The following is a 135857-nucleotide window of genomic DNA, read 5'->3' as shown; positions in this document are numbered from 1 at the left end:
TTCTGTTTTTCTAAAATCCTTATATTTTAAGGTCTGCATCAGATCTCCCTGGTTTAAAGTCAACATTGTAACAAACAGGACAAAGCAAAGCAAGCAGATGCCCGAGTATCTCTGAACTTCATGCCATGCATGATTCATGTAAAAGCTATAAGATTAGAGGTGGTTTCTTAGATATTTAAGTGTATGGGAGTACATATATAGGTTTAAAATAAGGATGGTATTGTGACATAAGAGTCTGCATCAATCCATGATGGTTGGTCTTGTGTTGAAAAGTAAAACACTGGCAGCTCAGTAACACCATTATAGATGTGGACATTTAAGTCTTTCTCTGTTGTATGGTAAGTATAGTGATGAGAGGCGGATCCTGGCATGTTGGTTGTTCCAGATTAAGTTGGTAAAAAGATTTCTAAACCCGTAAAAGAAATTATCTGGAGGTGGTGAAAGGATATTGTGGAACATAAAGAAACATGTGCAGTATATTCACTTTCAAAGCATTAAAGCTGCAGGAGGCCGTCTGAACACAATGAAAAACCTTCCACCTTTCTTTCGGCCGCCTTGTATCCCTCTGCTGAGTCCCTCCTGCCAAACCTGCAAGTTTGAAAACAGCAACAGATGGAGTTGCCCTGCAAAAGCCCGTGCCTCGTAGGGCTCGCTCTCCACAGCGTGAGCCTCACCAAGACTCCGGTCCCTCTTGCTGTGACTCATCTTCTCAAAGACGCCCCTGCAGCGCTTAGTGGACCCCGGGTGGAGCGCCTCAGGCTTCAGAGGCAGCTGCGACCTGAAAGGCTGGTACACCGCATTCACGGCCACACAAACACACCACTGTCCCCGCCTCAGAAGTTATTCCCCACTGTTTGCCATCATGACTCTTTGCCACTAGTCGATACGTGTTCCATGTCATTAATAATAATAAGCCTGAAGCCTATGACATGCTGCCAGAGAGGACAAAATATACACATTCTGTACTCAAGTGACAGAGGGATTCTTGTGGTACTGCTCCACAAGAAAAAGTACTGCTCCAACTTAATGTACTATAAGAGTAAAAGCTGTCCTCTGGTGGACATTTCTACTGGCTGTTTCTGTGCGAAGCTAACTGAACTTGACCTTTACTCCGCAGTTGCGTCTCCCTCTTTTATCTGTTTCGTCTTGTTACGTCTTTTACATCGTTTTTGTCTTATGTTTGTTGTGTGTGATGTGCATTGATGGACAGACCAAAGGTTGGAATAAGTCTTGATGTGGAATGGCAATGCAAAAATGTAGAGCGTTAATGTAAAAAGTTTACTTGAGTACAGTGCAGATATCTGAAAGCACTACAGAAACTAAGTACAAGTATATAACTAAGTACAGTAAGTATTTGTACTACTTTAATTCCGGCCTCAGTACACTGCTGTTTGTAAAAGAAGTATTGGAAATTTAACACAATTTATTACGGGATTTTTGCTGGATTTTCTTCCACTGAATCAGGCTTTCACTTTCTGAAGGGACCTGTAGGTGCATGACCCATAATGACCTGTGATTGGACAGAATCTCCTGTCACAAGCTAGATTTTCTAAAGCCCTAAAACAGACCCATGAAGAGGTGTGAAAAAATTTAGAAGTAATAAAAAAAAGTATCTTGAAAACAAGAAAATGGTTGGAAAGCTGTGTGCTAGCACCCTCCTGTGCTAACTATCTAAAACACTGTGATGCCTTCATAATATCAACATGTCAGGTGAGTCAAAGCTTCAAAATAAGAGTCCTCAGAAACCAAAAATTCAATTTTTCACATCTTTTTCTCACCTAGCCACAAACAAAACTAAATATGGCAGCATCAAATAAAAATTTTAAAATTAAAATTCAGTTATTATACACTCACCCTCATGCCAATTGAGGGTTTGTTTTTTTTAGTCCACAAAACACTGCTGGAGTTTCACAGGAAAAGAGCGTTGCAGAATCTCCCAAAAATGCCTCCATACTGCTCGTCTGGCGTAATCCAAGTCTCCTAAAGCCGTTCACTTGCATGCACACACTGTCACATCATAAACATTCAGTTCAGATAATGTGCATGTGCACATGAACAAGACTCTGAGCTGAGGATTTACATTTTAGGCTAAAAACATGGTGTAAATGACAGCTTTCAAATCAGCTTGGCATGTTGTGGCTTAAGGAGACTTGGATTAGATCAAATGAACAGTATGGAGGCATTTGATGTTTGGTTTTATTGGCTGTTTTTGCATTTGATAACTAGTCACTTAACTGGGAGATTCTGCAGCTCTGTTTTCCTGTGAAACTCCAATTGTGTGGACTAAAAAAACTAAACCCAACCTTCAATCAGCATGAGGGTGAGTAGAGCATGACTGAATTTTCATTTTTGGGTGAACTATCCCTTTAACATTATACAGAGAAATTTAATGTTAATAGATCTATTCCAGAGCCCTCAGGAGAACTGGCAGAAAACTAGCCTCTTCACATTGTATTCTTTCATCACAGCAATGCATTTATTGCACAAAAGACACACTGGTTATTACTTGCTGCAGTTGGCAGAGTAAATAAATACTTGTCAATCCATTCGATTTGGATTTGGCAGTTTTCACAATCAACTGTACATTGCTTTAGCTTCAAGACAGACAGTTTGAAGCTTGTTGTTAGCTTAGCTAACAGGAGTTTCTGTGTGGTTCTACCAGCCCAGAGTGCAATGGGAGGTTTGAGGGAGTGAATAGCGGGTGTGGAGCAGGTGTAATCCTGTTGCAGGCAATCACAGCACATGGGTGCTTTAAAAAACAATACCATATTGGTTCAGATCATACAGTCCATGGTTCAATGTAGCTCAGAGATATATGTAACTGATTTATTTTTCATATCACACGTGCCAGCCAAAAAAAAAAAAAAAGCAAATGCAATGAGGGCAAAAGAGACACAAAAAGTTGTAAACAAATGACCCAGAGACAACACTGCCCAAAATCAGACACAGGTGAAACAAATGCCAGTTTAAAAGGGCTGGAAAAGGATGAAGACAGGAAGTTAAGTAAAGACACACAAACTAGAAATAATTAATGAAAAACCCCAAACCATGACAAGAGGCCTAGATCGAGCCCACGAGCTGCTGGATTCCTCTGTGACGTGGATTATCCCTCATGTTACTTTTGTTGAATGTGTGACATTAGTCCAAGTGAAAATTAGGTTTTTGGCCATTCTGGTTAAAAACATAAGACTTCTGAAACAATAGCCTGCCAACATGGTGTAAAGAAAGACATAGCTGGATAGCAAGATGTGGACGAAACTGTTGTCAACTTCTGTTGTTCGTTTTCGCCTTGATGACTTTTCTTTGTGGCAGAAATTTGTCCTTTTTTCTTCCCCATGTCATTGTTGTGATTGTGCAACTAATCTGAAAAAAGGTATAATTTGAAAGCCTTTGTGATGGCAGAGCAGAAACAAAACAAAAATATTTTCCCTTATCTGGAAGACAGACAACTAGGATATCCAAGGCAAATTAGGCGAGTTGCTGAACCTGTCGGCTCCCTGCGTGTGATTATTTTCTGCCGTCTACACTTTGAAATTGAAATAGAAAGTGTTCTCAATTGCTGAGACAACAGTCAGAGCTGTGTTTATCTGTTCAGAAACAAATCTCACGCTACTCCTCCATAGCCAAACATCCTATCATTCTGCTTCGAATGATTTCATGCTCGGGGAAGCTGAGGTTAGGCAGAATATATCAGGTACAAAGGGATGGTAAAAAAAAACCCAAAAAACTCTGGGGTGGCAGCACCTTCTAACCACAGACAAAATGATTTACTTTGCCCACATTTAGCTCAAGTATATTGTTTTTTTTATTTCTCAGAGCACTGCTATGCCAGAATTATAGCACTTTAGCATACGCTTGAAAGGATCTAGGAGATATTTGATTCGCTCACTTATGCACAACTTGAAAACTTGAAATTACAGGTGGATGAATCAGCTGTTAGGAGACAGAATTTCAGTAAAAACTCTACTCTATTTTCAAACTTACTGTGTGGCATTTACAGTCATATTACAGTTCATGTTTTTGACCTATTGCTAATCAAATATTGTAGTTTTTTTTTCTTTTTGCTCACATACATCCTTAACTGTAATTTCTTAAGTCTGCGTGCATTTCTGGATACAGTTGCCGTGGCGACTGGATCACATTTCCTCCTGTGGAATGAAAACAAGCTCATTTACTCAGTCATCTCCGGGCTCCGCGTTTCTGCACCTGCTCAATAGAAGGCTATAAAGATCTCAAATTACTGACACACCCATCAGACCATAAATAAGTCGCCTCAGGGAGTACGTCCACCCTCCTGCGGTGGACATTTGTGGCTCATGAAGAAGAAGAAGAAGAAGAAGAAGAAGAAGAAGAAGAAGAAGAAGAAGAAGAAGCCGCCATCATCAGTCATGATGTTCAGTTAATCTTGGCCAGATTTAGCTCACATACAGACATTAAATACCTGATAAATGAGAAATAAATGCATTTAGGCTGAGTTAACAAGCTATCTCAATGTTTTATTTCCTCTGATAAAGAAAACAAACCTCACAAAAAAATGGGACAATTCAAAATTTCAAGGCAAATTACAATTAAAGATTTTTGAGTTTTGATTCAAACTCAAACTCTAAAGTTTTGAAATAAACTGCCCTATAATCTTTAGTTGAGATAATTTAGTTTTCTTCTTTACATAAACTTGAATCTTTGAGGTTTTGAAAGTAAAAACATTTACTTTGAAAAGTGTTCACAGTGAGCTGATTTGTCATTTGTTGGGTGCTTGAAAATTACTCGCTTTCAATCCAAAAAGTTGACATGTTTGACTGGACAGAATTTAATGGAAATCCCTCCAACAGCTGATCAGATATTTCAGTCTAGAGCCATGCCACTTAAAAATAAGAGAAATGCAATGCAATGTTCCATTTTTCAATTAATCTATCCACTTATTCACTCCATCCTTCCACTGCATCAATTTAAGAGTTGAAATAATTTCCAGAGTCCTCTACCAGACACTCACGGCCTGCATTTTTGAACAGAATCAGTCTGGCAGCCTCCCCGTCTGATCCAGCTCACCGCCCGATGGTAAACAGTTGACCAGACACTCACCTGCAGGCAGGAATGATTCACAACGAGGAATCAGTCATTTCTCCCACACTGGGTACTTTTCTGGCCGACTGTGGCTTGTAAACACACCGCAGGTGCCACAACAGCACAGAGCAGAAACAGCAGCAGCATCTTCCAAACCTCTGGCTAGAAGAGTAAACCTGAACGGGCATGAGTGACAACATGATATATACCTAAAATCTTGCACATATTGCAAGTTATCTCATAGCTCGATCTAATCCCACTGTAAATTGATGATATACAGTCACAGGGTCATCAAATTACAGCTCAAAAAGCAAAACAAAGTCATGTTAACATTTAGAATTGGTACAAAACCCTTTCATGGTACACTGCCTCTCTATTGGCTGTGCTGCATGGCTGTCAGGCTAGTGGGTGGGCTTATCTGGTCTCACAGTGAGTGTTAGTTTGAGAGAGGAGTGCCAAAGTAATTAAGGGAGACAAGGGGGAGCAGCTGAGAGTGAAGCCAAAATGAAGAAAGTTGTTTGTTAGGCTGCTGTGTCAAGTGCACCTCAGGTTCCCTCTTTTTTCAATGTAACATTGAGTTTTGAGTTATTGTCTGCATGTTTAATGAACTGTCATTGAAGCACCATTGGAAAGCAGCGATGGACGAAGAGGACTAGCTGACCGAGTGACGAGGGTTGGATCTGGAGCTGGAGCAGGGAGAAAGCAGGTGAGTCAATGCGCCTTACCTTAAGCCTGGCATCCAGATGCTCAGGTTCTCGTTGTTTAAATTTTGCATGGCCGACCAAGCCGTGGAGGCCCCTAGACCGAGTATATGCTTAAGTTCCCCAGCGTTGTGTTGTGTGACAAGACCGAGTAATTTCTTTAGTTTTCCAGGTTAAAATTTTGATCTAATGATAACACTAGATGGAAAGGAAAGGGATCATGAAAGTTATTATAATTCATCCTGGTGGGAGCAAAATTTTGTTTTTTCATGAAATTCCATCCAATAGTCCACAAATGTCAGCCTCATGGTGCTAGAGGAGAAGTCCCTGGATTACCAAAGTCATCAGGACATGCTCATCAATCACCTAGCAGGGCAGCAATGATATGGCCAAACGGCCTGTGCTCTGGATGCCCCAGAGTGTGGCTGTAATGCCCTTTCATAGCCAGTTTGGCATGCTGTGACATGCAACACATGTGCATCATGGAACCGCTTGCTTTTCATTTCCACACACATATTAACAGGTTTGAGCAGCCATGATGCCCGAATAACGTTGTATTTATCAAAGACCAAAGTGGCTTTGTCTTAAAATTACTTAATTCCAACCACATCATGTAGATGTGCAGATATTTCACTTGGTAAGTGCGAACTTTGATCCACTGCTTGTCAAGATGAAAAGTAGTCATGAGGATTCATACTCTGAGGACCATGTCTGTGCCAAATTTAAGGGCAATCCATCCAGTGGTTCTTGAGACATTTTACTCAAAATGTCAACCACTCTGATGTTCAAAATCAGAGTCAATGGGGGGCTCTGTTGATGAGGTTGGCAGCAGTTCAAACTGTTCTTGTGTTGTGAAGCTAATGGGGAGGGAGTCAAAAAATTCCTCAGGGTCTTGGATGGCAGATTGCAGGCAATCACCTTTTTCGGTGGCACAAATTATACGTTGCAATCTGCCATTGTCCTTGGAAGTGGCAGCAGCGTACCAGATGATAATGGAGGAAGTGAAGATGGACTCGAAGATGGCGGAGTTAAAGTGCACCATCACTGTCTTTGGCAGGTTGAACTTCTTCTTCAGTTGTCACAGGAAATACAGCCTCTACTATGTGTTCCAGGTGCTTCTTAAGGTCCTGGGTGATGATGGTGCACAGGAAGCACCCCACACAGTGTCAGCTAGGAGGTCAAACAAGATAATGGGGGCGGGTGGTCCTGTGTTAATTCTGTAATCGACAATAATCTCCACCATCTTTACAGCGCTGAGCTCCAGGTTGTTCTCACTGCACCAGGTCACTAGATGTTCAATCTCCCACCTGTAGGTGGACTCATCCCCACCTGAGACGAGTCTAATGAGGGTGGTGTTGTTCGCCAGACTTCAGAAGCTTAATGGACTGATGACTGGAGGTGTGGCGGCACAAGAGGTAAGTCAATGGATCACTAAAGTTAGACAGCTTTATCCTGTGGGGACTATGAATGTCTGTGCAAACTGTCTTGGCAATCCATTCAATAGTTGCAGAGATATTTCAGTCTGGGCCAAAGTAGCGCACCAAAGCTGCCATCCCTGGAGTCATGCTAACATTGCTAAAAAGTATAAAATTTCCAATGATACTGCTCTCCAAACAACTGCATAGCATATTCCAAGTTTCACAGATAAACAATTGCACTGCTGGCTTTGTTTTATTGCCAAGATTTTTATCCTGTAGGGTGGGAAAATAACCACAACGCTGTCAGTGAGAAAATATAGGCAATTAATTCTTTGGCTACAGTTCTAATGTCTTCTTGTCAATGTAAAACATTAAGGCACAAAGGATGTTTTAGATATTTTAAGATACAAGTTTTTGGTGGAAATGGTACTTTCAGTTCTCCAGAAATAGAGATTAGAATAAAAATCAAGTTTATGTTTATGGATGCCTCAGCAAATAATATTTTTTCACTGGGCACTGTGAATAATTTATCTTGTGATGGAGCTAATGAATTCCTAATGCTGTCTAAAATAATATTCTTGTTGTAATTTGAAGATCTTTATCCTTAAGTATGCCACTCAAGATACATTTATTTATTCATTTGCACAAAAACATTAAAAGGGAAATAAAACATAACACATGAAAATACTCCTTACCTCGCTTCCAACTTTCAGGGCAGACTCTTCCTCTCTCTCTGAAGCCCAGAGAATAGATCAAAGACATCATTGATCCTCTCCGCCTACATTTGCTGTCAGATCTGAACAGCAGCACTCTGCTATAATAATCTACACACTGGAGAAAGTGCTGATGTCGTTGATTCGTGCATGTACGTAACATACTTAGCTTTCATGTCGTGTATAAGTTAAAGCTGGGGCAGGCGACTGTGGGGAAAGATGGTTGATTGTTAAGTTTCATTCCCAGGTCGTCAAATACCAACATTTTGGGTTAGAGACACTTGCTTTAGAGACTCCTCTGGCTCTGATTGGTTGCTTTCATTCAGGTGTGGTGAATTCTTGCAAATACATTAGGAGCCACAGAAGGAGTAACCAGATTTTTTTTTTCACACATTATCTGTCTTATTTACTAAGATAAGATAAGATAAACTTTATTGATCTAATGGGGAAATTCACAAATACCACTGTTAGGACAGAGTGACAGTTTCAGCAAATATGGCAAAGTTATAACCCAAATCGTGATCATCTTGAAATTGTGTTAAAGTTTCAACTTAACTATCAAGGGAACCCTGAAAATATTAGTGGAGCAAAATGTATGGTAAAAGTGTCTAGAGCTATAACTGAAACCCCATAGGTTATAGTATATTAGGCTATAGAAATAATGGTAGAATGAAATCCACATTAATGAATTTTTTTGTGAACAGTGGTATCAAATTCCCAGATTTGTAAAATATATAATAAGAGGAGCCTCATGGGTATAAAAGAAGGATCCAGAGTCTTTTTAGTCAGGGTGCCCCCTGTTTTACTGTATCGGCCTTTGGCTACAGTGAATCTCTTTTATCACTGAATTCTGGTGAAGCTTCTGAACTTTAAGAAATACATGTTTTGGAGGACCTGAGGACTCTTGACCCATCTGATATTTTACATTCTCCTAAACCTAACCAAGTATTTTTGGAGCCTAAACCAAATCAAACTGTGATCATTTCACAACCTTAACCTTGTTTCTCCTGTATGCCTGTCGCTGGTACTCTCCAGTGGTCGTATATGTCATTTTGGAAGTCACTGATAAACGACCCATTTTGTTGGCTTGGAATGAGGATGTCTTGTGTAATCAGTCTGAGGCAGTGACTGCAGTAACTTTGGCAGATGGTGGTCACCTTACCAGACACCAGAGATTTATTTTTGTCTCCAGTTCATAGCTGTTTGCTGAGCAAGCTAATGCTATTGCATAAAGACAGAATTTAAGCCACAAGCAGGAGGCGTTTAGCTTATATTAGCATAAAGACTGGAAGCAAGGGCAGCAGGAGGAAACAGCAGGTCTTTAACAGCATTGAACTTAGTTTCCTTAAAAATGGGTATCCAAATTTCTTAAAGGACAAGTGTGTAGGATTTTGTGGCATCCAGTGGTGAGCTTGAAGATCAAACAACATGACATGACAGTGCAATATGATGATCTCCATGAAGAGAACCCAACAAAATATTTTTGTATCTGACTGCAGGCTGTCAGGAGACATTAAATGCCTATAAACTAAAAATGGTAGCTAATTTTGAATTGGTTGATTCATCTTTCTATACTTTGCTGTTCATCCAGATCCAGGTAGTGTTAATGTTAAGGGGATTTATTGGCCGACTGTGGTAGAAATTCAATATGATATTCATAAGTATGTTTTTGTTCATGTTAAATCACCTGAAAATAAGAGTTGTTGTGTTATTGTCACCTTACAGAGAACCGTTTATATCTGCAGAGGGTATGGATCCTCTTCAGGGAGGCTATGTGTGGAAGGGGAGGGTGAGGGGAGGGATGTTAAGTTGGTTGAAATCTGCAGCCTCACTGCTAGATGCCACTAAATCCTATACTGGTACTTTAATTAATTCAGTCCTTAGGGATCATAATTATACACTACTGAGAACTGCAGAAAAAATGTGATATAATACATAATTTTTAGCAACGTCAGCCCTACTGGTTTGCCGCCGTACTTCTATACTTTGGCCAGTATGATTGTCAAATAGGTGATGAATTAGATTCTATGTTGCATTAAAAATTCATGAATTTAAATGGGTGAACCCTGCTGAAACCCTGAATACTCACACCAAACAGGGCTATTTATCAGACGCAGAGATGATATGTTGCCTGCACTCTCATCACATACAGTCAGGGTGCAAAATTAACTCTTTTGTCCACCGGCCAAATGGCTAGTGAATGTTTAAATTTTACCAGTCATTCAGCAGATTGCCATTGTTTTATTTTGTGGCTGGTGAGAGACACAAGTCTACTTACATATTTTACCAGCATTTGGCTGGTGGCTGGTTTCCTTCATACAGTACTGAGTAAGTTGAACAATGGTCCATGAAAAGAGGGTACAGCCCTCTAATTCTGGGCTTTTCATTGAGGCTTTGCGTTGCATTGACCTGTGAAGCAATCATGAGAATATTTAATTGGAAAAAGCTGATAGCATTTACATGCCTGGGGATTGATATGCATGACAGCGGCCGGTGAGAATCGACCCCTCTGGACTCTATCACTTTTCATGACCGTGCTGACAGGGCCTCAATTAAACGCCTCTTCTCAGTGACATTCAGGACATGTTTGGATGAGATAGCGCTCTGTGCACGTTTCACCTGGACATAGAATAATTATGATGATCCTTATCCAAACTACAGGTAATGTCATTCTCCTTTATCATTGTTTTGCAGTGGCGGACTCAGAGTGTCTGAGAGGCCGGGGCAAAAAAAAATGAAAAGGGCACATTGAGGCCAAATAATTTTCGAGTATGTAAGCCAGCCTATATTGCTCTGCATGGTGTTTTCCTTACTAGAGGAGCATCCCAGCGGGTATTTTTCATCATATTTTGTCCACTAGAGGGGCATATTAGAGGGCACTTAACCACATTTGGTTCACTGGAAGAGCACCCTAGAGTGCACTTCACCACATTTTTATCGACTGAAAGGGCACTTTAGATGGCACCTAACCATGTTGTGTCCACTAGAAGTGCAATTAAGATGGCAGTTTGACACATTTTATCCACTGGAAGGGCATCTTAGCGGGGACTTTACCACATTTTGTCAAGGAGAAGGGCACTTTAGAGGGTATTGTGTTATATTTTGTCCACTAGAAGAACACTTTAAATAGCACCGCATTTTGTCTACTGGAAGGACACACTAGAGAAAATTTACAATGTTTTGTCCACTGGAAGGGAACTCTAGAGGGCACTTTACCATATTTTGTCTGCAAGAAGGACACTCTAGTGGGCACGTTACCACATTTTGTCCACTATAAGGGCACTTTAGAGGGCACTTTCTCACATTTTATCTACCATAGGGGCATCCAAGAGGGAACTTTTGCATCGTTTTTTTCAAAGATGGGGGAAATCACCCCCTTGCCCCCCAGTTGGGTCCGCCAGTGTTACATTGTGTGCTCAGCCTCATTGAAAAACATTGTGATATAAGTACATTAAGCCCCTTTTTGGAGCATAACAGAAATAGCATTTGTGTATTTCATTGTAAATCCTACAGGCTCTTGTGTGATATTCATTGGCAGATCCGATTGTTCACAGATCATCGCTTCATCTGTTGTATTGTAGCTTCATAGCATCGTACATCAAATCCTGCTTACACAATTTAAAACTGTTACTAATGAGCTTAACTGAATCAAAATAGAAATATTTTTTCTCTTTGCCCCACAGCTGAGTAGAGAATCTTTGATTAACACGTTGTGACAATGAAACACACACACATACACACTAGAATAAACCAATACACATTGACTATATACTGTAGAAATCCTGCCCTCGCGGCCCTCAGGAGTGGATTGGAAGTGCTGATGTTGATTAGCATAGCTTTGAGTGAGCCAACCCTTTGTCATGCATTTGCCACAATGAATCAAGTTCAACATCTGCAGCCACCGGGCTGTCACCACAGAAAGATTTGCCACAGATGAAGCTGATTTGCATATCAAACCGAGGACCTCATGTGCCACAACCCCCTCATTTGCTGTGAAGAATATGCCCGCACCTTCTGCAAAATTATCAATGTGACCATCACCACCCTCCTCATTTATTTATGGCCTAAAGGAGGAATTCCTAATGCAAGGAGACAGAAATGTTTAAAATGTTGGTAAATGTTACGATCAGAAAACGAGCCCTCTCAGCAGTTGTCTTAATTATCGCATTAATTCACACACTTTTAAAGCACTTTTTCTAGCTGTGGACGTCTAAATTATTTAGGGATGGAAACACATCTATACGAGAAACACTATTTTGTGTTCTCTCAAACTGCGCTTCATGAATAATTAAGAAAGATGGTAAAATGGACGGCGCAGTTAAATCTGAGCTGTTTAATCAATGTTTTATTCTGTTTAACTGATCGAGGGTGGCCATTGAATACATTAAGCATCAGCTGAGCCTGGTGAGAGAAAGTGTTGATAATATTTCTCCTTTGATTTGATGCTGCTGTGATCATTTCAGCTGTTTCAGTTTGTACTATTGCCACTGTTGTATTATTCTGCTGATGTCCACTGTGTTTTATCTAGCTTTCTGCTCCAGTATACACTATATTGTATTATGATATCAAGTTTAATGGGATTGTTTGGATTTTTTGAAGCGGGGTTGTATGAGGCACTTATTCATAGTCAGTGTATTACCCACACTAGATGTTTACAGAAGCAGGAGAAACTATGTAAGTAGCTAAGCAATGCACCCCATATTTATTAAAATCGTGATTTTTTTTGGAGGTCTGTACCATACAAACATCTGGAGAACAAGATTTTTTGGACAGTGCATCTCTGCAGCTCTACAGTACTTAATGCTGTTTAGTTACACATTTTTCCCTTATCAAAAGGTTCTGCGATTTAGATATTGCAGCCCTAGTGAAAGCCGTACTTCTCACACTGATAGTCCTGCTGCATCTCCAAACTGTGGACTGTGCTGACCGCCATCTACTGTAGATAATACACTGACTATGGATAAGTACCTCCTATGACCTTCTTCAAAACATCCAAACTATTGCTTCAATGTTTAATGTGAAAAGGAGGGAGGACGTTGGAGGCTTTTCTTAGTAATGGTGCATTATCTTTGTGATGGCAGGTTATTTCCCAGCTGATTCCAAATGAAAGAATATAAGATAACAAGGAACCATTATACACACAGTCACATTATTTGTCTAACACACTGGACATCCTTGGACAATTTCCTCTAAATAATGTAATGGCACGAGGAGACCTGCTACACCCCGGGTCTATTTTCTTCCACTATTAAAGCTGTTAGATTGGTTGTGTTAGCAGCACTAGAGGGAATCATTGAGTCGTTTTGTTTTGACGTCTAAGCACTGGCTTGTGAATGCAAATACAGGTAGCAGTCAACCTGTATGCATTAAGGAGACCACGGGGCAAATGAAGGGGGCGAGTCTGTATCAGCTGCAGCAGACGGGGAGAAGTAATTGACTCTTTTGAAAACCCACAGCCAGAAGCAATTTGTTATTTGCCTGTTAATCAGGGTTGCTCAAGTAGAGTAGATCCAATCTTCAGTAGCAGGAAGCACAGGAGACTCCTGATCTAAACTTTGAGGGAAAACAAAGGGTGGAGGCTGAGATAAGCTCTCAATTATCTAAGCTATCCCAGAACAATAACCCACCAACGTGGGCAGCGTGGCATTTATGCCCTGGTTTAAACTCAATTAAGGAAGCCGGTCAACCAAGATCTGGTTAAACTCAATATCACTTTGTAATTAGATCGGAAAGAAATCATTTTACTGATGCATTTTTCGTCACAGGGTTCATTGAATTACTTTGATTAATGGTTAAGTTGGAGGGAACATAATTAAAGTATGAGGTCAAGAAAGTTCACACATAGTTCAGTCTAATATAGCAGAAAAGTCAATTAGGTTTTTTTTTTTTTCTATCCTTTTTTTCACAGCCTTGGTTAGGAAAATAAAACACATTTTTATGTTCACTTATTCTAATGATCAGATATGAGAAATTAATTTGAATTGAATCCTCAGTGGATCAGCACCGAGTGATGTATTTATTTCTTTTTTTTTTTATGGGTTCATTAGCTACAGAGTCCCAACAGATACATTAAAACAATTTAATACCCCAGTTCACATTTATTTACATCTACAAACAGCAGCAAGGTTACACATTGCATAACAAATTAACACATATATCAGCATTTATAAGCAGAGTTAGGAAGATTCATTTTAAAATGTATTCGGATACATTTACTAATTACCTGTTTAAAATGTAACCAGTCACCTAATCAAAGTATCGCAAAACATTAAAATAATATAACTTGATTACTTTTTCTTACTTTTGGATTACCTCAGTACCAAGTGTGGTGAAATTGTAGAACCTAAGAGAGTGGTTTATGTTAGGTTCATCAATTTTTTTTGTCCAAATATCCTTCCTTTGTATTGTGCCAGCACACATTTAGATTAATAATGAGAATTCTGTTTATTTAAATGTAAAGTTACTTTGTTAAGTATGTTCTTGGTCTGGTCTGGGGCTTGTATTTTTACCACTGAATATAGATATGGGCAACATGACAGCTTCCCAAAAATGAAGCTGAAACACCTTGATCGCCCCCTGGTGGCTGGATGCAGGAAATGTCATAAATCTGCCTCCATAATGTTAATAGAAATGACATGGGCCAAACTAAAACAGCAAATTACACAGCAAATAAATTTCTCCCAGAGATGGTTTCTGACATTTTAGGTAGTCATGTTTGTTGAAGTGTTTTCTGATAAGTTTGTTTTTAATTAGTTATTTAAAGCTAAAAATCAGGGATGATGCTTAGCTCTGCTCATGATTGAATCAGCAAATTTCATGGGCACGAAATCAAAAGTACGGCTCCAGCACTGGTTACTGCTGCACCAACTTGCAAGATGGATAGTTTGGCTTCATTTTTGTACAGTGGGAGGAAGAAGAGATGTGGCTTTCATCTTCATTTACAAGCAATAGCTTTTACCTAAACATCCCAGTCACGACCTACTGTCCACTGGTGGACAAATTAAAAAAAACAAACAAACTGATAAAGAAGTATCTGGGATGCCACTATGGTAGATAAAACTTGATGAACTGCCAGCTGGAGAGGCCCAGTGTCCAGACAATGTGATTAAGTGCCCTCTAGAGTGCCACTCTGATAGAAAACGTGATAAAGTGCGTCACAGATTTTGGCATGCTGGCGTCGCACTGGTGTCCTTATTTGTTATTTTTCACCCGTGCCCTTCAGACGTCCACCGCGGCTGCTGTCCCTAAATATTTTTCAGTCGTAGCAGTACTTTTATAGCTAACTGGATTTCTGTGTATCTAACATAAGTAGTTGGTCTTATGTTTATTTAGATGTTGAGTTCAGGGATGATGACTGCATTTTCACATCTGGAAGGCAAAGCTTCTCTTGTACTGCGATGTCTTTTTTTTGTTTTTTTTTTATTCAAAGACAAACTAATGTTGAAACTGACATGCAGTGAAAGCAGTTTTTCACTAGAGGTCATAACAGTCGAGCAAGTTTGGTCCCCGGCAGACTCGTTCTCTTTTCCTCTATCCTGTACTTAGATATACTATGTGCTTGGCTTGTCTATTTTGAAAAGAAAAGCTAATTTCGAAGATGATTAAAAAATGTAGCTAGGCGACCTCTGAGAGAAAATATTTATAGTCACATCTTAAGTTAGCTAATGTGAGCAAAACACTGGCTACGTTAATCATTACTTCCTAACATTAGTTGTTGGCTGTAACTAGCTAGCTGATGATTGATGTAGATTAGCTAGTTAGTTAGCTGACAATTTGCTACTATTAGCTATCAGATGTAACTAGCTAGCTAACAACTGATGGAGAATAGATTTCGGTAATGTTAGCTAAATTAAGATGGGAAAAGATATGTGTTGCTTTTACGACATAGACGAGCCCAGCACGTAGCATAGCTGAGTACAAGAAACAAGGATGGAGGAAGTCCAATGGTGCTCAAGTGTTATTGGCACACAGGGCGGGAGAGGGGCGGGACTAAGGAATAGTCCAATGGCAACTGTTATATTAGCTGGTTTGTGTTTTTGTGAGACTTATGAAGTGTGGTAATGTGTGTGCACTGCAATTTGTAGTATACTGTTCTTTATTTTTAAAATATATATTTTTTAAATTGTAACCCTGTGAACAATCCTTATTTTTACTAAATGTATATATAATCTCATTATGTTTTTTTCCTTATCTACAATTGAATATAGTTTCCTTTCTTTTGTATTCTAATTACATAACTACGTTTATCCTCAAGCTTGGCTATAAGTGACCATTTTTTCACATTGTATACAGCTTTACAATTTGTTCTCTCTCTTTTTCCCTCCCTGTTTCTCACGGTGACAAACACACATAGTTAAACCCTCATCATTACAGGTCGTAAACAGTCAGGGATCACAACCAGAGCGATGGGGGATTGGCGGTGGGAGCAGCGAGACCTGGTAGTCACAGGTGGTTCGGCTCGGGGGAAATTCATCACTTGAGACACTCTGACCTGCAGGGACCAGCCGCGCTAGTCAAACCTGAGAAAAACAAGCCCAGTGGTCGTTATGTTTTCTTTTTTTTTGTTCGTTTGTGCGGAGTCAGAGCAGGAGTGGTGCTGGTGTTACAGCCAGATGAAGGGTGGGGGGGTGTGAGGAGGGGGGCGATGCAAAGAGGGAATGATGAGGAGAGCGGAGGTGAAGGTGGAGGATGGGGGTCGCTAAGCTGTGTTAACGTGTAGAGTATTGCACATGATTGTGTTGTTTTCATTTGACATGCTTCTTTGGTATATGTGTGATGCAATAGTTCTGTCCACATGTCACCTGGGGGCAAATGGGATTCATTAAGTCCTTACACACTATTGCACACATACACACACATTTATGTCACAGCATGCACACAACATGTTCATGCACTTAACAATCTTGGCCCTGCTGCTTACACACACACAAGCCGAAGCACACTGACACACAAACATGCACACATACAATCAAGTGTGTCTGTGGGTAAACACACTCGAGAGACTGTGGGAGAAGAAGAAGGAGAAGAAGAAGAATCAGCCGAGGACGGAGACAAGTTGCATTTATCTTCTGCATGCCAGGCTGCAGCGTGTGTGTGTGTGGGTGTGTTAGTCCCCTTGGATGAGCACACACGGCTGAGGATGCTGCTGGGAGCATGAGTTCTGACCGAGAGGAGTATGACATGGTCTGTCAGAGAGCTGTGACCCTAATTGTTGACCTTTGCCTCCACAACAGCACACTGTTGGATCAGGACACCTGTCAGGATTACCTCTTCCTGTTGTCCAGCCAGAGCGCTGACCACAAAGACCCGGGTAAGGACTATAATTAACTCCTGATCTGTATTGGGTGTAAGCCAGTAGCTTTTCTGATGTGCTTTACAAGTCTCCGTGCTCTGTTCTCAGTCAGAAAAAAAGGCTAATTATAGAAGATTTTGCATGCTTTACTGTGTCTGTGTCTGTGTGTGTTTGGATGCCAAAGGTAGCTACATTTAACATGTGGTTTTACTGCTTTTCCCTTTTGCTCACCACATGTACGGTTACAGATGGTTGCTCAGACGGACCCTCAATTGAGCCATTAATACATCCTTAATGAGTTTTTGTGACCCCGGGGCAACGGGGAGCAAAAGGTATATAAAACAAACGAACATTGACTCCTCGGTTTGCTCCAGAGAGCACAGCTTCTATACCGTTAATAGATAAGCCTTGAGGCTGACTAATGCCAGCTGATGCTGTCCTGACCACTCAGCCTTACAAGGAAAAGAGATGAGAAACAAACAAACCTTTGCAGAAATGTATGTTGCTCTGCCTGAGTGAACAGCAAATATGAACACGTGGACAACAGCTATTGCAGAAAATACAAGGATGTTGTTCAGCAAAGTTTTATCGTCCTAAATTTGAGTTTTGACTTATTCATGAGGAGTGATTTACACATCTGTTGCAGCCTTGCGCAGCTGTTGCTTTGGCACTTGTAGTGGGCTTCACCCTCTTTAAAGGAAATATAACCCCCTCTCCTCTGAGGCATTGTTCACGGAGCGGCTCTGCTGTGGGCTCTGGCAGACTTTCTGTGTTTGTAGTCGTCGTTGTGTGAATTCTTGTTGTGAGATCCTCGCACAGCTGAATTGTCTAGAAGCAGAGGAAACTAGAGAATTCAGTGTTGCAATGCAGATAACATGACACAAGATATGACCAAAGGGGGTGTGAAGAATTGCAGCTTTATAGATGTTTTGAAAAGCGGGCTTTCCAGGGCTGGAAAGATTTTAAGATAGCTGAGCTTAAAGAATGCTTTAATGCACAGTTTGAAAAATGCCACTTCATTTTTAACACTGGAGATAGAAAACCAAAGCAGTATCAGGACATCTGATTTCATACTGTGATCTGTTGCATATTCAATAACTGTAATCTGCTAATCCATCTAATATTTAGGGCTGTGCCCGGTTAAGAGTTTTTTCATTTGAATCAGATTTGGCGACACAGCCTTCCTTTTTTTCCAGTTCAGTGCGCCACAATAAATTCCTATATCCGCCTTCATGAGTATGTTTCACCAGTGAGACTCAGGTTTTATTGCCTTTAAGTTGTCGTCTGTGACGTGAAAACATAAGATTTTATCACAGTCAGAGAGAGTAAACTATCCTATAGATTTAATTATGAATTCAGCAGATGTGATGCGCTTCGAGACACACACACTGCGCGCTCCTTTATGCCGTGAATTAAAAATTAATTTAGACCAAAGCAGAGTTGGTGATTGTTAAAACTGTGTAAAGACGGTGGGTGAGTTTTAGTTTGTCTCTGTCGACTTTTAATGAAGCTGACGATGATGATGTTTGGTGAAGGGAGTTTGGTTAGTTTGGCAAGTGCAATAAAACAGCTGTTTCTGGTTAAACGAAACATATCCTATCTCTGTGAGAAAAAGTCTCTCACTGTTGCGATCCTTTCCATAATGTTGTCAGACCACAAACAAGCGAGCCCCACCTACCCTCTGTCCTCCCCGGTGCGCTCTGGTGAAGTGGCTGCTGCGGCGCATCACCTGCGCTCCATTTCTATCACTTTTCTCTGCTTCCATCACAGTTAATTTTGACTTTTGTGGTGATTTAGAGACTCTGTTAAGTTTACAGTCTGCGATGCTGTTGCATTGCCCTGTGTTTAATGGCACAGCTAATGAACAAGAGCTGGAACTTGTTTACCAGCCACTCATTTCACCCTCTCATCAGCTAACCAACAGCACATGTTGTCACAAAGATTTTCTTTGGTTAAGTGTGCCAGCTAATATAAAAATATATTTATGATTCCCTTAATTTATAATTTCTCATTGAAATGTTCTCCTTCTGCATTTTTGTAAGCATCTGTCTGTTTGTATCCTGTTACTGTAATGCACACTGACTGACAGGGAAAAAAACAAAAGTCAAAAACAAATCTCAGTCGACCGATGATTTGAATCTTTGACTGTCAGGAAGACGTCCAACTAATTTTATATCTCTTCCACCAACAAACAAGTTATCTGCAAGTCCACTGGTTTGTGGTTCTATAGAATGTTTACTAAGGAATTGTTCTTCAGCTTCGTCAGCAGGTGCACAGGAAAGGGGAAATATCATTCGTGCTGCTTTTTCAAGGATGGGTTCCTGTTCACAGAGTGCATGTCACACCAATCCTGACCGAATCCACTGTCACCTCACATCATTCTCAGTGGAAGAATTGAACGTACATCACAGTGCCACTGGCATCCACTACTGAGCTGTGGGGACATTAAATGCCATTGCATGTTATGTTGCATTGATGTAAATTCTTTCTGCCACATGGAAGCTAAAGACAAGCTGCTTCTCATAATGTAGGTTGGGGGGGTTGTATGAAATGTCTCCTTCTATATATTTTCTTTGGTATAAAGCACACATCCCACAGAGAGCAATATGTGGTTATAGCATGCACCGACAAAAAGGACCTGTGAAACTGAAGCAAACAATTTTCTTTTTTATGAGGGCAGGTACAAAAATATCGCAATATGGCTTCAATAGAGAGGCGAAGCCACATCTGGACAAGCCTCTGTTCCACTTGCTTCTGTAACTGCAATATCTCATTCAGTACTTTAGTGCAAATTGGCATCCTCTTCTCAGTGGTTCACAGACTTTTTTAAAATAATGTTCCACCTCTGAAATATTTTCCAGCCAAGTAACTCCTGACCAGTGCAAAACACTTTTGGTAGAAAAGAAAATGCTCATAAAGAAGTATAATACACCGCTGCACAATCAGTATCCGATTTAGTAAACGGCTTTGTGGTTCTGTTTTCGCTCTTTTCTCATTTTTCTTTTTTTCCTCCTACTTTTATTGCCGCTGTGTTTCAACCACAAATCCTTTTTCTTTATTTTCATCTGTCGTTCAATATCGAAACTGGCTTCACAGTGAATGTGTTGGCATTTGTTGCTGTCTTCTTCCACAACTAGGTCTGTCTGTGGATTTGCAGCAGCTACAGGAAATGCCTATTATGTGTTATACCCTCAAAATGGTTAGGCTTAAGTGCAAAAACTACTTGGCTGGGTTTAGGACAAGATCTCAGGGGGTGAGTCATGTAGTAAAGTGAGTGTTTTCTGTGTAGGTGGTCCTCTGTGAGCTTCAGTTAACAATTGCACTGAAACTGGATGTATATATACTATACTACATGTATATTTATATATATACATATATATATATTTATCAACATTTTAAAAATATCTTGTGCACCTCCTGCAGTGCTCCAAAGTCCCACTAGACGTACTCATACCACTATTTGAGAAATCATGCACCAGAGCACTTTATTATTAATATTACCTCAAACCAATGAGGCATGTCATATTTTCAGTGATGCTTGTCAGCACCATTATGGAAAAACTGCTAGCCCAGTATTCATGAAACTTGGTTAAAGGGTGTGGCATGGACTAAGGAAGCCCCCCTTTAAATTTTGGAGCGGTTCTTGGTTCTCGTGGTTTCTTGGAAGAACTGATAAAATTGTAACATGTCCATAATAGTAATAGTAACTAAAACTAAGCTATGGCTATATAATGTAAATATACACATCATGCATGCATATTATCATCAGCGTTGTGCATGAACACGCTAAAAGGGCGCCGTTCATTGAACATGCTAACAGTTTTGCTGATGAACTGATCAGTTTGCGACTAATGACCGTGAGCATCATTTATTCCCGGGTTAGTTAATGAGTGTCATTAATTGAAAAAAGAATGATGCAGACTCGCAGAGAGAGAGAGAGAGAGAAGGATTAACAGTATAATACTGATGCTTTGGTAATATTGTTTATATAACAGGCATGCCAATAAAACATATTGATTGAAAAAGAGAACATGTGAATATGGGTAGAAATATGAAAACTTTCTCTGCTCATGCAAGTGTGTGAGCTAGGCTACACTGCAGACTAGAGTCTCTGTTAGACAATAGAACAATAAACATAACATAAATAGAAACATAAAACACATCATCATAGCATCCAATCCATTTAGTATGATTACATTATTACCAAATTTTCTTATTTTCTGGAACTGAGAACTTAATTCAAAATTCAAAATTGTGAATCATGAACGTGAACCACTTCAGTGAACTTGTCAGGTTGTAGTATTAGTTTTAATACCTGTGATCTGAACTTTGAACCAGCTCTTGAGGAGTGTGAACCAACGCAACACTGAGAATTAAACTCTTACTCACATTCAGATGTGAATAAACTCCATCCAGAGAGTAAAGAAAAATATTCAAACTTTATGCTTCACAAAAACAAGCAATAGTACTTACCATGCAGGTTTGCATATAGAAGAGTGGGCTGCTGGTCTTGGCAGAGGTCTACACTCTGAGTGTCCTAGTTTTAAACTTGCAAAGTGTGATCATTTCAATTTTCAGTAAGCTTTATTGGCATGACATTTTACATCAATCAATCAATCCAATTTTTATTCACATAGCCTTTAATTTATATAGCCCAAAATCACAAATCACTATTTGCCTCACAAATGCTTTACAATCTATAGAGTGTGACACCCCCTGTCCTGTACACCCCTTAAAGAGAAAGGACCCACCCACAAAAAAAAAGTTTTAGCATGAAAAAATATGCTGCCAAAGCACAATTCTAACATTAAAAATAGGAATTTAACTAAATTACATTAATGAATTAAAATACAAGTAACCTAATAAGTAATTAAGTTATTATTCAATTTAAGTATATACTAGATGTTTTCAATTTCTAACAATTCTGTAAACTCGTCCCAAGATGCACTTCTCACAGTTTCCATGTGTTTGTTTCAAACACCACTGTGTTGTTCTGGAATATGTGCTTTATCTCATCTCTTTGTAATTTTCATTTTTCTCTCAACTTCATCTGAGCTTTTATGGAGATTTGAGAATATAAAATCTATTACTTTAATTTGTCCCATTTTCTCCTCTGTGACAGTGCAAAAGAGCACATTAGGTTTGCGAACGTGCAGCTGTTTGAATATATCTGCAGCTATCAGGCTCACAGCAGCAGAGTCATTTTTACCAGAGCAAATTTCCCTGTGAACTCCCCGCTGCTGGCTGAGTATCCCCTCTCTAGCCTGGAATCGATTATGATAAAATAAAAACGACTAATTAGAAAGCCTGGGACTTTAATTCCCCTGTCCTGATGCGGCTGGGAGATAATAACCCATTGTCTTTATCGACCAATTTGTTGAATCTTGTGCTGGCTGATTGTATTCCAATCAAGGCTTGGTGTGTCACTGCGCCGGACCCACCTGCTGTGCGTGTGAAAGGCAATGCGAGACTTTTTCAGGGAGATAAACGAGAGCTTGGATCAGTCTGCTGAGCGAACATTTCCCACTGATCAACTGCCTGCCTTAGATATTGATATTCTCTCCAGAGCGGCGATACAGGTTACAAAACATATCCCTTAAGCCGGTGTAGCTCCTGAATGGCGGGATGTTCTTACAGCCCCCTCCTCCAAAACACACACACAACACTCACCCTCATTATGGATTCCGCTTTCATTATCAGCTGCAGCTTCAGGTGTGTGGGCTTGAATTGACGAGGCTTATTTTTGATCACATTATTTCTCGCACGCCCATCTCATCTTGAGGTTTATTAAACAAGACCTTGGCTGGCAGAGGACATTAGCATCAGCGCCATCATTCATTTACTTCCCACCGGTCTGCTCCTCTCTGTGTCCGTGGTATTTGCAGGGAGGGATGGTGCATTGCAGGTTGAATCCGAAACAGAAAAACAAGAACATCAAATTAACTGCACAGTGGAGATTAGAACCCCAGTCGAACCACTGTGCCTTTCAATAATTCATACCCACTGTCTACTGTCTCTGCATTTTATTGATACAACATTTCACTGTAGACCACAAAAGAACACTGGAGACACCGTCTGTCCCTGTTGTGGAAGATAACACACGGAAAAATGCCAGTCCTCAAAGGCCCAGGCCATTATTGCTATAATCATTAGAATAATAAAATTATTCACTCAGGCAAGGTGGGTAGGGAAATAGATCCAAGATGCAGCATTAGGAAGCTTTATGTAGCTGTATCCAGCCTTTATCCTTTCTTTGCACCTCAACACAAACGGGGAGGTGTAAAATCATCTAATGGAGGAGTGTTTTGATGACACTGGGGGTTAAAATCAAACAGATCCGGCGGAGTAGGGTCAGTGAGCCAGTTCAGTGGGAGGAGGAAATAATGTCCACCCAAGTGGAACACATTTTTCATTAAAATGTATGTGCTAAAGACAAAAGTCAACAGTGGCTTGAATACCAATCAGCTCGTCTGTAAAGCAGTCTGTGAACAGCATTACAAACAGGAAGTCCTTCATCCCTCTTTCTTTCTCTGAAGGCTCCTCTGATGCTTCTTCCCCCTCCACATTTTTAATTTTGTAGCTCAATGGCAACTGGGACGTCCCCGAAGGTGCTAATTTCTACTGATGTTATCTGCTCTCCCAGCTGTGGAACTGTGTGTGTGGATGTGAATCCATCTCCATGAATAAGTAATAAAAATCTTTCTTCTTGGGCTCGGCGGTGCACAGGATGCCACACCATGCTGCACCTTGTCTAAACGTTTCACAGGACGGTGCTCTCTGCAGGATGTCCGCCACCAAAAAAAAAAAAAGCATCAGTGTCATTAATGACAAAAGAGTAAGGAGGATGTGTAATGTAGAAACCTGCTGTGTGTTAGAGAGGCCGCTGCACTGGGCAAGGTCTCTGCTGGGCTATTGAGCAGTAACATTGGTTTATTGATTAAAGAATCAGGCTGCAAGCCAGCAGAGCAGTGAGAGCTTCACAGGACGATAAGGAACACAACAGAGCAGGAGGATTTTTTTCTTTCTTTTTGCTTTCTGCCCCACTGGAGCATAGCATTATGGGCTACTACAATTTGGTACTGAAACACTACAATTGACCATTCCCTATGCCACGCCCCCCCTTAGTTACTGTTGCAACGCATGCCAAGCGTTGTCTTCATGTATAGCACATATGCAATTTACAAGGAAAATGTGGGTGGTGGGATGTACCTCTTAGAGTGGTGTTTTTTTTTAAACAATAGGTTCTTGATTTCAGACAGAGGTAGACAAAAGCAGGATTCTCATTTCTAGCCATCAACCACCAATTTTCCTGGCTTATTTCACAACTCTCGCTGGCAGACGTTGTCTTCTCTAGCTATCAAATTACAGTTCCCATGAAGTTTATATTTATATTATATTAATCTATATGTCACATATATGCCAGTATCTGGCTCAAGAATGACAAAATAGTCATGCTCCTAAATTTTGCGTCCAATCACATTAGTTCTCATGCTGCAGAGCCTCGAAGATAAATACATCCATTCACCATCCATTAGTTGGTTTAAAACATCATCAGTGGCTGGCTTGATTTTTCAAGCGGACTTATTCTCAAAAGAGAAATTATTTTAAAGCAACATTTACTTTTTTATTGTTTCTCATTTTAAAGCAGACCTATTGTGCTTCCCCATATTTTCTATAAAATATGTATAATGTCGCAGTGTTGGACATTCATATTAAATGCAATGTTTTCAATGGTTTTCTCTACTTTGGACAACAAATCAGTGTCAAGTTTTTGTGGATTTCTTTGTATGGATTTCTGCCGACTGTCTCGATTCAGCCACTCTGCTGAGGATCACGTTGATGTTCAGTACATCTCACAGAAAGTTCTTTTTTGTTGTGGAAAAACTAAAAGTTTTCTTGTTTCCCTCCATACTTGTTGCTAAAGCTACTAACTATAGCTGCTGTCAGCTTGTTAGCTCAGTTAGCTGTGCAGCTAGCGTGGGAGAGTGTTGGTGTTTATACTGCACCAGGAGGTCCTTTTCTGGCCTAAGGGTGGGGGGGATGCTGAGGGGGAGCGGTGCTGGAATGGGCACCAGAACTGGAGCCGGCGGAGTGAGCAAAAGAATTGGGCTCAGCTGCTTCTACAGACATCATGGCAGAGGCAACGAGACTGAAAGAAAACTTTGACGGGTGAAGAAGAGAAAAAGAGAGTGACTGAGCAAGAAGTCAGTCTCTTGGCTGACTTCTTGCTCAGTCACTCTCTTTTTCTCTTTTAGCTTTTAGTTAACGAGAGCCTCGTCAAAAGGCTGCAGGACAGACGCTGAGCTGAGCGTCTTGTTTTTGGACCAGTGAGTAATATTAGCTGGCTTGCTATCTTGTGTTGCTGCTCTTTGCTCTGTTAGCAAAGCTGTCGACACACGTGTACAACTGTCCATATTTATGACTGATGAAGTGAACTGCACTCTGAAAAGCAGGGACGGCAAATTGCAAAAAGTACCAGTTTGTGCATAATCTTGCTTTTAAGCAGTTAAAATTGTTTATAATACCAGTGTATGAAATGCCAATGTGAAAACAACTGTGTCAGTTGCTTGTAATGATGACCCATTTTTTAGCCGTGCATGTTTTTTAGCTTTGGACAGGCTAAAAAGGAAACTATTTTACGTGGTATCACTCTTATTACATTGTGTGAGTGCTGAGGAGAAAAGAAAGTCTTTTGTTTTGCCTCATTTGACTTCCTCACATTGCTGATGTCAAGCTGCATCTCACTCCCCTCTCTTCTAACGAAGCCTCGTGTACCTCCTCTGTCTCGGGGTTTCACTGACTGGTTCGGTTCATGTTGCTGTTTTGTCATAATGGCTGTTGAGCTGTCTGTCACGGTGAAAGCTTCAGGCCTCTGGGGCCGACACTTCTGTCACGCTCGCAGGGTTGATGGTGTAGAATCAGACATGGAGCCTGTACACTTCATCACACAAATTAATGTGCAGTCTTACAGGGTAATATCACTAAATGGTGTGAGCACTAAAAATACTGTGCTGTTCCAGCAAAGAACAAAACTGAGAACTGTAGTGGTTAGACTACAGTGGCAAGTGCCCATTACAATTTCCCAGAGCCCAGTGTGACATGTTCAGATGTTGAAATGTCTGAAAAACATTAAAGCCTCGCTTGAAAAGCTTGAGAAGCTGCCAAGCTTGAAAACTGACTGAAAAGATTAGATTTCCACTTTTAAAGTTACAGTTTGGATTATTTGAGGTGGGGTTGTCTGGCATAATTATCAATAGTCAGTGAGTTTCCTACAATAGACGCACAACCCTAGTTTGGAGAAGCAGAGAGGAGTACCAGTATGGAGGCTAAGCAATGTCCTGCTGTGGACAGAGTCAGAAGCAAAACATATTTTAGCCACCTTAAAAAAAAAGAAACTTTAAAAAATCATAAATCAATTTTTAGTGTACACTATATTTAGAATATTTGCGCAGTTTTACCTTGTCATCAGCCAGCCTTTTCCGATGGGAAATATAAGCCAAATTTCTCTGTCTGCAAAGCAACCAAACTCCATAGGTGAAATCGGTCATTTTAACTTGCAGAACACCAGAAGTGCTGGTCTACCGTGATGGTTTGGAGAGAGTGAAATTTGGCTCACATAATGGTGGTTTCTTGCTGGAAAAGGCTGCCTGACACCAAAAAAAAAAGTGTTTTTTTTTAGCTTCTCACCATAAACCGGGGGTGTGTCGACTGCCACTGACTACAGATAGGTACAACATTCAACCCCACTTAAAATAATCCAAACCATCCTTTTAACTAACTTACTGTAATTGTCTCTTTGAAAGTCAATATTGTGCTTGGTTTGTGTCAAACTTAATCCGTTGTAATCTATGGGGTGAGGACACCATGCCATTGTTCAGAATGCTAATTTTTCTGAAACCTCAATAGTCAGGAAATTGTCCCACTGGACCAAAACCCAATTTGTCCAGCAGCCCATTATCCAGAAAAAAAACATTGCCCCAAAAATACACACTGAACTTCTGAGGTACATTATTACACCCCAGCATCACCATGGCCCAATTCCAACCCGGCCCCTGCACCCTCCCTCCACCCACGCTCACTCCGTTTGCGCCTTTCCAAACCAGTCAGCCTTCAGGGCGAGTGGGTCACAAAGCCCTCCAGCAGTGAGTCTGCAGTGACGCAGGCTGACCGACCGCACTCCTCTCAGGTGCAGCACGTCTTTTGTGTCTGGGATGGAGGAAACGCCACGACAGTCAGTTCCATTCGAGGTGCGGTTATTAAGATAAGTAATAAGTGACTTTGCTCAAACAGACGTTTGATAGACATTTTTCTTACACACATGACAGAGTGACATGATGAAAAAATGTTCAGCAAAACAGAGATGTGTCCAGAGAAGCGTGGGAGTGAGCCTTTATTTATTTAATGAATCATTTTCTTTTCTTTTCTTGTCATGGATGTAATGAACCTGTCATTGCCTCTAACGTCTCTGACAATGCTGTTTATAAGATTATTGTTTAAATATTCATTTAATTACAGTATCCATCATGATGAATGTTCCTGTTTCTGTCAGAAAGTCACACTCAGTGTGTAGGGGCTGGATTCTTCTTCTTTGAGGTAACGTCTTCTTCTTTGAGGTAACTTTTGACTCTGAGCAGCGCCCTCTAGTGGAGCATCCATGCCGGTGTAAATTGCATATGGATGCACGTGGGCAGTGAGGGTTAGATAATTCGACGCGGATGTCTCCTTTTTCAAATGTAATGGGGCCATATATCTTATAGAGACCCTTGTGCGTATGTATGAGATGCCGACAGGTGTGACGTGGTGATCTGGGGACTAGAACATGCTGGAATTAATGAATTATTTATTTTCCTGTAATGCTGAAATTGTCCATCTCACATGAGATTCCACAGCACATAATAAAAACACATATTGCTGCAAACCAGACTGCACAAGGTTCTCGAACCAAAGAAAGGAAAGTAAAACACTCTTTACACAGAGACACAATAGAATAGAAACACAATATAAAATCTATCTATGCAACGTTCTCTTGATTATCATGCATTGTCCAGACATTCTAACAATTCAAAAGTGTCAGTCTCATAAAGCCTTTCCATTATGTCACTGTCCTCCAGACACACTGGTTTTACCCAGAAACCTCAGGATCACATTATAAAGGACAAATGAAAAATACATTTTCATTTTCTATTTCATTTAACTCACATGACAGACAGATCTGATTCTGTTTTTTAATACCATCATAACATCTTATTTTCATATGTAGTCGTGGTAAAATATCAAATCTTATTTTGGGCAAACAGGAGTCTTTTTCTCCTGCAGATTAAATTCCTCCAGCGAACATACATTTTAATTAAACCGTATATCTGTAACATGCATCTGCTGTAAGTGAAGTGACTCAGTGAAACAGTTCTTATGAGTGTGAGGATACGCTCTTAGAAAAAAACGGGTTCCAAAGGGTTCTTCCTGAAGGGCTGATATTCCAGAACCATTTCCTTCTGAAAATCCCTTTTCTTGAACTAAGGGTTTATCAAGGGTTCTTTGTAAGACTAAGGGTTCATCAAGTGTTTGTCAAGGGTTTTTTGTACTGTACTATAAAAGGGTTCTTGGTAGAACCCCCTGACTGTGTTCTAGATAAAACCCCAGGAATGTAAACAGGTTCTCTCGGTGCATTCTCAATAAAACCCTCGAAATATCAAAAGGTTCTTGGTAAAATCAGCTTGGTTGGTTCTAGATAAAACCCTTGGAATATAAAAGGGTTCTCTGTAGAACACACTCCATGGGTTATAGATAAAACCCTTGGACTATGTAAAAGGTTCTTGCTAAAACCCTCCTGAGTGGGTTCTAGAAAAAACTTGGAGTACAAAGGCTCTCGGTAGAACTTTTTGGCCCTCTTAGAAGGTGCAAGGGTTCTGGATTGAACCTTCAGAGACGGTTCTGGATGGAACCATTACACCATAGAAGGGTTTTCTGTAGAACCTCTCCAAGGGGGTTCTGCGTGGAACCTTTTACAGATGGTTCTGTGTACAACCCTTTATGTTGGGTTCCAGGTAGAACTTAGAAAGTGTTCCAAACATTACACAAGCACAACCCCTTCGCTGGGTTTTACATAAAATCCTTGGATGTAAAAAGGTTCTTGGTAGAACCCCTTTAGCGTATTTTACATAAAACCATTGGAATATAAAAAAGGTTCTTAGTTGAACACCCCTGAGTGGGTTCTAGAAAATATAAAAAGGCTCTCAGGTCTGGACTGAAACTCCAGAGAGGGTTCTGGTGTAACCATTAGAAAACCCTCTGTAGAAACCTTCACTGGAAGTTCTGGGTGGAACCTTTGACAGATGTGACCCTTTATGTTGGGTGTTAAGTAGAACACTCTAAAAAGGGTCCCAAGTGGAACCTATATAAAAGGTTCTAACACAAAAAGAAAAAGGAATATAAAAAGGTTCTCTGTAGAACCCCCCTGGTGGGTTCTAGAAAAAATCTTTGCATATGAAAAGATTCTTGATAGGAGCCCCTCCTAGATAAAACCGTGGGAATATAAAAAAGTTTGGGCTCTAGACTATCTGAAAGGGTTCTAAGTGGAAGTGCCTTCAAACAGGAATCAAAAAGGGTTCTCCCATGGCTTCAAACTCTAGAACCCTTTATGGTTCCAGTCAGCACCTTTATTTGTAAGAGTGTGAGATGTCATGTCTGACAGTGAGAGGTCCAGTCAGCAGCAGGGTGTGAGGTGTGTCTGCTGCTGCCTGTGGGTAAAAGATGTGAGAGTTTTTCTATCTACTAAAACTGAATCTAACCACAGGCTAAGACAAGCTAATGAGGAGGAGGTCTACTATATTAAAACTTATTCACTAATTAGATAGAGACGTTTCACGCATGAAGGGCTAAATTAAATACAAATACCGATGCTTAAGGGACAAACCAAGGATGTAATATGTATGCAGCACTGCATTGTTCTGTGCTATGATGCCAACAGTGCACCGACTTCTGCCGCCACGTATTCTGACAGTGATTGAAGATGTTTTTCTTAATTTATTTTAAGGTTCAGTACGTGGGGAAGAGCACCAATTTATATATTAGTTGATAAAATAGTCCATTACGCTATGCGTCCACAGCACTCCTTTGTGACTGTCTATGAATCCTGTGTTCGTGAGCTGCCAGAAAACGTGTTAGTCACAGTGCACCTAGAACATATGGTGCCTTAGGCCCTCCTCCATCAGTTCAGACTGTATCATTCCCATTTCCTGGAATCTGCGCTGCTTCCTATATTTTGTGTTTTCACTTATACCGCCATTAACAACCCCCTGAGGAAACATGACCCACAAGAAGCACAATCAGGGAGATGGGGGGGGGGCGGGCACAAATTGAATAACAACCTCATGACAAAAGACTAGGAGGCATAGAAAAGTGTGTCGACGTGTGTGTGTGTGTGAACTACATTGTGAGAATGTCAATACGTGTGTGTGCAAATGTGTGTTTTTGTGTGTGTCAGTATAGGGTCATGCAGTTGCAGAACACGAGGCTTTTGAACATCGGGGGCGATCATGTTTCATTAAAACTAAAGAGAGAATTAGATTTTTTTTTTTCTCCTTCTTTGCACAGAACGGGGGAAATAGAGGTGCAATTTGAGGTTTGTTGTGACATTTCATCCCCTTATTATATTACCGCCCTCTGCAAAGCAGGCACTGCCTGGTCTGAAATGATGTTACCTAAGCTGACAAGAATTGATGGAATGACCTTACAGCTTGTCCACCGGTGGAAAATTGCTCCGCAGTTTCACAGCGAAACACTGGAGATGTGAAAACAGCAGCTATGAATCCACGTTGCATTTTTTATCACTCAGATTACATCAGAGGAACAACAGCACACCGTGGCACCACACTCTAAGAAATAAAGGTGCTGACTTAGAACCATAAAGGGTTCTTTAGCTTGAAACCCTTTTTGGTTCCTGTACCTTGAACCTTACTTTAAAAAAAGGTAATACCTAGAACAATCTGTGAAAGGTTTCACGCAGAACCCCCGATGAGGATAGGGTTAGGGTTAGAACTCTCTTGAGGGTCTATCCAAAACTGTTCCACCTTCTAAGGGGGGCATTAAGAACCCACACAGCAGGTTCTGCCTAGAGTCTTTTCATATACCAAGGGCTTTATATAAAAATCATCATGGGGGTTCCACCAAGAACTTTTTTAGATTCCCAGGGTTTTATCTTGAACAAAGACGGGGGAATTCTGTGAACCTTTTAATATTCTAATGGGTTTTATCTAGAACCCACACAGGGGGTCCTACAGAGAACCTTTTTATGTTCCAAGGGTTTTATCGAGAAGGGGGTTCTACCAAGAACTTTTTTTTTTTATCTTGAACACACTCACAGGGTAACTGCTGAGAACCCTTTTATGTTCCAAGGGTTTTATCTATAACTCACCAAGGAGGTTCTACCAAGAACCTTTTGATATTCCGAGGATTTTTTTAGAACCCACCCAGGAGGTTCTCCAGAACCTACCAAAAGCATTCTGCCGAGAACCTCTTTATATTATATTAGTGTTTTATCTAGAACCCACCAAGGAGGTTCTACTGAGAACCTTTTTGAATTCCAAGTGATTTGTCTGGAACCCACCCAGGAGGTTCTACCAAGAACCCTTTCGTATTCCAAGGGTATTATCTCAAACACAGTCAAGGGGTTCTACCAGGAACCTTTTTATATTACAAGATGTTTTAGATAGAACTACTGAGAACCTTTATATGTTACAAAGAATGCTTGACTTCTTGTTTGGTTTTTCCCAAAGGGGTACTCTGGATGAAAAGAGTTCTTAATGGAACCCTTAGTTATACAAAGAACTCACGAGAAAACCCTTTCTTTAAAGAAAGGATTCTTCAGTGGCAAGAAGCCTTATTAAACTCTTATTTCTAAGAATGCAGAGATCAGAGGAGTAGCGGAGAGTTTTTGGAAAAACTTACATTAAAAAAATCTTCCTAACAACACAGTAAAATATGTAGTAGATTGAGTTTTTGACATACAGCCAGACAACACGTAGTTATAATCACCTTGCATGCACACGCTCTGGGGGCCTTGTTCCATTATTCATCAACAGACACTCCCATTACATTTGCATATTTCATTTTTCTGTTGGATACTGTAATAAATATCCACATATAGGTTGTGTTCCCTGCTAAAATTACTTGAAATACATTAATTCTCAGGCAGACGTCCAAGTTTTGCCCAGAAAACAATGTGACAAGAGATGTTAGGAAATGCAAATAGTAGTGGTGTAACTTTTCTGGACCATAAATTATTCGTCTGTGAGTCGCAAACTTACCATTGCATTTTTTGAGTTACATTTTGCAAAGTTTCTGTCAGATGAAGAGGAAGTTAAAGGGTCAGTTCACCCCAAAATTAAAAATAGATATTTTTCCTCGTACTTGCAGGGCTAGTTTTGGAGATATCTGCCGTAGAGATGTCTGGCGTCTCTCAAATATAATGGAACTTGATGAAACTCTGCTCATACTTTCAAAACTTGAGAGACCTCAAAAACAGGGAGGATTTTTAAAAGTGATAGCAGGTTATATGGAGGTCCTCCCCTAGAAAGATTTGAGTTTCTGAAATTTTGTTTCCTGCATTTTGGTAACTTTAAAAAAACAAAATAATAAGAACATATTTTTTGCCAAACAGATGCCTGCAGATGACCTGTGACTGACACCTAGTAGCTTGAAAGCACAGTGGGACCACAGCCTCACCGAGTCCAGCTTCAACTTGAAAAAGAAAACAGAAAAGAAACAGAGGATTAATATTTTACAGTTTTTCTAAGGGCATGTGAGTTAGGCTACTCTAAGAAAGAAAATGCGCTCCTTGCCTCTCAAACTTTCCACAAGAAACAGGAATTCTTCTTTCCAGGACATCTTAGTACTCTCCACACCTCTCTCTGTCTCTTAGGAGGAGGAAGACGAGGTGCAAGCACAGACGCATTAGGGAGAACATCGTACATAGAGTGTGAACAGCTCTCCTCTGTTTCACGAAATGACATTTGGTGTAGCTGTATTGTTGTCTGGGTAGAAACAGAAGACTTTTAGAGTCATAGGGGTTGTACACGCCATGCAGTACAAGAAGAGAAATAAGGCAATCTCAAACCTTAAAAGCTCTTTCTATAAATTATGACCCAGTTGTTCAAGATAATCCACAGACCTTGTTGTGAGCAGTTTCATGTAGGAACTACTTTCTCTCTACCAAACTACACCCCCACTACTACACCACACTATGAACGTGCAGAAGGAACTGTGCATCTACTCGCAGATGAAAGGTTATATCTCAGCCAAGGTGGATTAATACATCCCACGTTGCCATGTGCACAAGCCCCTCATCGATTAGAAAATGCATGCTTCCACCTGCATGGTAGAAAGAAAATAGTTCCTGCATGAAACTCCTCATAACAGGAAGTTATGATTTCTGGAAAGGCACATATCTTTACAGTGACTTACACCAAAACAGTTGAGATGGATAAATAGGACTACAGGTAAAAGGCAAACTGTATTTTTGATTTTGGGGTGAACTGTCACTTTAACTAGAATAAATCTAGAAAAGAAATGAGAAGAAACTGAGCATCAATCAGCAGTTTAAGTAAAACTAGGTAATGTGTGAGAGAGGCTGCTCTTGCAAATCTCTTGCAAATGAAAAGTAAAAATGATGAGCAATAAAAACAGAAGTAAAGTAGAAAGATGGTTCTCCTGGTTCTGGAAGTAAAAGTCCCATTATTTTTTTTTTCCATAGACAATAACTACAAACTCTCCTGGTTTAATCGTCAGTACAAAAGATTAACAACTGTGTTAGAAAATATCTAGTTCTTTGATGAAAAAGTACAAGCCTGCAGACATAAAAATTCCGGGGAGGTTAATGACGAATCCCAAGGTTTGGTAAAAATCCTCCGGTGAATGAGCTTGAGAGTCTGTCATGTGTACTGCTAACTGCGAGCGGGAGCCAAAGATTGTACCGCTGAGGAAACCCTCAGCTTAAATCAGTTTACTCTGGATTTCTGGGTAATTCTGCATGAATTTAGGAGCTATAGTGATACGTCTTGTTTACAACTCTGATGATGAAGTGTTTTAAATTTGCTTCGACTCTGGCAGGCCTCTTCTCTAACAATGGACAGGAAGATCCATCTTTACTGAAACAGAAGTACAGATATTTGTCTAAAAACAATTCAGAAATACTGATTCAACTTCTTTGCTCAAGTAAGAGCGAAAAAGTACAGCAGCAGCTGTTGCTGTGCAAAGATATCTGATCCTCACCTTTTCAGTCGAATCTTCTTTTGTCTGTTGTCTTTTTGTGTTGTTTTTATCTTGTTGCATCTTTTACAAGGTTTTTGTCATTTTGTCTTTTATCTTTTTTCATCTTGTTACGTCTTTTATGTTGTAGTATGTTGTCTTGTTAAGTCTCTAAGATAATTTCCTTTCACATCATTTTTGTCCTGTTAAATCTTTTACATTGTTTTCATCATTATGTCTTTTACATCACTTTCATCTTGTTACATTTTTGTCTTGCTGCATCTTTCACGTAGTTTTATCTTGTTTCGTCATTTTCTTCTTGTTACATCTTCTTACATCTTTCGTCATTTTCGTCTTGATATGTCGTTTTTGTTGTTACGTCTTTAATCTGTCTTATAATGTCTTTTACATTGCTTTCAACTTGTTACGTCTGTTGTGTGTGAAAAGCGCTGATAGATACACCAAGGAATTCTCTTTTCTACGAGTTACTGTCCCATCCATTTACAGTGAAATCAGTCTCGATGTTGGGAATGCAGGAATGATGCAAAACCAAAATAAGTAAGTTGTCAGATAAATAAATACTCAATTAAAGTACACATACCTGAAAATTCTACTTAAGTACAATAACTGAGCATTGTACTTAGTTACTTCTGGAAATAATTGAAAACTAGTGGTCATAACATGAACCTACTTTATGGAGATATTGTTAAAGAAAAATATAAAATGGGAATACAGAATGAAGAAAATGAATCAGACTAATTAATGGTCACTATTATTGTGTAACTGACATGACTGACTGTTCACTGACTTTATGACTCTTCTTTTCTTGTACTACTTGTACCAAACTGACACCAGCATGCACACACACGACATGCCTGATGCTGTCTGCCCGCTGGCGCTGGTTTTATTGGCCGTTGGCTTGGTTTTGATCTGCTTGTTGGCTGTTTTTTTCACACAGATCTGGCAACCCTGTGTGGACCCAGGTGTAATAGCACCAAATTACATGGCTATTTCCTGGTAACTTTGAAGATATTATCAGGAAATTATTCTAAATCGAAACTGTAAAATTAAGCACCACTGATCAGCATTAAATGGTTTCCATGTCTGGGAAACATCTGCGTATGTATCACAAGGTGGATTATGTTTTTTTAATATTAATCATTTTCTGTCGACAATCATACCCGTGCAGCATTAACATTACAACAGGTGAAATATGTCAGGAGAGGGACAGGAATGAGCCACCCCAATTTACAAGCTATCAGTAATGACCTGGGGGTCAGTTATGGAAATCTCTCTATGTAAATAAGTTTTACAGATGGTAATTCATCCCCTGGTAGATCATAACCCCCACTTTGACAAGCTAATCCTCAGCCAAGCGTGTAATTAAGAACAGAGTCGGGGTATGCTGGGAATGCAATGCATGCGCGAGACATGACAGTGAAGCAGCGGTCTGTGCCATCAGCGTGGAAACTAATCACCTGTCACTGTCACTGACCAAAGGCACGTACTAATGCATTCAGTGAGCCAGGTTTGGATAAAGACAGAGAGGAGAATCATTACCAAGCAATGAGCAGAGCATCATTATGAAATTTTACCTCTGACAGAAACATTCTGCCACGTGCACAAGATGTTTTACCGGCACAAGACTGCGACAAACCGTGGGTATGTGTTTCTAAATGTTACGTTAAGGCCGATGGGAATAGTAGCGGTTTGGAGCCTCAGGCATGAACCACCCTTTACAATGTGGGATCCATATCACTGTATTACCATGCCATAATCACTTCACTGCAGCAGAAGTGGCACACATACCTGAGGGATGTGAGAATCGAGTCAGTGGTCCATTTACTGTGCATCATTATAATATTATGAGCACTAGCTTCTCATCTACTTATAGCTCAACCTATAGCCAAAAACTTAAACTTAATTCTGCTAGTCCATAATAATGTTGTGAAATTATTATACTGAAACATGTCACATACACAGTAAACTGCACAACTTAATAAGGAACACAAAATCAGTAAAGTAACTTACTACAAATAACCTAAAAATGTAATGTGTACAGTAACTATGTACTACACTTATAGCACGAAACAGCTAAAATGATTTGTTACATTTATAAAGCGACCATCTAATGAAAATAAAACAAAAGGGTGACAATAAAAAGCTTTTTAAAAGTTACTGTAAGAACTTTAATGGCATTATTAAGTACTTTTTTTTTTACTCTTTTTTATTTAAACTTGAAAATAATTTAGAGCTGGCCCTCATCTACAGTGATGATGAGTAGACAGCGGTTTACAAGAAACAATATGAAAACAAAAGAAAAAATTATAAAAGTTACAAGGTAATAGAAGCAATTAAAACAACAAATGAATATTGTTCACAAAAATACAAGATACAAATACTAAATACTAAAACAATTCAAGTAAAATAGCTACAAACAGAGGCAGCGTGGTTATTGATCATGGATTTGAGTTACCTAGGGGCATCAGAATATTGATTTTTAGGGTGTTATGTTAAGAGTTCCAGTTCGTCGGGGCACAGAGACTAAAAGCAGAGCTTCTCAATTCAGTGAAAACTCGGGGGACTTGTAGGGAAGGCCAGTCATTGGATCGAGTTTTATATGATCCAGAAGACCAAACTAACAACGATGAAATGAACGGTGGCAATTTCCCAAAGGTAAAGGTTTGTAAATAAACAAGCACATTTGCTTGTCCTGCCTCCGAAACAGAGAAGACCACCCAGCTTTATTACATGCAGCGCAATGGTGAGTGTCGTAACCATCGCCGGTAATAAACCTGAGTGCGGAGCGGTAGGCAGCGTCCAGAGACACGTGAGACAACGGGGAGGCAGTCACTCATAGTGTTGAATCTACAGAGAATTATCACATGAAGGTCCCTGCAGCTTTATGGAGTTGTATAGTGAGTTTCAGCTCATTATTTAGCTGTTTGGCTCAAGACTTTACTGTTCTGGTTTACTTTCACCTCTCTAATAGTGTTGTTTTCCTTTCCACTCCAGCTCTGATTCCAATTCTTTAGCATCTCTGGTGATTTTTGTTTGAATTGATGGAAAATGGAGCAGAATTTTCCATCTCTTTCCCCAGTTGCACTGAAACACAATGTAAAACATGAGCGAAAAAATATATAGTTAACTGCATTAATTAAAGCATTAATTAATTTGAAAGCAATGTACAGTCTCTTGTCTGTATAAGAATAACAAAATGAAGTGGAGGCGGATTGCTCTGCTGTATTGTTATTAATGTTATGTCCCCTGCAGTGGAGATCAGCCTCTCTGGTGCACCGTTCCTGGAAAAGCATCACTGCCCAAGATGCAGAGCAGAGTTGGTTTCAGCTGTTTAATGCTGCAACATGTGTTTGTCAGCCGACCTGGTTTGCTGCTGCTGATCTCCACTCCGTTAATTAACATTCTCAGCACTTAAATCCAGAGAGTATTCACAATACACTTCACATTTGTCTTGCAAAGGTAATTATTTCGACATTAAATCAAAACATGCTTGCAACTGCTCGCTGTCATGAAGATGAAACCTGAGTTATAATAAGTCTAGCGTGTGCATGCTGCAGAGTACACAGGCACTGCATTGCCCTCAGAGCTGAGTTCGGCCTTCCTTCCCGTCAACATCACGTTATTAACATTTATAGAAATCTGTTTTTTAAGATTTGTGAACCGATACAGAATCTTCCACCTCTGCATTGTGATCTACGAATCTAAGAATCGATTTTTCCCCTGACGCCTGTTGTTTTCCTCTGCAGCAGGCAGTTGGTTGCTGCGAAAAACCTCCAAAAAGAAAAGTGTAAACTACTTGTATGGCACCAAACAGCAGGCAGATATAGTTAGCAGTTAGCGAACTGGCTGATATTGCTGTTACATATCTGCTGGATGCATAAATGCTTTTTGCTCACAAGTTTATTATATCAGTTTAAAAGGTGATAATATGTCAAAATTATGTTCACAACTTATCTCTGCAGTCACCAGGTGGCCAAAACATCAGCTATTACAGGTTTGCCTCTCGTCTGGCCGTAACAGTGCGGTGCAATATAATGCATTAATGCACCAGGATTGAAAACAATGTGATCAAGTGTGCAGAATGTTTGTAAAATGTCTGTCTTTTAAATATTAATATATTTGTGTGTCATAAACACGAGTCTCAGGTGTTGCACACAGTTTGGACAGCGGTATCAAGAGACACTTCTGAACAGCTGCTGTTTGTCATAAGTCGGTTGAACACTGTGCTGCCCAAAGTGAAAATATGAGGGATACATTTTCATATTTGTGTATTTAATGCTCTATACTAAATATGTCTTCAGTAATATTATAGGGTTTTATAGAGTCCCAGTGTATTAAATCATTAATGCACACATTTTTCTCCATGTATTTAACAAACAATTTTGGGTAAATTACATCTTTGTGGCAGAATTATATAAAAAATCACAGCCTGTCCTCATTGTCAGAAAATAACTTCATGTGAACTGATTACCAAGACGCCTTTAATGGAGCTTGAGATCCATTTTTTAAAGCTCGGTTATCTTTTTTGAACACCTGGGTGCAGTGAAACAAACTGTCCACACAACAATAACATATTATCACCTCATAAAGTTGACATAGGTGAGCAGTTTGAACACAGCAGCTTTAAATAACGACCTCTGCAGCCACCAACATGTGCCACGTCAGCTTTAAGTGGGTTTTTAAAAGTGGTTTGATGGTTTTTTTCTTCTTCCAACATTATGCAGCTGACAATGATTGAATCCCTTTTCAAGGATACCCTTCACGTAAATCCACTGTGGACCCACTCCACTCTAAAAATACACATCAGGTTGAGTGGGCTCCGCATACCAACAGGTCCTACATGGAAATGAGTCCGTAGACAAAATCCTATACAATGCAAAAATTATACATTCGATAGGAAGGTGTTCAGCCCCTGTGGCACTTGGCCAAGACCGTCGAGAGAACGTGTCAGTGTTGGAGAGGTGCCCTGCATTCAGAGTGGAGCGGGTCACTCCGAGAGAGGAAATGGAAACACTCCCGCAGGACTGCTCAAACCACTCGAAGGAGAAGTCCTGTAATATCCGGCCTCTGCCTGACTTGATCAGGAACTGATATATCCCTCTGCGGCTCAGCAAAGAGCTTCTGAGCTCACTCTTTATCAGGTTTGGTACTAATAAAAAATACTAATCATTCTCGATGCCCGAGATTGAAACTTAACTGTCTGTTCGCTAAGCCCCGCCCCCTTAATTGCCATTGCTGTGCCTGTAAAACGTTACGTCTCTGTCATATAATGCAGTTTACAGTGATACAGTGGTAAATTCTAAGTTATTTATATAGCAATATATAAAGTAATAAAATTTGTCCCACCTTCACCAGCTGCAACATTAAAGGAGCAATATGTAGCAACTACGCATACAAAAATGAGTACAGCACCTACATTAAATAGGTTTAAATCCTATTTAATACATAATCTATGGTTGAAGCTTGTTTTTTTCCCCTGCCCCCTCCTGTCCAGCCACAAGGAAGCTCAGGCAGGCTGCAAAACCAGTGCAGGAGTGCAAGGCAAGACCAACATTGTAAACTGACAGTAACAAGCCACACTGAGTCCTCCTCTGTATGTTGATCAGCTGTTTATAGCTGTCAATTGACAAAAGCCCGCTTCACAGCCTGGAGTTTGAGGTCAGTGACTGCCTGTCTCACTGCCATTGACATATCGCTCAATTTAACCGTTCTAAACATTTATAGCTTCTAAAAGATTTTTAATGACCTGTTATGACTCATAAACAGACTCATTCTGTGAACATTTGGCATTAATTTTACTCTAAATAACAGAAAATGAGCATTCATAAGTAAAAGATCTGAGGACACTGTCTCTAGGTGATATTTAATGTTACCAGTTGATGCATTTTAAAAGATGAACTCTAAAAAAAAAAAGAAGCTTTAAATATGCACCTGATGTCTATGTACATGGTCATGTGCTCCCAGCAGTTGATGACTTTTGTGAAAGATATGGAAATAAAGGGGAGGATTTGATTTCTGCTGGAGTATAAACTTCCTCAAATCCAATTTAGATGTGTTATTATGAACAAGGTGAACAGGAATAAGGACAAAGTTATTTTTTTTTTTATCACCCAATCAATTTATTCAGCACCTACACTTTGCTGTTGCTGCTACTTTTATCGAGCCGAGACTGACATGATGTGATCATGTCAGTCTGATCATGTGAGTCTTGTTAGCAAGGCCACTTTGCCCTTTGCCTTTACTTCACGTGTAAAAATAGATTTGTGTGAATATACGAGAATAAGGTCACGAGCAGCATCGCAGTCACTGAAAAAAGTGAAAGACTCATCTGGGATTAGTGTATTTTGAACAGCCTGTTCTCACCAATGCATCAGATATGGCAGGACTTTCACCCAGGAGACCAGGATTGTGTGGAACCAAAAGTCAATGTTTATTTCTTTTATAAAGGCCCAGTGTGTAAGATTTACAAGGGAATTATAGAGTATCTATGTAGCATATGGCAGAAATTGTATATAATATTCATAAGTATGTTTTGATTAGTGTATAATCACGTTTGTTTCTCACGGGAGGGAGAGACGGGGTGTTTGCAGTCTGCAAGCTCTAGATGCCACTAAGTCCTACACATTGGTCTTTTAAGTTATGTTACTGACATTAAAGCTACTAAGTGGTTATGAAACTGTCTAAATTTAATAGTGATGCCTCTATATGACCTACATAAATTACTAAGACCATCTGTTAGAAGTTCAGCTCTTTCTGTATATTTATTCTTACCCTCTGCCAGGTCAGATTCTCCTTGGAATCAGATTAAACAAGCCTGTGTTTACATTTTTCTAGAGAAAGTTATGCTAGCCAGTTAAAAAGAAGGATTTTTATTCTGATAATTGTATTTTTAGCATTATATTTTGTGGTGTTTACAATAGAAACACTACCACTTTTGTCCACAGGGGGCTCCAAATCATTAAATTATGAAAGTTTCTTGTAGCACCTTTAAGTTATTCACACCGCACTTAGCCGCAGGCTAAGAGAGCTTCCACACTGACAGATTGCACAGTGGGCTAACCCTGACTTTAGCTAAGGACTTACTGGCTCTGGAGCCTGCAACCCTGGAGCAGGGTTAGCTCTGAGTTTGCGGGGTTATCTCCTGAAAACTGATTAAACAGAACATTCCTGAATGTTTAGCAATGGACATTTAACCCAGAGCCAAAAGAAGTGCAGTGTCAATCGTAGCCCTGCATGGGCTTCGCTTATAGTTAAAAAATTACAATACCAGTTCCAATAACAGTACCTTTAAAGTGATACACATACCAATAGAGTACTTCATTTGATACCTTTTCTCCTACTAATTCTTCCAAATTTGTGCTTTTATTTTCATTAGACACCACAAGTGATTAGTGTAGAAAAACATGATTCAGCACGCTGAACTGCCAACTGCATCAAACACACAAATACAACTGGCTGCAAGCAAAACCGCATAAAAAGTCTTTTTTTTTTCTAGAGCTGGGTATAAAAAATATTGAACACTGGTATCGTTTAACTGCACAAGTTTCAGTGCTACTTGGTACTGGGTTATTTCAGGCCAAGAATAGCCCTGGGCTCAGAATATTAAGTGTAAAAAAAAGCCCTTAAGGTACTTATTTTAACACCAAACCACGATCTTTTTCTCAACCTTTGCGTATTTTTATTATTGTTAACTTGACAGCAGAGTGCTGCACTTGCAAAATTCTAGAGCGTCGGCCTAACTACAACATCATAGTTTGAAACGTAGGGTCTCTGACTAAGCTGCTGTATTTGCAAGCAATAATGTATTAGTTTTCAAAAGTAATTAATATAGAGAATATAGATAAAGAGAATAGAGCTTACAGCAGCAGAAGACGCCCTCCGTTCCCTGAAAATGTTTTCATGCCTGCAGCTCTGGACCTTCTTCCCATTCTTTCCAAGTTAACTCCCAGTTCCAGGTCAGCCTTGCTGATGCATGGGAGGATTTCAGGGGGCTGTATTAAATCTCCTCAGGCGAATACCTGAGTGGATTTTGATTTAGATTTTTATTCTCAAAGCATCAGTCTCTGGGGACCACATGCAGTCCTCCAGCCTGAGCTCAGCCTCTTTGAACTCTACTTAGATTTTCTCGGCGGGCCACCGGCCATAAGCAGATCCAATGTGTTGTTGAGACCTGAGAGGACATGAGGCTCCTGATCTATGCTTCATTAGAAATGTGGTGCAGCCCCGGCGAGGACTGATAGTTTTTGATATTTTATGTATGTATTCACACCATTGCTTTTTCCACATTCACTGGCAGCAAGGAACAATGTCAACCATCCTCAAAGAAATAAATGTCATAAACAAATACGCCTGAGATTTAAAGATCATGTTTTAAAAATTTAAACACAAGTAAATATAGTCAACCTGACAATACAAAGTACTACAAATGTACTCAAGTTTTGTCAGAATCTGAGAGGTTGTGCTATATTTATGTCCAAATCAAGCAAATCCAGGTTTATTTGTAGAGAATTTAATTCTGCTCAGGGTGGCATCTGCGAACCAGGACTGTCTGGCTTGTGATCAAGGATTAAGGGCTACAGTTTTGTCAGCCAATTCAACATGGCACAAAAACCAGACAGCGCTACACAAGCATACATGAAGTGCTTATCGATTTAAAATAATTTTGTGGCAGAAAACCACAACTCAGTGGCATTAGGAACGGATTTTAGGTAGGTGAGGTAGGACCAATCACTCCCTCTTCTTTCTCCTTCCCTTTAAAAGCACACTGTGCCATGGCACTCTGACATTTTCATGATGAAGAGAACGATAAGGAGCGGATGAGCCAAAGGAGCTTCTCTCCAGAGTATATTTAGGCTACTGAATGTCCTTGTGCAAGAGGTAAGGACGTGCGGTGAGTGAAAATCTGATATTAAACCAGCTTGGGAGCAGGAAACCGTGCTTTTCCTGAAAAATAAAAAAAGACTTTGCTTGTGCCTGCACAAAAAATGAAAACTAAAGTAAAAATTAAAGCCCCCATCTGTGCAGTTGTTTACATAGGGTAGAAAGGTAGCAGATGCACAGGGACAACTGACCAGAAACATTACAATTATAGGTCACACTGTTTGCACATAATTGAACCAAAGCTCTGGGCTTGTGAGGATGGATTCAGTAAAATAAGAGATTTAAAACCAATATTAAATAGCTCTAAAATGTTAAAAAAAAAAAACATATAGTAGTTAATTTTGAAACACCGTTGCATCAAAACACACACACACATTTATGACTGAAACAACTTGTCAGGATGGTCCAGATGCATTAGTGGTTTTCTGTAGTTCATCACTCAGGCAATACAACGTGTAAGCTAATGTTGTAAGTAGCTGTTAGCACAGTTAGCCATGCCATGGTGTCACCATTGCAGCTGTCAGTGGCTCAGTCAGACTCAGCAAGTCACAGAGTGATGCTGAACTGCAGATCAGCTGTTGGTCAGTTGTTCGCCTTCGCCATAGAACGGATTCTTTAGTAAAGCACCAGCAGTGGTAACATCAGATATAATGGCTGCCCTGGCTGTTGACTCAGCTGATAGGAAAGTCCAGTGTGGGGTAATCTAGGCACAGACAGAGGCATGGACGTTTAATAGTTCATTAAAGCTAAATAAAAGAGCATAAAATGAACCTCACAGCAGCTGTAAGCTTGTGATGTGACGAATCAGGGACTGACATAGTGACTGATAGACCCATTGTTTCCAAAGGTCTCCGTTTTTTGCCTGTCTAGACTAAAATGCCACACCAGAGTTTCAAAACTAACTGAGACGTTTCCGAACGTCTGTGTTTTAGGTGTCATGAAATGCCAGGGAAGTATGGACGCTGGGTGAAATGCAGCAAAAAACTTGTGCATTGTAAAACAAAAATGCAGCAATGTGGACGTAGCTTTAGCTGATTCTGTTTGGAGCATCGGGGAGATGTTGCTGTTTTCACCTCCAGCACAGAAGCATTGGACCAACGGCAGGAGGAGGAGGAGGTTGTCCATCAAGAAACTTCAGAGTTCAGGCACAGCAGGCGAGCGACATCAGAGAGAAAACCAGAGAATAATGATGAAACAATAATAAAACATGACTCAGATCTGAGTCCGAGGGGGAAATGTAAAAATAAGAGAAAGCATATTAGGTCTTAACTGAAACACAGCTGAAAATAAATATTAAAACTAAGATTCTGATATTCTTGTGCCCTGGTAGTGGACAAAATGTTCTTTGCACGGAGACGTTAGAAGAGGTTTTTTTGAGTTGAGCGCTGACCTAGAAAGTGCGTCAAGGGAAACGCTGAAGACATCCAGACAAACAAGCTGGGAGTCCTGATCAAAGAAACAAACAATTCAGTGTGAGCCAGGAGAGGCCTGAGCTTCCCCAGAATGAGAGTTTAGGGGCAGGGGTCTGCGATAACCATCAGTGTTATTATTTAATGATTTAATAATGTCAAATTAAAACCTACTATCTTGTCATCGGTCATTTTAAATGTGTGTAATTGACATTGTCTGGACACGTACTGGGTGCTTTTTATTTATCATGGATGATGGGCTGCTTTCATTTGTTGTTTTGTTCGCCATTGTATCATTATTGTGTCTAGATTTGCCATCAGAGTGGCAGTTACCGGTGCGCTCAGCCGCCTCGTAACGTCCATTGTCCATTAAAACTGAGTATCCACTCTGCCTATCAGCAGGCGGTGAAGACTTTTACTTTATTTTGATTTTATTTCCAGATCACACACAGGTTTCTCCTCTATGCCAGTCACAAAAAACAATATTTCAGGATACAATGGATGCAGGAAGCATGCTGCCAGAGCAATTTTCCACACATTGACTCCCCTCTGGTAGCTGTCCAGTGCTCTATGATTGATGTATGACCTGACCATGAAATAAGCTTACCTCCAACCCCCTGAAAGCCCTCGTGTATCAAACACTTTGCACGCTGCATGTGAAGTGATTCTCTCATCTGCGATTAGAGCAATAAGTGAAATAAACCGCTTGCAGTGAAACGTTGTACTAACGTTCTTTTTCTTGATGGCTCCAGGCGGCGATTAATACAGGATAAGATTGACTTACACATGCAAAGGTCAAGAGAGTTTAGCAGGAAAGTCCCCACATTTTCCCTCATCATAACAGCATCTCTTCATCTCTTTATCTGTAATCTTGCAGATAGCTTCACACGGTTTCAGTAAGTCAGTCCGGAAGGTCGGTAGTAAGAACTCGCTCATCTGTTTAATATTCCACGCACTAGTGGAAGAACTATTCTGATCTTTTAGTTGAGTAAGACTAACACATTTATATGAAAATACTCAATTACCAATAAAAGCCCTGCATTCAAATCCAAACATAATAATAATGCTCCCATGTTCAACAAGTTGGAAAAAAAGATTTATGAATTCTTTCTGTGCACACAGAAGGCTTATATCTCCCAAATTTGTTTTCACAAATGTGTTAAAATCAGTGTTAGTGAGCACTTCTCTGTTAATAATCCGATAATCCGTCCACTTGACAGGTGTTGCATATAAAGATGCTGATTAAACAGCAGGATTATTGCACAGGTGTGTCTTGGATTGGTCTCAGTAAAAGGTCACTCAAAAATGTGACATTTTTTAGGCACTGAACTATGGCTATTCCACACAGAGTTACAGATACCTATTTTCTCCAGGAGGAGACAATCTTGACCCGCCCTGCTCTGCCTCTGATTGGGTACTTATTGCCTTCATTAGTTTGGTTGGTTAAGTCTTGGCATGTGGAGTTATTGATGAGGGTTAGAATATCAGGGTAAGCCGATCAGAGGCAGAGTAGGGTGGGTCATGACTTTGGCCTCCTGGAAGAATGATGGTATCTGTAGTCCAGTGTGAAATAGCCAGCGCCTTATAAATATCTTCTATCTTTCAAGGTAAAACTGCACATTTTAGAGGTCACTAACACAGATTGTAACACATTTTTAAAAACAAATGTGAGGGATATAAACATTTTGTGTGCACAATAAAAACCTGTGTGTGTGCGAGTGTCAGCCCTTTTGTATTCAGTACAAAAAACATAATGGACCCAGTCTGAATCAAACAACCAGTCAGAGTTAACGAGCACATATCTATCTAATCACAGCAGCTCTGTGCAAACAAGGGTCATAGAAACAAGGGCTTCTTGTGTTTTTTATCTGACTGAACTAATTGTATAGAACAGACAGACCAGACCTCTCTCTACAGCACACTGAAGAAAAGTCTGGCTCCACACATTATCATTCTGCTACAGGGGGGAAAAAAATACTCTGCCTTGTTTTGGTGGAACGTCTGCACATCAGGAGGTGAGCACTGGAATTAAAATGGCTACATCCCAGCAAAAGAAAAGGTAACAGCTGCTAGCTTGTTTACGTTATGTGCCATTTCCAGCTAGCTCTGAGGTTGTTGATGTTTCCCGTAGCGACAGGGGACTTTGAAAACGTAGATGCCAGACGTGGCGCACGGCGCCTAAAAAGGGCGCCAAATGGCAGGCTTAAAGCCAGAGTCTGCGTCTGGTGACTCAGACTACAATGGTTGAAAACCTTGATGTTCTGCTTCAAGCCCAGAAAAATGCCTGTGCGTATTTGGTGAGAGAGGCTTAGAGTGATACGAGGCAGCAGGGCGAGAAGGTTGTGCATTATCTACTGCCTAACCTTAACCCAGCTTTAAAGCATCAAAAGTGAGAATACAAGTTTGGCAGAAAAAAGAAGCCCTTGATAGATATTATCATACTGGATTGTTAAACCAGATCTAACGCATGTCATAGGGCCTGCTGCTTTTTTATATAATTCTTTTCTTTTTTTGTTACAGCAACAAAGAGGACAACAACAAGAAGCATCAATAAAAAATCAATATATAATAAATAACTAAACAGCAAGCTATAATAAATAAGTAAACAAGCAACATATGATAAATATGTAAACAGACTAAACAGTTAAATCCACATAATTTCACATAGGAAATATTGACATTGCAGTTTACTATACATGAATATTGCACATGAGTGAATCTGTTAGTTTTGGTGTGTGTGGTCTATTGGGAGCAGCTGAGAAAGAACAGCTGATCTAATATTTATGTGTCATTTATAAACTAAATATATTTTATTTAATGTGAAATCTGCAAAGTAGCAAATGACTGCAACAGTCAAATACATATAGTTGCGTAAAAATATTCAAATATTTCAGAAATGAAAGAAAACCTTGAGTACAGTACTTAACAGCCGCTGCTATAGGTGGGTGGTTACAGAGGATTGATGATGGCCTCACCTCAGCAGAATGTTTTATTATTGTGTGTCTTGCACTGTGTAGCTTCTTCTTCTGCTGCTTCTCTGTTTGTCCTCTTGGGTAGAGATCTACCCTTAATGCCCTTTAATCAGTGTTAATCCACTAATGTCTGTCAGTTACTGGTGCTCAGGTTAATGCTCCAGCTTTATCTAGCTGTCCAGAGGTGAATTCTGTCTGCTGGCGTGTTTTGAAATGAACCTTACACTCCATTTTGCTCCCCAGTCCAGCAGCTGTTTGCTCCCCTACACCGATGTTAGCTTACATCTCATATCTGAGTGTTTTTGCTGGTTGTCCAGTTTCCCCAGGCTTGGAAACCACCTGGGCGGCGCGACTGGCTTTCTATTGTGTTTGTGGTTGCCGCTGTTTTTCAGGTTTTTCGCCCCGTTGTGACTTTGCTTTCAGTTATTTACCACGCTGTGCTTGTTCCGGGAGCACAAACATGTGAAACATCACCACGGTGACCTTTCTCCCTCGAAGACTAGGCAGAAGAAGAGCTGCATTTTTTATGCTCACTGTGGCGACGCTCCTGAGAGAGCCCCCTTCAGCATCATCACCGTCAACCGTGAAGACAATTCACTGTCTGCAGCTTGCTCGTGCAATCAGTTACAGAAGGTATGTGAGACAAAGGAAAGGTGCATAGCAGAGGTGCCAAAAGCACAGACAGTCTTTACTCAAGTATAGATACTTGTGCAAAAAAAGACTGGTGGCAGTAGAAGTACCGATTCTTCTTTTCTCAAGTACAAGGGAAAATGTAAAGTGTAAAAGTAAAGTAGCCCTCTGAAGGACATTGCTATCAACTGTTTCTGTGGAAAGGTAACTGAGCCACACATCATATTAATATAATTCAGCGATTATTAACTTCAAATAAAATGAACAAAATGAATTTTGCTCCAATTTGCAAATCAGTTTCAATGTCAGCAGCAGAATGTGAAATGTTAAGATTAATTAATTAATGCTTTCTTCTCTGAGAAATGCCCTCATCTCCACAGGACTACCTGAGTCTTTTGTTCAGCCGCGGCAGAAGTCGATCCTCAAAGTTCTTTTAATCAAGGCGCCTTTATGGGTCTAAAAATCATTCCCGCAGGGCTTAAAAAGCCTCTAACAAGCAGCAGACAGGTTCGCAAGATGTTTGTGTGAAGATTTTTAGTTCAGGTCATGGTGTTTGCTAGAAGCTATCGCAGGCAACTGGACTTTGATTGAGGTTCACCTGATGGCTGGGTGGGTCAGCGATGCACACGACTCTCGAGGTGTTAATGACACCAACTGAAGAAGCCTCTTGGATGAGAGGTCAGACGTCTTCAAGGACCTCAAGCAAAGTCCGGCTGCCTATGATGGCTTCAAGCGAATTCACTAGATGTCTCTTCTCCACATCTGAGTCTCCTTCTCTGTCTGTTTTGTCTCATTATGTCTTTTCCATCGTTTTCAGCTTGTTTTGTCTGTCATGCACTGATGGATACATCAGAGAATCATCGTGTGTTATTGTCCTATTGGTTTTCATAGTCAGACCTTTCTCTATAGTGCTGGAGAAAGGTCTGTCTCCACACACGATCATTCTGCTGTAAGGCTCTGGCATATTTGTATTTCTTTAAAACAATTGCAAATGTCTTGGACGTTGCTGTGTCCAGGATGCAGCAACAGTTTCCCTGCAACTTGTTTTGATGGAACATTTGCAAGTAGGGAGGCTAAATCCAATTAAAAGAAATTTGCCATTTTCAGCATGTAGGCTTCTAGCTACAGTTTTTTTTTTCTTTTTTTATTTAGCACACATTAAAAACAAAAACAAAACAATATAAATAATAACAAGAATATGCAAGGGAGACTAAAAGCCTACAAGGCTTATCATGGGTTTCCCCCAGTTATAAATTGGAGCAAGTCAAAATGTAATTACAATTACTAATTATGATTTTGAGTCTAAATATTTAGATTCAGAACCTTAAATCCATTTTTTATAGCATAGGTCTCACACAGATAGGTAATATGAAAAGAAAAGAAGAGAAAAATAGACAAATAAAGAGGTTATGGAAGAAAAAAATGATGTAGGCAGAAAAAAACTAAGAAAAAGAAAAACAGCAACAAAAAATATATGCATGAACACAAAAAAAAATCATATGAAAATAAACAAGGTTGTTGCTTCATGGGGAAACAAGCATCCAAAGGCAGGCTTATACCCACAGAGTAGATCCGGTTGGTCAGACTCCATTCAGGATGAAATCAGTCTTGATGTTGGGAAGGCGCTGTGCAATGATGCAGACTAAAAATATTCAGTAATTCCCCTCATAATAAAAGAAGTAGAAGGTACAGATATTTGTGTTAAAATGCAGGGAAAGTAAAAGTAAAAACTGGTGCAAACCTCCTCTTATGCTTCTGTTGTCTCACCTCACATGATTCCTCCAGGTGTAGCTGTAAACAAATAGTCGCTGCAGAATTGGTGAAATGTTGAGGGATACAGTGAAGCTGTATGTCTCCACACTAATGACTCGAGGACTATACCAGCATGCAACACACTTGTCCCTATATGGCTATATGGACACAGGACCTTCGAGTGTTTTTCTTCAGGCTCCTTCAGTCGTGTCATGACCCTCATTACTCCGGGCCTCGTGAGCAAATCCCTCTCTCATCTCATGTTTGCCTTTGAACATTTCTTGCGGTCCTCCGGGACCGACCCTGCTGTAGTCCTTTGCATTTATAATCAGGGAGCTCGGTCGCTTAAATGTTGATGCTGACTTTGTCCTGCCTGCCGCCACTCGTATCCACCTCTCAGACCTACAGAGGCCAAAGCTGAATGGTGGGAGCCAATTAAAAAAATCAGACCTTTTACCCCGTAAGTCTCCTCATTAGATGTGGTGGAGGATGTATTCAGATCCTTGACTTAAAGCACTAATGCCACACTCTTAAAATGCAGTTACATGTAAAAGTCCTGCATTTAAAGTGTTAGCTTTAAAGGACCAGTGTGCAGGATTTAGTGGCATCTACCAGTAAACTTTATAGCCGTACCTAGAGCCAAAGTTTGGCGTCTGGTCTTGGCTTGACTTTAAAAATACTACTGTAGAAACATGGTGGTACAACATTACTGCATGGAAGAGGACTCAAATTGCACTCAATATGATTTTAATAGTAACTAAGTGGATTAAATAAGGTCATGCCTACTTAAGTAGAAGTAGAATTACAGACGCATGAATGAACAAGTGTCCAATAATGACTTAATTAGAGTAACTTGAGGAGTTGTAATTTGCTGCTGCGGTGCTCTAAGAATTTGTAATAATTGCAGAGGTAGCTGTGATATTAATGCCATGCAAATCTGCCATGTCCATATTTGTTAAGTTAAGATTTCACCATAAATTATCAACCACATTTTTGCCAAACACAGTAAAGTTAACTTTATTTGAATAACTGCAAATAATAACAGAGTTATCTCATGGTTCTTTTCATAAAGAGCAGGTCCAAACCCCACTCTATATAAACCCAAACACAGAGGCCGTGTGATTATATTAATAAATCGGGGTATTCTTTCTTAAACATCTATTTTCTGCTGTCAGAAAGCTGAACAAATATGACATTTGATCACGCCTCATAATATTTTCAACAGCAGTCAATAGCTGAGCTGTGCTGTGAGATCTGTGTTATATCGACATTTAAAATCAGTGATGATGGCAGAGAAGGTTAGCTGCAAACGCTCAGCTTGTAACACATGCAGAAAGTGGGCAAAAAATCTTTAAACTGTTTTATTAATGTGGCTGCTGAAGGACAGACACTCCACTTCTGAAATGTTGATGTTATGCAGAACCTTGAGGATGTCCAGAGGATAATGTGAATAAAAATACAAACTTTGCGTATCCCGTGCAAATGTGCCACACAAAACATAGGTGTGTGTGTGTGTGTGTGTTGGGGGCGGGGTTTAATTTTGAGATCAGATGAGGTCACCTGGTAACAGTAGTCCTGTACAAGAATTTTGTGTTCCCTCACAATAAATTTCGCATTCTCTTGCGAAAAAATTTGTGGCACTTTTTTTTCTTTCTCCCACCAAAACTTGTGCTCCCTCCCTTATGTTTTCTCACAATAGATTTTATGTTTTCTCACAATAAATTTTGCATTACCTCGCAATAAATTTTATGTTTTCTCATGATACATTTTGTGCTTTCCTGCAATAAATTTTATGGTTTCTCGCAATAAATTTAGAGTTTTCTTGCAATAAAGTTTGTGTTTTCTAACAATACATTTTGTTTTCTCGCAGTAAATCTATCTAAAACTATCTAGCAGTACTTTTCTTCTTGAATTCATTGTAAGCCACGTCTGTTTCCACTCAGCTGCTCTCAGCACAACACCCCCAGTGTGGATCAAGTGATTGAACTTTACTTTGAACTGGGCATCAACTATGCTGATATAGTCCTACTACTCAATTAGAAGTCATGCTTATAGTGAAAGCGACCTTTCTTGGATGAAGACAATCTGTCCAGATGAAAGTATGGTCATCTGCAGGATGCTGTTTCATTCCTGAACGGTTACTGTGTTCAGTACAACTGCACGGATACAGATGGATGTTTCCTAGTTGTTTTAGTGTGGTATTATACTTTAAACTGATCATGACCACTGTCTTTTAACGGATTTAAATGTGTAATGCTTGATTCTCACCAGAGTAACTTGGGATTTTCTTGAAACTTCAGTTGAGACTTGCATGTGATTTGCACTTGGGTGACTTATTCCCACCTCTGATGAATCGGGCTTCACTTAAAAATGCTGCTAATTATATCATCCTCATCCTTAACAAGTCATCTACCAATACAAGATAACTCATGTTTGGGACAGCAGGTTTTTTCAGCTGACAGCCTCGGCTCATACATATTGTGCTCAGGTGTATACGGGCATTTGTTCGGCTAACGCTCATCAGCAGTCTACCTTTAGCTGAGGCATCAGCATCCCTCCGCTCAGACCCATCAATGCCCCATCAAAGGCGCGTCCAGCCGCTGTCAGCCGATTGTCATGCTGTTTGCTTCTTATAAACCAATCTGTCATGCATTGTTAATGTTTAAAGGATATTGTTGTGTGTGCTGTTTGCAGCAGCTACATCACAGCAAAATGAATGTGATTCGACTACAGGACCACTGGATTATAGCTGCATCTGTTTCTTTGATGTTAGACTCTTCTTTTTTTTCCTCTGTGGTTGTTCAGCTTACACATGCTTGATTTGATTTTAATTGTTGAAGAAATGAAGGGACAGTTACAACACTGTGAGTCAAAATCACATTAAGCTCCTTAGCAGGGTGTGCCGAAGCGGTTGGTGACGAAAATCTTGATCCGGTGTCGGTATCAGACAGACTTACTGATGCAGGTTTTACCGGAGTTAATCTCTGACACCAAGGAGTTATTTCATTAACACCACTTATACACTCGTTCCACAGCATACGGATTAAAGCTGTCTGTGTGAGGACCGCAAAAGCACCAAAAATGATACACAAAGCCTCACAGTTCCTTCAGATTACTTAACGAAAATGCACCGTTTGTAAGGCCTTCTAACATGAAACATAAAAGCATTTTCTGATCTGATGCCACAGTCAGCAGGACGGCATCTCCTGGCTGTGCCTCTAAATCTGTAAATCCATTTTATCTGACAATGCTGTGTTTGACTTGGTCAGATTTAGATGAAAATTTTGATATGGATTAAAATAAAGACAAATGTGTCTTTGTTGGAAATGGGAAACAAACTACCACGTTCAGTGTTTTGTTCATCCACTTCAACCTCCTCCATTTGTGGACTTTTTTTTTATTTGATAATGTCACCTGGCTTCCTCCTCTTCTTCTGGATATGATCATTACACTGTAAATTCTGATGAGTTTACTTAAAAATTTAACAAACCGATTGCCTGCAACTAATTTCCTCTGACGTCACACTCAGGGTGGAAAGCTCAAGTGTCATACTGTTGTATTTCAGGTTGCAAGTCACATAAACGTAAACCATAGTCAAAATCTGGAGGGACACTGGGCCATATTTCAAGCTAAATATATTTGGTAACCCATTCACTCCCTGTAGACAACAGATAACGTTAGCATTTACGCTACAATATGAAAGGCATGAATCAATTCTGAAATACCAGTGGACATCTTGGACACATAAAATCATACATAAAAAACATATAATAACATATAAAAACATATAATCGAGCTTGCAATAAAAGCTAACATTAACGTTATTGTCTTGCTTGACAACGTTAATTGTCTTATGTGACATCCAACATAAAAGTATAAGGAAAATGGAAGATTAGACTGTTATTTGGTTATATGCTAACATACTGATAACATAACATATTTGGACAAGGGACAACAAGATAGTTCCTTGCTAGCTTGATTACAACCAGCGTGTTTTACTTCCAGGCTTAAATAAATGTGTTGAAGATGTGCATTGATGTTTGTGTTAAGAGACTGACTTGTGAGTCTGGCATCACTCCGGTTTAGGGTCGCCGATGGCTGACAGTCATCAACCACTGAGCGTAACACTGTAACCTTGTGTTTTAAAAAGCCTTTGGTATTTGAGGTAGTGTGTCCCCTCAGAGTTGCTGTGAGGCAGAAGTTATTGGCTAAGTTCTGTTTTTTGTGGGAGAGAAATGAAAAAGAGGCTACGTTACGTCTCCATGTCTCATTCATAATTGTCTTATTAAAACTGCCAAGTAAGGAGAAACTCAGATTCTCGGTCATGTTGGTGGCAGCGGCTGTTCTTTCCCACAGGCCGCTGTTAGTGTGTTTCTTTCATTCATGCCATTGCTATTTGCCTTGTTGTTTCCTTAGCTTAGCTTCTCTAATGATATTATTGCCCATCGAGATGTTTTACTATACACAACCTTACAAAGCCAATGAAGTTTTTCCATCAGATTTTGGACTGTTGCAAAAATAAGCTCTGTGCCAAAGTTCATGATACTTGCACATTTTGTTCAGCCGTTTAATCTTCACAATTGAACGCCACCTTTACGATTTTTGAAGCGTAAATGCAATCGCCATAAGATTTTATGTACTTGAACAAAATATAAAAAATTCTTAAGCTTGTGTCAAACAGAGATGTTTTTTCAGACATCTAACCAAAAACAAAGTCAGAAAAAACACTGACTCCAAGATGACGGACCCGGAGGTGTAAATATGCCAACTCATTTCTAGGCTTTAGGACTCATTCTTGCAGCACTCTATTGCCCATTAGGATTACATTGCAGCCTGTTTCACGCCTGACGGCTGCAGCGCTCTCTCTCTATATACTGGACCAATATTCTAAAATATCGCCCCCATTAGTCACTCAGACACAAAAACACGGGAAAGTGGGGTTGGAAAAAAGCAGTTACCCTGTTAAAGATAAAATATGCATCAAGGACAAGCCGACATATCAGAGTTTTAAAACATTCTGCAGGAGTATTTCATAGTAATACATAATGCATTAGCCACAGTGTAACAGTTAGTAGAGAACCCCTTTCCCCTGATAGGTCTGTGCCGTTCATCTTATCCAGAACACACTTTCTAGGATCGCAAATTTGAACGTGTGCCAACAGCACCATTTCATACATGTTGCAGTGCTTCAGATGCAATTAATTTCTATTTATTGTGTCAGTGTTGCACGTCCAATTGATTTCAAGGTGCTCCTGCAGTCAGAGCCTCCGGTCATAGAGGCATCCTCTGCGGACCGCAGCCTGTTGAAGAACTGATGCTAATCTAGATAGAGGGAAGACTGGGGGGGTTGCACTTTCTTCTTCCCCCACCCCTCCTCCTCCTCTCCCTCCCTCTCTGCTCCTCTACCCTCTCTCCCTCTCTCTCTCTCTCTCTCTCTCTCTCTCTCTCTCTCTGTTGAAGATTGTACTGATTGTGCTGCAATATGTCGCATGACCATGGCCAGAACTGCAGACTGAGGTGCATTTTCTCTCCCATGCTTTTTAAATCAATGGTGTGCGCCTCTTCAAGCAGTGCGTGGATGTACATGTGTTCATCACAGCAGCTTACCGCGAGCTCTCTTGACACAGAACAAAGCGCAGGCTCGCATGTGTTACTCATAAAAAAAAGGCTCCCTTTTGATCCCTCATGACGCATTTGCCTAATCTGATTCTATGTAAAATAAATAAATAAATAAATAAAACAACTCTTTGAATGTGTTATCTGGACATCTATTCAAAGAAAAGCTTTGATATTTATGAGGATGCCCTCATGGATATTCATGCTCCCAAACTTATGCATGTTTCTTTTGCTGCATTGCCTGTGTTTTGAGGGAGCAAATAAATATTTCCTTCCAGTTTTTTCTCTTAATTTTTGTCCTTTCACTGCAGCTTTTAGTCTCAACAATGCTCCATGCAACAGAAGTTGAAGTGGCTTGCAGGCGTTTAGCACAACAAGATTGAAGTGAGAGGCTATTGAGCTTGTTTGACTGTTCAGCCGGGCTTGAGTGAGGGATCTGCCCCTAGACATTTGCACTACAGTATCCTGCTGACTTGCTTTGCTTGCTCACACTGCCATAGAAACAGGGATCCTGAGTGCAGTGGAGGCTCATTCTGCTCAGGAGCAAGCCAGGGAGAGGATCGAGGAGGAGAGAGTGAAAGAGGGGGGGAGAGGGAAAAAAAGAGAGAGACACAGGGAGAAAAAGAGACACAGAGGGAGGGAGAAGTGAGAAAGAGTGAGGGATCAAGAGAGGAAAAGTGAGAGACACTGTCACTGGTGAGTACATAGCTGTCACAGCAGATTGAATCAGTGGTTCAAATCGGATGCTTTGAGCGTCTTTTTTTCTTCTTCTTCTTCTTTGTACGCTTTTTGACGATTGATTTCTCCGGCTTGGTCTCACTGCTGCTGAGATGCTGTGAAGCAGGTTGCAGGTTGTCAGTTTGTTGTGGGATGTGAGAGGAGGAGGGCGCTCCTCTCTGAGACAGATGCAGAGCAGCAGTAGTGTGGCTTTCTTTATTTGTTAATCAGTCATTAATACTGTTCTAACCCTGTCTTTGACTAACAGTGTGTGTTTACTTTTGAATAATACATGCTGACATAAAACTACTTCTTTTTTTGGCAGCCGTCCTGACTATATCATACTCTTCTCTATCATTTATGAAGCAGCATGTTAATATTTGATTAGAGTGGATGTCTGCAGCTGCACTTTCCGGCTCTATCTTACACACCTCTGCCCATTACACTGCTGCTGAAATTGAGATATTGACTTGTCCTCTCCACGGCTTTTATCAATTATTGAATAACTGAACTAATGCTTTGTGCTCCACCTGTACGGCGGAGGTGAGGAGACGCACCCCGAGCTCTGCATAGCGTCAAATGTTAAGTCAGGTCACTGCTCTGTGTTGTATGTGCGCGTTTTCTATTTGTGTCTCTGTCTGCTTCTGTTTGCACATGCTTATGTCACTTTTTTTTTTCCCCTCCCCTTTCCTTGCTCTCGCTCGGTTTGATCAACGTGCATCATGACACTTTGATGAAGCGCCAGAGCTGTGGGGCTAATAGGGGGAGAGATACAGCAGGATACCTCATGTCAGCCTGGGTGTGAGGAAACTGTGTTATTCTGATCATCGTCTGCCACGTTGTCACTTAGGATTTCAAGTACTTCAGGTGTGGTAACAAGTAAAGGTTCCTGCCTTGAAATTTTAAGAAAGTCTAGTTGGAAATTTATGCTGCAACCTGTTATGTCGAGCTAACTGTTAATGCTGTCAGTATTTATGTTTATCTCTGCGGTTCACTTGAATCCCCTGCCTCCCCACCTGTTCCTACGGTGCAGTTATATATTTTTTCCTCCCCCTCCAGCAGCAGCAGCAGCACTGGGAGAAGGTTGTATTAAACAAATCCAGCCAGGCTTATCAGTTTTCTGCTGGCTCCTGCCATGACTGGACCCTGGTGGCCCTTCCTGGCAAGCTGTGTGTGTGTGTGTGTGTCTGTGTGTGTGTGTGTGTGGCTCTGCTCTGGTTGTGTGCAGATTTATACATGGTTACAAAGAGCATGTGACTGAGTGCATGCGTGCATGTGTGTGTATGTGTGTGTGTGTTAGAGAGAGAGAGAGCGGCATTGACATGATTGTGTGCGATCAGGATAGCCTCAGGGGTCGTTTGCTTTTCTTTGTGAGCAGATTCAGGGATTCTGGCATTTGTCTTCTTTCCTCCCTCCTGTGACATGTTTTATGACTTCTTGTTAAAATGTCACTCACTGGGGCCGGACTGTAAAATGTCCCTGCGCGGCAGCTTAGTGTGTGAACAATAGTGCACAGCGGTGTGATAATTCTGGTAAAGCACACAGCTGGGAATGCACAGCTGCAGGATGGGTGAGATAATGCTGAGCTCTCTGACGGCCCCTTGCAGGCACAATTTGTTTCACTACAAAATAAAATTGGACTGAATTTTGACAGCTCTGTGGCCCGGATCAATACCCCGTCCCCGGCCGTCCGTTAGAGGAAACAATATTGCTCTTGTAAACGAGAGGATGTGCTTTACTGAAGATGATTGCACTTGTTAAGTGCAAGCACGAGAAGCTAATGTAAATAAATCACCTGAGAGGAGCAGAGAACTGTGTGTTTATGAGGCGGCCAAATGTTTCATCTCTGAATTTTATAGAGAAAGAAAAAGCTCCTAACTCAGGGATCACTTGTACATTTGTCCAAGGGCCAGTATTCTTCTAAGCAGGCACTGTGGAGCTGGACCTCTAAATAAAAAATTATTCAGGCCGAATTAGCCGTCATTAATATTTTCACTTTTATGCAAAGTTAATGTTATTTTTATCAGTATATTACAGTGTGAACAGACAACTAAAAAACATGGGAGATCCATAGATATTAAACAAGAAAAATGCTGTAAGACCTCCATCAAAGAGGCAGTTCACTTAGGAGTGATGCTTCACATCTGTAATTGCAGAATGCAGTCCTGACTGGCTGCAAATATTAATCAGCTTTAACTGGTTTTGACGCTATTTTACAGTTGCACTGTTATTGTGGCTGTGACACCTGTAGTTAATACCACAGACCACAGAATCCTGGGCTCGGGCTGTTTTTCTTCCTGCGCTAACAAAGAAACATATTCCCGCAGGATGCCAGTTTAACACAACTGCCTTAATGATTGTGCTTTATTGGACTTTATTGAAGCAATCTGTCATAAGTGTAGTGTATTTGAGGAATAGGGCGGTGTGTAAGGCAGTCATAGCAGAGCAGGAACTTAAATTTAACGGGAAGCTGTCAGTCTTGCAGTAAAAGTACAGGTCACAGTGTGTCAGAGCAGGAAAGGCTGACGTTAAGCTAATGCTAATGCTAACATTGTACCTTTACAATGCAGGTGCGATCGTATCCCTGTCTTGGGCTTTGTAATCCAGCGTTGACCTGCAGTGTCTTTTTTGGACACCTTTTAAAATAAACCCATGATGATAAATCCAACACCAAATGTCTTCTGCAGTTATTTAGCGGTCAGCATGTTGTTAGTTATCCAGGGGCAATCCCAAGATGCCTCTGTTCCTGACTTGTGTGTGACAGTGTGGATCCATAAATAAATTAATGGGTTGATGTACTGATCTCAATATGAGATTGACCCTTCAAAATAAACTGATGATGGCTATGAGTTTAACCACGCAGTAGGCGTCACATGACTGTGGTATCTTGGTAATGTGGTTACCTTTTAACATCATTCTCTGAACCACCGTGATCTGATTTTATGCTGCACACGAGTCTGTGAACAGCAGCGCACAGTGAAAGGATCTGGTTACCTGAGAAGTTGGAGTTGTGCAGCCTGTCGCCTGCAGCTCTTCATCTGACAGCTCACTGTGGCTGCTCCTTCTTGTTCCATTACTCTTTGCAATATTGCAAACTGATGTGCTTTCAAAAGCATTCAAAAATGCTGAAGATGACTATTGTATTGTTGATGTGCGATAGCACTAAAGCTAAGCTCACTGATAAACACATTGCATTTCCTGTGACAACTTCAAAATAAAAGTGAGCTCATGTTTTGGCAGTTAAATGCTTTTAATGTGAAGCTGCAAAAGTAGGACATGCTCAGTTTGCATACCCAGAAACTTATTACAGCATTTTTGCCAGTTCCAATACTACATCTATATAAATATTGCAACATATTCATCAGTGGCAGACTGGATGGGAGAATTTGGTGGCCCGGATGTGATCTGCAGGCAGCCAGTTTATGATTGCTGTCCTAAATGAATGCTACTGAACTGCAAGTAGCTGTTTGGCAAGTACAGGTAGATTCTCTTAGCTGGTTTCCTTTTTTTGGGCAGGTTTCCAAATCTGTGAAATAGCCACATTTGTTCAGCTCCATTGCAAACAAATCTTTCATTGAAATTTTAATCTACAATCTCAATTAGATGGTGTCTCTCTGTCAGACACAACATCTGCAAAGAAGAGAAAAATATTCGTAACTACTCAGTTTTATTAAAACTGACTGTATGATATGGCTGACTGCCTTAACTTTAGCCTTACACCACGTTGGACCGCTTCCACAGTGTGGATGCACTCCTCCGAAGGATACTGCCAACCAGTCAGGGAACAGCAAGTCCTTGCTTAAATATTTATCTGCTGTCCATCATGTCAAAGTCAGAACTTGAAGCAGTTTTGATAACTTGAGAAGGACGAGTACTCCGCCTGCGTTTCCTCTGGTGTTACACTGTATTCTGTAACTGAGCTGATTCTGTGACCTGTAGTGGTGCAGCAGCAGCTTTGCTTTCAGTTATCATGCATGCAGAAAAATCTGTCATTTATTTAGTTGATATTTGCTAAAGTAGAATTTATATTACTGTGCTGTTTTTACTGTAGCTTGTATGGCAGCTGCACCACAGCGCCCCAGTGAGAAGCCAAACACGTTTTCCCTCTCAGCAAGAAGAAAATGAGTCAGGACGGGGTTAATCTATGTCACAGAGCAATGACAAAACATAGTGAAAGCTCTACCCCCCTTTAGGAGTAAAACAAAAACAGCTGAGACCTTTAAAATTAAAATGTCTCGGGCTGCAATTAATGATTATTTTCCATTTCGATTAATTCTTTTTTCTATAAAATGCCGAAAAAAAAAAAACTATATGCCATCCAACTGCTTGTTTTGTTCAACCAATACTCCAGATTTTCAGTTTACTATCATATGAAGCAGTGTTTCCCAATCTTTTAGGCTTGTTACCTCTTAAAATAAAGCAGTGTCTTTTTGTGACGCAGCATAACAAGTGTCAGAAGTCAGTAAGTTAGCTACCAATTCTAAATTTGTCTTTTTGTCTCATTTCAGAGGCTAAAAAACAATCCAGATTGGACATAAGAATTCAAATCACCGTGACAGAATTTTTTTTTCTTCTTAACCTTTCCCATAATGCCTGAACTCCTCAGAATTATCCAATGACCCATAGCGAGGGTCCCTTCCCCCAGGTTGGAAATCGCTGACCTAAAATGAGACAGGCAGTCAAGCAGCGAGACAAGCAGCAAATCGAGAAACATTGAGAAACTGGGTTTAGACAATATGTCATCATATTTAAAATTACCAGCATGTCCTCATGATCAAAGTGCCAAACTTAACAAAAGAGTTCTCTGAGATCCAAAACTACATGGGACTTTTTATTAATAAAAACAGATAACGTGCACAAACTCATAATCAAAGTGATCACAGTGATCAAAGAAAATAGCGGTCAACAAAAAATATGGCAACCCAACCCACCTTCTCTCCCAGACTGACCACAAAAGACGAATAGGCGCCTGTATTGATTTATCACTCCCGTCCATATCCATGTGATCCCCCTCATCAACATTATCACACAATAAATGGTATATTTGACAATAACAAACACCTCCCGTCATGTGACATAAGTAACTTTCTTATTTTAACCCAAACCGCAATCTTCTCCTTAACTTAACCAAGTATTTTTTTGCACCCAAAACTAACCAACCTGCAACCATTTTATGTTAACTACATGTGCAGCGCGTAGTTTCACAATTTTTCAAGTTTATGTAATAAAATTAAGATCCAGTGAGCCTGACGCCATCAGCACTCAACCGGTCTTATATGGCGTTTTTTGATTTATCAGCAATCAAACTATTCTGTTGTTTAGGTATGAGGATTGAGGATGTGTTGAAAATTAAAATTAAAATCAGAATAGTTGATTAACAAAAGAGTTGCTGATTGACTTTGTAAGGATTTTGAACTGGATTTAGATTCCATAATATGCTATCAAATCTTTCCAGCTTAGCTAGTAACATTTTCATACAGTTTCTCAAATAGGTATTAATGAAAATGCTCCATAATTACACTTTCTACTAAAACTTGCAATGAAATGAGTTAAATAAATAACATTAGAAATTTGCGAGTGTCAGTGAATTTAAGTCTTCATTTAATTACTTCTTACTGTAACTCTTGTCAAAGCTTTACACCAAAGCTTTCATCACAACCTGATGTTGTTGCTGTTATCACTGTTATCCCTCCTCAAACACCTCCCAGAGATATAATACCGAAAACACCCTAAAGGCAATCTTTGACTCTGTTTTTATCTGCTGTACAGAGGAGTGTAAATTTAGGTTTCTTCAAACGGTCGACCCGAAAAGTCGATAAGGACAGTTTAGTTTCTGTGTTGGAGGTCACATCCCAGAATGTTCTGCAGGAGAGAAAAGTGCTTAATGGGTTTTTGTTTTGAAGCTGAAGTAAACATATAAAGAGGCCTCACAGAAAAAAAAAAAGGGAAACGATATCAATCAATGATTAATTCATGACTTCGCTGTAAATGTAGAATCGTCCTCTCGGAGTTCACTTTGAAACAATGATGGACTTTGTTTTACACCACTACCTCCATACAGAGAGCGTCTGAGCTGCAGCTGCACTGCACAATCAATAATTTTTTATCAAGATCTGATGGATCAAGTCAACATAGTTACAGAGCAGAACAAATGAGTGGAACCCTTGCAGGTAAACTGCCTCGCCGAGCAGTGCTGGGGCTCGTTTTAGCCCGATAACGCTCCCACATGATGAAGCGCTTTGCGTTTGCCATTTTTCTTGCTATCAGCCGAGCCATAATGCATCATGAGGCGACTTGCGTTCTGAGCACGTGGGACCCAAATGTCAGGCCTCGGTTGATTCAACAACAGACTCCGAGTGATGGATGCATCATTTCCTCATGCTGACTTGTTGTTCACTGCCATCATTCAGGGCCCCAAGGCCGAAGGTCAGGTCAAACCAAGGTCCTGCTCCCCTAAAGAAATCTGATGTGGTGGCATATTTTTTTGTACTGTGTGAGGGGTGTGAGGAAGATTTGATGTGTCCTTGAAAACTAAACTTGGGATAGATGTGAGGAATTAAATGTGAAGCCTCACTGAAGATCCAGCATGGAATATTTATGGGGATGTATCGGCAGAATATGGCAGAAATGGAATATATTATTCACAAGCATGTTTTCATTAGTGTACAATCACCTGAAAATAAGAATCCTTGTATTTTTGTTACCTTAGAGTGAGTTTATATCTGCAGACAGCCTCTTCCATGGAGGCTGCCATGTATTTCGTTGTTTCAGATCCCAAATGTTCTGGCTGTAGTTTCAGACTGATTAGATTGGTTAGGGTTAGTGGTCAGTGGTTCAATCTTCTCATCTAACTAAGCTAGAAAGTGTATGTCCCAAATTATCATGTCTGCACATTAAGCTACAGCTGATTAGCTTAGCTTAACATAAAGACTGGAAACAGGGAAAAACAGCAAGTCTGGCTCTTTTCAAGTGATGCATCCAAATATTTTTGCAACTATTCCTTTAAAATACTTCTTCTACTAGCAACAACAACAATAAAAAATATTAATATGATGTAATGTACACATATTTATTGCCTCACTCTGTCTTTTAAACAAACTCTATTAAACATCCATTGCCCTTAGAGCCTCTGGTAAACAATCAAACATTTTAATAAGCTCTTAATGCCACAACATTTCCATTTCAATTATGTTTCTCCCACATATTTTTCCTAAACCTAATCAGAGACATTAAGAAGCTATAGCATCTTCCCACGCCCTCCACATCACTCACACATGACAGGGTAGCTGCTAGTCATATTTATTCAACATGATTAACAATGCAATATTTCAGGGCAATGAAGCATTTTCACTGGAGCAAAGAGCCTTCATCGTGCAATGCCAGGCGCTTATAACTCCTGTCTGTAATGGGTGTAGCACATCCATTTAAAGTCCCGGGTGACGAAAATTACTGAGACTGAAAATGAGCTTAAGCTATTTTTACAGGGGCCAGATTGCTGCGTGTTAGTTTTATTGTGATACCTCTGGAAATTAAAACCATATAGTGCCATGCAGGAAGCATGAGCCAAATCGATGAAAGTTCTCCACCCTTGTAATGTCGTAAATTGTGAGCTTTTATTATTTGATGGGGTTGTGCAGTCCACCTGCTCCGCCGGTCTCATGAGTTCTTGTCTTACAGAGATTCTAACTCCAGCTGCTCTATGATATTCTTTTCCGCCACATCTCATATAAAACAAATCATACGACTTCATATTGGATATCATATTTATAGCTCTCTGTGCGGTTAAAATTCATTAGCTGCAGAATGATAGGGCGACTCTGTAGGGCGACAAGGCTGTGGAGGATGATGGATCAGTCAGGATGCAGAAGTACCACATGTCAGCTGGCTGAGGAACGGCATGTTAACTTTCTGACTCGGGCTCAACCAGTGGAATGATGAGGCGGCTCAAGGTCATGTGGCTCGTAACACCTGAACTATGCAGAGGGATCCCTGCCTGTCTTGGCCTAATATGAAAGGATGAAGCTGAACAGGTTGGATGATGTACTGTGTGAATGTCTCAGCCCAGTCTCTCTATAGGAACTATGTCCATAATGGACAAGTCTGCATCTCATGATTTATATCCACTTACATGCCAGTCAGGGATGCACAGTACTGGATTTTCCTGATATCGATATTTTCCAACTCATTTTAGCTGAAGTCATACCAATATATGCACACATTTCCCCGCCTCATTGCAGAGACGTCTCTCTTGAAGAATTAACATAATACACAGATTCTCACCGTGATGGCAGACTGGCAGATGCAGACATAAAACACACACATAATGTCTGCATTCACTGGGCAAAACAAGACAACTCTGTTTTATTTTTGCTGCAGCCTAGGACTGGGTATGACACCAATACCTTGACTTTGATATCGGCTCCTGAATGATTTGCAATGCCAGTTTAATCAATTTAGTTTAAACAAAAAGAAATTATGTTCTGCATTATGGTTGATTAACTCACTTCAAAGGAGGAAGCTGTTTTGCACATTTACTCAACCTGGATAACTGGACTGAGATGAAGAAACTGATGAAATATCTGTACAGTGTTAAAGTATATATATATATATAAATATAAATAACTAATTAATAACACATAGAAGTCTGGTACTCAACTATCACCTGTCGGTCTGTAAGCAACACCATGTTAGTCATCAGAGACGCTCTCCGCCTTGGCTCCAGATTATCCATCCTGATGAGATCCTCAGGTCCTTGGGTATTTGAGATTTGGTACCAACTGATGAGACATTTTTCAGTACTTGATAGGATCAAAGCAGTTTGGTCAGTGTTATACTGGTGCCTGTTAGTCTTTGATGTTGAGATGGCAGCTCTTAAAGCTGAGGTTGGCAGTGTTCTTTTGGTGTAATTGGGCAAAAGTTCAATATTAATCAAAGCATAATGTAATTCAAGTGGTCTCAGAGAAAACTAGACTTCTGTCCCCCTTCTTGGCTCTGATTTCAGGCTTTAGACAATCTAGTACGTGACAGGAGACTTTTGACCAATCACATGTGGTGACGACATGGGAATTAGACTCAACAACCAACTACCTTTCTCCACAATCTTTAAGATGGGAAATTACATTTTTAATGCTAAAGGGATGCACTTTGTTTCCTCTTCAGATGACCAACGCTGACCACAATTTTTGCAAATAGCAACTTTCCCCTCCAAACACTTCAAAAAACCTCAGCAGAGCAGATATTCTGAGGTTATGTGCATATATTTAAAGTGTCATCTTATTGGCCTGTCATATGGGCGTAAATGTTCGTTTCATTCTAAAGCCTTTATCAGCTGATGAGGTGCTGATATAACAGTGCATCCCTAATACCAGTGTCAGTGCGGGAGGTAGTGAGGCAACAACAGCATCAGTTATTTTTACTCAAACCACGATTTCTCCTGAGTTGTAGGTTTTTGTGCCTAACTTAACCAAACTCTGAACAAGTGACTTGTATAACATAGTTAAGGTCAGGTAAGCCTGTCGCTGCCGGTGCTCTCCACCACTAATATATCTTGTTCTAGGAGCGTCTGGCAATGGACCTATTCTGTTGTGTAGATATGAGGATGTGCTGCTTGATATGTATTGTATTTCCTGATTCTAGCCAACACACAGCCCGAGACATAAAACTGCTCCCTTTGACGCACTTGGTGCCAACATAGCGTGAGGCTGAGCACACGGCTTCTTGTTCTTTTATGTCTGCATAAAGCTGTAAAGAACATCACACCTACAGCATGTCCAGATGTCAAAAAGCCATTACTTTATCGGATGGAAGGCTGTGCTGTTTGGTATTCTACATCTGAAAAGGGCTGAGAGTAAAACACAGTAGTGATTATGTCATATTTGATCCCAATATTACCTGACTTTGTGCTCATAAATATTAAAGACAGGAAAAGTATTTCTTCAGCCTGAACTTTTTCAACTTTCTTCTTTCTTCTACACACTTACTACAGATGAGTGTGTTTGTAGTCTCAGTACTTTCTGGCCTCTTGTTTCAACTGAAAATGTAAAGTCATACTTTAAAGATAATAGCTTCATATAGCTTCATTTATGATGTATAGTTCCAGCTTTAAAAATTGCTCAGTGTCGCGAAACAACAGGAAACTGTTTTCAGTGCAAATGCATTTATTGGGCACCATTTTAGCGGTGGATTAACACACATTTCGTGCTCTAGTGAATATGTCCAACAGCAGGATGGTGAATGTGGGTGTGACTCATAATAAACTACAGTGCTCATGCTGACTATAAAGAAAAAACATGTCATCCAGTGCAACGGAGTTAAACAATGGTGCTCTGTGGCACAGAGGAGTACAATATATCAGTCTTTCACTGCACAGAAAATAGTTCATACCAGTTGATTGTTGGTTTTGGTCTATAAGAAAAGCGTAGATTATCTCCAGACCTATTCCTGTCTGATCTGTGATGTTTTATGTCATCGTTTACCGAAGATGACGGAGGCAAAACATCTCTGGACAGAAGTCCTTTTACAGCTGTTGAAGAGGCAGTTCATAAATATGCACGTTTCATTTTTTTTATTTTCTGAGGATGGAAAAGAAGATTTCCCACCAGTCGCATAGCTGATGCTTTTTTATTTGGGTAAACAAGATGAGTCTACAGCATCTCATGGGCAACAGAACGGAGACATGATGGGTGTTTTTATATAGAAATCTTGCTCGGCACAGCTTGAAATACATCTAGACAGATACACTTTGTCTGTCTGAATTAATCATAATCCTAAATGCAGTTGCATGTATATATCCTCGCTTATTTGCATACAAATAATGCACAAGAAAATAAAAAAAAAAAAACTTGTTGGAGATTAAATTTTAGTTCATGCAAAGGGTTTTAATTGATAGTATTTTTTATTTAACATGCACATTTAGAGATTTGTTTTTCTATGATAAATCCAATTTTACACACATCAGAAGGTGCAGCAAATGATTGATTTTTAAGTGTGAGCATCCCTTAAAATGCCATCAGTTAGTATGTTCAAAAATAAGACAAATCTATGAGATAGATCATTTAATTTAGCGCATATTGTACTAAATCAATGTTAATTAGAAGTTTGCCTCAGGAAAGTCACAATATATTTTAAGTGCTAATGAGTAATGGATTGATTCAGCAGTATATCTCTCATTAGAAATGTAAATTGCAACAGAAATGCAACAGTGTGCATATCTCCCACTAAAAATCCTCATTCTGTTTTTGAGTGTCTTTTCTTCTTCTTCTTGGACCAGCCTGTGGAGCTCTGCTGCAATCTATTCCAACATTTGCTCTTTGCAAACAGCCCCCATGAGTAAAGGCAACCTGGCACACTGCAGGCTGTGCGACAGAGATAGGGGCTTCTGGTCAACAAGCAGGTTAATTGTGTGATAGGACCAGATGCTAATACTGGACTGAACTCGACAATCGCAGCGCCCGGCGGAGGCTCCCTGGTGGCTCCCAACTGGCCGCAGAACACAGCCACAAATGACATTTGACATTACTCCCGCCAAAATATATTGAATTCCATAATGAGTTTAATATTTTAACTTTCCTGGATAAGTGGCAACAGTTTTGAACCGTTTGGAGGATTAGAATACGCGCTGGAGAGGAGAGTCTGCACTTTGATTAACTTCGCACTTGTGGAGGAGATAACAGCTTTCTGAGAGTCTCTCCTGGGTGGATTATTGAGTGTGAGCGCTGGCACATTGTATGAACCCTCTGAAGTCCATTAGCAACTCAACTCATTACCTAGTGAGACAGTGAGAACAGTGAGCTTTTCTAGTGAGGAAAATTTGATTTTAAAGCAAGTTGATTTCTGAAAACGTTAATATAAATCAGTCAGGACGAAGATAATCACATTCTGTTGCTGTTAGTTGAAGCTGTAATATGACTGATGAAGTCAATGATGTCCTTTAATAGGAATCATGAACTTTTGGCACCAAAAAAGTAAAGAAATGCACAAAAAAAGACTCCAGTATTCTCAATATTCCAGCACCGTAAATCACTTGGTAAACAGCCAGACGTTAGACGGCAATACTTTACTTGTGTGGGTGGTAGACAATGACACAAAATTGCAGTGGTTTAGGGGAGATCAACATTATAAGTTGTTTTCGTACGATTAACTGCAGCAATTGCCAAAGTAATGGGTGGAAAATGTTTGATATCCTCAATAGAAAACCTTTGCAGACTTAGATATCTGTCTTGCCCTGCATTGACCTGGTCAGAGCAGGATTTTAATAAGATGGTGTCCAGAAAAGTGTGTGGTGAGGGGGGCTTTAATGCTTGTAACCTGTGTTACCTGTAGATTTTGAACTTAAACTCTTGGAAAGTGTGTGCCAAAACAAAAGTGTTGCATTTATATTTCAGCCAGACAACTCACGTTTTAGAATGTTTATTCAGCAGCAGAACATAATTTGAGTTTGGCATCTAGGCTCCGACTTCATCACTCCCCGCAGGTTAAGTTACATAGAGATATAAGGGGACTGATGAGCAAACTCCTGAACCTTCCTTCCCCCTGAGCCTGCAGGTGGATGCTGGGGTGGTGGTGGGGTTAAAAGAGCAGGCAGCGACACTAGTGCGGGGCATTAATGCACTGGCAGGCAGAGGGAGAGAAAGTTTAGCAGTATAAATAGACAGCTTGAGTTGACTGAACTAGCCTGCAGGCGCCGCCACATTTTTGTTGAGTATATTTTGGGAAATACACTTGTTAGCACCCTGTGCACAGTTGGTGAGAAGACTGATGCTTTCTCATGTTTGCAACAGCCAGCAGCTGGTTAGCTTAGCTTAGCATAAAAACAGAGAGCCGGGGAAAACAGTTAGCCTTGCTGTGTCAGTCAAATCAAAACTTGCGGTATGTTTGTGTGAACTGAAGGATAGAGCCCTATCTTACACCCGGTGCACAGTGGATAGCACTTGTCAGTTGTCATTTTCCCTGCATTTGCAAGATTACAAAGGAACTTGCACCTGTCTGTGCACTCATGGGCAAAAGGTCTAAAACTGAAGGTGTGGCCAGGCGCGTTTGGTATCTCATGCACAGCTCATTGTGGTTGAAACCACGTGCACCACAGACCTGCTAAAACCTGGCCGAAGCATAGAGTCTGTAGCGCAGCAGGTCTGTCTGCACAAATCAGCAAACAGCACATTTGGCTTAGGGGCGCACACACACACCTCTCCTCAATCACAAAACACCTTTTTATTTATGTTAAGGTTTTACACACACAGGAGTGTGGATTAGTAAAGTGTCACACTTTCATTTAAGGTGGATTTGGTGGATTAAAACCCTTGAGCCTTGGGCTTTGAACCATGTGCTTTAGATTTCAGATAGGATCCATAATGTGTTAATTAGAGCGCTCTAGAGGTTCTAGTAGGCAGATTTCTATGCTGTTAGACACAACTAGGCTCGCTGTTTCCCCCAGTTTCCAATCTTGATGCTAAACTAAGCTAAAAGGCTGCTGGCTGTACCCTTATATTAGTATACATGAGGCCATCTCTCTCCACCTGAAAGTGAAAAAAACATATTTCACAAAATGTCAAACTACTCTTTTAAAAGGACAAAACTTGAAATATTCCTCATCTATAACAGATAATGCCCCTGCTGGTAGAATTGGAATTAATGAAGGTTTGAACACTAACACCTGTTACAGAAATCATAGATGCATCACCTGAGGTCTATTTCATCTTTATTTTAAATTACGGGGATGAGTAAAGTTGAATACTGTTACTATTTTTCCATTTTAGCATCAAAATCTGTGCCTAGAATGCCTGCGTCCTTTAGCTGTCACTGAGTTTGAACATTTCTCACAGTGACGCTTTCCAGGACAAGACGTCTGTGTCGCATATTTTGGCAAAACTGAGACAGAAAAAAAAAAAACCCCGCCCTGCTGTAACAGACAGCTCGAGAATATCTGAACATATTTCCACTTGACAGTGTATCTTAGCCTCGCAGGTTGGACCTGTCACCCAGACTGAGTGATCGAGCTGACAAACAGGAGCACAGTGGTTTTAAGGGGATATTTTGCCGAGAAGGTGCATCCCCCAAATGTCTGTGCTGTTGCATTTGATGTAGTACCCAATATTCAGTTTTTTTGCTTAAGGCTGTTGAGTTCACATAATGGAAGAAAGTAATTTATTGTGTCTTTAAATGTTTGTCTGTCTTTTTATCTTTATTGCCGACACAAGTTAGTGGAAGTTCTCTGTAATAAAATACAACTTTTAGTACACATCCTCATCCATCCCTACTACTTTGAGTGTTTACTCATGATTGCAGTCATTAAAACTTGTTTACATCCCCTATTACTGCATGCAGATGAGCTCAAATTAAAGCAATCAATAATGAGTAATATGTTTATGAATATTTTAAGTAAGGATAATTAGAAAGTAATGCATTTTTTTAGCCTAATTTAGAGAATTTACCCATAACCACAACATCTTTTCCCACACTGGTGGAGTTTGAAAGTGTTTTTCTCTCCACCGCCTCAAATTCATCTTCACACCTCCGGCTCATCTGCTAGGGCCTAAACTCCTCTTCGAATGTGGTGGGGCTTTAGGATTTGAGGATCTGGGGGATTAAGGGATTTTCTGATTGCTCTGAAAAAGACACCATGGGACACAGAAATCCAAAAATGGCTGAGGTACCCACATCAAGATTAGAGGGTATTATTTTCCCCCTTAGGGAGAGAAGACAGGAAAGCCACTACTGACGACTTTGAAACAAGTGTGTTCGGGCAACGTTTACAATTTAAGGAGATTGTAGTAAACTACACAGCCTAGTTTGGGTGGAAATCAGTCAGTACACTTTTCCAATTTCATGAAATGTCATCGCTTGTTGTCTAAAGTGCACTTTTCCTGAACCAGTTTAATTTTCTCTGGAAATTGCAACCATTAGTAAGAAGTCAACTGCACATGATCCTCTTACACTTAATATCTGGGCTGAAATTACTTTTAAACCTGCTGCAATTTATCCCATTCCACCAATGCAAGTAGATATAGATGGTATCTGTTGGAGTTGGAGGCTGAAAAAACAACCATTTGCGGGGTGGAAGATATTAATTTTGTCCACAAAAATCTGTCCCAAGGAATAAAAATCAAATCTCAAGAGACAAGTCGCAAAAGTTAAAAGTTGGCTTTTCTTTCTTGTCGTACATTTTTGCTCGCCCACATTCACATGTTCTTTGCAGCTCTTCTCTTTTCCCTGTGGAAATATTAGATGTCATGTGTGACAGGCAGCGAGCATGAGTAATAGTGGGCTAAAGGGCACAGACAGCACCACCACTCACCACCGTCCCTGCCCACTGGCCTGTAGGTAAATGAGGCCGACCGTGCATGACACAGCAGTCGTTTTATTGCTATTGATCACTGAGGGTTGTTAGGCACAATGTGGAAATTAATGGAGTGCTAAATCTTACATTTCCCTCTCAAGAGTTAATGTTGTCTTAATCATTAAATGTAAAAGAGAGGAAACAAAGAATTTAAGACCTTAGTGGCTTAATGGAACAACATTTTTCCACATACAGTAGCCACCAATTAACCATTAGCTAAGCCCCGCCCCTTTTAGTAAGTGTTGTCACACGACACTATGCAGTTTACAATGCCAACAGCTGCTAATTTACCATAAAAATATTATAATTTATGAAACAATGGATCCTGTCATTCACACAGAAATAGATAAAAGCAATTCTGGCCGACAACCATGGATTTTTCCAGCTGAAAAGATGACTGTCACCCCCCGCCCACGTCTGTGTTTTGTGTGGCACATTTGCATAGGAGATGTGAATTCTGTATTAAATTTACTGACATTATCCCCCAAGTATGATGTCAAGGTTCTGCAAAACATCACTACTTCTGAAATGGAGCGTCTGTTCTTCGGCAGCAACATTAATAATTTAGTTTAGTCTTTGTTTTGTCCACTTTCTGCGTGTGTTACGAACACACACATCAGCTAACTCTCTCAGTCATTCATCATTTTATACATCATTATAGCTGGTCTCACAGCACAGCTGTTTTGTTATGTTCAATATATTATGAGCCAATCAAATTTAGTCTGACACTAGAAAACAGATGTTAAAAAAAACAACAGTGAGATGCCGATTCACTCGGGACTAATATTAACATAGGAGATCTGTGTTTGCTGCAGTATATGGTGGGTAAGACATGGCAGATTAAGATCACAGACAACCTCCTCAATTATTACAAATTACTTGAGGTCCCCAGGTAACAGTCCCATGCGAGAATATATATTTTTAAATTGAATCAAATCAGGACCTTAAAGTTTAAAGTCGACCCAAACTGTGTATTTGGAGAATCATGACACCCCCTAGTTAGAATTCCACTAGAAAAGCTAGCAGAGATAAGTTGAACCATTGTCTGTTTAAGTAAAAACATGTAATATTTTAATTACAAATTTAATTATTTGTCCTAAAATAACCCATTAATGGTTTGGATGCATGCTGTGGAAAACATATTGTTGTTGTTTGTATTGTTAAACGGTCTTTATTCTCTGTATCCCTCTTTTTACAATCTTGAAAAGGGAGGCTGAAATAAAATACAGATCTGGGGTGAGAAAACAAAAGCCCCCAAAATTCACTCCTCCATCACTTCAGCAGTAAGACAAATTACGTTACCCTTCCCCCTATTTTTTTTCTTCTAGAATCTCTTATGTGACAGTAAAGTCACTGCCTTCATCTCGGTGTACCGGGGTCTATATTGTGCTCCATCACACTGCAGACTGCAGCTTGTGTAAAAGTAACTCACTCACCGCAAACAGCATTTTGATGTCTCTATCACCTGTGCGTATCATCTCCAGCCGAGTGGTCTTTTCCTGCCGAAGATGAGTCAATTCATAACAGCAAACAGAGAGAGCGCATATTCTCTCTAATGACCGGGTTACTATGGAAACCAGGTTAGATTTGAAAGCACTTGATAAAAAAAAAAAAGAGAGAGAAAAGCCCTCGGGCTTCACTTTGCTCTCTGACTCCACTTCAAAACAAACCTTGATTAAATTTGTGCACCCACAGAAACACCTGATAACGTCCAGCCAGGCGCTGTTTTGGTTGCATGAATAAGAAACTTAAACTCCATGTCTGAATTAAAACAAAGATTGTACTGAAACATGCAAAGTGGCAGCGGGGAGAGCAGCGGCCACCGGTTGCTTGCCGCAGAGCTCGACGTGGTTCAGCTTGTGGGAAAGGGTAAGCATGCCACAACGTTTTTAGAGCACCGGAGCTGTCAGCGCAATCACGCAACTCGCCCGGGCCGGGGGTCAATACCTGCACGTTTCATTCCTTAAAAATGAAATGTGCGTCTTTCACACAGCTCCCCTGCCCTTTGCACCCTCCCTAAAACCCACCTGAAGGAGCTTTACAGTGAGATTGATTCAGCCTGTGAAGAATTGATTGGTTTCAGCATGAAAGGATCCGAAAAGACCCTTTTGATTGACTGCAGGATAGTGATAGTCCACTCCTTCATGGCGTGGGCGTGATCATTAATAGTGTGCTAAACCCTGAGGTCAGTCTAGTCTTACGCTGTCAGGGGAGGTTGAGTCCAGAGGGAGTAATATGTTCACACAGCTCTGCTCCATTACCCGTCCGTCCACGGAGGAAGAACAATGACTTTTCTCTCACTCTCTCTTTCTCTTATGTCCAGTTCTTTGTCTCTGCCTCGCTATTGCTGCATCATTAGCTCTCTGCATACAGTGTGTCTCATCTTTTGAACACAAAGGTTGGACAAGGACTGAGAACTTAGCAGCATTTAAGCTTCAACACCTCTGTTTCTGCAGTCATTATGGCAGACATTACTTACTATAGCGAAGGAACTGTAGTACTGGAGTTAAACTCAATAACCTTATCGCACCGAACTAGACTGGTGACAGATCTATGATTCAGATCCAGCTGCTGTGAGAAAACATCAAAAGTAACAAATCATCACAGTTTCTACATCTTTTTATACACCATTACCAGTCGTTGCATCTGCTATACAAAGTGCAAAAGTTAATAAAATAATTGGCAGTAGTGCAGTAATGTAATTTTAGAGCTGTGATATGAACAAAGGCTCCTTACAAACAATCCAAATCCCCCAATCTGCTCAAACATGATGCTCATTTTGTTGTGCTACTGTAGTGTGGAGGGATTCAAACTCAAAGATATTACTAACATAGCGATGTCCCTGAAAGAACCGCAAGCTGTTATAGTTTGGCTCACAGATTTAGCATCACAATCAACACTTGGAGCTGCAGCAGAGGTCGGGACACACAGCTCATGGACATTATTAAGCTGAGTAATTGTTTCGCAAGTCAGAGGTACGTCTCAAGTCTTTGCTTTCATATTCCAAGTCAAGAAAGGCAAGTCCAGAGTCAAGTCCCAAGTCCTAAATTTTGAGTCCTAAACAAGTCATAACACAAGAGTGAGTTTCCAGCCTCATTGATTTAGAAAGTTATTTGGCTTATAAGCTAATGTTAGCTAAGCATTCACTCACTACCTTAATGTTAGGCTTGACTTAACCTTCCATGTCCAACTTCAAATGTCAAATAAAGACACATTTTGCATAATGCAATTCAATTTTTGTTGACCATCTCAAAGTTTTTTTTTTACAAGATTATTTTTGCTTTTATTTACCAAAGTCGTAACATAATGTGGTAACACTGTAAAGTTGTAATGTTAGTTAGTTAGTTCTTCGTGGTTTCACCTGCTTCTTGATCGGATGCTGAAAGTGTATGAGGGGAGTCAACTTGTCAATCTGAGTTGCAAGTTGAGTCTAAGGTCATCAAGTGTGAACTCAAGTCACATGACTTGGACTCGAATGCACACTTTTGCTTTTTTGTTTTTTTAACGTTTTATTTGTAGAGATTTATAATTTATTATACAATATATTAACATATTATCATCTCAAGTTACAAAAATATGCAAAAAGATAAAGGATACTAGAGGGTAACAAAAACAAAAAATAAATAAAACAACCAAAAAAAACACATACACAAAAACAAACAAACAAACATAGATAATGCAGTTCAGAGTTCATAGTTCCAAGCCAAGTAAACTGTTCACATACTTATTACTGGGTCTCAGCTTGAGGTTCTGCATCACATTCTTGATCCACTGGTTGTGTGATGGAGGGGTAACATCCTTCCATTTAAGCAAAATTAAACGTCTAGCTTATAGAGAAGAGAGCAATGACCTTCTGTAGTCGAGCAGGGAGACGGATGACCTGAAAAGGGCAAGTTTTGGGCACACACCACAGCATGTGATAGTTGTTGGGGTCTGTTTGCACCTGTCACACTACAGGACTTGGGTTTGGAAATATTCTTGCAAGATTAACTTCTGAGAAATGTAGCTAGTGTAGCACTTTGAACTGTACTGAGGCATGCCTTGAGCATATAGAGGCGGAATGAACCCTGGAAAGAGCCATTTCCCTTTCTTTATCTGACAGTGGGTCATTTTCCCATTGTTCTCAAATATGGAATACACAGTAAAAGTATTATATTTATCCATAATCTGAGCATAGATCATTGAAACCCTGCCCTGTCAGTTTTACATGGTCAGTCCAGTCAGTGTTGATGGTAAATGAACTGAAGCATTAAATTCCTCAGTCAGCGCTATATTGAGTGCAAAATTTTCACTTTAAGGTATGTGAAAAAGCTTTGCACCCGATTGTCACACGTTCACACTCCATCTCAGACCTGATGCATATATTTTTCGACTGAGCTGACTTACAATTCCAAAGGATATGCATCATGAATTAACATCCATAAATCTGCGCAGAAGTAACAGAAAAAACGCTCCTTATACCTCCTGAACTTGCCTGACAATCATCACGTTTGTCAGTTGTCTTCATTATCAAATTGCTAATCGCTAATTCTTTTAAATGGTGCAATTTTGTCAAAATGTGGACAAATGCAGGCTCAAAAATGTGACTCACGTTGTAACTCACAGCACACTTTATTCGTCAGGGACAGTTCAAGAAATATTGTAGCAGGTTACAATAACAAGACAAAGATGTGCTGCAGAATAATTTGCAACCCCTGTCCCTGGTTAGAATTTTCTACTTAAAAAATTTGGACATAAAATGACAAGAATTTATCGGTAAAATTAAGAACATAATGGGTAGAAAAATGCATAGACTGAAATCAGTTCCTAAAGTTACAGCATGACTGTCTACCAAATAGAACTGAGACAAAAAATAATAACAGCAGTGACAAAATCTATTAAACTCTTTTGATGTTGCACCTCCAAGATTTTTTTGGCATTACTGATGCTCATGGTGTCACTGATGTGGGCGGCGTTGGTTGTCTCAATTTGTCTGACGGGTTCCCACACAGTGTCAGACCCTGGCTTTCGCGGATGCTTCACTTTGAAGGATACTGCTGCAGTTGAAAAAGTAAAACAAGCCACAGTTCCATACTCAAATATAAATTTCTGACCTGTCAACGCGTTTTGTAGCGAAAGACTGTCACCACGGGCGTCCGTATATATCGCTGCACGGCGCAGGGTCTGCTTCAATTTGCCGTGACGGCGGATGAAGACTCCGCGAGCGACAGTCGAGTCAAGGCGAAAGCTTTGTGGAGAGCTGTGTGAAATTTCAGATGACATGGAGAGACCAGGGCCGTGGACAGCTGAGAAATCCTCCTCAGGCATAAATCCTCCAGACTTGAAATCCTGTCCACCGCTTGGCTAAGCTATAAATTTGGCTTAGTGGACAGTCTGTTTAGTTTTGAACATGAAAGGTCTTAATTTGTGCAAAAAGTGCCCTTTTTCATAGCCCTTTTGGTCAACTAAGGATAGTCTAGACATAAAAGATTTAGTTTGTCGTACAACTATTCATGAAAGTGAGTTATTCTGAAATGTGACATCAAAGACCAGCTGAGCTATTTTGTTTTTCTACTACATTTACATTTCAGAGGGAAATATTAGACTTTTTACAACCCCGACTATCAAAAAGCTGGGATGTGGTGTGAAATGTGCAAATGAACAAAATGCAATGATTTGCAAAACATTCAATTTAATACAGTACAAAGACGAGATATTTAATGTTCAGACTAAACTACTGATTTTTGTAAATACACACGATTTGATGCCTGCAACATGTTCCAAAAAAAAGCAGGAACAGCAACATGTTTACCACTGTGATGACCTGGGCACTAACACACCCCCATACCATCACAGATGCTGGCTTTTGAAGTTTGAAGTTAGCACTGGTAACAGTCTGGATGGTCTTTTTCCTCTTTAGCCCAGAGGGCACGATGGCCATGATCTCTGAAAAGAATCTGAAATATGGACTCGTCAGACCACAGAGCACTTTTCAACTTTGTCAGTCCATCTCAGATGAGTGCAGACTCAAAGAGGTCTGTAGCATTTCTGAATGTTGTTGATGTATGGCTTTCGCTTTACATGGTAGAGTCTTAACTTGCATTTGTAGATGCAGCAACAAACAATTTTTAATGGAGTGTCGCCTGAGGGGTCAAAGATCACAGGCATTCAAAGCTGGTTTGCCCATTACTTGCAGAGATTTCCCGGATTATCTGAATCTTTTAATAATATTATGGATTGTAGATGGTAAAATCCCTAAATCCCTGCAGTTTTGTGTTGACAAATGTTGTTCTTAATCTGTTGAACTATTTGCCCATACAGTTTTTCAAATTGCTGAAATTCACCCTATCAATGCTTGTGAACAACCGAGCCTTTTAAGGATGCCCCTTTAAAACCCAATCACGATACTGACACCTGTCACCAATTAACCTGTTTACCCATTGAATGTTCCAAAGAGGTGATTTTGAGCATTCTTCAACTGTCTTTTGTGGCCCCTGTCCCAATTTTTTTTAAACTTGTTGTAGGCATTCAATTCAGAATGAGTGTATATTTACAAAAAACAATAGTTTATTAGTCTGAGCATTAAATAGCCTGTGGTTGTACTGTATTTAATGCAATACAAGTCAAATGATTTGCGAATCACTGCATTCTCTTTTTCATTACATTTTATAAAACTTTTTTGAAATTGAGGTTGTACCCCATTATGTTTGCAGATCACACAAAACAAGTGTTGAATTCATAAACTATGGTGCATTGCTACAGATTAAAGAACCAGAGTGGAGGATTTAGTGCCATCTAGTGGTGAGCTTGCAGATTGCAATCATATCATCTCACTCTCCCCTTCCAAACACGTAGGAGAACTTATAGTGGCCGTGCAAAACGCTCTGCTCCTATCTATAGCCAGTGTTTGGTTTGTCCGTTCAGGGCTACTGTAGAAAGATGGCAGTGTGACATGGTGACCTCTATAGATAAAGAACCATGCCCTCTGTAGATATAAACAGCTCATTCTAAGGTTAAAAAAAAAAAAAAATCCTATTTTCAGCTGATTATACACTCATGAAAACACTTGAATATTATATCCCATTTCTGCTATATTTTGCCAATAAATCCCCGTAAAAAAAAGGGTAACAGTATGAATTTACATGAAATAAGTAACACCAGTCCTGTGAGTCGGTTGCAGATGGTTGTCTGCAGCACAGTGGCTCCACAGGGAACAGTCTTGGTTCTCTTCCTCTTCACCCTTTATGCTGCAGACTTCATACACAACTCAGCCAACCGCCACCTGCAAAACTTCTCTGACGTCTCCGATGCAATCGTCGGCCTCATCACAGACATCTTACGGCACTGGGCAGCTCCTTCAGTGACAGGCTGCTTCACACGCAGCTTGTGAAGGAGAGATACCGCTGGTCCCTCCTGTCAGATTTAACAATCAGCACTGCTCCCAGGAGATCACACACACAAAAAACTGACTATTTCACAGTGAAATTCATGTATACCAAACTGTACAATATCAATATTTCACCCAGGTGCAACACTGTGAATTCAACTGTAGAGTCCAGTGTTTTTATTTTTATTTTTTATTTCTCATGTTGTGTCCTGCTTCTTTATTTATGTATTATATCTTGCCTTTTATTGATGCTTCTGGTATCCTGCTTCTCCTCTTGCTGCTGTAACTCTGCACATTTCCCCACTGTGGGATTAATAAAAGATTATTTCACAGTACAGTACTTGAATAAATGTAATTGGTTACATTCTGCCACTGCTAATACTTTACTTTTAATATTTAGAGATATTAATACTTAAGATTTTAAATGTAGGACTCTTAGTTGTACTGCAGTAGTTATACTGTGGTATTGCTAGCATGAAAATGAGAATGCTTATTGCTTACACATATTATTTGTTTCCTGTGAAAACAGGCAGTCAGGGAGGGACTTGTCATGGATATAGTGAGGCGAAGCAGGACCAAAACAGCCTCTGAGACCAGCAGTAGACAGTTTGACAGCAGGGAATAGGCTACAGTGCTGAGGTGGTGTTCTTGCTGGGTTTGGGTCCCTGCATCCTGAGGCTGAGTCACGGCTAACTGAGCTAACGGCAGTTGGTGGTTAGCCAAGTTATTTTAGTAACAAGTAAAGTTATCTTTCCATTAGTAAACACCATAAACGGCCTAAGTACTGTATTCTCTGCTGGTGTTGAAGGCTCTGTTCCTCCTGCTGACCATTCATGTTCACTGCAAGACTACTGAGCCCGGTTCTGTTGCCCGCTAACAGCAGCTAACAGTCAAAGTTAGCTCAATCCTGGTCCTCAGGGACCCCTGCCCTGCATGTTTTAGATGTTTCCCTGCTCCACCACACCTGATTCAAATGATCAGCTCATCATCAAGCCTCTGCAGAAGCCTGCTAGCAGCCTGATCATTTGAATCAGGTGTGGTGGAGCAGGGAAACATCTAAAACATGCAGGGCAGGGGTCCCTGAGGACCAGGATTGAGAAACACTGCGCTACTAAAGTTCACCGTGAGTGCCAGAGGACACAAGAGGGGGAAGCCATGACATACTTTCCCCATAAAATATGATCCAGTTTCCAACAAATCAATGAATTGGGTTGTAAATGAGGTGCTTTTGTACAGTGTAAAACAGAAACAGGAACACTGCCCTGGTCCGTTCCAGTGAATGAGCAAGAAAGCATTCATTGGACGCAAATTTAGTGTACGCCCCAGGGTGCAGGATGATTTTAACTTGTAACTGTTTTCCAGGAAAAAGACAAATTCTGAGGTACCATTGAAAATACCCAAGAATGCCTGCAAAACACCTTTTGTTTGTCATTGTTGGTCGAGATACTATGTATGTGATTAAAAAGAAAATTAAACATCGATTTTTTCATGGAAACTTTTATCTGAATAATCCTTCCACCACAAGATCTATGGCAGTCTGGTTTTCCATTTAATAATAAATCACACCTACACACCTAATGTATAAACACAACCCCACATGCAAGTTTCAGCGCCTGTCAATCCTCATACTTTACTTATGTGGGGAAAGGTTGAGCCAGGTAAATATTAGAAAAGAGCTACTTCAGTGCACCTTGAAGCAGCTTTCCTGCTATCTCTGGAGCATTATGTGGAGACGAAAGTTCAGGGATCCTCTGAGAGGCCACTGAGACACTCCTCAGCGTGAGTTACTGTAGATAAATCCAAGTAATATGTGTGTGTATGTGTGTGTGTGGAAAATAGCATTCCAGCGAAGTGTAGAGAATTGAAAAGTGCAAAATATTCCCGGTATCAGCTGGAGAAATATAATTACTTTAAATCAAGAATGGAGCGAGTGTGGAAAGTGTCTCAGAGGCAAAAGCCAGAGATACAGTGCTGTATGTTTTCTGTGTTTGTCCCTATACGAATCCTCACAGAGTGCTTGTCAGCATTCTTGGTTCGTCTCCAGGTCTTTGTATGCTGCTTGTTCCCCGGGAAGCATATTCAAAACGGTGGAAAATAAATGAGCTTGACTGCGCGCGGCTCTTTTTATCTGTTTCATGGTAAAAATCCAAGAGGAACGCTCCTGACACCTTGGTTCTGTTCCCATGAGTATTTCAAATTTAAATAGATTGCAGTATTGTTTGCTTTTTTAAATTGTTTGTCAGACTATAATTACTTTTATCTGCATAGAAAATTATCTGTCTATATACGTACATGAATGTATACTATATTTACATTTGAATTTTGTTTACATTAATCTGCTTTTCTTATCCCTTGGCTGAACTGCAGACTAATGGAGACTACTTTAATATTTATGAAGCACATCTCCCCATATACTTGGCTGCTGTCCTCCGTCTTATATAAAAACCACTGATATAGCACCAGACCATTTGAAAATTCATGTCCTAATAGCCCGTATCTCTTCTCTCTTTCTCTCCCTTCTCACCCTCGTAATCACCATCTGTTTGTCCATATTGTGTGATCCTCTGTTTCTGGTCCCCGCGGCTCGTCACCAGACGCTACTTTTGGCCTCCTCCTCGGTGTGTTTGTGGTCTGCGGCCTGGCTCTGCTGGGCCTCCTTACATTCGTCTCCTGGAAGCTGTGCTTTGTGCCTTGGCGAACGAAGGCCCATTTCCCCAGCCCGTCCCTCAGCCCGGTCCGTGGCCCGCAGCACCGCCCGCTCCAGCCGTCTCCCCTGCTGGCCAGTCCCCAGCAGCCACCGGTCACCATGGCGACAGAGAAGGTGAAGGACCCCGTGGGTTCGATGGGCTTCCTGGAGGCAGCGGTGAAGATAAGCCATACATCTCCTGACATCCCCACCGATGTGCAGCTGTCCATGAGGGAGCACTTCCTGCGCCGCACGCAGCGCATGCAGAGGCAAACCACTGAGCCGGCGTCCTCCACTCGGTTAGTTACACCCATGTGCATGTGTATGTACGAGTGATAGTACTCAAGACTGTGTGACAAGGTTATTCATGTGGTAATATGCTCAGGGGGACATACAAGCATGCATGCATGTGCAAATAAGCAAAGTTAGCAAAGGGTAAGCAAAGGGCAAGTTTTGAAGCAGGATTGTATTTTTATCTACTTATTTATTTATAATCCCCATTAGCAGGCCTAAATGGAATTTGTAAGGTTTTTTTTATTTTTCTGCAGTGATCCAGAACAAAAGCCTGCAGAATTCTTTGTTTATCTGTTTTTTGCTTGTAATGCAGTAGACATTGTTTTTCTAAGATTGTTTTTTAGCTAAAATGAGCTCACAATACATTAAAACATTCAACTTAAGTTGAAGGTTGAAAAAAATATTTAGTAGATTTTAGTGGAACATCTAAATTAGATTTTTTTTTTCCATCACCAACAGTTCAAACCCAAGTGTGAACACTGGTTGGAAAAGTCAACCAGCATATGTAGGACACATGGAGCTTTATCTTCCACCCGGCGCAAAGCAGTGCACAGCGCAGTGCAGCTGTCATTGCTATTTTGTGATGAGTTGTCATTTTTTCAGTCAGTGCCCATGTTGGGTAGATAGCAGATGTACTTGCGCCCATCTATGCGCCCATGGGAGTGTTGGTTTGAAAATGAGGTGTGGTTTAGGCACATTATTGGTGCACTGCTATCTTGAGGCAGCAGAAAGCAACTGCACCATTGACCAATAAAAACCTACTTAAAGGACACGTTATTCAGACAATAATGTGCCCACATAGGAGGGTTCACAGCACACGTACGCTCAGCTTCTAAGGCACTGCAGTTAATCCATGAGTCATGAAAATCAACACTCTGATTAATAGCAGATTGGTTGCAGGTGGCTGAAACAGGAAGAAGCTGTGTGCGCATTAGAGAGTGACACCATGCCAATTTACGCACAGATCTTTAACTTCATTGATTGGTTAAATCCAACAGTATCTTCAAGATCTGATAATTAATGTCCTTTGCTCTTCTACACACCCAAAGGTCTCTCTCTCTCTCTCTCTCTCTCTCACACACACACACACACACACACACATGGTTAAAAAACATGTGGTTAAAAATCCTGATTTCTATTAGAGCTGTCTAAAAGATTTTTCCTGTTAAGACTTTCCTCTGTTCTGATTTTAGTTTTTCTGCTTAATTATTAACAGTATTTGCCGCAGTAGCATTATGAGCACAGCGAAACAAAACTGAAGCTTCTCTGATCATTAAACCATTGCTTAAATGATGCTGATGTGATTTCTTTTTGTGTGTTGTATTGTCTTCACAATTTACTTTAATGATCCAAGGGGTTGCTTTCAATAATTAACTTACTGGAGTAATGTTTTCATGTGCACTTTACTGTCACAGCAGTCATCCTTCTGTGCCTTGGATCATGTGTAGAGTGCACACATACAGGCAGGACAGAGGGAGATGCTCAGTCTATTTCACCTTCCTGCAGCCCATCCATCATTAATCATAATGTTTTTGGAGGTAATTTTTATGAGACAGCCCACTGGGTTAACTGCAGTTCCTTCATCACTACATGTGGGTCATTTCGGCATCTCTGTTCACTTTTCCAACCTGCAAACTCCATCATTTAAATAGAAATGCACCACAGTCAGGCACACCTGGTTCTCTGAAAGGGAATGAGAGATGACGCTCTGATGTTACGCTGAAGACACACTTATTAATTCAAAGACTAAATACAACCTCTTTGCACCTTACTTTTACACTTAGATTGTGCACCGTTTAAATAGCAAAGCGCAGTTGGAAATGCCCTAAATGCCTGTGCGCCATGCACTTAAGACCCTGCGCTAAATAGGGCCATGGACACTAAAACGTAACGTTCAATGTGGAGCAGAGAGAGCACCACATGAACAGGAACAGAGGAGACAAGTGTATATAACATGAAACGAGATGTTTGTCCATGTTAAGAGAGACTCTAGTCTGCAGTGTAACATTAGGCTTCATGGTCAAAGAAAGTTTAGATCTTGTTGACACTTCCGTCCATATTCGTTCGCTCTGAGCCCTCTGTGTCTCCTCTGATTCTACATCATACTTTTTTTTTCAGGGGTTCATACCAGGCTCAAATTCTCACCTACCACTAGTTATGTGCTTGACGTTGTCCAATCAGAAACTCAGCAAAAGACTGGTGTTTAAAAAATGTATTGACAAGAAAGAAGCAGGGGAGAAAACAACAAAATCAGCTGGGACAGTCAAGGCTGAACAATAACCACAACATGACATTACAATGAGAAAATAAAAATCTCTCACATTCAACTTGCTACTGAGGTAAAATCAATACCTCAATAGTAAATAGTTAAACCAGAAATAGGGTTGGATGGACAATACTACTAATGTACATTACTCAACCTTCACATGCAGAATCTCATTTACAGCCCTATTATTAACACTAGGATGTTATTGTGTGACCTCAGTGAATCAAAACTCACCCTTTAAAACACCAAAGTCACACAAAAACTTATATAACCGTGGCTGTGAAGATTCTCAGTCATCCAGGTCATGATATTCATAGCAAGGGTTGTCATAGGCGCAAATGCTACGAATACCATGACCTGGATGACTGAGAATCTTCACAGACAAGTATTTATCAATGTTTTCAGTATTATAAACATCAGTTTTTAACTTTGCCACAACCAGACAGATTTTATTTAGACACAAGTTCGCACGTTGTCTCTAAGAAAAAAGAATCTATCAAGTCCAGTTGCCTATGACAACCCAACCGTGGTGGAAAAGGCCGCCTGAAGGCACAGTAAGGCGGTGAAAATATTCTAAATATAGCTTACATTTAAAGTGATATTGATTTTTTCAGGTGTCAGGAATATGTTTGCTGCTGACCCTGTCCACAGCAGTACATTACTTAGCTTCATCACTTCTCCTGCTGCTCCTCTGAACTTGGGATGCGCCATCTACTGTCGACTGACTGCGGTTAAGCAAACTTACATCCCCACTTCAAAAAAAAAAAAAAAATCCAAACTATCCCTTTAGGCCACAGCATCATGTGGCACAGAAAGTTCATTAATCCAACATGAAAAAAAGGAAATGCCTGACTGCTACTTATTGTGTATTTTCAGAGCGTAGGCACCAAACGCCCTTAATATTCTACTAATGAATGTAGAAATTTTCGATCTGAGCAATTTGGTATCTACAAAGTTAATTACAATAATACTGTAGGTCGTGTCTCTCTCTGCCTCAGAGGCAGCTCTGTGCAGGTCATTATTGTAAAGCTAATTATATGTGATGGCTTCTTCATGAGAATTAATGTGAAAGAGTGGTGAAAAAAGATTTGCTCTGCCGACTACGAGCAGAACTGCACATTTTCCACCATGTTAATAAGTGAACATCAGTAGTGCATTCTGCTTATTATGCAGCTATCCTTTAAAAGCACATCTACTCGTCCTTGGACTAAAGCAGCAAAAATTTACATTTAGGGTTCTGACACAGCAATCCATCAGTCACCCATGGGTCCTCATTTGGCCCCTCACTGGCCTGTCACTGTGTTTTTGTTGTTGTTGTTGTTATTATTTCATAAATTCAGCACAGTTTTAGCTTGACCTTTTTATTTCACCAACACATTTAATTAGAGGTGCAGAAGAGCTATTATCTGTATCCGTATCTGTTCAACCAATAAAATGATTTGTCTCTGTACCTGTATTCAGATAGAGGACCAGAAGCATTCATTTTTGCATTGGAACCTCTGCAGTAAACATATACAATTGACAGGTTGAAGGGAACAATCTTTATTTTAAATATCATTCAAGAGGCTCAGTGAGACATTTACCCCAGTGTTTGCACAAGATCACCAGCATCTCACATCAAAACAAATGCATGTTTTATTTATTCAATAAAATGTCATGTCATGAGTAAGAACTGCTCACAAAACTCCGATCAAACTGTCAGACTCGGCAGTGCTGATCAAGATTAGAACAAGATTCTGTTACTCGCTTAAAACGCTGTCAGAAACATGTTTTAGTGAATGTTTAGTTGTAAAACAAGACAGATTGCAACCAGACAGCCGCTCGCTTGCTCCTTGAATCTAGAGGGGAACTCCAGATCCACAAAAGCTCTCAAAAGAGTGATCATTTTAACCCAAATCTTGACCTTTTCCATCCTTAAACCGACCATGAATTTAAACCAAGTGCTGCCACTTTAGAAAACAAGATCAGTTTGTACAATGTGCACAATGAACAAGCAACACAGGAGTTGTAATATGATAAAGTTACTCACCGGGTCGCCATGTTGAAGACACAGGGACTCACATGCATGAACGTGCACATGCAGCCACTGGCTAAACAGAGACAAATAAATAACAACAAAAATGACAGGGACTGTGATGTCATTCTCCGCTCAGGAGGCCATTACTCAGTTATATCTTTGCACTGCAAATAGGTGTTTGCTGACAGCTAATGAGGCTGATTGTTGTATTTAGCACTTTTAAATCTGTGATTGATTGGGGGGGAAGCAGCCTTTTTTTAACTATGCCACAGTAATCATGGAGCTGACTTTTTCTGAATGATAATGAGTAACGTCAGATGGGAGAAATACACTTTTTTTATGGTATTATTTGTGCTCGCCCAATCATCATACATCACTACCTGTTATTGTATTTCCTGATGCAGATATCCAATCCCAGACAGTACCAGTGCAAAGCAAAGAAAAGCAAAACTTCAGATGCCAGTCAGACATATTCTTAATTGGTATTCCAAGCAGTGACAGTGGGAGAATAGTGGGCTTGCTTTCAAGAATAATTGTTTTCATGCATTTTAAAAAATAACGCAGTTGAAGGGAATAATCTTGGTTGATTAAATCAGTGATTAAAGCAGATGCAAGCTTTTTTTTTTTTTAACTATGCTGAGGTAATCATGGAGCTGACTTTTTCTGAATAATAATCATCAACTTCAGATAGAATAAATATCCATTTCTATGGTATTTTTTGTGCTTTCCTGAACAATATTCTGCTTCAAGTGCAACCCTGAAGAAATACAATAAAAGGTATTATTGTATTTTCTCATTCCTCACGCACAAATTCTGACAATCCCAGTCCAAAGCAAAGAAAAGCTAATCTTAGCAGTGTCAGACACCAATCAGACAGATGTCTGTATTCCAGGCAATGAGAATAAGTGCACAGGGTTTCTAGGGTAATTGTTTTCATGAATTTTTAAAAACAATATAAGCACAGGCCACAGGCGAGCTATTTCCTCTTACAAGGGGAAATCAGCTGGCCATTGGCTGTTGTTTGTGATCAATTGCCGCTTTAATACATGATGTGAGGTGACATGAGGTGGCACAATCAGTCACACTTTGTCAGCACTAGTTCTTTGAGGTCAGATTGGCGTGTCTTTCAATGTGTATCCCTTGAAGTCAAAACCTCCCAGAGTTTTTCTGTTCGTCACCACAGCTCTTTAACACAAACCTTTCCCTGTCACCCTTTCTTTCTTCCTTCTTTCTGTCCTGTCCCTGCAGGCACAATTCTTTCAAAAGACACCTGCCCAGACAGATGCAGGTAGGCAGTCTAGACCTGGGAAATGACTATGTGGCAGACAAAGAGGAAAAGCCCACCAGCATCGGCCGCATCCAGCCGGAGCTCTACCAACAGAAGACCCTGGATTCGGAGGATTCATCCAAGAACGGCAGCAGCAAAAACTGCGGCTCGATTAACTTCTCCCTCAAGTACGACTACGAAAACGAGGCCCTGCTAGTCAACATCCTCAAGGCAGTAGATCTACCTGCCAAGGACTTGTGCGGCACATCTGACCCTTACGTGAAGATCTACCTGCTGCCCGACCGCAAGAAGTTCCAGACCCGCGTCCACCGGAAGACGCTCAACCCCACGTTCAGCGAGAGCTTCCAGTTTCCTGTGCCTTACGATGAGCTGGCGGTCAGGAAGCTCCACATGAGCGTCTTTGACTTTGACCGGTTTTCACGGCACGACATGATTGGGGAGGTGGTGCTGGACAACTTGTTTGAAACATCAGACCTCTCCAGGGAGACGAACATATGGAGGGACATCCAATATGCCACCTCTGTAAGAATCTATTGACTTTTTCTGTTTTACATAATACATTACAATCTATACATATCAGTTACAGTGCATTTTAAACCCGGGCCAGAGCTTTTAATGATCCTGCCGAGGTCATGTTCTTAGCAGGAAATGTGGGGGGAGGGTTAAACCAGGCAGACACTGAACATATAGAGTCTATATTATAAACCATTTTCACAGCAGACTTGAAATAGTAGGCTAAACACAGGTGTTACCTGTGATACTACGGTTCTGTTCCAGTCAGTGCTGCTATTGTTCAAGTTGGCTCACTGGCAAGGTTCCGCAACACTAAATGGAACGGGACCTTCATTAGTGTCATTGATAACACCCGGTTGCTTTGAAAAAGATCTGCAGGTCAGACAATCAGATGGATGCCTGGCACGTCAGACGTTTTGGCAGACTGGCTTGCAATTTGCTAAATTAGCTATCAGGTGTAACTGGTTACTGAATCAGATGTAACTGGTTACTGAATAATTTATGCAGATTAGCTAGCTAGTTAGCTAGCTTTCTGCTAATGTTACCTATCAGATGTATTATTTTGATGTTTTAATCAGATGTATTGCTAATATTAGCTAACTTAAGATGTTGCTTTAACAGGTCTCTCTCTGCAACATCTTTTAACTGTCTCCAAAATTTGTTTTTCATTTGAACAAGTCAAGCACCTGGCATGACTCCAGAAACAGGGAGGAGAAAATTGACTACTTGGTACTACGCCTGCTAGACTGTTATTGGAGCACAGAGGGAAAAGGGGCAGGACTTAGGATGGGTCAATGACCTGTTATAGTTGTACTGACATTATTTTAGTATTTAGTATTAGTGGAGTAGTACTTTACGTGTTGTGGCTGAACTGAGGACTGACACTGTGGTGTAAAACTAAACTTCACTGCTGATGTGGCAGTCACCCATTCTCTGGTGGTTGTTTCATTTCCCCTTTCCCTACTTCATCTTAGCTGAGTGTTTTGGTTCCTCTGAGTTGATTGGAGGGTTATTCAGATCACCTGTTGCACAGGGTGTGGGAACTGGCTCCTAAATAATAAATGAGCGCAGCTTGGTGCATTCTCCTCCTGGCCAATCAGGATGTGTCAACGCCCTTTCTCTTGGGCTTAATAGAGCTGGGGAATTGTGCATCCAGAACACTGTGTTCCTTCCTTGACTTATTACAGACCCTTTTTATTTTTATTTTCAGGCAGAAACACTGGACATTAAGTCCCTTTGAGACTTCTTTGGTGTATTTTTTTCTGATTGAGGGTGATTGTGAGTCTTTTGAAGCCTAGTTTGGGGAATACTAAAGATGTTTCCACTGGGTATTTGCATAAACATAAAAGTTCCAGGTTTTTGCTGTGCATGTAGTGTAAGTTAAAACAATGCACAAGGATAATAAAAAAACACACTGTAAATGCCTAGTTTAAGCAGCCTGGGGAACACTTACGTTGTACAATTACACCTTATGGCATTTTATGTGTACTTTATAGGCTGATTCCAGTACTTTCAGACTAAATGGGTTACACGTGTGGTAGCGCCATGACCAATGCAAGCAGCACTTTGACAGAGTGGCATTTTTCTGACCTTGAAATTTGCTTTGCACTCTGTGTGGTGCAGGGAGTTTCATGCAAACTTTGCAGCACAAATCAATTTCTTTTGGCATTTGACTGGAACCTGTGTCTCAAGTGTTGTTGTAAAAAAGACATCTCAGAACCAGGACTGTTTCTGGCACAAAGTCAGTCCATCGTGTTACAGGAATGACTGGCAATTAGTTCTTTATAGTGTTACACTGTGCACACTCTATAACATAAAGTGTGTGCAGGTGTATGTAAAAGAAAGAAACTGAAAGGCTGGCTGGCGGTGAGTTGTTTACCTCGAGGTGGGATCGGTGGCCATGTCCAGCAGTGTTTGTAAAAGACTTCTAGTTCAAGTTTTGTTGTCTGTGGTTGGTCCAAAATGGAAACAAATCTGGAGGTGATTGACATGACAATAAAAGACAAGCAGCCAAACAGGTGCAGGCTCTCAGTCCAACAGGAATCCCTATAAACAGATATCTGTATATGAAGGCAGAATTCATAGGCAAGGGACTAGACTTTGGTATTGAAAAATTTCTGGCTCCTGTTTTTAGTCTATTTGTAGTCTTAGGAGAACTGACTAATGACTTGTGAAAAGACTTTGGTCGCACTGAGGTAAACAGAAAGGAGAGAAAAAGAGGCAGAACGCACTGGCCAAAATTCAACCTCAGAACCCTGGCAGATGACGGTTTAGCTTTTTATGACCTTCATATGCAGATATCTGTTATGTGATCATGACTTGATCATAATCGGATTCGTTGAGCAAGTCATAATCAACTTTGATTGGCCGGGCTGTTTCAGAGCGATAACATCATTGATGTGACAGGTTGAGAGTAGAGTATATTTATTGATCACCACACCTGCTGATCTATATTCAACTTCACCTAGCCTGTTGAACTTGACAGACATGAGGGCCTTCCACTTCAGGGCCCAAAAATGCTCACATTTCTGTACTTTTAGACTGATGAACAAAAAAAAAGAGGATTCAGTGAACTTTCCCCCGTCAGTGTGGAGAGATGGCAACATTTCAGCATTTTCAAGTAGCTAATTAAAATTTCCACATAACATAACCTAACAGTGAACTCGTTAATTTAAAATGTAAAATCCAAGCAAGATTTAGAGACCTTTTTTAAGCGTCGTTGAGGGGATTTAAATCCAGGCTGCAGCCCTGTAATCTGAATCAAATGATGAGAATTACATATAATATCAAACTCATTAGTATGAATCAGATACATATTCTCCAAATGCATAATTGTCATTTATGAAAATGCATAAAGGGACTAGTGGAAATCACCAGGTGTTAACATCTCAAACATAAAAATATGTCTGACTCACAGCTTACTCATGCAATTATGTTTCTCCTGGCTTTGTTACTTGATGGTGTCCAGGGGCCATGTTCAGGAACCAAGTGTTCTTTGTCTCTGGCACCATGTTAGAGACCTTAGAGCCATCATCACTTTATCACCTCCATAGAGCCTTTCTATATCTGACAGTCACCCCCCCCCCCCCCCCCTTTTGTTGAACTTGAGCTTCTTCAAAGGTTGTTCAATAATCTCAGCGTTATTGCTTAGGAGGCAGAAAAGCAGACCGCCCTCTCCTTGGCACACAAACTTTATTGAACCGCCAAATGATTTTACGACAAAATCCCTTGCTCACATTAAATTCAAGATTGGCAACATAAAGAATGCACAGATGGCAGGGCTCACTAGAAACAAAAAACAAACATGAAGTCGTCTGTAATGTAGATCTTGGGTGAGATTAAGACGCTGCTTTAAAATCACTGTGCAGTTTAATAAGTGGAAAAGATGCCAGTATTGAGCAGAAGGAGGGACGGTGAAAGAAAAGAGCCAGCAGCTTTCCTCAGTGCATAGATCAAGGAGAGTTATTCATCAATAACTCCAATTTATACAAGGATTACTAAGATAAAGAGTCTGGAGGAGCCCAGTATACTTATCGACTTCGGGCCATTCCTCATGTGTGTTCGATCTGAAAAAACTACTTTGGGAAGGTTTTTACATGCTAATCAGTGGAATGAAAGAAGGAGACTATTTATCATATGGACATGACTAAAAAATAAGAGGTAATGAGTCGTTGTAATAAGGCATCAATAGTGTGCAATTAATAAATTATTGGAAATGTAAATAGAGTAAATGACAAATAAGTAATTGCCCTGACAGCTGACTTTACAGCAGACTAACGTTGCAGACGCACTGGATCAGTTGACAGATGTCAAGTCAGTGGACCCTATTTTTTTTTTTCTATGGACAGCAGGAGATCCAGCTGCGCATTGCATGATGAATACCGCACGGCGAGATAACAAACCAGTCATCCTATCTAAATGTTCATAATCATGACTTGACCTCACATCTATGCAAACAAGTCCATCCAGCGCAATGCATCAGGCTTAAGAAACTCAGATCAGACTGTCAAACTAGGCCGTGCTGATCAAATATTTAACACGAGCCAAAACCAAACACCGCCCAGCTCACACCATATCAGTCTACAGCCATGTGTGGCTAGCTAAATGCTAATGTCAACTAAGTGTGGCCATCTCTGCGGCTGAAAAATAAAGCCATCGTAGAAGTGCCAAAAACTGCAGTTCCTCAAATGGCCACATGAGGCTCAAAAATCAAAAGTCAGTCGCTGTAGATGCCCAAATTAAAATGTCAAACTATATAGCAGAAATAAACATCTTCAAAGCCTGGTATAAAAAACGGTTTTGGTCTCTATAGCTAATTTTTCCCATTAAAGACAACTGTGCGGAGGGTGAACTTTTATGTAACTCACCTGTTTAAATAATATTAAGGCTTAAAGTAAAGTGACAGTTGGGTTCCATCACAGATGGCTAGCCACTAGGTAGCTGCTTCATTAAGCTGCGTCAACTCCACTCACTTCAACTCTTTTTTTTGGATTAGCCGTAGGGTTGCCACCTGTCCTGTATAATAGGGGATCGACTCGTATTGAAAAATAAAATGCAATGTCCCTTACTGCATTAATAATTTATTCACTTTGTGCTGCATTTTTACTCAAACCCCACTCTAAAGCATGCAATATGTTTTGGAATGACATGACATGATGATAAAACCAAGAGAGTTTCATGAGACATAGACAGATTTTCCTTGCAGATGGTGGACTGCGTGACCTGAAGTGCAATTCAGCAGATGACTGCCACGTCAAAAGAGGGCAGGGACAGAAGGAGCAGAATGGAGTTACTTTGACAGACCAAACATTTTGTCCATGTCTGTGATCTGATGGTTTAATCTTAAATGTAATTGATGCAACTGTTGTTTTTTTACTCTTATTGACTCTTTATTTCCTTTACAGTCATGTTGAGAGTAGCATTAGCTTGATCTGTGTCCTCAGGCATGGACCACTGGCAAGGTGTCCCATATTTTCCCACACTGAAGGTGGCAACCCTAATTAGCTAGTAGTTAGCCAAGTCAGGCCAAGATGACAACAAGTTCTAGAAAACATGTCCATCAACTACATTTGTGCATGAGGCATAATTACGCTAAGCTAACTTTAGCATTGGATTTAGCTAAATTCATAAACCATATGATTCACAAATCTCATAGCTCGATATGACTGCTGACATTTTGCTATGCATTATGTTAACTAGCGAGATCATGGTGTGTTTTTAATGTGTTGTTATAGAGTTTGGAGAACTCTGAAACACTTTTCTTCCATCACTCTTTGGTGTGTCTAGAAGGGAATCCTTGATTTCCAAACCTCTTGTGGGATTTGTTTGTGTTACTTCTTCATTGTGCCCTTTGTAACAACACTAAAATGATCGTTCTCGCAAGATTTCACAGGTCTCTTGTTCCCATCAAGACTTTGTCCATCACTCCCTTCTTCCTCTGCTTGTGTGGCTTCCATACATCTATGGTCACTTTTGGCTATGCCGTCAACTGTTATTGCTTTGTGCTTTGAGAGGTTAGCTGCAAATAAAGTCAAAGTTCAAATAATCTGAACACAAAGGGTAGCAGTGCTTCTTAGTTGGGCGCCCCCACTCTCTCCATAGTAATTCAACGGGAGAGCCAGCACAAAGCACCTTTTACCCTCATCCTGCCAGTTTTGCATGTTACACCCCAGGAGCTCAGAGTACAATCTGCCCCTTAAGTGCAACAGTTTGACCCAGAATGTTGTGGTGGAGAAGGTCTCTGCAAGATGTGGGCGCAACGGTCTAATTTTGCGTTGTTTGGCCAGCCTGAGTTCTAATTCATCCGTTTCATTTTCCTGAATCGTCATTTGCCAGGAACAGGCTTTAGTCACAGCTGGGTTAGCATGGCTCCTGTCCTACACTCCTCTTGGATTGATCCAAACCGGTGCACCCAGCTGACCCGATTTAAACTCGTGAAAAATTTTGGCACCGGAGGGAAAGTCACACAAGTCCATATGCTTCGACCTCTGGGGACCCTGAATGTCGGTACTAAATTTCATGGCAATCAATCGAATAGCTGCATTAAATATTTCAGTCTGGACCAAAGTGGTGCGCTGACCTAATGACCAATGGCTGACATTGCCATCCCCGGATCCGTGCAGCTGGCGAGGCTAAAACATGATTAATGCCGCACAGATAATATTGACTGGCACCAAAACAGGCTGTGTTCCTACAAGGACAATCAAAGTGTCACTTCATGCTTTCATAACACTTGACATTTCTGCTGCGCTCTCACGTTATGGCTGAACCTTCACACCCTTCAAACAAAATCCCTCACTTCCACAGCGGTGGAAGCCAAATCGCAGCTGCATGCGAGAGGAGACGTTAAGACTGCAGCACTCAGACAGACGTGTTAAGATTTGCCAATCAGCGGGGTTCTCACCAGCCTCATTCACAGAGATTAGAGGTCTGTGACCTTAATACTGTTTATAGGATGGTTCTAAGAACTCACACGAGACAGATAACAGGACTTTTACTCCACTTGAGACTATTAGCTCAGTACAAACTCATACAGGATTGTCTCTACTCGAGTGAAAGCTAATATTTTACTAAGTGGACAGATTGTGCTTGGTAAGGTTTGTCTCAAAAGTAATTTAAAGTACCAAAAACATTCTTACATGAGGGATCTTGAGAGACTCATTCACTCCTTGATTGTGGGGGTGATTGGACTGCATTATGCTGAAGTTACTCAGCTGTAAATTTGATGTCCTCTACTTTGTTTTAACAGTTTAATTGACTTATGATGATCATCTGGAAACACGATCAGAATTTATGTTTTTTGAAACAGCAGTGAGAATAATGAAAACTGCTGTTTGGCAGACGTATCAGGGAGTTGATCGGGAGGTCAGCCATCATTTCAGATTTACACCAAATTGTTTCACGGAGCTACTGACAACTAAATAACCTCGAGGACTTGAAGTGAAGCCCAGTTGTTGTTTCCTTTTCTCACTTGAATAGCTCTATATTGGTGGTGAGACATGTGAGGCCTGCTTTTTTCTTCCCTCAGCTTGGTGCTTCAGGAAAGGCTAAAGTTAAAGCTCTGCTAGGATTAATATTTTAATATGGCTTTACAATTTCATCATCAAGACGTGATATTGCATAAATATGCTTTTTTGCTTTCTTGCCAAAAGTTAGATGACAAGATCACAACCTCATGTCTGCGCATTAACTACGGAGCTAGAGCCGAGAGGTGGTTAGCTTATCTTACTGTAGCATTAAGACTGGAAGCTGCGAGCCTTGCTGCTTTCCATATTTAAGAAATTAAATTCCATTTGTTTGTCTACAGCTGCATACACTGACCAACCACAAGTTTTCTTGACAGTGTTGACATTTGTCAGTACGGAGAGTTGTGGAGCCCAAAATCGAGAATGCTAATGCTGCTTATTAGCTGTGTTGCAACATCTACTTTTCAGTTCCTCTGTTAAAGCATTGTGCAAAGAATAGCTTCATTCAAATGGGGTAGTGTTTAGCACGTTCACAAGAGTTCATTTCAGTGCCGCCCTCTTGTGGTGTTCACAACCTCCGAAGTGGAAATTTTCTGAAAGCTTAAAGGCTGGTCACACATAAGCGAACGCAGTGACCATCGCCTGCGAAGGAGGACTTCTTTGCTTTTGGTTGCCACAACCCTAAATTTATGCACGTGTGACCGGACCTTTAGAGTTCACAAGTTGAGGCGTGTTTGCTGATGTTCATTTTTTTTAAATATTGAAGAAGACCTGTCCCCTTCATCCCCCCTGAAATCTACTCCTACAGTCTGTCCCTCCAGAAAGATGCAACAATTAACACAAATTCAATGAATCCCTGTATATTTTGTCACAGGTACTGAAGAGAACACATTCACTCATGTCATTGTTGCCGACATTTATTAGTGATCTGTGCACTTTTAGATTTAATAATTTTGTACTTCCTGTTTTGATGTAGTTTGAGCTATAAAAAGATTTTGCTTCTTTGTGGATTATTCCCCAGGCGCACTTCTTCATTTACAAATAAAACATCTTTTGTTAATTTTTTTGTTATCCTGAGACGTTTTGGTAAGTTTACTGAGAACACCCAGAACAGGATGTGGTTTTATTCTCAGTGGAGATTACTTATTTTTCCCCCTGATATTTACTTGCTCCTGCATTTTTTTTTTCTGAAAAGCATTTAAGGCTGCAACAATCCCAGAAAGAAGCCAGAAATCCTGGAAGGACTGAACAGTGTGTGCCCTGTTTTACAAACTGACAGCAATACAACTCATTCTCTAACCTGCACTGTGCTTCACAGCAAATATTAATTTGTCTTTAAAGAAAACTCACACTACACCTGCATCCCCTCTTTACTCCAAACCTCACTGAAACAGTGCTGCAGTTATCCAAACAATAGGCTCATAATGCAGTTGTTTTTCAAGCCAAATATGCAGATACAGAAGTTGCTTTATTACCTTTTTTTCCACACACTTTATGTCTAATTTGTGTTCTAATTAGCTGGTTTACTGGTCTCAATTGTTAGCATGATTTTATTACTTGTGGGAACAAGAGTGCATCATATACTTTACTATGTTTTGCAGTTTCATTATAGAGGATGAGGACAACAGAAAACAATGCAGTACATTAACTTTTTTCACAGTTTTCTTCTCTGACTGTGTACTCTGGCAAGTTACAAAAAAGCACTATAAATAAAAGATCACATTGATCCCAGAAAAAGACCTCGAGAGAGACTTTTATTGTGGATCAGAGCCTCGGTGTTGAATGTAAATGTGAAACTGAAATAGATTTGTTTGTGTGTGTGTGTGTGTGTGTGTGTGTGTGTGTGTGTGTGTGTGTGTGTGTGTGTTCCCACAGGAAAGTGTTGACCTTGGGGAGATCATGTTTTCACTATGCTACCTGCCCACCGCGGGCAGACTCACACTCACTGTCATCAAGTGCAGGAACCTGAAGGCCATGGACATCACTGGATACTCAGGTGTGTGTGTTTGTGTGATTCGCTCACAGCTGCAGTGGCTCAAAATGAATGATCCCCCTATGAATATTCAATCGTAAGTGTGTCAGATAAAGTGAGCAAACAGTGGGAGCCATCTCTACAGCTGCGCTCTGTTTATTTCAGCGGTTATTAATATTCAGCACTTGCGATATTAAGACATTGTCAGCAAATAGTTTGAGGCAGTCTGTTTATATTAATAGACTGCAATTGCACTTTTCCATTCCCTGTTTCCTGACAAAATCCTTCCTGTAAAATGTGACATTTATTGTGCATTAAATGCCACAGTTCAGGTGTAATTTTTAGAGAATGTGGCATTTTTTTTCCCTCCCATGTTTAATGACATTTCACGATTTTAATCCCCTGAGTTTTTAGGGGTTTAGCTGTCTGCCATTATTTCAATCCCTGCATCATAAACCCGTGGCTATCAAATTGTGCCTTCGAGCGTGTTGGGCTGCAAAGCAAGCACTCTTGTTTGTTGTTTATAGATTTAGGGCAGCTTACATCTGACTAAAGCGAGGCATAATGGATCATACGGGGCGAAACGCCACTGAAGGATGAAGATTGAAATCAGCATTCATCAGGAAGCTTTCTCCGTCATGCTGTTTAAGCTATCTATGGCCTCCCATCTTCTTTGTTTACACAAGGCATTGACTCATCTACTTTTATGCACATTACTGATGCCAGGTCCTCTAGGGTTGCTTTCATGCTCAAGCAGAAACCAAATAAGACAAAGACACACACTCTCACACACACACACACACTGGGGGATGAAATAGGCCACTGATAGCTCTATCTTCACAGATATCTTTGAAGATGTTTTGGCAGTCGAGGCAAACATTGTAAAAGCTTTGCTCTCGTTTAATAATCCCAGAAAGCTGATCTTCATGATACACTCTTAGAAATACAAGGACTAACTAGAACCATAAACGGCTCTTTGGTTTGTCCCTATAGGAGAACCCTTTTTGGTTCCTGGTAGAACTTTTTAAAGGCTTCGCTCTCCATCTTCTAAGGGTGCTAACAAGACACCCAGGAGATTCTACTGAGAACCTGTTGTTAAGGGTTTTATCTAGACCACCACAGTGGTTCTACCAAGAATCTTTTTCTATATATTTCAAGGGATTTATCTAGAACCTGCCAAGAAGGTTCTACTGAGAAACATTTTTTATATTCCAAGGGTTTTTTCTAGAACCCACTCCAGGGGGGTCTTCTGGAAACAGGGTTTTATCGAGATCCCACCCCACCCAGGAGATTATACTGAGAACCTTTTGTTTTATGATACAAAGAACCCTTGATGAAAGAGTTCTTCAAGGACATCAACAAACTCTTCTTTCCCATAAAGGGTTCCCTAGATGACAAGAGTTTTTAATGGAACCCTTAGTCTTAATAAACCCTTTTTCATAAAAGGGTTCTGGGTAGAACCTCAGCCTTTCAGAAAGAACCCTTTTAGAACCCTTATTTCTAAGAGTGTAATTACAGCTCTGGCTTTTTCTTAAACAAGACAGACAAACTCGGAGGGTCCAAACATGATGATATTTAATTATCCGCAATTGCTGTTTTGATAGTCACTTTTTTTCTCTGTCCTCGCTCTTCCTCTTTTCCTCTCACCGATCATCAGATCCCTACGTCAAAGTGTCGCTCATATGTGACGGGAGGCGTTTGAAAAAGAAGAAGACGAGCATAAAAAAGAACACTCTGAATCCCACCTACAATGAGGCCATCATCTTTGACATCCCGCCTGACAGTATGGACCACGTCAGCCTGCACATCTCCGTCATGGACTACGATCTGTACGTTCAAACCAAACATCTAATTTGGCATCATGTTTGTCCAAAATTAAATCATTAAAATCCACCTCCACCCAAAAATGTGGGTTTTTTTTTTCTTGTTACTTTGATGTTTGATCCTCACTGTGCAGTTTGATGTTTGTGCAGAGTTTGAGAAGTCTGCTTTTCTGAATTTTAAAGGATAGTTCATGTTATTTGTAGTGAGGCCGTATGAGTCCTACAGGAGATGGTGGTCGACATGTCTCAGGTTTGGAGAAGCAGCAGGAGTACCAGTGTAGGAAGCTAAGTAATGTTCTGCTGTGGACGGGGTCAGCAGCAAAAATCTGAAAACTGACCAGAGTCTTTCTGTGTCTGACTTCCTGCCTGCTTGGTCTGCAAATGCAAATGCACAGACGTAGCATCCATCAAAAATAGACCAGCCGCGTATTTGAAGCGGACCACAGAGGCAAGCCGCTTTGGGGATGCATCAAGTCCATGTCCGCAAGCGTTGTGTAAAATGGCAGCAATCAGCTGTGGCTGACGAGGGGCAGCCACACTTAGCTGTACCTGGTAAAATTTAGCCGTTAAACAGACAGATTGTTTTTTTTAGGTGTGGCTTATTTTAGATGACTAAAATAAATTTTGCTGCCATCATCTACTGATAATGACAGCGGACAAGTACCTCATTCAGCCCCACTTCAAAAAATATGAACTATTCCTTTAAGACACATAAGAGCATGATTTTGTGACTCCACAACAAGTTTGAAGCCAATCACGGTCCAATATGCAACTTACACAGGTGTGAAACTTGAAACCTGCAGCGCAAACACACTGAGGATGGAAGTCAGACACATCTTGCATCCAGTTGTTAAACTTTTAAAATGACACATATTTGCATATTGATAGGTTCTTCATTTTTCAATAAAGGAGAAGAAAGAGATGCAATTTTAACCAATAACTTGTTAATTTGTGTGGATAAACCATATCAGGCACAAATTATTATTGAAAGCAGAGGATTTTTATGTCTGCAGGGAATTTTTAATGAAAAAAGTCGGCTGAAGTGTAGTTCAGGAAAGAGCGGCACACTACAGCACCTTTATATTTACAGTATGTGAAGCTATATCAGGAAAGGGGAAAAAGTGGATGCAGTGCAGACAGCTGACAGAATGAGAACATTCGTGTTAAAGGTCAGGCTGTGAGTGTTTTTTTTTACTGCGTAGAATAAAAAAAGGAGCAGATACTAATTTTAAACGCAGCCTCTTGAGTTTTCTTTACTGCCTGCTCTCATGCTAGGATTAAATAAGGTTGTGCTAATAATCCAGGGATTATGTCAAGCTTTCAGTTACACTTCAGACATTGTTAATGGAGCACAGATCTCCTCTGATGGCCGTCCAGTGATGAGTCAATTCAAGTGTCACAGAGACAATCAGCCGCAGATTCACTGTATCAGTCGGAACGACATCCACGTGCGGATTTGTGTCTCCTTTCATTACGAGATGTCCTTCTCGCAATTATAAACCACAATCTGATGTATGAGACGTCGTGTCAGGTTAAGTCAGATGTATTCATGCAGCACGTGTGTGTCCCCACAGGGTAGGTCATAATGAGATCATTGGTGTGATGAGGGTTGGATGCAACGCCGAGGGACTTGGCAGGGACCACTGGAACGAGATGCTGGCTTATCCACGCAAACCCATTGCACACTGGCACCCCCTGCTGGAGTCCAAGAAGTCTGAGAAAGAGGTAGGTTTGGGACCGGAGGCTTTTTTTTTTTTTAAAGGAGTATTCTGCAGGTGTTCATTATCCTGCAAGATTCTGCATAATGTTAAAGAGACAGATGCATGCAGGTCTTCTGAAACAGCTGGTGGTAGTTATTGTAGTTTGGTCTGTTTGCCAACACTGTTGACAGTTGCAACAGTGGCAGTGGCTCATTGAGGGAATTATAGGTGGAGTACGTGATATTGGAGAAAGATACTTGATTGCTGAATGTCATTCCCTGGTTGGGTTTGGCGGCTCAGAGCAACCTGAGATTGAGACGCAACAATCAACCATCTTTCTCCAGAACTGCTTACTCCACCTTTAAGATGCTTATGGCTCATAAATTGGACTCAAAACTCAAAATCTGAACACACAGATATGATTTTGAAGTTATTGTGACTTTTTCTTTCTGACGATAGTATCATCAATGTCCATCATGATTTGGAAATCATAGAAAAAGATGCTCCTTAAGTCCAGAACCTACGTTTTTAGGATTTTTTCAGGGAGATTTTTTCATACTTTTAAGGGAAGCAATTTGCCAAAATGTTAGCAAATCTAAAAAAAAAACGTGGTTCAGGGTGTCGCCCACAGCTTGTGCTGCATCCCAGACAACATGGTACTCAAAAATTTCTGACACCTTACTTAAAAAAAGCACAATGGAATACTACAAGTCAAAGTTCCTACTTGTAAATTCAGGGCAAATCCATCCACCCCGACTTCGTGATGGAGCACTTGTCTGATGTCACACAACAAAGGCAGCATTGTAAACGGTAAACTATCAACTAAAAGGGAATGTAAAGTATACTTGCCTGTAGTTAACATGTTATCATGTAGTAAAACCTGTTACGCTTGTCAACTGATGTCAAAATATGTTGCTAATGTTATTATGGAAGGGAATACCGAGATAAGTTTCCAATTTTAATAGTGACAAAAATAAAATGTGTAATGGCGTCTGTTCGGTCATGCATCTGTTTCGTTCATATATGTGAAGACGCTGCACTGCTGACAGTTTAATTGTGTGTACACCTGCCAAAGAAACAATTTCAATGAGTTTGTCAAACGCTCAGAGGTAGGAAGTTGGATATTTCAACTGGGAAATTCTGACTTCCTGTTTATATCCTCTTAGGCATTGAGGAAATTGTACTTTCAAAACTTAGAGCATAATTATTGTATAATTTATTTATTGATTTATTTGAAACACATGGTCAATTTGATGATGCTTAAAAAATCTTTTATTTGTTTACTTATTTATTAGAGATGTAACAAAATATCGCAATAAAAAAAATATGTCTCAATACTGTACCAGGCTGACGATATCTACCGTGATATTACATGGCTAATTGCTAAAAGGACTGTTACTGACTGCTTTAAAGAAAGAAAGCAGAAACACTTCACAGTCATCATTTTTCTTTGTTTTATAATATTGTAATAAATATTGTATCATGGATTTTTTATTGTGGTATAATCGTACTTTGACTTTTTGGTATCATTACCTTGTTGTTTATTTCTTCTGTCTTGCAGTCACAGGTTTAGATGTAGGACATAACAGCTGGGAAGGTTTTTCTTTGTGTGTCACTCTGAGCTCTGGGAGATTGTGACATTTTAAAGACTAAATGATTGATCATGAAAATAATCATCAGATTAATGAATATTGAAAATAATCCTTGGTTGCAGCCCTACTCCGTACAGGTATTTTCCTTGTGTTGACAGCATGTGTGTTATGAATCATTTCCTTGTGTGTGTGTGTGTGTGTGTGTGTGTGTGTGTGTGTGTGTCCTGCAGTGGAAGGCGAGGACAGCCAGCTTTGACAGCCAAGGCTCGTGCCCCTCACCCCGGCCCCCTGCTAGTCCCTGAGCAGAGCCACCTGTGACCCAGCAGCCCAGAAGGGGGTTTCCTCCCTCCTGCTGATCCACTTCCCGTCTGTCTGATCGAGGAGAAACACGACCCCACTGTCTCTCCCTCTCTCTCTGTCCCCCTCTGTCCCTCCCTCCCTCAAGTCTAGTCCCAGAGCACTCCCAAGAACTGGTCTAGCACCACCGTCAGTCAGTTAGTTGTGTGAAGCGACGTCTTTTCAGGTCTGAAATGTGGGTGTTGTGACGACCCAGAGCTGCCCTCGTTGTCCTCAGAAGAGATTGGCCGGACGTCCAGTCTGCGGACGTTTGATATTGAGGTGAACGGATCTCGGTGTCCTCGCGGGAGACTTTTCAAAACGCTGAAGATTCAGCTTTGTGCTGCAGAGACTCTTTGATGGAAACACTCAGTCGGATTTCACTCCCTGAGAGCAGCGGAAGTTTTGTCAAAGGGAACATGAGGACGCGGCCGGGCTAGAAATAAGAGACGATCATAAACGAGATCTGAAGCAATTTCAAAACTCTACAGCTCTCTCATTGAATTTCACAGTGCTGTATTAGCATAAAAAACTGTAGCATTTTGGAACTGTTAGATGTAAATCTGCTCCATTAGTCGATAGTGTTTGTGAATAGCAAAACTGAAATGATCCAGCTGTGTTTACTGTACTTCCAGGTTCATCACTAACATTTAAGCAATTATCTCAGAGGCGGAAACTAAAATATTCTCAACTTGGCTATTTAAGCGGCCGAGACAACAAGTTTTATGTGACAAAGAAGAAGAAACAGCGGGATTATTGGTATTCAGACGTGAACAAATTGGCTGCGGGGTTATCAATCCTAAAACAAAACGCATTTTTCAATCTTCAATTTTCAATACAAAAAGCAGAAGTTAAATTACCTGACGAAAGCACAAACAGCATTAAAAAAACAACCCAAGAAGAAAAGGTTGTCAAACAGACAATGAAAAGTGTAATTTTGACAGAAAGAAGCTTTTTGTCAGGGGAGCTGTGGAGGTGTCTGTAAACAGAGAAATTGTGAGCACACTTTACACACCCCTGACTCCGTCTCTGTTTGATGTTTGCTTTTGAGCAATGTCACCTTTTTTCTTCCAAATGAAAACTCACACGGACGCTCATGTTTTCCTTCGCTGCTCAAAAACACTTCTTTGTCTCCTCTTCTTCTTTTTCTGAACAGGTTTTTCGGTGGATGTGTATAGTTTAATGTAAAGCCGTCTGTATGTACAGTATGTTTGTTTTTTGTTTTTTCCCAAACAGAAAATCAGAAAAGATATAATGATAGGTGCAGACTTAAAAAAAATACTGACATTTTGAATATATGTAGCCTTGTTGGTGGTGATGAATCGAGAAAAAGGTGAACATGTTCGTCTCTTGAACTTAGAAACATGCAACTTTCTTGATGTTTATCCTGTCATTAATCACACTGTTGTACAGGGATGACGTGTATTTCAATATGACATCCAGATGTTTGATCTGCAACATGTGGTAAATGGATTATCTCTGAAGACATTTGATGTGATTGAGAAAAAGACTGCAGCACTGCTGTTACATCAGTTTTCTTTATATCTGAATAATTCCTGCATATTATTTACTCTCTTTATGTTAACTTAAAGGTTAATTCCAGTCATTTTAAAACTGAGCCCTTTTTTTAAAACATATTTGGAGGTCTAAATGACTGACAGATGCATTTTTGGTATTGGTCCAGTAGATCATCTCAGCTGGCAGATGCAAAAAAGGCTGGAATGGCGGTAACATAATCCTTAGGGGCAACTGCACCTGTCAAAGTATGTCTACTAAAAGTGCAGATTTTTGCCACTGGCAGGCGCAGATTGTTATTCTAAGTGTCTGACAACATTATGGAAAGGATCCCTACATAGACAGACAGTTTCAGACAGCCCTTTCCAACAGGGAACTGAAGCTCTTATATTGCCATAGTTGCCATAGCGCCATTATATTGCTCTCTTCAAAGCCACCAGACTCCTCTAACAAAAAACTAATTTTACCTCGCAGAACATGAGAGTCGCTGGTCTACCACTAACTTGATCGGCTAATTTGTGTTACTGTGTGACTTTGCTGCAGATCTGAACTAAACTTGATTGCCAGTGTAAAAAACAGGCACTTTTAGGCGGCGTACTTTGACAGGGTTACATTGAAGCCTGTTTCACGACTGCCGGCTGAGGCGTTCTGCTGGACCAAATCTAAAAAATACTGCAAGCACCCTTATAGTTTTAGTCAAATAAAAGATGCACAAAATTCCAGTTGAGGTTTAGATGACTGTCCTGTAACTGAGCTTTTAATTAAAAGGTTCCATATAGATTTGTGAGAGTAACACATAATAATTTGTTTTTTACATACAGTATTTTCCTCCAGTTTACCATCCAGTGGTAGTAGTTTTGTTCTGCTGTAAAAGCTGGGTGCACACATACACTAGGGTACAAGATTGGACCAATGACTGACAGCTGACCAGGAGTTCAACTCGAGAAGCAGTTTTTGTGTCTTACAGTGCACAAATTGCAAACCAATGTGTGGAAAAAGTTCTGTCTCCCAAGAAGGAAACCATCCTTTCCTCTCAGACTGCAAAATTAGCTCTTAACATTTATCATTCTGGTCAGAGCATTGGATTTTAATAAGGTGGTAGATAGTTTCTACAGAAACTACTGAGGGAGCAACACTGGTCTCTGGGTACCACAGCTGACACTGTCACTAGCCACGTTTCCATTTAAATGGAAAGCGAACTTTAACAGAATGTCAAGAAAATCTGCAAAACAAAATGCAGATTAATTTGCATTTCCATCCATGACCAATAAGCGACTTTTAAACATTGATGCATTGAGATAAACAGCTTCTGGCACGAATTCCTCATTTGGATGCAACAGAAGAAGAACGCACAACAGGATGATGTAATTAAACGAGCAAGCAAAATACCTCAAATGACAGAAAACCATGTACAAAACATAATGGAAATATGGAACTTATATGTTTCATGTGTTAACTTTAAGAACTTTACAGTCTCCTCATTGCAGATCTGATGTTTTCTGTCACGTGCTTTATGTGTTTCATGAATTTGTCACTTTGTCATATTTTCCTTTTATTAATATACCGTTTTTTCCACCTCAGCTAAGTGTAAAAAGTTTTTTGCAATGTTTTGACTTTTGATTTTACATTTCTCACACTTTTTAAAAGCTGAGATTTCTTCTACCTTCTTCTACCTACCAGCTATGTCTAGTTAACAGCTGATGTTAACTAGACATAGCTGAAACAATAGTCGGGTTTCCATCCAAATCTATTATAGATTTGTAAATTGCAGAATAAGAGGGTGCAACAGGATGACTTAATGAAATCGCGCCAGTCAAACTTCACACGTTGGAAAAATGTACATGTAGAAAGCAGGACGTTAATATGACATTTCTGTTTGTTTCATGTATTAATGTGAGGAAGCTTCCATCAGATCTGTGTTGAGCGATCATGGCTGTATTATAGAGCCATGAGGAGACTGTCGGAGCTACTTCAGAACTTATTCCCATTAAGTGCATTAACTCTTCTTTGAAAAAGGCAAAAACCACCAAAAGCGAACAGTAAAACTTATTTTGCAAAAGCAGGTTTTTTCAAATGTTGCTGTTTCAGTCAACCTTTTCTAACGCAGTTCTTCAAAATGCACATAAAAATGTCGATTAAAGCACAGCTAATGTCACAAATTCACCTAGAAACAATAATTTTGCTCGTCTCCAGCAAGTTGCTTTATTTCTAAACTATGAAAATATATAAATACACATCATATATAAGCTGTCATGATATTGTGACAACTAGTTTTCAGATCCCCTGCGGCAAATGTATCCTCATTTTTTTCGGAAATGGGAAACATGTCTGCACCTTTTTGATCAAAACTATTAGTAATGGAAGCTCCATATATCTCTGTGATGAGAGTGAAACATAATAATTTGTTTTTTGCTAAGATTATTTCCTTCCAGTTTCAGTTTTACCCTCCAGTCGTGGTAGTTTTGTTGTGCTGTAATTGGCCGGCACAGATAACATCAGTACATTTGGGCCAGGAAATGTTAAGCTACAGACTCGGTGTGATATCAGGCAGGAAGAGTGCCAGCAGACATGCACAGATTATATTTGGGAAGGCTTGTACAGATAATTTCTTTTCGATATGAGAACCATTTATTGAATAGCTTCCATATTATCTCAGCAGCGGCCCACAGCATCTTTAATCTGATATGTGACAATGTTCTTGGCAGTGGCTCGGGCCGGTCTAGACTCCTGGAGCCTCATTCTGCAGCAGAGGACGAATAATACTTTGGCTCACGCTGTCCTCAGTCGGACTACATACTGTATATCACAGAGTTGGTGAAAATGTCTGAGAAACTGGGGGCCAGGTATCAAGACATGAGCAGATGCGTTCAGCAGACCCTTCCAGATCTGTTTTAGCCATTTCCGTCATTGGGTAGGTTTACCCCGAGCGAGCTGCTTAGTACCTCACAGTGTGCTGCTGAGGCTCAGACGACAGCGCGGGGGCAGCTGATGGGCGGGCAGGTCAGCGTCTACAGAGCAGTGGCATTTCTCTAATTGGCACTTGTTATGGCGAGAATGAGTCAGTGCATTATTGTTCGTGCTTGACGTAATCCATCGTAGCATCAACACTACTCACACAGTTTGAAATTTGCTCTCATTCACGCGGTTGTTTCCTTTCTAGACTAACGGCATTATTCACACATTTTTAATATCTTAATTTAGTGTAAAATTTAAAACAAGTGGTTGAAAAATAATGTTTCTGTTCCTCGTTATTTTTTTAAACGTGTTTTATGATGGTCATATATATGACAATGTGGTGTGTTTTCATAGTAAGTAAGACCTGTTAAATCACTTCCGCCTCAGTTTATGGACTGTTTCAAGCCCTTCTAGCTTTGCCTAATATTGTAATGTTTCTTGATATGATCTTGTATCCCTTCCAACTGTTATGATAGCACTGAATTTACAATTTTCTATTGAACATTTTGTATTTGTAATAATAGAAATGTTTGAGAAAATGTTCTGGTGATTGATTGATATCAACAGTTGTTAGTCCAAACAAAAGTCTATTATGAGTTCCTTTTAGATTTTAGATCATTAGAGACTCACAATAACGAGTGACCCAGTGTGTAATAAAGTCAACTGAAATAGCATAACAGTATTTCCACCACGAACTGTCATTCTTTTGTTTCAACGAGTCTGAAAATCATCGGCAGAGGAGAGTTTGCTGGTTTTTTTTCTCCCATGGGATGTGACGTGCTATCAGTTCTGTGACTTGATTTTCTTTTCTTTGATTAAAAGACTTATTATGCAAAATGCGCACTGCGCTGTGTGTTTTGTGGCAGCACACGGCATATATAATGGCCACACAGCCAGTGTCTTAACAAGCAGGAACGGGCACAAAGGAAATGAGATTTCGTCTGAATTAAATGAGGGGAGGACGCACACAACACACAGCAGTAAGACTTGACAGCCTCTAATAGATAGAGTGGCATTTTCAGGGTTTTTCTTTCATTTTGGTGTATTACACATGTAAGAGGAGGATCAAATAGGTAAATATTAGTTGAAAATCTGTATAAAGTGATAGTTTGGATTATCTGAAGTGTGGTTGTATGAGGTACTTGTCCGTAGTCAGTGTAATACCTGAAGGAGATGGAGGTGAACACACCCCAAGTTTTGTAGAATCAGTAGTATAACCGGTGTAGGAAGCTAAGTAATGCACTGCTGTAGACAAGGTCAGCAGCAACAAGTACATTAAAGTTGCATTAACTAACTTAATTAGCTGTAACAACTACAAAACAAAACCAACATGGATGCATTAAAGCTAACTGAGCACATGTCGTAATGTGGTTTGTGGGCTATTGCATCAAAAAGATGCTAATATTTAATCTGCACTGGCATCATTAACTCCTGCAGCTCCTGAGCAACCTCTGGGCAGCATCTGTATCTACGTCAGCATTAAAAACAGAGGCGCTCTTGACTTTACACACGATAACTTATCATCAGTCATATAAAAGCAATGAAGATGTATATGCAACCAATATTCAATGTGAATAAATTCATTTACTTGCAAGTAATTCTGGAAATTCATATGCTTCATTGCATTCATAAAGGTCTTAAAAACTCTTAAATTCGACTTGTTGAAACCTGCACCCTGTTGTGTGACTTCAGTGAATCTGAAGTAACCTTTAGCCTTTAACACAAACAAATCAACAGCACTTAAGCACTTACACTTAAGACTGATATTGATTTTTTAGGTGGCTTAAATGTGTTTTGTTTCTGGCCATGTCCACACTGTTGTGGATTTCATCTTTTGCCCATACATCAAAAGGAGAAAGTACACAGGAGAAACTGGTTTAATAATACTTGACCAATGAGAAAGAAAGAATAATCAGTACATGCTTCGTCCTGATGTCCCCTTCAATTCTGCAGTTCTTCCAGGATAGACTTTTAACATTCACAGATAAGGTCGTGATGAACCTTTGCCCAAATAAGGTGAGATCCAACACATCTACAGCATATAGATTTAGCCTATTGGTGTGCAAAACCAAACACAGGAAGTATGAACGTCTGAGACCACAGCTTAGCACCCTTTCCTCCCATGATAACAGTTCCATCTGTTGCATTCAGAGAGACAAGACAAACACTTCTCCAACCTTAGCCGCAAGACAGCTGCATCTACTGTCTAGAAGACAGTATGTCTGTTAAGAATTAGTGCAGGCTTCTCAGTGACTCCAAGCCTTTGTATGATTTTATAAATTTGGAAAAGTCCCTAACAGGGGGCATGTTGACCGCCATCTACTGTAGGCAATATACTGACTTTAAATAAGTACCTCATACAACCACACTTCAAATAATCCAAACTATCCCTTTAATTAAAATGTGCTAAAAATGTGTTACCTGTTTTCTGTGTTAAACCTACCACAAATGGAAAGTCTGCAGGCTACTGAGAGACTTTGGCATAGCAAGCCCAAATTTACTGCTCCTATTTTTCATCCCTGCCTTTGAAAAACCTGACACCAGCCTCCCTGCTGTCAGACCAGGAGCTTCCTCTTCATGGTCAGTCTGTAAATGATTTGGTATCCGTCGTCCCAGCCGTAGAGCTGTCTCTCCTCTGGGTTGTATTTCAGGCTGGCGTGGGATCCGTACCTCCTGGGAAAGTACAGCAGAGGAGCCTCTTCGCTGAGCACCATGTCGTTGACGTCAAACACGCACTGAACCCGGGACCGGCTGGCCAGGCGGGTGTTGTAGACGACATAGACGGTCCCACAGACTACAAAAGCCGTCTCCGCGTTTTCCCGTGGGCAGCGGGTGTCCCAGATTTGCTCTATATCGAGCGTGGCGGGGTCCATCTTTGCGAGGTTGATGTTTGGTTCACTGTCACTGGCCGCGTACAGGAGCCAGAGGCCTTCGTCGTCTGCTGCGAGGTCCGCGACGGTTTCTGGGTTGAGGTTGTAAACGGTGGCACGGCTCTCCACAGGGAACATGGCGGTGTCTGTCACCGAGCCACTCAGCAGGTCGTATTTGACCACCTGCACATCTGTATCAGACTCCTGCTGTATGTAGTACAAATATCCGTTATAAACGGCACTGCTGGGACCGCTCCACTCAGAAGGAAGTTTAATCTGTCTGCTGCTGGTGACACCAGGAGAGCGAGAAAAGTCACGTACAGAGTTAAACTGGTAGATGCTGTCTCCCGATGTCCCGTTAAAGACGTAAACCTTGGACGACCGGGGGTCTCTGGTCCACATGCCTTTGGGACTTCCCACTCTCTTCAGGATCTTCACTGATCTGATGGCAGAGATGATTTCCACACAGTCTGCAGAGAGAGATAAAACACAAAAACAAAAACTGTGTTTTTGTGCTTAAAGAAAACTCGAAATGCTGCTGCATGAATATAAAATGAACCCAGAATCCAAAAGTAAACTGATATAAGCTGCAGATTGTATTGTCAGTTTTCTCAGCACTGTAATCTGTAAAAGCAAAGTTTTACTGAGGAGATTTTTCCCTCAAACTTTTCTATCAAAGAACTATTGTGCAGCTGCATAAACTACCTAGTTTCAAACTGAGGTTTGTCCCTTAAATATCTCCCTAAGTTAAGTTAAGTTGAAAACACCCAAAGTAGATTTAATTAAGCAGACACAACAAATACACACAAGCAGATGTGGGAAAAAGGTTACTCACTGACAAAGCCGATGTGAGAAATCTTGTCATGAAACAAACCGTAGAAGCAGTGAAGAAATATGATAATATGATAAAAAAAAAAAACTGTCGTGTTTAAAAAAAAAACATAACGATGTAATATGATGTAAATATGAGACAGACTCATGTTAACATTTGGCTAGTTAGCTACAAAGTTGCTAGCATAGATCCTTTGTAAGGAACTAAACAGTGTATACAAAGATGGCGCCTGTGCAATCCGGTGACAGTTGCTCGCCTGGCGCCTAAGGCTAAAAGTTTTCTAGTAGTGGTAGTGTTTCCCGCAATACCTTCATCCACAAATTCCCACTTAGCCTGCAGACTTGATATTGTGTCAGATTACGTCCCAGATTTTTAAAATGATTTTGTTTGGCTTGAAAAAAGTTTTACAAATATAAAAACTCAGTGGTGCCAAATTTCATGCATATTTGTTTGCAGTTTGAGGTGTCCTGTTAACACTTTTACAGAAGTCTCTTTTATAATAGTGGCCTATGGGGGAAAAAGCTTTTTGCGCTGATGCGTGTGGCCACTGGGAAAAGTTGGCGGCATGGCTGAGCAACGATGCTCAAATGCTGAAATACTACACAGTAGATGTGTTATGCTGCAATCCATTGCAAACTGGTCAGTCAGTGCTCTCCATGTCTGATCTAAACGCGTCCCAGCGCATCTGCTTTGAAAACACGGATGCCCACAGCAAACTGATGTTTGTTGGCAAATTTGTGAACTTCATAAGCATCACTACACCAGCTGATTACTTCAGAGTACAGTGGATTGCAGCAATAGACATTAATGTTTTTTTAACATACCCTGTAACCCCACAAACTAATGTAATTAGTTAATAATGTGCTCCTTGGTCTTGGAAATAACATTAAAGACTGCTGTGCTGGTTAGCTGGATGCGCTAATGACTGCAGTTTATGTTAGCACAGATAAAAACTCTCTTTTCTCCATTCCTTAAATGTATACTCTTGTGTTTTTGGTTTTAGAAAGGCTAAATAAACGACAGTACCATCCAAACTCTTTAAATGCTCTGCACATCTCTTCACCCTGTGGTGAAATCCAAAGCTGAAAGCAAACAGTCATTTCATATCAATATCCAGTGACTATGATGTGCATAAAGACACACATTTCTTTCTTTAACTTGGTTTCAAATTCACTTTTAAAAAAACTGCTTTTTCCTACTGAGACCAGTAGGAAAAGAATGCAAACAGCAAAGGACAAAAACAGAAATCTGTCAAATAACTAAAACCATCCTTACAGAAAAAAACTGTCCATGTGGGACCACATCACTCGTAGTAAGGAGCAGATTGAGAAAACAGGCCTTGAACTCCTCAGGCCATCTGATAGATTAATAATGACCTCATAAAGTACATATGTGGCTCAAACTCACAGACCTTTATACTAAATTCTACAATTAGTTTTATAGGTAATGTTCCATAGGTTGATTGATTTAAATGGAGCTGAATTTTGATGTAATAGGACATATGACACATCAATGATATTTACATTTGATTTAGTACCATTTAACATTTGGTTTAAAATGTGATGACAGTCGTATGGTTAGTCTGCAGAGTCTCTCTTTCTCCCTCTGTCTCTATGCTGTGTGTGTGCTTGCTTGAATGGAGACAGGTGTGCCAGAGGCGGAGCAGAGCTTCACCAGCTGCATTCAATCGAATAATCAAGACTTCTACAAAGACTCAACTCTGCCAAACGCACTTTGCCAAATCAGTCTGTTTTCGAGCCTCTTTAGTATGTTTGCTTGTTGCCAGTTTCCTGAACCTAATCCCGTTCCTCCTCCTCTCCCTGCAGTCTTGTCCGGTCCACTCTTGTCTCCTGCCCTTCATCTTGCCAGCTCTGTCAACATCCTCAGCAGTGAGCTTTTTGAAATCCTGCTGCTCTGTGTGGTAGCGATGGGACTGTTCATGCTAAAACTTGATTTGGTCCTACCAGACATGGGCAGAGTGAAACAAGTGTTAGATTTTCTCTGGTTTTTACCAGGCACTAACCCCTGGGGCTGAAAAGTGAATTCAACTCAGAAGTGCTAAAACATGCAGTTCACAATGACCACTTGAGGCTGGCTCCAAAAGCGAGTCAGTCCCCACAGATCCCCACATTAAAAACTGTTTTAATGGTCTGTCATCGATCCAGAGGTCGGCCATCTGAACTCACCACTGTTCTTGTGATTTGCTGTTAACTGTCTTCACGAGAAGAGTTCATGTGAACGTTTTCATGTCATAAGTGGAAATTGTCTGAAAGCTCTGAGTGTATTTCCACAACTTCATGAGTAACATTTGAAGACCATAGTGTACAGAAAATGATCGATTTTGATCAAACAAACATAGCTTGTAAGAATAAACTAGTTTCTCATAAACTGACTACTTTTAATAAATTGGGTGGAGAGGGATGTTTTGTTTAAATGTTTATGACCGATCCACTATCAGACTCATAGTCCTAAAAGTCTTAGATGTTTAGTTAAATGTCTAAAGATCAGTTGATCACCTACCTTGGCTTTTACAGGCCATGTCATTAATGAGCTGATGCTAAGCCTCTTTCACCATCCACACACCATCCAACCTTTGCAACATTTAAGGTTTAGCTGTGTCAAAAAAAACGAGGTAGTTCACCATGTCATGATAGCAAATAAAAGGCAAAACTGTTTAGTCTTTCTTCCAAGAAGAGTGAGTCAGGATCTTCACCATCTGTTAACCTTAGTTTGTCAGTGTTGCACCCTTCCCTTCTGACTAAGTTTTTCTGTGTAAGTTTTAGCAGATTCCACGTTTTTCTGAACCTTACCATGGTTTAGACGACCTGAAGTCAGTCGGAATTGAATATTCAGCCTCTAATCCACTCTGTTGTTTACATCCCAGTATCTCCGAAATGGCTGCGCATCCAGGTTACTGACCAAACTGCGACATCAGTGAAAACAGCAAAAATAAACACAGCCTGGTACAAAAACTGGTTTTGGTCTCTAAAGCTAATATCCCTGTTCATGACAACTGTATGGGGAATTAACTGAGTCAGGCACTGCAAAGATGCTGATGGCTGAAGCCGCTCTGTGTTTCACAATGGCTCTGGAGAAATCTATAGGTGACGTCATGGGCACTCTGTCCATATTTTATATATGTCTATGGTTTTCACACAAGCTACATAAAAAGCGATACAACTAACGGCTTGTTCACACCAGATGCTTGAGCAGTGCACATGCAAGGCCTACCTGTTGGTCTTCATTTCGGCGCCAATTTTAAGAAGTTAGAGCATCCACACAGCCCGTGTATGCAGCACTGCTCACATATACGTCAGGCACGGCTGCATCAACGCTTCATCTACAGATTCAGAGACTTGCCTATTTTTTCCATGTGATGCACGTGATGGTTCACTGCAAAACTGCCAGTTGAAAATCATCTGTTGACAGTCATATGGACATTATATCAGCAACAGGACACTTCTCACCACAGTTTCATTGTTTACATCTGTGCAATATGTTACATGTTTTTTTTCCTCTCTTTTCTGTTCTCCTTCTGTCCCTCCCTCCCACCTCCCCATGAACGAGGGGAAAAATCAGAAAACAGAAAACAGCTATTTTCTTCTCCTCAAACTCTTCTGCAAACTTTCGGCAGCTGCCCCGCAGCAGTGTGTGGACACCACAGCGCGTGCGAGCCGCAGTAGTTCGGCACTGGTGCCGTCACGCACCGCTCAAGCATGCAGTGTGAACAGCCTTTAAGAGGTTAGAGCTATGCTAGCAGCTCTGTGAGCTTGCACAGCAGTGCTTTGAGCTAAACGTTAAGGTCAGTGTGCTAACATAGTCACAAAACAATGCTAACATGCTGATATGGAGTGGGTTTTTTTTTTTAGTTTAGTTACTCTGCCACACTCACCTTGCCAGATCATAGTGCCACATCAGTCTGTCTGCGTTACAGCTTTTCTAACATGCTTGCTTGTTACCTGTTTCCTGAACCTAATCCTGTTTCTCCTCTCCCTGCAATCTTGTCTGCTCCTCTCTTGTCTCACCTTCAGCCCTGCCTCGAATCCCTGCTCAGCTCATCCCCTTCCCGTGTTACACTGCTTGACACAGCTACACACTCACAGTTGGCTTGGCTTTTCCCCCCTCTGCTCTGATCAACCAGCCACCAGCCCAGTTTCTCACGCTCTCTTCTGCCCACCTGATTCCCACCTCATGTCCACTGCCTTTTATCACAGCAGTATAGTAGAATATTCTTAATCACACCAACGGCCAATCACACCTCTTTTGGTCTTTATTGGTGTATATGTTGTCTGATGTGCTATGAAAACTTTTTTTTTGACAGGACATGATCCACAGTTTTTCTATAGGCAGCACTTTGTATATTTGATTTTTTTTCTTAAAGTTTATACATATTGTTTTTATTTATTCATAGTTATTAAAAATACCAGTAAAAGTTTATTGTTAAATTGTAAAATATCCTGTCTACATTACATCACATGCCTTTGTCACAAGTGTTTGATAACCACATTTCAGGCGACATCACCATTTCTGACTTTTCTTTTTGCTCCCTAACATCGTCATCAGTAGATCTGACCTCATCAAATGACAACCATACATGGAAGCGTGGTAGCTGAGTTGTAGAGCGCATGCTCCATATGTAAGACCATGTTTACATGGCAACAGTCTTGCCAAAAAAAAGTGAAAAGTTCCGTGTTCAGATGACAATGTTGTAAAGACGATCCCTGGGCACGTGGCTCTGCAAAAACAATTTAAAACACTGTCCAGTGCACGCCGGGCCAGTAGGCACACGTGTGCAAACCTTCTTGCACAGTGATGAGTGCAAACAAACAAGGAGACAATGGCGAATGCATACTCAAATGTGCCTCTGCTGATCACAGTAGGGGTGCAGCTAATGTACATTTTGCTGGAGGAGTGGTAATAAACTCAGTAGTCTGCAGCACAGACAGTTCTGTAGTCCACCATCAGATTTATTTTTCTCCTATGTGGGCATGGCTATCTAAAAACATAATATGCATGCAAGTGACATCACCGTTGTCACAGGAACTGCACATGGCCAGTTTACACAAAGATGGTAAGGGTGCCATTTTGAAAAGATTATACTCTAGAAACTCAAAAGTTTGCATTTACAGCCCCCCAAAAGGTCACTGTTTTGTGAATGAACGGCCAAAATGCAACAAAAGTTTATCATGTCATGTTGGAAACGTAACATGGAAACGAGTCCTCAGCAGCTGCCATGGGTTCCAGCTGTAGGCCCCCCCTCTCTCCCCAATTTCCTGTAATTCTCCAGTTGTCTTATCAAATAAAAGACTAACGATTACACAGTTATTATAAGTAAATTTCACAGGTGTGAAGCTAATATAATTGCAATACTTTGGTTCAGATTTTGATCCTCAGCATCCCGAGTTAGTTTCATTAACATGTTTTAATGAACTGCCATCCCTCAGCTATACGTACGTGTATTTGCAATCTAACATTTAGAAAATATCACACAGCCTGCAGCAGTCAATATCTGGCTCTCCAAATTATGGCAAATTCAAACCAGTCGGGGGGAAATTGGACATACAGACTCATAATGAGAGGAAGTATTAGTGCAGCACACAGACAACAAGCTTTCTGTATCCTCCGCTTTCACTAACATACGCAAACAAAAGGATGTCTCCCTGTCCTAATGCGTCCTAGGGCAAAATTAGCATTATGCTTACAAACTGAAATGGGTCCCTACAATGCGGCGAAGTTCATTTTGGGTCAGTTCACGGACGTTAACAATGGCTCACTGTGTGCAGAGCTCACTCCTCCGAACATGAGCTTCAGGGAAGCTTCCTGTCCCTCCTCCTCTGCAGAGACACGGCTCCAGATTGAACAGGAGATTTGACACACAGAAACTAGTAGAGAAGACGTTGCCCTACATTTTACTATCTTCCAGCTTGTGTTAGAACATCTGATAGAGAGAAATCTGCCTTGATTATGCAGAGCGTGACTGATTCTGAGCTGAGCGTTTATGATATTACTACATAACTCTTGAATTTATGTGTTATTGATTGTCGTATTAAGGCAGCCAGAATAATAAAGAAATCAATATTTTTTCATTTGCTTTTTACTGAATGAATTGTCTATTTGAATTGTGCTGATGGCATTCAGCTTTTGGAATGACTTAAAGGGAGAGTTTGGATTATTTAATGTGTTGCTGTTAGAGGTACTTATCCTTATGTGGTGTATTAACTGCAGCAGATGGCAGTCGACACGCACTCAGTTGTGAGAAGTAGACAGGAGCACCAGCATGGAAGCTAAGCAGCGTACTGCTGTGGACAGGGCAGCAACAGACAAAGGTCCACCCCTGCCAAAGAAAACAGCGTACGAATATAGTGTATGAGTGTACACTATATTTAGAATATTTTCATCAGAAAGCATTTACCGACAGGAAACTGCCAGCCCATCTTCACCAGAAAAACATGCATTTTGCACAAAGTGCAAGCAGCTTGTTCGGACTGATATGTCTGTTTATTTTTAGGCTGTGCCCCCTAGTGGACATAGTAAGCGTTACAGGAGAAGTATAAGGAATGAGAGTCTGTATTTGAAGGAACTGGGGTGGATAAGGTGGAACAAACATGGGACTTTTACCCAGGAGACTGGAGTTTGATTCTTGTCCGAAACAAAAAGTAAACAGAGAGTTATTTAAAGTTTTGAGTGATTTAAAATGTCGTTATGGACGTGACGTCTTTAGTGTCACTTCTGTCGCACAACATACGTAATGTAGTTATTTTAACCCAAACCATGATCTTTTCTCAACACTTAACAAGTAGTTTTATTGACTAAACCTCACCAGCCTGCCTATTTACAATGTTAAACGTGGACATAGTGTCATGTGAGATATGTCACATGACTTATGTAACATAGTTAAGGTCTGGTAAGTCTGTTGCTGCGGCTGTTACATAACCCAGATATCACTCTCTTCACATCAACCAGTCTCCATTGGCAAAAACAATAATTTCACCTGACAGATGACAGGAGTTATGCATCTTTCACTGCCACAGTCTGGTAGTTTATGTGTATTATTGTGGGACTTTGGGGTATCTGAACTATCCTTTTAAGCCACAGAAATCACACAAAAACAGAAACAAACTGACAGGAAGAAGTTGAAGACCAGCGACTTCAGCATCCTGTGAAGTAAAATTACTGATTTTGCCTATGGAGTTTGGTTGGTTTGGAGAGAGCGATACTGATTTTTATAACAGCAGTTTCACATTAGAAAAGACTGTCTGATGACAAGGTGAAGTGGTGAGTAAAAAGTAATATTGATTTTATTAGGTGGACTAGGTGGCTGCTGAGCCTGTCTACAGCAGCTTAGCTTCCTACACTGGCTTCTCAAAACTAGAAGCGTTCCAACCAACATCTACTGTCAGTAACAGTAATACACTCACTATAGATGAGTAGCTCAGACAAGCCCGCTTTAAAAAATCAGACGTAATCCTTTGGTGCATAAATATAGATCATTTTTCTTCATGTGCACTTTCAGCAAAATCTGCCAATATAAACTCTGATGTGTTTCATGGAATTAAAATGTGATTTCTCAACTTTCCACCTCCTGCTTTAAAAGGGTTATAAGTCCCTGTGTAACCAGAGTAAATGACTCAGTGCAGCAGTTATATCTCTGCATTGTTTGTAGCAGCACGCCTTGGGATCTGATGATTATAAAGACGAATGCTCTGTTCAAACGCCGCAAACAGGGGAGTAGCTCTGCTGAAATAAATGACTTGCATCAAGCCACATTTCTCCTGGAAAACATGACTGCCCACTGACTCAAAGCACTCCATTAAATGACTTGTAACAGCAGCCTGTTTGTTTCCCATTTTCCAGTGGCATGGCTTTTCCAAGACAGCAAGTCTGCAGAAGAGGTGGTATAATGTCTGGTGTGGTGTGTAATACTAAATTAAACTATAAATGGACGCAACTTATACATCCTATAGGTTCTGACGTGTAATGAATGAAAATGGCAGATCAAAGGCAGCCATCCTGCAGAGGACGTTTGGCTGAGATGTGTGTGTACTTTCCTGCAGCTCACCAGAGACTTTGGAGTACACCTCCTGCCAGTCCTTTTCCTCCTCTTCCTCTCCTCTCCTCTGCTCCAGGCCCCAGGCTCCCTGCTCCAACACCTTGTCTGCTTTATTCGCACACGCCCGAGGGGAAGTCTGGGTCTCCACATAGTCCATCTCTCGCTCCACCCGGTCCACTCTGACCGCAGCTCCTTCCAGGTCTTTGAACAGCACGCTGTGCTCACTCTTCAGCCCGTCCATGGCCTCAGCAGTGAGCTTTTTAAAGTCCTGCAGCTCTGTGTGGTACCGATGGGACTGTTCGTGCCAAAACTGCATTCGGTCCTACCAGACATGGACAGAGCAAAACAAATGTTAGGAGTTTTTTTTTTCTGGTTTTTACCAAGTGGCAAGCTCTGGGGCTGAAAAGTGAAGCCTGCAGGACGTACCAAAAACTGCACTTGAGGCTGACTCCAAAATCAAATCAATACTCAACAACATGTTTACAGTCTGGTACAAAAGAGGTTTTCTAAAGCTTCTTGAAATTTCTCTGAATTTACCAGCAAATTATCCCCAAGGTTCATGGTAAGAATATGATAATTCGCTAGTGTCATTTTCATGCATACTTACTGTGAAATTTGAGGATAATTTGCTGGTAAATTCAGAGAAACTTCCAATATGTTGCTTTGTAATTAAGCTATCCTCACAGCTCCACCTTTTTGCCCCTTATTTGGATTAGCCAGAAGTTCCCATGAAACAGCCAGCGGAGTGGTTGTTGCGTACGTGTTTTCTGTAAAACGTTTAGTAAGGGAGGGACTTGTTGCAGACATTGATTCGCTTTTACAGTAGCAAATCACACTTTGCCTTACGCCCAGCCCCTCCAGCCCGCCACTATGGCAGGACAAGGACCTAGCGCTAGGAGGGAGAGCGGTCCTCTTTGCTAACTCTACCCGGGCTGGGTGCTCACAGTGAACATGGCCAGACCAGAACTAAAACACCTTCCAAGTCCAACAGAGGCCAGTTCGATTACAGGAAATAGGTTGCTGATGTGGCTTTGTTGCCGAGTTTGACTCCCACAAGCCCGCGGCTAACCAAGCTAATCATAGTTAGCAGGACTAAACAACCTAAATTAACTTAGCTAACCAGTGACCACTCGAAACCACCCCAGTACAACCTCAGTGCTGTATTTCCTTTCAGTCTCGGAGGTTGTGGTCGTCCTGGTGACCGGTTGTGTTCACTGGGACACTGCTGGGCCTGGTTCTGTCGACGTCTAACAGCAGCTAACTGTTGCTTAGCTGTTAGCTTCTTTAGCAATAAAGCCAAAGTCGTCTGTCCATCAGTAAACTGTCTAATCAAATAATCAAGTTGAATCTCAGAAGCCTGAGGAGGAAACCAGAAAATATTTGTCTTCCATGCACTGCTGCCTCATAAGCAAGAAATAATTTCATCAACAGTTTCAAATCATTTTTCAGGAAAAGACAAACCATGAAACATCATTAGAAATACCCAAGAATATGTAAATATTAGTTGGACCGTGGGATATAAGTGACATATAGATGAATACATATATGTTTTTTTTTTAAAAAAAAACTTGAAAGACATTGCCAAGATGGCAAAAGTCAGAGCCCCTACAATGTGAGCTTCACTTCAGTTCTTCAAAAACCTATAGGATGGACGCTCTGCCCATATTTTATATACTATCTGTGGTTTTTACACAAGAGGTTAGAGCCATGCTAGCAGCTCTGTAAGCTTGCACAGCAATGCTTTTTTCTAAATGCAAATGTCAGTGTGCTGACATAATCACGAAAACAATGCTGATGTTTGGCAGGTTTTATTTAGTTCAGTGGGCATTACCATGATAACACTAATTGGCACTAAACACAAAGTACAGCTGAGGCTGATGGGAGTGCTATTAGTTTTGCAGGTGTTTGATCATGAACCGAAGTGCAATTTTAACCTGCTGGTGGGGTTAGATTAAAAAGTTAGGGGATCAATATTATGTTTACAGCATGGTGATGGATCAACCTGACGAAGACCACATGCTGAAACACGCTGTTCTGTGTAATAGAAATGCTGCCCACAAAATCACCAAAGCTGTTTCAAATCATCTTAAGGGGGGGCGTGAATGTCTGTATAAAATTTCATGGCAATTAAATTGTTTTTGCTAACGGCTGAGTGGGAGTATACTGGGAAAAAAAACAGAAAAGAAAAGAAAGCAAATGGAGTTGCCCCTTAAACTGGATGAAATGTCACTGTTGTGTTCACAGCTCACAACTGTGTTTCTACTGTCCAAGTGTCCAAAACAAAATCAGTCACTGCAGGTTCATGACCTTGACGTCAGCCTCAGCTGTGTTGCATTCAGTGCTAATTAGCAGCATGTTAACAAAACCAGGAGAGTGAGCACTACAGTTGTACAGGTGAAGCATCACCATGTGAGCACGCTGGTACTATATATCACCTCCAGCCTCTCAGAGCCACCAGCACGGCTGTTGAATCTAAGTCTTGTTTCCTACAATAATAAATCCCAGACAGCAAAATGTTTCAATCAAAGCTTTATCACCATCGCCAAATAGAAAACAGCAGTGAGTTTTCAGTGTAGTGATTGACACCAGGTGACAGGTAAATTATTCGGAGCGAGATGTAATAACCAACGGCTCCTCCACCGTCTCGTGCACCTCAGTTTCATTATCTCGCCTTGCTTGCTGTGGGCCTGTGGTCAAATGGAAATGATAGCTCAATGAAAACTTGCTGATGAATCGCCATGTTCACATCAATGCAGAAGTTGAGCCAGCATATTGGAGCTGAGACTGGAGGCAAGCCACAGGGGGCGAAGATGAGAGACGGGTTTAGCTGTAAATAGACAATTCATTTCATGTGGATAACGGTTAGGAGATTGTCATTTTTGGTTTGCAGCCACACGGCTGATGAAAAAATTCTTTTCTGAAAATGTACTCCAAAAGAATGCATTAAAGGAATTATTTAAATCAGAGTTTGCTGAAATGACTCCTTGAGGTATCCAGACATGTAATCCTGTATTTCATATCACGTTCACCTTAAGCTAACAAAAGTCTTCCCTTACACAAACTTTGCTGTCTTATAAAACTGGTCTCTCAGTGTTTCAATCCTTCCCTCCGGCACTTTGTTGTAATACAGCTTAATTCTACCTTTGTAGAACACATCTTTCTATTAGGCTGCCAGGATGTTTGATGCCATGGCTGCAAAGGTTGAGCTTGTACTCATTACTGAGGTGTCATTGTCTTAAAACGCTGCAGAAATTGTAATGTTGTCGGACAGAAACTGAGTGTTGCGTGCATCAACTGATTCCCCCAGAGGCCCCCGGCACAGTTGATGAGCTGGGCAGACATTGCATTAATTGGACTGCATTAGTGAAAATGCACATTAAAGGAGAAGAGAGAGGCAATCAGGAACTCAAAGATATCAATTTTCTGATGTTTTAATGATTCCCGAGAGATCTGTGCTGCATTTTAACAAATGGAAACAATAGTATTGATCAATTATCATTCATTTAAAGGGTTATAGCTTCTTACCTCAATAGCTAACAACCTGTTCTCCAGATAATCCATCAGCCCCTGGTAGTAATACTGGGCTCCAGTCAAAGTCCAGGCAGTGGAAACAAGGAGGACAAACAGCGGCTTCATTGTGAGCCGATCAATGGGACAGCTGAGTTTCTTTGTCTGTCCAGCTTTTAGAGGATTCCTCAGGTTTCCCCACTTGATATGTCCCCCTGCAGAGCCGTCCTCGGAGCTTCAGTCAGCCTGTAAAGACTTGTACGCAGTGTGACTACATGTGCAGAGAGGTGAGGAGGATAGAGAGAGAGTAAGAGGCCGCTCTGAGAGTTTCCAATTCTTTGACTGCCCTCACTTTGCTGGAATGTTTTCACAAACTCTCAGGGAGGAGCCTTGAGCCTCTTACCCCTCTCTGTCCACAGAAAGTTAATGTGCTGCAGTGCACTCACTCTGTGTGTGTGTGTGTGTGTGTGTGTGTGTGTGTGTGTGTGTGTGTGTGTGTGTGTGTGTGTGTGTGTGTACTTGTTGCACATGTTGTACACGCTGTCTCCGGCATAACACAACTAAACAGATCTGTCGACCAGTGGTGGAGGAAGTATTACCTTAATGTATAAAATGTCACCTTATATCATCATTAGATTATTTCTCATGCATTAGCTATTTTGTACAGGACTGCAACTAATGATGGATTAATCTGCTGATTATCTTCTCCATTAATTGACTGAATGTTTGATTATAAAAATTCTGAAGACAGTGCGAAGTGAAGTCACAATGACCCAGAGCCAAAAATAACACCTTCACTATATTTGTTTTGTCCAACAACAGTCTAAATTTCAGCATTAATTAAAGTTATTAAAATAATGGACATTTCATGGTTCCAGTCATGAAAAAACTCTTTGTAAAATAATTTCGGTCAATTAATTAATTGACTAATCTTTCATCTGTACTTGTTAGGCAGTTTGATTTATTACAAAATACCATATTTTATAAGCTCATGTTTTTTGTACAAATAGCTTAATTTTTAAGTAACTTGTAAACGAAGCTGTCAGATAAATGTTGTGGAATAAAGACTACATTATTCCCTTCTGAAATGTAGCGGAGAAAAATATAAATACCTCATATTTGTGTAACATTTCCTCATTAAAATTTGTAAAAATGACTAGACCTGTGTTGAATATTTAGCTGAGTTGTGTATATACATAATTCTGAATGTTTCCAACAAAAAACCCACAAAAATCTAAAAATTTATTCAAGGTAGCGGTGCGTTTGATGTCGTCGCCGGTCAGTGGTGTCACATACACTTTTACTCCCTCTCATTTCAGTAACTTTCAGAGGAACACAGAAAACACAAGGGGTGCATTCAGCTCCAACAAAACGTAGCAAAAAGGTTAGTTAAATAGAAATGCTGGTGAGTTGAACACCCTGTTGTGTCACACAAGCGCACTGCAGCACTTTTTTAATATTGAGGGGTACAGGTCATTGCAAATTGGGTAACACCTCTGACACACCCACCAAACGGGAAAACATACCTTGAAGCCTGTTTCACACAAGTAAACATGTTGTTCAATCCAACTAACAAAGAAAAATAGTGCACATTATTTTCAGATTGAACTCACATGATGAGCTTTAATACGTGACCTCATCAGTGAGCATGATTTCTGCCTGAGCTTCTGCGATAGTGATTGTTTAACAGTAAAGACAACAACTCCCATGATCCCATGCTTCTTCGCAACATCATCAAACTGTCTTCTGTTATTGTTTTAATGTGAGAGAGATCTCTCGTGGCAGAAAGTGCATGCTGTGCCTTTAAGCAGAGTACTTGAGTAAATGTACATTTACATTCCACCATGACTGTCAACTGTTACTTTTTACACAGGGTCCAATAATAACTTCATCTAATCTTTTTAAGTAATCAGTTTTAAATGACTTTGGGTACAGACATATTGTTCCTGGGAAAACGGGTAAAACAGGATAACAGTACAGATATGGCAATTAAATTAGTTATGGTGTAATTTATTTTTAAATTATGATATTCAGTTTACAAAAAAATCTTTGAAAAAAGGGGGTGAGGGAACCTTTATAGCTGTAGCCATAAAACTGTTATGAAACTGTGTCAAATGATGATAAAAAACTGGGCAACAATGAAATTGTTCTGTAGGATTCATCTGATGACTGATGATCATAATGTTCCAGAGGAAGCACTCCCAAAACTAACTGCTTGTTGTTTTTTTTGTGTGTTTTTGGACAACATGTAGTCGTATTCACAGTTTTATTTTGTGCTCTATCTCCTTCTGTGTGCTGATCTCTCTCTCCCCCTCTCTGTGGTCGCTTTGCGTATAATTGGCTGCAGGTGGAGCCTCTCTGATTGGCAGAGGAAATGACTGAGCAAATGAGTGTGCAGGTGATTCCAGGAAGCTGATTGGTGCCGGCCTGACAGCTGCAGGTTTAAAAGCTGCTTTCACCCCCTGACCGCCTGCAGGCTCTTCTCTCTCAACTTCCAGCCAGCTGACATATACACAAAATATTCTTGTCTGTGCCCTTGTTCCAAAAAAAAGGCAATAATCATACTGAGCTGTTTACATGGCCAATTGAAAACCAATATTCCTCTAATATTCCTACTTACATGCAGCCATCTATGCATAAAAGGGCAGCAGCTGGAGCTGTCTGAGTCATTTTGCTTCTTTATGCAAACTAGGACTTTTCCACTGGTTGCAGACTTGTTCGACATTGCAAATACAGCCACCCTCTTTCATTTATTTAACCACCTTCTTGAAAATGTTAGATTTTTAGTAGTACGTTTGTTTCTCCTTCCAACCAGATATGTTGCTTTTCCTTTTGTGCGTGCATCTCCATCCCAGCCTGGGCTAGCTGGTTTGTTTACAACACACAGAGCTCACTATAAGCGGGCAAGAAGCCACGTGTCGCACACTGCAGTAAAAACCCCAACTGAGATGCTTATTCTGTATGCAGGGTATATACGTACAAAGAATGCTCCTGAAACCTGAATAATATCAGTGGATCCCACTCTTCAGAAAATGCCACATTCAGAGTAAGACCTAATTCATGATATCCAAACTGAATATGCTGTTTACTTGACCCATATCAAATCTGGAATATTTTCATATTTGGAATAATGTTGGGAAACGTAGTGTGCATGTAAACATAGTCATTGTAAATAGTATCATGCAAGTATCAGCCCTGCATGGATCTGGGAAGTATTTTTGTTTAATCCCGTCCATTGAGCTTTTATAACTTAGAGATTTATATTGTTGTTTACTTTTTGTTTTAAGTAAATGATTATTAGGTTGAATAATAAGTTCAAGTTTTTTTTTTTATTATTGTCATCCCACCCTGAAGAGAAAACGTCCCTTTTAATAATTGTGAGAAATAAATACTGAAGACCGTACTCCTGCTTTTTCCTGTTATTTTCTGTTGTATGCATAATGAGAGTCAATATGTCATATTTTATTTACATATATACAAAGTAAAAGTCACACATGTAGCTTTCCTCCTTATCATGAGTTAAGTATTGTAAAAGGACATATCTGACATCATTTTTGTTTTATTTTGCCCTTTTCTGGGAGCTGCCCAAAACTTTATTCAGAGTTGGTTGTTCACATGAAACATTAATGTTTTGCAGTTACTTAGAGAAAACCTGTAAGAAGCAAGAAAACGTGTTAATTATGTTGTCTTTATTTGAAATTCTTTCTTTAAAAATGTTTTGTTTTTTAAGTATGTAGAAGTACATATAATTATGCTACTGACCTTTTATTTCTCTTAGGTTTTGTATGTTTGCTACAAAAAGATGAAATGTAATGAAATGTTTGACCTGACAGAAATAAAAATGAACTGTACACTAAGCCTGTTCGTCTCTTTCACTCTCATTTTGTTGAGGTAAAATATCTTTACCCTTTTTCTGTGCACACAGTTTGTTTATTTCTCTCTAATTTTGAGCATTAATTAGTGAAAATCCACATTAGCATGATGTTGGTGAGCATTTCTTCTTTCATCCACCTGGCAGGTGCAGCAAATTTAAGATGCTGATCAGTCAGCATGATTATTGCACAGGTGTGCCTGGAAAGGATGCTAAAATGTTCAGTTTTATCATGAAAAAAGACATTTTACCAAACACTGAACTATAGATTTCACATGACTATGGCTTTAGACAGACTAAAAAGGAAAAATGGAGGTGAAAACAAAAGTGTTGTGCTTCCATTTCTGTTTAATGAATTTATGGTGTATTTTATTCGAGGGTTCCTCCAGATGTGTAACCCCAGCATGAACAAAATATTTACACTTTAATTTGCAGCCTGTATTGTGAAGAGTTACCCACATCTCACCTGAAAATGAACAAGTGCTCACCACTATCTTTTTTAAATTCAAATGACTGTAGTTATTAAGCCAGAGAAACACAACATGCTCCTGATGAATAAAAGAGTACCAGAAGAAGTCAGAATAGTCTGGAGGGAAAAGTCAGAAAAAAAACATTTATATAGAACCTGTTTTTAAGTTGAGTCTGTGCCAGCAGGTCTGATCTCAAGATGCCGAAGCACTCTGATCATAACTGTTAAACTTGCACCAAAGTGCAGCAATTTAAAAGTTGAGGAGGAAAAAAACATTTTCAGTGGTGCATTTGCTCCGTTAAACGAGAGTCAGACATTCACGGCTTCGCTGGTGTCCACGGTTGATCTGGTTTATTGACTCTGCTCTCACAGTGACAGCTAGAATTAATCAATAACACAGCAGATTGTATTGCTCTGATGTTTATGGACAATGTGTTGTAGGTTATCGTCACTGAAGGGCAACAGTCCATGGAGGTTTGATTAAACAGGTGATCACGCCGACTAATAACATGTGACCTTTCACCTCGGTGGGGTGAGGAGGGACAGACTGAGGCTGTGGCTCTTAATGATAACAAACTGGAAATTATCAATAATTAATAAATAGCTTCTATTTGTAACTTCATACTGCCTACAGGCATGGAGCAATTATTTATGAGACTACTGACCTCTTGCACAGCAGCCATATTGATATGAAATAGCAGGTAAACACAGGTGTAACCAGTGATACTAATTATAGTAAGAGCAGCAGAGCCTCTCCAGTGAGCCAACATGCACGACAGCAGCACCCCGACTCTGTTTGTTCTGAATGGAACAAAGCCTTAATCAGTATTATTTGTAGCACCTGTGTTTACTCTAGTTCATGTCAAAATGGCTACTGCGAAAAAGCTCAGTGGGCTGCTGGACACGAACATGTGAAAGGGTCTCTACACCTCCTATACAGGAACGAGACACCCAGACTGAAAGAGACACAAAGCGACTACAAGTGGCACAGCTGCATTTTCTCTTTTTACTCATTTTGCACTTCTTTGTGGTTATTCAGTGTGTCTTTTTAGTAGTTTTGCATGTGTTTGTGGTGGATTTTCATGTCTTTGTGCTTATTAAGCTTCCCTTTGTGCCTCTTTGGAGTGGAAGTAACTAATTACAAATACTCAGATTACTGTAATTAAGCAGTTTTTTGGGTACTTGTACTTTTTTGAATAGATTTTCAAGTCTGTACTTTTACTTGTGCTTAACTATGCATGACAAGATGTAATCTACTTAGTTACTTAGTTACTTTTAAACCCACAGTTGAGTACTGAGTACAAGTTGAATTAATATCCAAATCTTTCATCTGCATTTTAGTAACCAATCAGGTGATCTGATCACAAAAAAAAAAGACATACAAATGAAAAACAAAACAAAACACTTTGGCGGCACACATTTAGAGTAAGGACGTTAGTGCTTAATTATTAATTGACTCATTGTTGTTAAGAATTTGCTAATTAAAATTGTATTCATGCATATTTATATTATATTTTAACATTGTTTTGTCTGCCAGAGCCATGTGAAAAATAAAACTTGGATGTAAAATTAAAGAAGAAAAAAAAGAAAAAAACAAAAGAAAAAACTTTTGATTACTCATTAATAATTTATAAGATACATTTTCAATTTCAGTTGTTCACATTTTCAATAATTATCTCAAGTTTGAAGAGGTGACTGTGACATCAATGGTTAAGAGTCACTAGTACTTTTACTTGCAATTGATTGATATTTTAGCAGTGTAACAGTACTTGTATTTGAGTACAGGCTTTCAGTACTTTTTCCATCACTGCTCTTTGTATCAATTTTCCATTTCTTTTTAGTCATATATCATCTTTGTGATAATTTTGCATCTCTTTGAGGTTGCTTTGCATCTCTTTGTCATTATTCTATGTCTCTTTTCTTGTTTAATATTTTTATTGAGAATTACAGTATCGCACATGGGAGAAAAAAATGTCAGTCAAACACTGAGAACCTTAGTACTTTGATGACACTGTTATTTCTGTTTTAACTGTGTATCTCAATAGATTAAAAGAAAAACAAGCCATTTTTTTTACTTGATGGTGTTTCCATTTTATCCACGGGTCAAACACACAAGAACAAAGCGAGCAAACAAAAATAATCACAGTAAAAATGAATAAATAAAAAAGAAAATGCCTGGAAAAAAGAAGTGGGTGGCGTCGGTCAATCAGGAGACAGAGATAGAAGAGAGCTGAAGAACATTAGCAAGGATTGCCACTTACTGCAGAATTTTCCAGAATTACCTCTCACTGAATATTTAATCTTCTCAGGCTTTAGAAAGGACATGACATCCCCGAGGCACCGAGTGCTTGAAGGAGCTTTAGTGGACTTCCAGTGGAGATGGAGGTGGCGTCTTGCCAGTAAAGATGTGAAAGCTAGAATATCTTATTGCTCGGAGGTGAAGCGGTTGTCTTCTGGACACCCAAATATGGCTGAACAGGGAGAGACATTTATAGTTACTGAGAGTATTTTAGACATAGTATCAAAGTAGCTCTGGCAAAAGCTTGATAATAATGGACAGGAATAGATTGAATAAATGAGTGACAAACGTACCTTTGAAAAATAAATCCTGAACAGTACCTTGAACTGTGTGAGTGTGAGAACTGTTTCTCTTTTTAGTTGTCTTGCATCTCTTTGTGGCAGTGTGTGAACTATACCACAGCTTTCGGGAGAGCTCACTTTTTTATTGAAGGAGGGATGACTTCCAGAAGTGCTTACGCTTGCTTTTGTTTAATCCCCGGTACATTAAAGTGTGTATCTGAGGGAAGAGTCTGGAGTTCAGCATGTAGAGAGTGAGCAGCATCAAAAAAAGACGGCATAGGCTTTCTGCAGGACTTGTCTCCTGAATAATAATAATGATAATAGCCTAATTTTCTTTGAAAGACAATTTAAAAAATAGCCTTATTTGACACATGATCCATGATTATGTATTACAGATACAGAAAAAAAATGCTGGGCAAAAATTGCATATTGTCAGTGTTTTAAAAAGCCTGGCAGCGTTTCACAAATTACTGTTTTCAGAGAAGCTCATGTCGCACTAAGAGGAGCCAAGTCAGTCCTCTCTTTGAGGCACGAGTAAGGGCTCATTTGTGGTTATTCCTCCTATTCAAGCCCTGGTGAAGTTTGCACAATGCCACAAAGAAATGCAAAGCGATTCTGAAAAATGTAAAATTATGACAGAGACGCAAAACAGCTACAAAGAGACAAATAATGACCACAAAAAGGCTCAAAAAACGCTATAAAAAAAAGTATTGCCAAGTAGCAAAATGGCCACACTGAGATGCAAGATGACCAAGAAGAGATGCAAAGACGTGCAAAATGTCTAAAAAGAGTGAGAGAGCAAAAACACTAAAAAGGGATGTAAAATTACCACAAAGTGATGCAAATGGAGCACAAAGGGAAGATAAATAACAACAAAAACAAAAAAAACACCACAAATAGGTGCAAAAATACATGCTAAATAACTAAAAAGAGATACGAAACACAGCTGCATCATTTGCTGTTTTGTGTTTCGGTGTATGGGCGTCTCTTTGTGGTTGTTTTGTATTGTTTGACTTTATAAAAAGAAATGTGTGGTCCAGAGGCTCCTGGCCCCGCACCTGTCCAATGATCCATCCATGACACTAACAAGCAAACTGCCACCTTCTGCCTCAGGTGGGACGAGGTTACAGGGTCCGGACAGCCCCACCCCCTGTTTCTCTCCTGTCACAACAGATCACGGAGCCGTGAGGGCTGCACACACTTCAGGAAACAAACCCGGTGAGAAAAGTGTGTGTTCAACGCTCGCTGCTTGTTTTTGTATAATCATAGTTTGATTAAGGGTCGGTGCCAGATACTCCAGCAGCCTAATGAGTGAGGTCTAATCATGCCCTTTTTTTTTGATTGTCTGCTGCCCACCATCATCTCAGCCAGTCCTGAACTGAACCACAACCCCAAGGTCTATTTTTATGCCCACAGACAGCAGACCAGACTGCGAGGGTCGTCATGGTAACAGAGTGTCGTACAGCTGCTTTTAGAATCGAAATGGGCGACCTGGAGTTTGATCTAATCTGGAACACATTGCCTGTCTGGAGCTGGCAGGTGAGGGCATCAACAGGCCAATGGCTGTAAAATTATGTGTGTGTGTGTGTGTGTGTGCGTGTGTGTGTGTGTGTGTGTGTGTGTGCATGTGTGTGTGTTTTATACCCCAGAGGCTTTATTCAATCACAGATTTTGATTGATGTGACTAATTACACTTTTATCACCTTTTTTTTTTCTGTTTTGCTAAATCGTTTTGAAGCATGCGTCTCGTGCCGCCTGCCGCACTGAGAGGTTTTTTTAATCTATTATTAATTACAGGCCTAATTGCACTATTGAGTACTATGATGTGATAAAAGGGCAAAGCATCATTCAGGATTCATTATGCTCTTCTAAACATCGGCATATCGCAGTCTCATAACCTTTCGGCTGCAGCATGATGCACAATGAGAGGGTGTAACTGTTGCTCAGACATTTGTTTAAGGGCGGGTCCCGTCGATTTCATTTATTCAGGGGAAAGAAGACAGGAACATCCTGTGAGAGGATTTACTGACACAATATTGTGCACGAGTCCTTTGCAAAGTTCTCCACAAGATGGCAGCATCTCTCTTTATGTAAAAAAAAAAAAAAAGTCAGAGCAGCAGAGGAAGATCCTGCATTTAACTTCAAGTAAAAGTACAAAAAATGTAGTATAAGTTCTGTTTGAGTTGCACATTATTATATTTTACGTATTAGATTGTTAATAAGGATTCATCAATACGTAGGCAGGATTTTACTGCTGTAGCTGCTCAAGGTGGTCCTGGTTTTAACTACTTTATATACAGTTTGGTAATTTAGTCCAGCAGTTCCCAACCTAGGGGTTGGGCCCCTCCAGAGGGTCACAAAATGAATCTGAGGGGTCGTGAGATGATTAACAGGAAATTCAAGAAGAGAAAAACAAAGCGCTGTTTTCTCTCATCTTTGGGGTTCTTTGTTAAATTTTTTAATAATTTTACCTCATCAGGTATCAAATGAGAAGTTTAGAAGTGAAACGTTTTCTTAGTCGAACTGCAGAAAACTCATGAAGAAGTGTTACGTGACAAGTGACCCCAAATATCCCCGGCCATATTGCTCATATATTTAACAATATATGCCAAAAGTTATACAAAACATCTCTTTCTTTGTAGTCTTATATCAAAATCCAATCATGTTTTTGTCCTATAAAACTAAATATGTGTTTTATATGTGTGTTTAAACCAACCACTTTCAACCAATGATACCATGACATCTTTGCATCATCAATCAAAGCAAATATTGATAAATTATCAAGGTAGACTTTTCAACATTCAAATCAAATTATGTTCCATCTGTCCATCCTGTTTCAGTATGTCATGATACAGATATTAAATTTTCCCAAAATGCTTTTTCATTTGGACTCTAACATTGTATCTTGTAACCTTACACATGTCTTGTGTACAAAATATTGATCTGAAAAGTAACCGGTAAAGCTGCAAAGTTAATGTAATGGAGTAAAAAGTGTAATATTCACCTCAAAATTTGAGTTGAAGTAGCAGGAAATACTCAAGTAAACCACAGGTATCTCAAAAAATGTACTTGCAGTAAGTTCTGCACTTGAATAAATGTTCTTTTCTTTCCTCTGACAGTCGATTTGTTTGGCTTCAGTGCGGTTTGGATCAGAAATACGTCCCCTGAGGTACAGCAGATATTGCTGCTTCTGTTTTGTTGAAACTGGCCTTATTTCCTCATGTTTGGGGTCCAGCAGATCCCACTGCTGTTATATGTGTAAAAACAATAATAATAATTGCACAATCAATCAACTTTTTTTTCCTTTAAAGATCCAGTGTGAGATTTATTAACAGAATATGGCAGAAATTTTAATATATAAGTGCTAGGCTTTTTTTTTTTTTTTTTTTTTTGCCTTTATTTGACAGTGACAGCTGAAGAGAAGAGAGGAAAGGAGGTAGAGAGTGAAGGTAACATGAAGGAAAGGCCTACAGGCAGGAATCAAACCTGGGCTGTTTTCATTAGAGTGTAAACACCAGAAAATAAGAATTGTTGTGTTTCATTAACTTAGAATGGGTCATTTGCATCTACAGAGGTCACCAGTCCTCTTCCACGGCGGCCATGTATACTGTTGTAATATTAATATTTTTCCTTCCCTTCCGACCAGTCTATTGCAAATAGGGTTGTACATTTCATGAGAGTGGTGAAGGAAGTTAGGTGAGGAGTCATGTACTCATCCACAAAACCTCAGGAACTTTGGATAGTTGCCAGATACAAAAAAAAAAAAAAAAATCAACAGAATTGCAACACGAGGAGTGCAGTAAATAGAAGGAGTACCCACACACCGGGATCACAGCTCCCTTTGGTTTTATCAGTGATATTTTGATCAACTACAGGCCCTTTTTCAGGTGAACAAAACCATCAAACTCTGATTTAATTTGTTACAATAATGAGGAGCATACCGTAAGATGAGACACTAGAGGGCAACAAGAATCTTTAAACATGATAGTGTGTTAAATATTCTTAACTAGTTATATTAATGGACTAAATGAAATATATCAAATATATAGACAGAGGCTGAGCTCCCTGATAAATCTCTTATGATCAAATTGTTATAAAACTCCAATTAACACAAATCTAAATGGACTTATTTGGGATACGGGTAGCGTCATTTTCTGTTGAGGACTTCTAAAACATGTCATCACTTTAAAGTTATGTTTATAAGCAATTCTTACAAAACCCAGAAAGGTCACGTGGTATCAAGCTGATGAAATAATGTTCAGTATGTTCTTTGAGCCGGTAAAAAGGACCCGGGTTCTCCTGAGAACATGAGGGGTAAAATAGCTACATGGAAAAATAACTGAATGTTCTTTAAAAAAAGAGTTTTCTTGTAAACACTGTCAGATATCGTGAGATGTATGAAGAGTTATTTTTGACTATACAAAATGTTTTATGTGTTATAAATATACTTATAATGTAATATGATCTTATTATTGCACTGTATGATTACAAGCGCTCATAAATATTCATAATGATTCATAAAAGTGTTCTTTTCTTTTAACCATTCAGGGTTCAGGGGTTAACGTTAATGTATTATAATATAGAAAGATGTGTGCAATAAATAAATCATTATGATGTTGTTTATAATTATATATGCTTTATAATGAGTTATGATTATTGTTATAAACATTTATATTTATGCTTTTGCCTGTAAGTATGCACTGACAGATTAGAACACATGACAACATTATATTACATTATAGACATAGGTGTCATGGAAAGTGTTACTAAATTCACTTCAAACCCCCTAGTTAGCATTGATAAACATTTGAAAAAGATTTATAACTCACTATTAAGTAGTTATACACAGTTATAAGGGCATGTTTAAGTGTTTATTTATGTGCTGTGTGTTGTCAATAATTCTATCTTATCTTATGAAGACATATTTAATATTATTACAGTTTTGTATCAGTTTAAACACCAGCCTCCAGTCATGGTTGCAAACGGGAAAAGTTATAGATGTTGACAAATACACTGACAAACACTTGAAAATGTCTGTATATCTTTTTTATGTTGCATTATAGTGTGTTATGAAACATTCGTTAAATGTTTACAGCACTTATAAATGCCAAAGCGTGACCCTAAATTTGAAAACGCTCCAAACTTCTAGTGTGACAACTTTGATTAGGATTATGAATGTGCGTGACTGAGTTTTTGTCTCTCTCTCTCTCTCTCTCTCTCTCTCTCTCTCTCTCTCTCTCTCTCTCACTCTCTCTCTCTCACTCACTCCGTGTGTGTGTGTGTGTGTGTGTGTGTGTGTGTGTGTGTGTGTGTGTGTGTGACAGAGTGCAGAGGATCTCATATAATCTCATGTGTTTGCCTTCACACCAGGCGTCAGGAGCCGCCCATAAAAACCTCCCTCCTCTGCAACTAAACAAAAAGCCAAACACCCGTAAAGGCAACGTTCTTTATTACCCTTTCGTATTGATTGAGAGAAAAGTGAGCAGCGCGGTGCCAGGTCGTATAAAAGCGCAGACCGAACGGGTGAAGCAACGTAAATCCTTTAGTCCCTTGTAAATAGCTTTAATACACCCGAGGCGCCAAATCACTTGACCTGCGTTAGCCCTGCCGTTTGGGGGCTTTCTGGCTGACTGAGCAGTGTGGAGCCAGTCCTTCTCCTCCCATTCTCTGGCTGTCAGTCCAGGTAATAGTCAAGGCCTTATTAGTGACACACTTGCTCTGCCTGGCTTCAGACTCTCATGGCATCTCGTGCATTTAATCAGCCGCTGAGAGCCACTGTTTTCTACATCTCAAGTTTAAGTTTACGTGTTTATTCTGTGCCCTTAAATAAAGGGGAATAGTAAAGGAGCAGGATGAAGGACGACAACCACACGCAGGTCTTGCCTTCACTCTTCTGTATTGAGTGCATTCTCCAAAGTTTCAGACCCACGGTTAATTTTTTTTAACACCTCGTAAATTATTCGACTTATATTTTTAACTAAATTATTAGGGCACTGAAGGAATCATATTTTTAGGGCCTAAATGTGCTTGAAGCCACATGAAACTTGGCACATTCCTCAGTCGTGGCGAAAAATTTCATCTGGTGTAGTTTCTGGTGATGGGCATGGCTAAACGTTCACATGGTGCGGTTCACTTATACACATGAAAATCAGTCGGCACATGTATCACCTACAAAATAGCCTCTTGGAGCCACAGCCTAAACCCAACAGGAAGTCAGACGCTTTGATTTTAGTGTCAATTCTGGCAATTTCCACATGCTGTATTGTAACAGGAAACAACATGTTTTATACGGTGATTTCCTCTTCCTGGGAGGTTGATCAGATCCAACTCAAATATGCTCAGAAAAGCCTCGAGACCTTGATTTTGCCTCACTGTGAAGCTGTGGTAACTTCACAACCTGAAGACATGTACAGGATAATATTCAGTTGAAAGTAATGTAAAAGATATGACAAAAATGAAAAAGATGTAAAAGACATAACAACGGAAAATTACAGATGAAAACAATGTAAGAGGAAGAAAACAACATAAACATTCATCAGGCAAAAGACGTAAAGGGCACAACAAGACGTAGCAACACAAAAGATAGACGACATAACAGGACGTAAGAAAACAAAATCGACGCAACAAGAT

The 135857-nt window shown here is 40.2% G+C and overlaps 2 protein-coding genes across 3 annotated transcripts; one reads left to right on the top strand and one right to left on the bottom strand.

Moving 5' to 3' along the window:
* The first annotated feature begins 16810 nt into the window (after positions 1-16810).
* On the top strand, positions 16811-125509 carry syt6a (synaptotagmin VIa). 2 transcript variants are annotated; one of them, XM_084720352.1, is made up of 7 exons: positions 16811-17203; positions 81721-82111; positions 87638-88199; positions 97031-97151; positions 98785-98956; positions 100525-100675; positions 124655-125509. In XM_084720352.1, exons 1-7 carry the CDS (start codon positions 17047-17049, stop codon positions 124667-124669), a joined length of 1569 nt encoding a protein of 522 aa, XP_084576478.1. In that variant the 5' UTR covers positions 16811-17046; the 3' UTR covers positions 124670-125509. The 2 variants fall into 2 exon arrangements, with proteins under 2 accessions (XP_084576478.1, XP_084576477.1); XM_084720351.1 differs by lacking the exon at positions 124655-125509 and adding an exon at positions 102473-105586 and having other exon boundaries at positions 16812-17203.
* olfml3a (olfactomedin-like 3a) lies at positions 108410-122649 on the bottom strand. Its single transcript, XM_084720350.1, has 3 exons — positions 122326-122649; positions 118810-119122; positions 108410-110388 (listed from the first exon to the last, which is right to left on the bottom strand). Exons 1-3 carry the CDS (start codon positions 122434-122436, stop codon positions 109604-109606), a joined length of 1209 nt encoding a protein of 402 aa, XP_084576476.1. The 5' UTR covers positions 122437-122649; the 3' UTR covers positions 108410-109603.
* Positions 125510-135857: the final 10348 nt, after the last annotated feature.

Source organism: Lutjanus erythropterus, chromosome 6, assembly GCF_056507025.1.
Source record: "Lutjanus erythropterus isolate fLutEry1 chromosome 6, fLutEry1.hap2, whole genome shotgun sequence".
Classification (NCBI taxonomy): domain Eukaryota; kingdom Metazoa; phylum Chordata; class Actinopteri; order Lutjaniformes; family Lutjanidae; genus Lutjanus; species Lutjanus erythropterus.
The sequence above is the reverse complement of the archived record's forward strand: the minus strand, read 5'-3'. Positions and strand labels throughout refer to the sequence as shown.

Bases quoted from the DNA above. Each gene is read 5' to 3' on its own strand.
- syt6a (XM_084720351.1), top strand. From the start codon at position 17,047: ATGAGTTCTGACCGAGAGGAGTATGACATGGTCTGTCAGAGAGCTGTG. The intron at 17,204-81,720 runs GTAAGGACTATA...GCTCGTCACCAG, and splicing joins CGCTGACCACAAAGACCCGG to ACGCTACTTTTGGCCTCCTC. The intron at 100,676-102,472 runs GTAGGTTTGGGA...TGTGTCCTGCAG, and splicing joins CCAAGAAGTCTGAGAAAGAG to TGGAAGGCGAGGACAGCCAG.
- olfml3a (XM_084720350.1), bottom strand. From the start codon at position 122,436: ATGAAGCCGCTGTTTGTCCTCCTTGTTTCCACTGCCTGGACTTTGACT. The intron at 119,123-122,325 runs GTAAGAAGCTAT...CATGTCTGGTAG, and splicing joins ACAGGTTGTTAGCTATTGAG to GACCGAATGCAGTTTTGGCA. The intron at 110,389-118,809 runs GTGAGCTGCAGG...CTCTCTCTGCAG, and splicing joins GGTGTACTCCAAAGTCTCTG to ACTGTGTGGAAATCATCTCT.